This window comes from Strongylocentrotus purpuratus, unplaced genomic scaffold, assembly GCF_000002235.5.
Source record: "Strongylocentrotus purpuratus isolate Spur 01 unplaced genomic scaffold, Spur_5.0 spur5_scaffold_4, whole genome shotgun sequence".
Taxonomy (NCBI): Eukaryota; Metazoa; Echinodermata; class Echinoidea; order Camarodonta; family Strongylocentrotidae; genus Strongylocentrotus; species Strongylocentrotus purpuratus.
In genome coordinates this window covers 8,247,679-8,391,857 of record NW_022145610.1, presented here as the reverse complement: position 1 = coordinate 8,391,857, position 144,179 = coordinate 8,247,679, and the positions used below count along the sequence as shown (strand labels likewise).

At 37.7% G+C, this 144,179-nt stretch overlaps 3 protein-coding genes across 3 annotated transcripts in view; all 3 read right to left on the bottom strand.

Moving 5' to 3' along the window:
- Window positions 1-37,813, bottom strand: part of LOC100888467 — a 68,572-nt gene extending 30,759 nt beyond the window's left edge. Inside the window, exons 1-6 of the mRNA XM_030997842.1 lie at window positions 37,132-37,813; window positions 32,084-32,993; window positions 10,773-10,848; window positions 10,147-10,290; window positions 7,663-8,327; window positions 6,480-6,690 (exon numbers count right to left, since the gene is read on the bottom strand). Of these exons, the coding sequence (XP_030853702.1) occupies window positions 6,480-6,690; window positions 7,663-8,327; window positions 10,147-10,290; window positions 10,773-10,848; window positions 32,084-32,993; window positions 37,132-37,608 (2,483 nt within the window). The 5' untranslated portion in view covers window positions 37,609-37,813. The remainder of the gene's footprint in view (window positions 1-6,479; window positions 6,691-7,662; window positions 8,328-10,146; window positions 10,291-10,772; window positions 10,849-32,083; window positions 32,994-37,131) is intronic.
- Window positions 37,814-39,521: 1,708 nt separating this feature from the next.
- Window positions 39,522-53,898, bottom strand: LOC592836 (dipeptidyl peptidase 2). The gene is made up of 11 exons (XM_792341.5): window positions 53,598-53,898; window positions 51,861-52,000; window positions 50,900-51,063; window positions 49,082-49,217; window positions 47,610-47,697; window positions 46,411-46,577; window positions 45,116-45,176; window positions 44,083-44,204; window positions 43,154-43,310; window positions 42,326-42,461; window positions 39,522-41,323 (listed from the first exon to the last, which is right to left on the bottom strand). The coding sequence occupies exons 1-11, from the start codon at window positions 53,779-53,781 to the stop codon at window positions 41,215-41,217; spliced, it is 1,464 nt and encodes a 487-aa protein (XP_797434.4). The 5' UTR covers window positions 53,782-53,898; the 3' UTR covers window positions 39,522-41,214.
- Window positions 53,899-55,980: 2,082 nt separating this feature from the next.
- LOC592853 (neurogenic locus notch homolog protein 1) lies at window positions 55,981-123,542 on the bottom strand. The gene is made up of 30 exons (XM_792358.5): window positions 123,172-123,542; window positions 114,393-114,474; window positions 82,935-83,212; window positions 82,117-82,218; window positions 80,792-81,034; window positions 80,377-80,499; window positions 79,463-79,696; window positions 78,827-78,982; window positions 77,234-77,416; window positions 76,570-76,797; window positions 75,815-75,937; window positions 74,754-75,443; window positions 74,057-74,212; window positions 73,349-73,577; window positions 72,593-72,794; window positions 71,916-72,075; window positions 71,327-71,479; window positions 70,826-70,996; window positions 69,827-70,060; window positions 69,090-69,193; window positions 68,200-68,613; window positions 67,471-67,667; window positions 66,865-67,242; window positions 66,261-66,418; window positions 65,465-65,645; window positions 64,619-64,727; window positions 62,981-63,436; window positions 62,385-62,532; window positions 61,818-61,915; window positions 55,981-61,533 (listed from the first exon to the last, which is right to left on the bottom strand). Exons 1-30 carry the CDS (start codon window positions 123,272-123,274, stop codon window positions 60,082-60,084), a joined length of 7,545 nt encoding a protein of 2,514 aa, XP_797451.4. The 5' UTR covers window positions 123,275-123,542; the 3' UTR covers window positions 55,981-60,081.
- Window positions 123,543-144,179: the final 20,637 nt, after the last annotated feature.

The following is a 144,179-nucleotide window of genomic DNA, read 5'->3' as shown; positions in this document are numbered from 1 at the left end:
GAGTATTACCATAGAAGTAGAAGTAGAAAGGAAAAATCAAAGCAATGTTAACACAATGAGGGGGGGGGGGGGCATGTGCCTATTGTACCCCTTTATATCTGACAGTATACAACTATAATAGATATTTCATCCATGGTTATTTTACAAGTAACAAGGACAATAATATGATAACGTGAAACTGCAGGCGGCTTTGGAAATAAAACACATATACCAATGTACACGTAGCAGTCACAAAAAACAGAGTGAAAAGGCATTCCAGGATAAATGATGCCCCTACCTCCTTCGTCTACAGCTACGATAAGCCACTCCCAGTGTGCTGCTACGGCGAAGCCCTCCTGGGTAGGGAGAAAACGTCTGCACTGGCGTAAAACACCGGTGCAAGTATATGCGCCTCACAAGGGGCGGGTGGGTTGACATTTTCGAGTTCGAGTTTGACTTAATAAACAGCACCATTGATCAATCAATTCCAAAAAAGCAAAGCGAGAAGTAAAATTAAATCATCATCCATATAAGAAGAAGAAGTTGATGACACTATTGGCCGAGTAAAGAACAAAAGTATTTTCTCTACAGAATCGCTTGGGTATTCCACAGTACTGATTTGTTATGCGACTGGTTAGGAGCAGGTTCAAATGAGATATTTTCAGATGCAGTGATGAGCGGAGTGAAAATATGGTTACTCATCGATATAAGTTGTGACAGGAAAGAAGCGACTGGCGCTGAAAGCAACAAGAGGATCAAATGCTCCTGATCAGACCAAGGTTGGCAACGCGGAATCAGCTGGCTCATGTAGTTAAGGCACAAGGATGAACCAAGATGTCGGCGGTGATATATCCTGTCGCTGCAAGCTTCAAGCAAATGTATTCCAGTTTCCGGGGCTGGTAACATTTGAATGCTTTCTAGTTTAGGTGAAAGTTCTTGTTTGTCTGATTAATGACCTCCTTTCCTTTATTTTTCGCTGGTCCACGTTGTCAACTCCGACAACTCCGGCAAAGGGTATGTCTCGTATTAATAAGACCTTGTTAGAAGTGCCGACATGTAAGGAAAGGATTTCACAATGGCGTTGAGGAGTTGTGGTTTTGTATCTAAGGAAATGAATGATAGTCTGATCATAGCTAATGAAAAAAGATGACTCAATTATGGCATTGAAACCTCTCCCGATCCTTAAGATCCCAAAGTTTCTTACGACTGCTAGAAAAGTTACATGAAGGTTGTTTTCCTCTTCACCTTGACATACCCTTCAAGGTATATTGCAGATGCATACAAAATGAGGAGGCGAGGGAAGGGTGCGTATATATCTACCCTCTATTGTTTAACAATTGTTCCACGCAAATTTACGATGAGCCCACTCAGATAAAACAAAAGACACGACACAGCTGTGACTTAAATCTCCACTAAGAAAAACCTTTGATACGTCATACAAAACTCTTAAAATGACCAACGGAAATAGTTTGACTTTCAACAACTGTCCCAACTAGAATTAACTTCCTAGCTTGCTCAATAAAGAGCAAACGAGAGCTTACAGCTGCGCCATACTTCATAATGGAAAGGACTTGAATAAATCAGACAAAACTCTTATCAAAGACCAAACGTGACTATAACACCATTGAGGCGGGGATTGCAGTTTTGGGTAATCTTGTAAATCCGTAACGTCCCCTAACTATACTTTAAGGTTAGATCCAATCCCTTGCTCTCAACTGACTTACACTAGCTATGTTCACATAGCACCAACATAGTTTTAAACTTTACGATTGCAAAACATTGAAATTATAAATAAATATCCACAATGTGGAGGGTTCACATGGGACCGTACAAGTATTCAAGGTTTTTTTTTTTACCAGAAGCCGGGTAAGCATTCAAATTCAAGTACAAGCAAGCATAACCTCGACGGTTAAAATGTCTGCACGGCACACAACTAAAGGTGAGGCCCCCTCACGGCTCGGAGCATAAAATCACTCATGATTTATAACTTCAAATTAACTTAAAGCTTCATAAACACACATGCATCTGCAAGATTTGTAACTACAAGAGAACATCAAAGTTTAAAACCACAACCTACAGTGTACATGTAATCTTTAAGTTTACGGGCTGCCGTGTGAACCTAATTATTAAATATAGACGTAGGGCAGCTAGGCATTTGATCATGGATCGTCATGTTGGTGTGATTGTTAAGTCAGCTAAGACTTTATCTTATCGTGATAAAAATAGAGCTTGCTCCATTTTTAGACCATGTGGAGTTCTGCCGAACAGCATCGAGGATACTTCAGAAACATATTCTTGAATGCGATGCGAGTGTTTCGGTGGTCTCACATGACCACAGACAATGCAAGTATTGTCAGGGATGGTGGGGTTTTGAGCATACAATGAGCCCCAAATGGAATAACTGACAGATATTGTCAAGGGCAACCAGGCTCATGCAAAGTGCCCCTGCACAAAATATGAATGTACACAACCTTCATGTACTTCAGTGCCTGAAATGCACTCTGCTGTGATTGTATGCCAAAGAAATGTGGCAGTTGGAACATATTATACCAGTGATTTAGATTTTTGAGTCACAATTTATCTAATAAGTTAAACATTAGAACATTTTGTATCAGTAAAATATGATTTTGTTTTTTTATACTATTCATTTATCATAAGTTACAAATTTAAAAAAGAAGAATTTAAAGAAGAAGAACCAGAAGAAGAAGAATGAAAGATGAAAGAGAAGAAGAACAAGAAGAAGAAAAAGAAGAAGAAAAAAAGCAGAAGAAGAAGAAACAAAAGAAGAAGAAAAATAAGAAGAAGAAGAGGAGGAGGAAGAGGAGGTGAAAGGGGATCAGTAGAAACATAGCTCTTGAGGGGATGTTTCCAAGCTATTTTACATACATTATATACCTTTGATTTTTTTCTACAATTCATAATGAAACTATAAACACTGTTATACACACTGAAAAATAAAACCCATACAAAAGGGAAAAATACATCATTGCATTCTCTATATTAAACATAGACCCAACACACAAAACATCTGTACTCAAATGCAACGGGAGTGCCAAACCACTTTGAAAAGTTCCATTTTTAGGATCAGCATTGGCACGTTTCCCAATCGCGGCTACCTTTCTTCCTCTCACTCAAATGAACATGAAACATATGTTAAGAGCCAGAAAGACGTTATCTAATATACTTTAGCATAGTGCTATTGCCCTTTTGGCTTTGAGCCTTTGATAGGAGATACTGTTGAAGGTAATGACAAAGGAAGTTCTCATCATTGACGTCAATCTTTGAGGCGATAGAGAAAGAGATATTGATTTCATTGTCCTAAATGTCCTAAATATTCTACCATGAATTGCAAATTTCTATGATTCTATTCAAGGATGACATGGGAACTATCTGATTTCAAATTTGACAAGCCTTGTCTAATAATCTTCAACATCTATTTCTGATAAATAATTTGCTTCTTTTGTTATATATTGTTCTGCTACATGTATGCTTTCTTCCTAACTTCCTCTAACTGAAAAATACTGTCAATGAAAACTTGATTTTGAGACAAAACAGAATACATGTGTCTACTAAACTATTTTGATTATTAGAAAATAAAATTGCATTAAATTTATGTCTTGATGGATGTCTCTTAACAGTTGAGCTCAATATGAGTATACAGTATATACCTCTTTGTTCACTGCACAATGATATGGACATGAATATGCAGACCTGCCAACCTCTGGAGTTAAAAAACTGTATTCTTTAGTCCCAAAAGTTGTATTTTACTGACAAAAGTTGTATTCTTGAAAATAAACACGGAATGTTACGTATCAATGCCTCTTACAGTTTCTACCTACAGGAAGAATTTTTTTTATTGATCATTGGTTGAATATGCATGATTTCGTCATGACTGGTGTGTTCAATGAACCAATGAACATCCCCAAATTGCCGATGTGAGATGCTTGTAGGATACTTTACAGGACAGAATGGACATTTTGCCATTGAAAATGGCGGATGCACACACAAAATATTATGTGTTTTTTTTTGTTGTTTTTTTGGAAATCATATTTTATTAAGGAAAATCGTACTGTCGTATTTGCTTCTAAAAATCGTACTAAATACGACTAAATCGTACCAGTTGGCAGGTCTGAATATGGGGTTATTGATCAGAAAATAGAGATACCGACCTTTATGTATTGAAAAGACATTTGCAGGAGAATACACCTGGGATGGTATGGAGTATTTAAAATACTTAAAGCCCCACTGCACTATTTATAGCTACTTGCGCCCTCTATATAGCAAACAATGCCTAATCAGTGCCTGTTGGTCCCCCATGATCCGCTTTTTCTTATGTTAATTGAGAGCTGATTTGATGAGATAACCATTTGTCAATGACCTTGCAGGGAGGTCTAAACCCCCCTGACCAAACTAGTACAGGCGGGCTTTACTGTAATACCACCCTAAGTATATACTCATCTAATTCTGTCAACCATATAATTAATATGGTGACAATGGATTTAAAGATTTCACACCCCTTCGGTCATTTTGATTATAAAGTGCTAACATGAATATACAAGGGGAATTCCCAGACATTTAATACTATGGCAAGGTACATATAATCAACACAAGAGGGAGACCTTCAGAAATTCAACGGCAAGGATAGATTAATTGTCACTTTTCCACATGTTCACATAAAAAATTAAGAATACAAAATTGTTTAAAATTGTTTTTTTTTATAAAGATTTCAGTATTGTGAGAGAACTGTGGAACTAACTACCGGTAGTTATATTTCCCAAAGTTCTTAAATCCTCAAAAAATTCAAATCAATTTCTGCATAAATCTTTACCATTATTCAATTTAGTGGCTTTTAATGCCCATCTGCACTAGTTTAGCCAGGAAGGATTAGACCTCCCTGCAGGGTCACTGACAGGTTGTTATCTCATCAAATCAGCTCTCAATTAACATAAGAAAAAGGGGAATATGGGGGACCAATGGTCACTGATTAGGCATTGTCTGCTATTAGTTCAGTGGGGCTTTAAAAAAACTCACTTTCACTTTCAGTTGAAATTGCTGCTTATAAATAAAACTGAATATGATCTGAAAGCCGCATGATATCAGAGTGACACTTAGGATTAGAGGCCTTGGATGTGTTAATTACCGATGGTAAATGCTAATTACAGATAGCAACCAAAACATTTACTCATCAAGATATTAATAGAAACATGAAAATATCTGAACTCTCAGTATTTTGGGTACAAATCTTCTTTTTATTTCAACGCATCTTTCCTTTACTTCCTGTCTGCATCAAGCGCTTTCTTCTGTAATCGCGTCGTAGCGGGGTGATTAGTACAATACGTGATGCCACCCCATGAGGAAATATATTAATTAAGACATTTGTCAGGGGATAATACACCGTTTCCTCTCCACTGAAGTTCAATACACTCCCATTACACCTTTGAGTTCAAGAAAGTTACAATAGATTCCACAGGGGCATACGCAAAGTGGTTCCGGTTTGACATGATCATATTTACAAGGTGATCTATCATTAATATTAATGATAGTACTCTGTTCTTGTACGTCACATGTCTTCACACATGATTCCAGAGAGGTTTGGATTATTGCTTTCGCCCAGCCTAGCTGCCCTAATGAAGGCACTAAAATAAATTCCTACCGGTGCCCATTAACTTCACCTGGGTCGAGTGTGGCAAATGCAGATTAGTGTCTTACAAAGGGAAACTTGTTAGTGCTGTGGCAGGGATATGAACCTATACCTTGCGATCTGCAGTCTGGTGACTTATCTACTAGACCACGACACCTCTAAAGGGGAACAATTGCCAAGAACTCATCTTGCTCTGTATGGTGGGGGCTCAATACTGGTATTCAGAACATCAGCTTTATTTATTACTTTCATGGATTGTAAAACAGCATTCAAATTAAGATACCAATTTTGCACTCTAACTATGGGCAATAAATGTCTTGTAAGTTGACAAGTAGAAGCACTTCCATTATATGTGGGCACATAGAAAGCAACTCTCAGTTAAAACTTTCACATCACAATGTGCATATGAGGGCATCTGAAGTGCAATCCTTTACAGGGGACATTGAAAAAGATGATGTTCTCTTCACGCATGCTTCCAAAGAGCTTTGGATCATCACCCTCGCTCAGCCTAGCTGCCCTATTGAAGGCGCTGAAGCCTACAGGAATTAATTCCTACTGGAGCCCATTTATTTCACTTGGGTCGAGTGTGGCAAATGTAGCAAATGTAGACATTAAAAAAGATAATTTTTTCCAAAACTAACCTATAATGAGGATCCTAAACAAATCATTTTCCACCTCTCTCGGAACTTAGACTTCCCTTTAAAATTCTATACAACCTTAAAAAAATTAAAAGACTTAATTTTTTCAATTGCTTACCATTTGTCTTTCAATGATTAGTTCCTTTCAACTTTATGATCAAACTGAACTTACATAATCCCCCCCCCCCCAAAAAAAAATCATCCTGTCTTCCTCAACTTACCTTTGAAATGAGGAGTGATCCAGTCGACTTGAGCCCAGATGCTCGATGGTATCGTCTGTGTCAGTGACACACGGGTTGCCATATGACAGGCTTTCTTTGGAGTGAGAGCGCCCTCTACTGGCCATGGATTGTGATCGGGAAGGCTGCTTGTCGATGGCTGCATAGGAAGGATTGCTGTAGCTAGGAGTGGAAGGTCTTGATGATCTGGATTCTGTGAAGTTGGTGAAAAGATTTGGTAAACGATCCTGAATCACATTTTCAAGGCATCATTTAACAATGTTAAATCTGAGATGCATGGCCCTATGTGTTATCAGTGTCTGTGATATGGTGTAATATTGAAGCCCTAAAAAAATTGCGCTTCAAAATAGTTTAAATCTTTGAGAGACCGGTCTTACCATACTCATTTTCCCCAATAGACTATATTGTTATAAAAACTGAATTTCAAAATTTTGATTTCAAATCATAAATATCTTGATAATCAGACAGGTGATCGGCTTGTAAAAGTGATGGGATTACTGACTGACCTAAAAGTTCATAATTATGATTGCAGCATGAGCTAAATCCAGGGTTTTGTTTCAGAATCTGAAGCAAAGTTACTGAGTCACTTTAAGGTTGGTTAGTAGTGTATGTACCAATAAATATTTCCATGAAAACTTGAAGATGTAGGGTTACTGTACACTTTTTTCAAGGAATGCTAAGGAAGTTTCAAATTTCTCTGGTATCCACACCAACTGAGCTCTGATAACTCTTTTTAACTTTATTTTTAAATCTTATAAATCAAATAAAGATGATAAATGCATTTTACTACATCTAAAAATCCTAACATAATCCAATCTTCCTCAGAATCTGTAGTTGAATACTGGAACAATTTTGGGGTAGAAAGATTTATTTTGATGAACCACTTACAACTAAATTTACCCTGGTCACAGGCATAAAGATTTATTCAACCATGCACCTTATTGAGAGTATTGAACACAGGCGGATTGGATATAAAAGTCTGCCCTTGTTTAAGTAGCTTGATGGTCCCACTCAAACTTCATCGATTGTTCTTCAAAAATAAATTACAAAAAATGTTTGATGACAAATCGACCCCTAGTACTAAATGTATGCCTAGTATTACTGAGTGATCCGTTTTTTCAGAACGTTTTGCTTATGAACAGGAAAATCATCATCAAAAACAAACCTTTACTTGAGCTCCGCTTTCTCGGATCACCTGACCCTTGCTTGGAGTCATGTGACCTGGAGGTAACAATTTCTGATCGCGGCCTGAACGTCACTTCCTCATAATCTGATTCTGTCCTACTCCGGCCATTTTGGCTGACATAACTATCATCGTTGATACGACTATACGGATCGTCCTTTTCGACTCCGTTTGTCCAATTGTCATGCCTCGACATTCGCTCGTCATCTTGCCGAGAGGGTGTCCTAGATTTCCTTGATTTATCAACAGTGGCGTACATGGGCATATCACGGCCATTCGAAGTTCTGTTCTGTTGTCTAGAGTCGTGACCGTTGGAGTGTTGCCTGCCCGCTGGAGATTCGCTTCTCCTCGAAGACTGCGCTTTCCGCTCTCGCCTATCGCTGTCGTACGACCCGTCGGTATCGTCGTCGAACCTCACCGACCTGGACGGAGATGCAGGTCGCGATGATTTGCGTAATGCTGAAGGCGTGGTGGGCCGCGAGGAGGAGGAGGCAGGGTTCTTTTCGTCAAAGTCATTTCTAATGGGGGTATCCTGGAATACTATATGTGTGACTTGTTCTGTTTCTAAAGAGTCTGTCGATGAGTGGTGCTTAGGCCTCGCACCTTGCTCGGCCCACATGTCACGTGGAGAGCCCTCGTCTGGTGACCTTTTTATGGTAGAACAAAACAATGAAATATATGATGATGTTTGAAGGTTTGCATGGTGGTATGAATAATCGCGGTAGACGTTTACGGTACACCATGTGTAAAGTCCTAGAAGGACTAAGGAAAGTGGATAGAAAATAGAAGTCAAAATAGAAAGGCGAGAAAGTGGAGGTTGGAAGGAAGAGTATCTTTCGGAAGTGAGTATAGTCCTGAAAAGGACTGTAAACCAGAAAGTTGTAGATAGGATGAGAGGTTTGAGTAGAAGACTCATCAGTCACTTTCCTTAGTCCTTCTAGGACTTTACACATGGTGTACCGTAAACCTCTACCGCGATTAATGAAATATATGTATGACAACTTGAAACAAAAGACATATCCTTTCTGCAACATAACTGAAAGTCTGTCACAAAATTCCTCATTGCAATGAAGAAATATGGAAAAATGAAAAATATTGTCAGCTTTATTCAATTTGGCAGCCACAGAGGACCTATCCTTTCTGCAACATAAAAAATCTGTCGCAAAATTCCTCATTGCATGAACAAATATGGAAAAATGAGAAATATTTTCAGTTTAATACCATTTTGCAGCCACAAAATAGAATGTCAAAATAGTATACATGGTTACTTTTATGTCATGCTTTAATGGATCGCGGCAGAGCAGAGGATTTCTCTAATTCAATTTAAAAAGTAGCTCTACTGTTACTAAATAATCAGCCTTGTGTTTTCTGTGTAATTCAAATATAATATATCATATCAATTTTCAATGTAATGAAATCAATTCCACAAGCATTATTTTCTTTCTCAATATAAGCCATGTGCATTTCAAGTTTAAGCTCTCAACAACAAAAAGTTGCGGTTTTTATCCATTGTTCCAGAAATATAAAATCTGACAAAGCATCTGCACATTAAGAGGGATATTTTGAGCTTCAAATTATTCAATTTCAGCAAATGGACTTCAGACAAAGAGTGTAGTTAAAGTAAAAAATAATTCTTCAAATAAATTTATTTCTCGTCTTGCAAAAGATAATATCTATCTTTCTATCTAGAGGAATGGACAATATCAATTCTAAAAATATCCAAATTGGTGTATTTCTGCTGTGCACTGCATGGGCATTCATGACTTGGCAGAATTAAATATCAAGTACAAAAAAAAAGGTTATAAATACCACTCTTTGTCAAAAAAGCAATAAAGAGAGATATTCCAAAGACAAGGAAAGAAAAAAAAGGAGAAAGAGATTAGAGAGGCAAAAACAAAGGGAAATTACAGAGAGAAGAAATGAAGTGCAAGAAAGAAAGCACTAGAGAGGAAAGGGGGAAGAAATGACAAAAAGACAGGAAAAATGAAATAGAGAGAGAGAGAGAGAGAGAGAGAGAGAGAAGAGAACAAAGTGCGAGAAAAGGTACTTGAGGTAAAAGAATAGGAGAAATAAGAAAAGTAATTTAAATACAAAGGTTGGGAGAGAGAGAGAGATGCACACAATAATGATGAAAAATGCATGTCTGTCAATGGACCAATGCAAGAATAAAGGAGATGAAGAGAGAAACCAGAAAACAATCGAAAAGTGACAGAGAAAATGAATTAAACAAATGTGTAGAACAGTTTAGTGTACAACACAGATACTTAATCCTAAAAAGGCCGGGCTATTTGGGGTCTTGATACATGTATGACAAGGGGGGGGGGGGGGAGCCATTACTTCAGGTTAAGGTCACATCTCATCCACCTAATAAATCAATGGGCGACACCCCCCCCCCCCCCCCATCCCCAATCATGAAGCCAGGTCCCCTCAATAGCAGCTACCGGTACTGCAAATCACTATACATACCTTTTCTCCTTAGTAAACGGTTGTATGCTATGGTCAGCTTTCAGGGGGCCACTGGGCCCCTTGGGCGTGGTCCTCATGGGGCCATCTCTGTTACCCTTGGACAGGAGCCGGAAGGAAGAAGGGAGCGGTCTCTTAGAATTGTATCTGCAAGGAATGAGAAATGTAGCTTGGTAATTTGTCACTTTCTTAATGATTGTTTGATTTTGGGTAGGCATAAAGATAATTTAGATCATTTATATATATTTGATTTACTATACCTGTAATTACTTTTCCTTGGACTAAATTTACTTCAATGAGAACCTTGAAAGGTTTAACACATCATGATTAATATAATAACAATTTAAAATATCACCAATGGTGAAATATTGTAATATCTAGATAATATATTGTACATTATATTCAAAGGCTTAGACACATTTTCTAAAGCATACACGTATATACCAAATTATTTTGATGAAGGTACCAAACCTAACCTTATCTTTATAAAAAACATTACATCTTCTCATTATGGTATATGAAGGACATTTATGTAATTTTCTTGTTTACACCAAATCATGTTAATATGATCAATGTTGTTTTTGCCCTGCATCATCAATATTTCATTTTGTAAAAGTGACTAAACTCACCTGCTGTGTGAATCGCCATTTGTACCATCATGTCGACTATAACTTGAATCTGTATCACTATCTGCTGTATGGTAGCCTGAAAGATAACCAAAAAGTAAAAGAAGATATTTTAAAGACATATTAACTGAATTGTCAGACAGAAACATGAATCAGTATCAAAGCCACACAACAAAATTTATATACTGGAGCATTTAGCTACTTCACATCAGAAAGCTGTAAAAGCTGAGAATTTTTTATGAAGATTTCTCGTTAAAAAAATTAAAGTGTCTATGAAAATTCCTGCTGTATCTATTTTAATTACATGTTTAAAAAGTCACATGAACAAAAACTTATCTTTGGAACAAAAGGCACAAATACCTATATCTGCAACTAATATGCTTCTTCAAATATGACTCATATAAACTAATTATTTTTCAAAGGAATCACTAGAATCATAATTTTCAATGAAAAAAAGGTGATGAAATGATTAAGGTGCAGGAATGACCATAGCCCTGTCTGTCAAAAGCAGAAGTGTTGATTAATTGATGCAATTTTGCTGAAGTGCGGCACTTCATGAGCACTCACTCATACCCAATACTCACATCCCAATCAATTTGGCCATTGAGGACCTGTCAATATTTACACACAAATCACATCCAGAATTGTCATGGAATTAAGTCCACTATTTACATTTTCTTCGATCTCAAATTTAAAGCTTATTTTAATTAAATTAAAAAACAAACAGACCTCTTACTTGTGTTCGCTTTATATTTGCCTTATTAGCTACCTTTGAAGATCACACTCCGATATCATGTTATACCGGTATAATAATATATAGATTTGTGCATTAAATTTGATAGCATCATAATGCTATCAAATTTAATGCACAAATCTATATTAAGTGCCTTGTTACAAATTATAGAATTTAAATAGTCAGAATGCAAATTGCATACATTACTTGTTGCTAGGTAGAACAAACCATAATGTTTATCCTACCTAGCAACAGTTAATGTCTGTTATTCGTATTCTGACTACTGAAATATAATTATTTGTAACAGGTGAATGAAATAACAGACTTTAGGCCTATGCATTAAATATGATTAAATTACAAGAATATTCTATTTCTAGCATGTCCTTTTCATTTACTAAAACATGTGAAAACCTAAAATGTCCTAAAAATCAATCAACACTCATCAAGTATTATTATTCTGTAGGCCTATGTGTTGTATTTATACCGCAACATGTGATAACCATGCATCACCTTGGCATTCCATTCATACTCCGAATAGCTCAGGTGGTATTTTCGTAACTAAGGAAGCCATCTCCATAGTAACCAAGGATGCTAGTCTCATCTCCCATTGAGATCCTCACCCGGCCATCACTGTACCTGCTTGCGTACACTGAGAGCCCACACATCGCGTAGAGCTACATGTACATGTATGCATGTGTAATGCCAACTGAATGATTGAAATCAACTGAATTATTGAAATCACGCAGCCAAATTGTGCCACTGTATACTCATGGATAGTTTTGCACAATATTTGCCCCTCGTTCGTATAACCTGTGTTTATAATAAGTTTTTTTTAATGTATTGTGAGTATTAGAGAAATACATTCAAGTCAAACATAACTAATGTAAGAAAATTTTATCACAGCCATTTATAATACTGGTAATCATATTTTCAACATAATGTATATTATGCACTAGAAGTAATAATTAATATAAACAAACTGTTTCTCATTTGTGAAACCCAGTAGTAATTATTACTACATTCATTTTATGAAAGGGAACTATTTTATATTTATAAAAAGAAATGCCTGGTAAGGATGTGCATTTTGAAATGACTTTATCACATGCATTTACTCTAAATGTATTGATTACTCTAAATGTATTGATTTTAGACTGTAAAATCCAATTTGTACTACTGCCTGGTTTAAGTGTTATATATCTTCACAAAGAAATCAAACATATCATATGTCCTTACATCTACAACATAATGTTTGGTAGATGCTGATTGTTTTGTTTTCTCAAGAGCTTTTAGACAGCTTTGCAAAGACAAGAGGGCTGAATAAAATAGAGATAACAGTAATTTGTTAAAAGCCCCCTCGCTTCTATTCAACTCTTGTACACATAACCCCAAGCATCTTTTACACCACTATTTACTTTCTGCTTCCTATACTACTAGAGCTCAATAGAGCCCCCTTATTATATCTTTGCTTGGAAAACAGCCTAAAAACCCCTGATCCAATACACAACAAAGACAAATTCCACTCTCTATCCTAAATCATGTCCCCCTTAAACCCGCTATAAAGCCATTTCTAAAGAAGGCTTGGAGGTTGTATTGAAAAGGGAGAAAGGGTATAGATAAAGGGGGTATTGATTTCTTGGCAGCCATTCAAATGCAAATTATTTGCATTGAGGGGCGAGGGAGAAGACAGCTGCGGGGATGTTATTAGTGCACGGTTGCGTGAATCGCTTGATTAGCGAGAGTACACTTTACGAGGTGAAGGAGTTTTCAGGCTCAGCTAATATTCATTATTGCTACACTTACAAGAGTATTGCACATACTCTGTGTCAATTCACATACATTTTTAAAATCAATAAAATATTAAAATTTTCCCAGCAAATCTAAAAGAGATTTTATCTTCTGTTGAGAGCCAGAAGGGAATTAACTCTGTATTAAATGGGGGGGGGGGGGGGGGGTTACTTTGAAATCATGACTAATTGGGCTTGTCACCTTAAATGCATTGAACACATTCAAATATGATGTAAATATATAAAACTGATTTTCTCATAAGATCGATAATTACATCCATATGTTAAAAGTAAAATCAATATTTAATTGATCATAGGGGATGTTCTTAACATACATATAATACAATACTAAGGTAACATACAAGGAAAGTGATAATACTGCCTCTCTCTCTCTCTCTCTCTTAAGATCAATAATAACATGCATTTGCTGAATGTAAAATCAATATTGATTGATCTTTTGAATTTGTACATTTAGAGATTTCCCTTCCATGAAGTCAAAAGGAAAACACTTCACAAATTGATTTCTTAAATTAAAACCCTAAGAACTTTCGTCAATAAACATTAGCAAGGATATTGTGCTTACAAGTTTTACAAGTTTTAGAAATTTTGAAATAAATAACAACTTTAACTTACAGTTAAACATGAACACAGGAATTAATTTTTTTAATAGAAATCAATGATTTCCTAAAAGACTAATGGTGTTGTCTTTTCAGCTAAGCTGCCCCCCTTCTTCTCAAAAGATATCTACCGGTATACAAGTCTTACACGATTCCTGTAATTTTAAGGGAAAATCCCCAAATAATGATAAGTGACATTTACAAATTATGACAATGATAATGGATGGAATTTTGCCTGCAGCAGATCAAGGAAGTAAGTCTATTCAAATTTATTAAGCGGTCTTCATAATATGTGGTCAACTGGTCCATTTAGCATTTCAAAAACAGTTCTTCCTAATTATTGGTTAAACTGTTAAATTAAAGCTTATGCAGACAGGCCTGGGCATCGCTTCATGAAACCGTCATAAGTGCAAGTTCAACCACATCCCATTGAAACAAGAGCAAAATGTATTAGATATCCGCATTTCAATGGGTTGTAGGCAAACTGGTACTTACTGACTATGACAGTTAAAGATAGAGTTGAGTTCTGGTCATGCAATTGCATTGTGAAAGAAACGGTGTGGAATTAATAAGAAATATTGATCATGAAGCATACAAGCCATTGGTGTGTACTGCAAGGTTCTGGGATATCAAAATTATAAGAAATTTGGCCCATGCAGTCTTGGTAAGTAACAAGCACTTTAAACAGAAAGGTGCATGGGACTACACAAACATGTGGCATAAAAATCGGGCCACCTTTTTAAGCTGTTACTTGTCATATTTAGAATATCGAGGCATTTGGGGAAACTATCTACCAGGAAATTCAGGGGAATGGATATATGGTTCTTGAAAGTAAGGAAAACATTGAAACAATAAATAGTTTTAATCTACTTTATACAGCTCATAAACTATCTACATGTACTCACAACTATGTGACAGTGCTACAGAGAAATGGAAATTTAGATAAATTTGTTCAATAAATTCCATCAAGTCATTATTGGAATGTACGACATTCTTTTTTCATATTTCAGCAGAAATGTACATGTATTCTCAAATTTGGTGTATATTGTTGATATTTTCAAAACATGACAATCGTTCAATTCACATCAGGTTTGTGGCTAAATAAGTATTTTCTGATCTTAAAATAACTTTCACAAAAAAGAAAATTCCTATTGAATAAAGCATTATGATAAAAATAAATTTGACACAAACATGGAAAATATGGCTTGTTATCAATAATGTTAAATATATAATATAAATGCAAATTATCAAGGGTATTATTGTGAAACGGAAGAAATGCTAAATCTATATGAATGTATGATTTCTAAAAGACACTCAAAATACTTTCAATTAATGAAGAATTGCATAATAGTTAATGGTCTGTAGCTACACATGTATATTGTATACATGTATACAGCAAAACAGCAAAAATTTTAATTGGGGAAAATTAACTGGCTGCTGAGGGCAACAATTTAGGAAATAAGTGAATGAGGTAATGGTCTCATCAGGAATAAGTAATTAGTTAAGGAAGAAAATAAATTGGTCCCATAAGAATAGAGTGATGCAACATATGTGAACCCAACAATGTGATGAGAGTATATCATTTCAAATTAACTGGTATTTGCTACATAACAAAAAAATAATGCTAAATTATAATATATTATTACTGGTCATTTACAAAACCGTATTGCCCTATAGTTTTCATTAACAGTGGGAACGGAAGGGTATATTCTTTGTATTTTCCTTGGTCTCCCTGCTTGTATAGACTTTGCGTGTAGAGACGAGAAAATATAGTCTTGTATTGACCGCGCCGTATTTTGACATTTTCATTGCGCATCTATTATGCGTACGAGAACCTGCACACTTTGCGCGCACTCTATTGTGACGTAATAATCACATCAAAGGCACACTGTTTGCAGTGTACCCGACAAGCACAAATATGGATGCACAGTGCTGGTTTGACTAAGTTGTTTCAATTCTTTGAGATTGTCATGGTTGATTTATGCATTTGCTTTAGATGTCTGATTTGGATGACAATAAAAATATTGACTGGCTTAACTTTCGGGATATACTACATATATTGCCCTCACAAGACCCATATTGCCCTCGTTTTTGACTCGGGGCAATATGAGTCTAGTTGGGGCAATATATGTGGTATCTCCCTCAAGGCCAGTCAATATTATATAAATATCTACCAAGAAGATGATATTAGGGTTTAGACAGCTTTCACAATTATTCATTTATTGGGAAAACACAGAAGAAGCCATCCTAAATGAGGCAGACCATTTTCTTAAATGTACTTAAATTTAATGCATAAATCTTTAAAGGGAAAGTCCACCCCCAAAATAAGTTTGTTTCGATAGAGGCAGAATAATAAGAAAATCAGGTGAGTGAAAGTTTGAGCAAATTCTGAATGAAAATAAGAAAGTTATGAATTATTGAAGTTGTGATCAATCAAATACAAATTGGCAACTCTGTGACTTATTATACGAGCTCTCCTTCATTTGCTTTGTGCATAATATTCCATAAAATCATGTTTTCTTCGTTATTGATGACGGAATATATATTTGTTCCTTGCAGGGGGAGTATAGAAACATATTTGCAATTATTATATTTAGGGTGCATGTATGGTTGAAATTTTCTTGAGGGAAAATGAAAATTTTAGATTTTTTTAGTACTGAGCAAATGAAAGTTGAGCTCGCATGATACGTCATAGAGTTGCCAATTTGTGTTTGATTGATCACAACTTCAAAAATCCTAACTTCCTTATTTTTAATCGGAATTTGCTCAAACTTTCACTGACTTGTTTCTCTCATTTTTCTACTCCTATTAAAACTAACTTAATTTCAGGGTGGACTTTCCCTTTAAGTAGTGCCTGTTATGGATAATTGTATTTGACTTAATTGATGCTAGGTAGGACAAGCACTATTCACATTCTGACTATTGAAATAAAATGATTCATAACAGGTGAATAGACATTTTCTGTAACAAGGCACTTAAAGATTTGTTCATTAAATTTGATTACATAATGAAAATGGCAGAGCGCAACACTAACAAGGGTCTGGTGCTCAAGGGGTCCCAAATTTCAACAGCAGGCACTCAAAATTTCAAATTTTAAATGAGAGTCCCACTCAAACAAACCCTAAAAATTTAGTCAGGATCTCATATTTGAAGAAAAAAATAATGTAAGACCATGCTAATTTGAAGAAAAAATAATGTAAGACCATGCTAAATAGGGATGCAATATACATGTAGTTGAAAACTCAGTTAATCTCATGATGAACAGTATAACAAAAGATTGAAAATGGGGAGAAGGAGGGGGGGGGGGGCATTTTCTTTTGGAGATGGGTGAGAGCTAGCCCCCATTGACCACTAGCCTGATGGATACTTGAAACAGACTTTTCACATTGTCCACTAACCTTCATGCATGAGTCTCCTGCAAAACACAAAAGACTATAATTCTATATGCATATATTCGTACTGCAATAAAAACACTTGCGCCTGTTCCATATTTACTTTGCAATAGGAACAACCTTCCGGTGACTGTAAGCTAAATTAATATTGCTTAGCTCCATAACGTCCACATGTTGTACACTGGGCATTCAATCATGAAATATTTGTTTACAAACTCTCACTGGCACAGTTTGCATTCTAGTACCGAGGCTACACAAATGCATGGATCATTAGTTGCGACAATGAACAAATTTGCATCACAAAAAAGCTCACAATTTGGTTATTCGTCACATCTTTTCCTAAGAGAATTCATTAAAATAAGTCAAGGCTTTAAAATGGTGCCTATCATGATGGGTATGACTAACAGCTCTGATAAATGATTTTTTTAAATAAAAGTAATAGAAAAATTTGAATTGGTCTAAAATATAGGTGTTGTAATGTATGCATCCACAACATGTAACAAATCATACTTTATTAGCAAATTAGGCCAGTGATTATGCTCTTTTTTTTAATAATCACTATCCATTGCTAAGCTTGACTTGACAATATACATTCTCAACCTTATTAAAAGTACTATTCCACAATAATAAGAGAAAACAGGAGAGGGGAAAATGTACTGGATGTGATCAAATAATTAGCATTTTCAGCACATTAAATGAAAATTCTGCTTTTTTAATCTCTTACGTTCTATTTGACAATGCAGGTACTTATATTTGGCCAAATTTTAGTTTCCAGAGAAATATTTCACTCTCTGTATTTAGTTATCTTGCTTTTCATAACAAAGTGTACCGGTAATGGATTTTTTTTTTACAACAATCATAGCTTATACCGGTAAATACATTACATAGATGGCAATTTTGAGTAGCAGAGTCTATCTATTCTATTAGGAACGCTACATTTTTCATGGTTACTACATGTAATATAATCAGTACTTTTCTTTCATTCCAAGATTTGAGGAAAGAAAAGTAGAACACTATAATGTTTAAAACACTATTAAAAAAAACAGGAGGGGTAATGGTAGTCTGCAAGCACAGACCCTCATTTGACACTTTATCAAAAAATCTTTGTGCCTTGAGAGAAGCCTAGCCCAGCTACCTACACACAATGGTTGTGTCAGGAGCAGCTACAGTGCATGGCCTATGGTAGTCTTATAGTGCAGACTCACTTTTACGACTGACCAGGGTTTGTGCTTGCAGACTATAGGGTAATGGCTCGATGGTAGAGCAATTATGGTCTCATAACTAGGAGGTCCTGGGTTTGAAACCAAGTCAATGCGCTAGTGCCCTTTGGTGAGGTATTAATCCTTATTACCAATTAAGTCCCTCAGAGAGGACTTCAAGCCGCCATTCCCCTGGTTGCATACTTACAAGCATACACATGCTCTCTTAGCAGTCAGGTAAAACAAAGAAACAAATAAACACTTTCCCATGTCACAGTGCTAGTGATCAGACAACTCTTTCAATACAAATCCATTACTCCTTACCATAAACACAATCAGTAGAGAAATAGAAGAGTGTCCCATCTCCATATGTATTCCTCATAATGTCCACATCTATGGTGAGAGATAGAGCATTGCACAGAACCTCTGGTGGAACAGCTACATCCACATAGACCACTACCATGTTCAAACTTCAAAACTTGTCAGGTCAGTGTAGTGCTTTTCTTAAATTTATCTCAGTGGCTAAAGGTTTTGAATGTGATCCCCAATGCAGCATCAATGATGTCAAACAATAAAATATTGCAGTGAAATTTTAAAGAAATTGCAAAACTTCAGTGTTATAATTCAATCGGTTCAATGCATGGGTGAAGAATCTGAACCATTCATAAATTTTGCCAAATATCATACACATGAGAGTTTCTGGTTTTGATAATCTCCAAGAAGTGCATGCAACTGACAAAATGGAAATAGAGTTCCATTCATTTTCTCACAATGAGTCTCAGATATTGCAATAAGTGACAAAATAGCAACACATGGCCATCCAAAGTCAGATCTCATTAAAGGATTAAACAGATCAAAAGTCCTAGAAATTACAATTAACTCGAGGGGTTTGAATCTAAACCAGTCCAAACTTTGTGTCTGTGGTAAAACAGAGATAATCATGAGAAGATCCAAACTCAAAATTTAAAACCTCCTTGTAAAAGAGAGAGAGCGCCACACAAATACTTGTTTTGGAAGATATACTCCTGGAAAATATTCATAAAACAATCTGTTCACATGTGTCATGAAAACTCCTGCATCCAAGAAACCACTGGAAGTGGAAACTAAATGTACTGTGAATGGCATCAACATTCAACAGGTTCCCAAAGAATGATGCAAAGAATTCAGAAAACATTCAACGTGAAAACCATATCCCCGCCTGCGCAAAATTGAAATTGTAATAAGGGGCTCCTGGAGATGAAAGGAACCAATAAAATGTGGACAACTTTCACAATCAAAATTGCGGTGAAGATGGTGAGACGTTCCAATTTAGACTGTCTATCGCTTCAGGGGTGAGCTGAAATACATACTCTGCGATGCTTTTCCTGTTCCATATACATGTATAGGTACCATATTGAACACTTTATTAGCTGTTGTATTTGTGAGAAATAACAGCTCAGTACAAGAACAACTGAATCATATGAAGAAATTATAAGAACGTTTGGGACCAAGCCCCGCCCTCTCATAAAAAAGCAACTGACTCATCATCTATAATTTGCAACTGTTCTGCTTATTAATATTTCTGTTTAGAGTCACAGTCGGGAGGATAAATTTAAAATGAGTGTAACTTGGAAACATAATTGTACGAGTGACCGCCTCATGTCCTTGCCAATTTTGCAGATCTGATTGGAGAAATTAGTCGCAGTTCCTCTCTTTATGAATGGTACCAAAATAAGGGGCTTTGGAAATCCAGTTTATTATGAATAGAGCCAACTTGACTCTCATTAATTGATATTTTGTAGCATTGGTTTATCATAATTTTAGGTCAATATCAAGGAAATGAGACTTGGCACAGCATGTTTCACACATTTTTAATATTTTGTCCATTTCGAGGGTTAATAACTATCTTCAATCGCCACTCTTTTCTTTTGTATATATTCAGTACAATCAATTAAAAGTACATCTACATGTACTCTGCATGTTAAAAAAATATTTAATCAAATTGTAGAGTATGTATCTTTTAATGGTGGATTAGCCTTGTGCTTACAATACTCATTAATTGATAATTTTGATACCGATCTTCAAGTATCATTTTTTTCTTCCGAAAACTTTAGTAGACCTATACACCGTACTATTAAATAGTAATCCTATCCATAAGATATTATCATATTTCAGCCATTTCTAGCGCGCGCCATGTGTTGTGTACAAGCATGTGTGTGTAGTTGACCTCCGAGAAACTGTCTGCTTCCCGGGTCAAACGGCACAAAACAGCTGCGCAGACACAAGGCCTTTATTTTGAATCGTGAAGAGACAATAAACGTGACATCCCGCAAATCATTTTCGTATAGTGGGGTTCGATAGTGGGGTTCCATGCATGGTGGGGTATGATAGTGGGGTACGATATGTACATATCTAGTGGCAAGACCCAATAAACGCACCCAAGGTTTAGTAGCTGTTTTCTTATACCTGGTGGAAAATTAATCAATGAGAAATATGATACTGAATAAGATTTCATACTTTAAGTTTGCAACATTGTTTAGTTGTTGTTTTCCTGTACTCTGGAAAAAATGAATCAATAAGAAATATGTTGGTGAATAAGAATCCACAGTATGAGATCGCAATCATGAAATCTGTGCATCCCAAATTTGATTTGCAAACGATATGTCAATACACAGTTTAATAGAATTTTAGTTCGCTCCCCTGAGAGGTTTCTAACATTCAATAAAATATTTGTTTGATGTTTATCTTAGAGATTATTAATCTTGTTCACACGTCTGAACCTGTATTATATTATATTCAGTATAGCGTTCTCCTTTGTATAGATTTACCCCTGTATTTAGCAAAATATCTATCAATAATCATCAAGGGTGAAGGTAAATCATCTAAAATGAAAAGAAATATTGGAGCAAAACCATGACAATGTGACTTTACTTTATGAGATATTGCTTAAGTACAAGTAAATCATGTTCTTAATGATTAATTGTAAAGTCCAAAGCCTGAAACTAAATCAATATTTATTCCATAAAAATGTAGGTCATAAATCAAATTACACACTCTAGATATCCTCTGTATGATAGGAATGTATATAACGCAACCGCTGTGAGTATGAGCGCTCATCTATGTGTATCACTGTCATGCACGTAATCACATTGATGAAACAAATACGCATTCATCTACACGCTCAGAGATAGCAACAATTACAACCCGCACACAAACACACAAACAATGTCATCGTCACTCGACGATTACGGCCATGCTTAATAACCCAGCCTGTTTACGATTGTATACCTTCGCTGCCATGGTAACCTCCTTTGACCTCCATAGCGCAGTCAGCAGTCATTGTGGTCCCGGAGAGAGAGAGAGAGGAACAGAGACGGCTGTTGTGTCGGCTCAGACTCGCTTGGGGGGTTGAACTTTACAGTCGAAGCACAGCCATGCGAAGCATTGATATTCGAAACCAAATCATGTTACAAGCACATTATCCGGGCTGCTTACATTTTGTTCTTTCCACAAAAAGAAGGGTGAAGATTGTACACCTTCTCAAGTCAAAATGAAGTGCACTTCATCAAATTTGCGAGATAGAGTCAATCAATGGCTGTCACAAAACTAGCTCATCATTTGAAGGATAATAAAGATGGCTCAAACTAGTTTAACCAATGAAATTGAAGAAATATCAATTGAATGGCAATAATGGACTTCCTCACTGCCAGTTGTTATTGTATGCTCGTGAAAAGAAACCTTTTTGTAGCATTCAATTCAATTTTCTGTGCCAACGAACGTCAGAAGCTTCTCAGATTCCCTTTTCAGAGAATACAGACAAAGTGTAATTTATCAAATTTCCTCTGTCGGTCAATATTCACCGAACATTGTACAAAAAGGGCTGTTGGCACATATTCATGTATGTAGTTGAAGAATGAGATAAAATGCTTTGCCAAAATTATGTAATTGTCATGAAAAGTCGATAAAATTTGTATGATATTTACTATGATTATTGTAAATTTGTTGATGATCACTTGTACAGGGAATCCAATGAAATCTATAACAGCTTTTCATGATCTACAAAACATAGATATTTTGCCATTGTCTTTTGTTGAAAGAAAAGGCACAAGTGTGCAATTATCCATAAACGATAACTTTGCCAGTATGGTCTAATTTAAAGTCAATATTATCATTCTTCTCTTGAACTATTTCAGTTGCAAAACATATTAAGCAATTTAGCCAAATCTCTTATCTACACATTCCCCTAAATAAGCCAATGATGTATAAAATGTTAAATATACATGTACATGTAACATATCAAATCATCCTTCAAGGATTTGAGAAAATGTCCCATCTGCTGCTTTTCAAAATATTCCTTTCCGAATCAGAGTTGAACTACTATAAAGGTTGGGGGTACTTCAGCATTTTGATATTATCAAACAAAAACAATTTTCTTTGATTTTGTTCTTCCTCCAAACATATACATCCACTTGACTGTATAAAAGCTGTATTGTGATAAATCCAAAGGCCTTTTCGTGTTAGAAATTTGAGGGAGCAGAGAGAAATTGCAGCAATCTTTCACAACACCAGCAAGTTCAACACATCTAGATAGCAATGATTCAAACAATCAATACAAGATTTTCCCCCATAGTACTGTTTCACTGAATAAGTAATCCTGGTCTGGCTTCAACTTTGCTTAAATGAGCAATCTTGGCAAATATTTGTGATCCTTCCTCTACGATTGGCTTATATCTTCAATCTCGGTAATCCAACATCTGTCACAGTAGAAAGCAAACAACAAACACATCAGTTATGAATGCTTGGCAGAAAAACTAGCATTTTTATACTCTTGAGTCTCTGAGATGCCCTTTCTACAGTTTCTGAAGTAAATCCTTGATACTATGAAGACAAATCAAACTTGAAACTGAAGTGTACATGCATGTAGTCCTGGGCTACAAATCCCTCAAAAATGTTAGTCCAACAATGATTTCTCATAAAAGCTACTCCTCAAAATGGTCCATGTTGTTCTTTGGAAGTTGAACTTGACTCCAATGGGATCAGCTTCAGCGACAAATATGGGCAACGGCGATAGCTATCGTCCCAAATTGGTTCCAAACACGAGACGTGTGCATCTTACACAGGATCTAGCTCTGCAGAAGGGTTTTTAGAACCAAATGGTATTCCAATTAAAATCAGGATGCAAACAAAGCTTCCCATAAACTGTTGCAGCAGATTGCAGGACTTCTGTTTGTGTAATTGATGTTGGCGTTGGTCGTTAATTTTCCAAGATGGTTTTCGCATCAGCAGTGCAGTCGAGGTCTGAACCATGTGTCAACATACATGTAAGAATCACGTTTGTATCCCCTGATCGATTGTCCTTTTGCAACAAAATGAGCAGAACACCATGATAATCACAAGGTTCATGATTCAAGTCCCGGGCACCAGATCATTTGGCAAGACATTGATATTCATGTGCTACTCTCAACCCAGGTGAGGTAAAGGGTAGCTGGCAGAAAATAATTCCTCAAATTGCTTGAGCTAGCTAGATGCTATAGAGCGCCACCACATCAGCCATATGCTAAAGCTGGAGTGATAATTAAAACTGGAGTGCGATATGAGTGTTGAGTCTGACAGATATGAATCCTCTACAAGAACTTAATATGATTATTATTCCAAAGTTAAAGCTTCTTTCTGTCTATTAACCCACCGACTACTCAATTATTTCATTCCCCTCAGCATAATGCACAAACTACACAGCTCTCACAGGCAATGGGTTAAGATAAGGTACGGATCATATATATTCCAAGTGCACTAATGGAGAGCACCGATTTCATTTGATACACAAAAAGCAGAGAAAGACATCACTGAAGTCCACTCGATTTGAATGGCCAGCTCATAAAGATGGCAATAAAACCCCAACCTGTATTGACTTTTAGTCACAGCAAATCTAGTGGTGGCCAAATGAATGAATTAACAATGAATTCCTAGATTCAGAGCAATCTGGCCTAGCTACGCCTCCCATTCATCAGTACAGGATGCAGATGCAAGTTGCTCTAGGATTGACGATGACTAAGGGCAGTTCTTCAAAGAAAGATAAAATTACCCGTAAAAAGCTGAGGTTAGGCCAAATAAAAAATTAAAAATGTTTAGCGTCCTGCTTTTTTGAAAAATAGGAAGGAGGCCCTTCCCCCCCCCCCCCCCCCCTCAAAATGGCTACCTGGTACAGTTTCCCTGACAATCGGGCTATTTTTTCAAGATGGCCGCCAATATTTTTTTTTTTTTTTTTTTTAAATCAGAAATACAGTTGTAGATCCATTCTAGCAGTGTTTTTCATGGTTTTTTTCTTTAAAAAAAAAAATCCCCCCCCCAAAAAAAAATAGGAGGCGGCCCCCAAAAAGGAGGCGGGCGGGGACGCCAAACATGTATATTTTTTTTGATGGCCTTACTTGTAAACATAGAGGAGCCTACATGTACATCTATAATGCATGCGCTATATAAGCCAGTTCCATTTTCCAATATGTATTATAATTCATATAGGTTTACTTTGCAACAAGCTATTAAACATTCACCTGGGTTGCGATTTGTGATTGATTAATATCAATTGTAATTCGAAATTAATCGCAACTGTGTACTTCAAAGATAGGAGTTGCGATTGATTTGAATCAATCTTTGTAAGACTGCATGTTGGGCCCTGTTATATTGTTGTAATTCAATAGTCAGAAATGCTTTTCTCATACATGAACCATGGACTTACTAGTAAGTCCATGCATGAACTATATATTACATATATATCATAATTTTTTTAACAGGAATATTGAATGGCTAACTTACCCATTAGGAACCAAAGGGTTAATATTCCTCTTAATCTCTGTTCTAGATCTTCCTGGGCAATAAAAAACAGCCAACCATTAAGCTAGCTTTCACAGGATCATCAGAAAGACAAAATCACTGACAGCCCCCAAAACAAAAAACGTCTGTCCTAAGAAGTCTTGCGCAAATCGCTGACATATCTCTCCAGGTTTCATCAAAGACGGGCCATCAACAGCTGCATGACCATGAGTATGTATATATGAACCTTATAGGTATTTACACATTCATGAACATGTATATATGTTCTCATGATAATAAGGAAGGAAATTCAATTATCCCAATTGTGAAACCATAGGGACTTAGAGAGCGCTATGGAAATATAACCGGATACCAATAACACTTGAAGCTGAAAGGCCTCTTCAGATTTCCATGAACTGTATGGTCAATGTTTCCACATTTTCCAAGTATACTAACCATAAGAATAAGAGCACTGGCCAATAGTATCAGGCAAAGATAATTTAAATGGATCACTGAATTGGATATGCTTTGAATCCAATCATTCAAGAAAGATGGATGCATGTGTACAAGGTCTAACATTAAAAAAGTGAGTATTCCACCGTATAAATTCACAGAAAAAATCCATGCGGAGCCCGAGGTAAAAGTCCATATGAAAAGGGCCTAAAACTGCTTTAGGTTGAAGGTATGCAACATGTACGTAAAATACCAACTGAACCAGATTCAATTTACTCTAACCATAGCTCAACTACCCACGCAAAGTACAACTCCTACACTCATCACAAATGCTACACATAGCGTAACTACCCTAATGGCATTACATTTTTTAAATAGAAATTGGACATTCCTGAGTGGGATCTTCTTGAGTGAATCTATTCCAAATTCTTGAGAGGGATGATCGCTTTAAGTACCATTTATTTATTACCCCAAACAGTTTTTTGTCTTCAGTTTAGGGAGGGTGGATGTGAAAGGACTCTGGACAATGGTTTAAGAAATTCATTCTGAGAAGTGTATTATGTGAAAGAATAATCTTATGTTTGTGGTAGTCCCACACATTCTCCCATAGACTTTACTCTTTCTTTCCATACAGGTCCCTTAAAGAGGCAGTCCCATCATCCACTCAATAACCCTCAATAATGATGATAATAACTATAACAACTGTTTAAATTATACCTACAAAAATGTATACAGTACATGTTATGTAAATCAGTCTAAAGTATGATAGAAGCTGATACATTTCTTTTTGCTTGTCAGAGAATATTTGATGTGTCCCTTGCATGTTTGAAACAAGATTTCTACTCATAAACAGTTGCACACATGATACTTCACTTTAAAGATAAAGATCAGTTCATGCGATTGCAATGTGAAAGAAACGTTGTGGAATCGATCAGAAAAGGTTAGAGCATACATGTATAAGTATTGGTGTGTATACTGCAAGGTTCTGGAATCATCAAAATGAAAAGAAATTTGGCCTAGTTTTGGTAAAGTTACAAGCACTGTACACAGAAAGATGTATATTGGACTACGCGATATCTATCCAGTCCGGAGAGATATAATAATTTACCAAATATATCGATTAGTAGGCAGTTTCTCTGCAAAATTTGCATCATCACGTATTAGTAAAAAAAATACTCTTTCAAATGATTGGTAATAATATAGAGCTTCCATTTCATGTTTTTAGAGGGGGGGGGGGGCACTTCCAAAACTAGTCTATACCTATAATACCATTCGTATATATCATTACATGCCGCATTGATAAGAGTTTGTAAGAACTCTTGAACTTATCACACTTTATTACCCAGCTTTAAAAACTAATTCCATGTAATCCTATTACCCAAAGATTTGAGTTCAATAATTTCAATACAAAACACTGTTTCAATGACTAATTCAAATATTTGTTAAAATCCACTATATCTCCTAAGTCCTAGATTTATTTCACTTCAGTGAAATAATGGGAAGATATAGTGAAGAAAGAAAGCAGTAAGAATGGTCTAAATTGGTCGACATTTTATTCTTTTGAAATATGTAAAATTTGCAATGTTTTGTTTGTTATATATTTGTAAAAATGCAAAAGAAAAATAAATAAATAAAATAAAAATAAAATCAAATAAAATCAAATTACAAAGATGCTCGAGACAAGAAGTAGATGGAGGGAGTTTCAACATGGCGCGAAAAAGCAGTAACCCCTTGTAAAAAGGAAATTGCTGACTTTACTAAAAGATGATGATAATGAAAGTGTGTCGACTTCACATTTTCATTCAGTACACTGCAGAGAATGAAAGCAGAGGATCATGGCAGAAGTGATGTATGATTTAATTAAAATATTATCTGGCTAATGTCTTGGACTTTGTTCACTTGTTGACTTCACTATTTATTTAGGTCTAGTACACTGCAGAGTAGACAATGGGAGGATTAGAGGTGTGGTGAAGTATTACTTTAATCACTTTCCAAATGGTCAAGTAAAAAAAGAGGATTTATTTGGGCAACCACTTACAACTACAAACTTTGCCATCTACATGTACTTGTCCCAATGGGGTGAACACATGATAATAATATAGTATACAGGCAAACATTTATTCTTCATATGAGATTGAGAATGATCTTTTTGTTTGGATTATAATCAATAAAATTTGAATTGAATATGTGCATGGACTACGGCCAAGTTTTACAATTGGCCATCAGGTGTTGCGCTAGTAAAGTAGTAAAAATCCTTTCAATCCTAAAATCATTTGGCTATTTGAGAATTGAAGTATAACAGGTGAACAAATATTGTAATTTTCAATGCTTTCACATTAAAGATATGAATCATGTCATACATGAGTTGAACTAATTCTATACAGCTACCCCCTACAGAGAACAATGGTATTAGTAAAGATAAATTATTTCATACTAATATTAGATGACTGTTAAGATCAAGGACAAAGGGGAATTAAATCAATAAATTCTGATTAGATTACAAATACATGTACTATAATACAAACTTTTACAAAGTATATGGGAGTAATGGGGCAAGATACCGTTTCATTACCTACATGTACAGTAGGTACTGAACCAAACATTAAACAAGGGAAACGCTCTCGGCGGTCTCGCCTGCATAACGCAATTCAATACGATAAACCAGAACGTCAATGACGTAGCGCTCATCCGCATCTCACAACAACAAATATCGTAAATTTTATGTGGTACACTTTTGAACTGGTCAAAAAATAGAAATTTGATGCCCTGGAAGGGACATAATTTCATTTCATTTGCATGAAGTACCATAAATAATCAATGGAGCAAAATCTCACAATTCTGTGTAGAAGTTTTTTGTTCCAAATTTAGCTCTACCAGATAAGGCAAAATCGGTCAAGAAATGAGGGAAAAGAAGCAATTTTTGTTATTTTTGGAATAAATTTGCATAAATTACCATAATTAATTAATGGAGAACAATTTCAAAATTCTGTGTAGAAGTTTAGTGTACCAAAGTTAGCTCTACGATATAAAGCAAACCAAATCAAAATCGGTCGAGAAATGAAGGAGAAGAAGCCTTTTGTGTGATTTCGAATAAATTTGCATAAATTAGCATAGATAATGAATTTCACGATTCTGTGTAGAAATTTTAAATCCCCTCCTAGCCCTATCATATGAAACAATCAGAATCAAAATCGGTTGAAAAATAACGAAGAAGAAGCATTTTGAAAATCTTAATGTTGATGCCACAACAAAGTCTAAGTTTGTTGACCTTAAATGGCCTTTGACCTTAACTTAGTGACATGAAATTCTACTCACATGATTGGGGAGACTTGATAACCCTATAGTCTAAGTTTCATTGACTAAGAACTTATACTTTCAAAATTATATCAAAAATTCAAAAACTTAACCTTAGGTTAAGTTTTTGATGATGATGCTACAACATAGTCCAAGTCTGTTGACCTGAAATGACCTTTGACCTTGACTTTGTGATCTGAAATTCTACTCACATGATTGGGGATACTTGATTACCCTATAGTCAAAGTTTCATTGACTAAGAACTTATACTTTAAAAATTATACCAAAAATTCAAAAACTTAACCTTAGGTTAAGTTTTTGATGTTGACGCCGTCGCCGTCGCCGTCGCCGGCCGTCACCGGAAAAGCGGCGCCTATGTCTCGCTTTTTGCTACGCAGGCGAGACAAAAACACATTTGTTTCTCATATTTAAATCAAAACAATTATATTACTGGATTCATAACTGTATTCACTTGTTTGAAAGAAATGTTTTAATGACACATACCGGTACACAAACTGTACATGGAGATACAGGTCTGAATAGGGGTCTCTTTTATTGATGTTTGTGAATGTTTGGTTCATTATTTACTGTAATATTAAAATGTCCAAATTACGTCACTCTGATTCATTTGTATGTCTTCATGAAAAAATGTTGATCTACATGTTATTTATCTTGTAAAGTAATAGTAAGCTACATCATATGTATAATATGGACCAAAACTTAATTTAAAGAAAGGGAAGAGAAAGAAAGAGAGAGAGAGAAAGGGAGAAAGAAAGAGAGAGAGAGAGAGAGAAAGAAAGATGTCTAATAATAATTATGTACATACCATACAAGTAAATTCCATTCTTCATTTTGAAAGACATGCACTTCATCAGTACAGCCATGGTCACAGACTGAAGAAATATCCTTTAGTATCCAGACGTTGCTAATCTCAATAACTTAATGACAGACAAATGTGCCTGAATATGCCACAAAATTCACTCTCCAATACCTCCAATACCTTGATGACAGACACATCTATAGGCACAAAAAATGGCTCATGACTCAATTCTACTCCAAAGTGTCCAGCAAATCCAGTCTATCGGCACAAAACTATCCCAGAAAATCAGAAGCAGAAGGTCTTTGGTGCATCTGTGAGTGAAGGAAGCGGCAGTCGAGCCGCAGAAAGGCCTTAGAGGCAAGCTGGTGCAATCATGGAGAAAGGAAAGATAGCCGTTGTCTGTTGTACCACTCTAGGAAATACAAACTTGTGTATTACCTGAGAAGCAGAGACAGACTGGTGTACTGGTGTAGGGGCACTTTCAAATGTCAGGGACTACGAGACCAGTAAAGGGGGGAATGGACACTGTATATACTTGTTTCTTCGCAGAGATTATCGCAAGCTTACACAGTGCCATGTGATTAAAACGACAGGAAGTTATCCCTGTCTGTACTAATGAATCTCAATAATAGCTATCAATTACCCACACGAGGGGTAGGTAGAGGGAAAGGATCGATGGAAGTTCTACAGTACTCTTGAACAAATTCAAGCTTTTGAATCACATTATTTTAAATATTGTCGGCAGGTCAAGAGTGGTGAAAAAAAGGAAGTACATGTAACTACAACATCTGAGTGAGAACACTTTCACAAAAGAATCATAAAGCTGAATCAGTTCCTACGAACATATTTCACCTCCCAACTCTCACAATACATGTAGTCACTCTTACATCTACAACAGTGTACCACACAAAATTGTCATACATTTTAAAAGTCTTCCTCAATATTAACATATACATGTACACTGTAGAACAACAAACAAACAAACAAAACAAATTAATTAAAACACTGATAGACAGCTATCTCTAAAATATTCTTGTTGACAAAGCTATCATTCTGCTCAACCACATTTGTATGGATCAGAAGAGATGAATGAGTTAGCGATTTTCAGTAAAGCCCCTGTTTACCATGTACAGTATCGCTTCCTCCCTGTATTATGTTTTCAATTAGTACTATTTTCAATATCTAGAGATCTGTTGTGTATATTACATGTAGACATACTGTACAAAACAAAAATACTGCTCTACTAGAAAAGCAATAAATAATACACAATCTTAATTATGAGGGAAGTGGGGGTCTTCCAGAAAGGGGGGGGGGGGGATTTCTAAGACAGGGATGAGAAGGGGAGGATATTTGAAAGGAGGTCTGACGAGATTACTCTGAATTAGAGAGACAGGAAGGTAGGTTATGAGGAAGGGGGAAGAAATGGGTCCAGATTTTGCCTTACTACTACTATACTGCCACTGGCACTGGCAGAACAATTTGAACTTTGTCTGTGCTTTATATTCACAGCACTGCTCTGCTTTATACAGTGTGTGATGCTGTTGCAGACAACTTCTTACAAATTCATGGTGTCAATAATCTCGATATACTGATAAATATTGGTGATAAAATAAAATAAGCTATTTTCTCATTCATAGGATCTTGTGTTATCATTCCTCAGAAAAGGTGATATGACCTTAATTTCATTTTCATGAGCTCTTTCGAATTTCCAAATGTACAATTTGTACTTTCCAAAGCTATATCCCTCTCTGCAATTGTGTATTCCTGCAAACGCCTCCATGCTTAGGAAAAATGGAAATGAGAGAGATCGTGAAAGGTTGCTCATATTAACTATTTATTCAAGCAAAACCCTGGACTGCCACATGTGACCAAAGTTTATGGTGGCGACCTGTTCATTCCACTTGTTGAGCAAAGCCAGTTAAAGATTTAAATAGGTGAGTTTTAAGGAGTCTCTCAGAGGTATTAAATACTATGATTTAGCAAAGGAGGTGAGACTAACAGCTTTGCCATGACAGTACTTATAAAGCCCTACTGCACTACTTATAGCTACTTGCGCCCTCTATATATAGCAAACAATGCCTAATCTGTGACCATCGGTCCCCCATGATCCTCTTTTTCTTACGTTAATTGAGAGCTGAGTTGATGAGATCAGAGATAGCCACCTGTTAGTGACCACGCTGGGTGGTCTAATCCCTCCTGGTCAAAATAGTACAGACAGGCTTTAAAAGATACCTACCTCTATGGTTTTCTCTGCTCCTTGTCCGATGGCGGGCTTGACCAACCGAGTGCCTCCTTTCTTGATGCCTGGGTGGATAGTCAGCAGGCGTAGACTCGACGGACCTTGTCGACATACCATCGGAGCTATCGAGGTTGCTTCCGTCTGTCCGACTATCGAGGTACGGATCTGGTGTCTCGTAGGACGTATACGACGAAGTGTTCAGGTTTTCAGCACTCCTGTACCTGCGGTTGGGGACGTATGCCGGACTTGTTACGTTTGATGATGGCGGGCCTGCCTTGGGTTGGTTGTCTGTAAGTTCGAGATTCTCTTTGCTCCCCCTCCGCCACTTTGATAGGCTAGGTGAGCGTAGGAGTTCACCCATGCGGGCGCGGTTCTTCTGCAGTCTTTCGCGGACAGAGGGCGCCCTGTTCTCTTCATTGCCGGGCATGTCGGCAGTTGAACGTGGACTTCGCGGTGATGCTGTTGATGGGGGTACTGGGGTCATGACCTTATGGGCCCTACTCTCTGTATCGGAGAGACTCTGCCGGCTTCGGTTCAAGAGCATGTCTGCAGCACGGCGAAGACTCCTCCGCGTCCGTGACCCACGTGGTTTCAGGCTCGTAGGAGGTTTAGGCTGTTTTGCTGTACTTGCAATACCATCAGGTGCACTGACCCCATTCTGTGTTACAGCACTGTGGCAGAGCTGCGCGGGGGTAATAACATCACCCCCACTACCCACTGTTCCGCTCGTGCCAAATTGGATTTCCTCGCAATACGTCGACACAGGATGGTAGCTCTGTGGCGGAGGGCTTACGTAGCCATTCTGAGGAGCCATGTTGGAGGATGGGTGACTGTTGTTGTGAGTGTACTCAAGACTGTCGTTGTATGTCACATAGCTGCTGTTGTTGTTGATCAACCCTCCATCACCCTGCAAAGAACAGAGAAAATGATGAAAAGTTGTTAATTTAGGTAATTCCAAAATTTATGGCAAATGAGACACTGGGCCCAGTCTTATAAAAAGTTCATCACCCTGCAAAGAACAGAGAAAATGATGAAAAGTTGTTAATTTAGGTAATTTCCAAAATTTATGGCAAATGAGACACTGGGCCCAGTCTTTTAAAAAGTTCATATTAATCGCAACTTATTTTTGATTGATATCAATTGCGGCTACAATGTACATGTAAGAGGTAGGAGACTGCAATCTTGCGAATGATGTGGATCAATTGCAACTCTTTATAACACAGGGCACAGGCACGGCCTTGTAGCAGGAAACTTACAACTGATGGTTACCATCAATTTACTGTCAATATTAAAGGTAAAGACCAGTTTTTCAAACGCCCCCCTCTCAAAAAATGAAATGGAAGCTTTTATTACCGGTACCAATCATGTGAAAGAATATATGTTTTGACTTTTTATGTGACGATACAAATTTTGCCGGAAAACCTCCTACTATATTTGGTAAATCATTATATCTATCCGGACCGGATAGATATCGCACATGTGTTGCGTAGTCCCATATACATCTTTCTGTGTACAGTGCTAAGTGCTTGTAACTTTACCAAGGATGGGCCAAATTTCTTAACATTTTGATGATTCCAGAACTTTGCAGTACACACTAGATGATCAACCTTTTCTGATCGATTCCACAACTTTTCTTTCACAATGCAATTGCATGACCAGAACTGGTCTTTACCTTTAACTACCATGGCAAAATCATCCAACATCCAATTTAATCAAGGTTTCAATGAAAGTTACCACCAATGATAAATTTGTATGCAACAGGCCCTACAATAATCTAGTACACAAATGTACAGTGTTTGCCAGTTTGACTAATGTGCACTCTCTTAAACTGAAACTATTGTTATTTGTTTGTAAAGTGAGTCTTCTCTTTCTTTCAAAATTAAATGCATCTGATTTGCAGTTTTGAAAATCACACTTTAGAAACAAATACTACCTCTTAAAAATAGAATAAACTTTTCAAGACAATTGAAGACATCATCCATGCTTTCTACAATCTTTACCCCTAAAACCCTATATTTTTAATTGTCATATTTTAAAATAAAACCTCTTACTTCAGTTTAATACTGATCTTCCTCCATGACTTACCGAGTGATCACTGTCTCCGTTTTCTAAATCTTCGATATCAAAATCAATATTACCAATATCCAATGCCTCCTCCATAACAAGTATTGACCAAACATTCCTCCTTCAAAATAACCATCTTTCCAACTTATGCAGACGTCTTGATGAAAATCAAGGAGTGATCAGCACTTTGCTTGTAACAGCATATTTGTACACGATTGTGCACCAATGCATCAAAAAGCAGAATTTAGATTTGAGACTCACAGAAACAAAAACTGTTAGATTTCCTTAATTAAGGAAGTACTCTAAGAAATATAGATACCGGTATATGATTCAGCCGATTATTTCTTGCACAAGAGACACACAAAGTTATGCCAAAAGAATGGTGCAGTTCAAAGCCGGTTTGTTCCACTAAATGCAGTAATTTTAATCATAGATCAATCAATGGTTTAATGACATACTTCAAGCAATGCAGAAATCAAATTGTCTCCTGAACTTTGTACATTGGTCTCTCTATTTGCACAGACAAATCTGACAAGGGATCGAGCTACATGTAAAGTTCATCATAAAAGTAAACAGGATTTTTATTTCTCCATGATTTGTATTTGTAGAGAGATTTGGAATGGGTATACATCTCTTTGGTTGAATTACAAACAAAGGTTGAGGTCAATTACCAGTAACCAATAATAGATCCAGTTCTTTCTCCCTGATTATCAGTTAAAACACTACACTGTCTTCTTTGCCTTACTACATGTACCTGAACTAAAGGCTAGGATATATGTTTAAGAATGACTGCAATCATAATGCATTTATATCTTTTAAAAGTTGCTACTGATTTTCCCCATAATTTTTTTCTTCAATTTACAACAAGTAGAATAATAAATATATGTAATGTATTGACAATATACTGTACAACAAGCCAATAAGTGGACATTCTTCAAATTTATAATAACATGTAACATTTAAAATTGATAAATGCCCACTTATTGGCATATATACATTATATTCAACTTAATCAAAGGGTATATTTATTTTAGCCTACAGTATGTGCAAATTTATGTATCATAAATTTTCTTTCTTCATTTCTACTATTTTTCAGAAGTTTTGTATACTTTCCCTCTTGAATAAATCAAAAGATAATATTGCTTATTGTGCATAGCAATTATTGATTCAACACACACACATATATATTTCCTTTTCAGATAAACATGTTACGCAATTTGTATATTAATTTTATGATCCATTTACATTTTAGGGAAAGGGAACAAAACGGAAGGATTTATGATTTTGTCACGATTTGCTCCCCCCCCCCCCCCCCCATAGTAAATATCCACTTTCTCTTTCACGTTCCTTTCACTTTTCTGCTTCTAGACTACGGTGTATAAATACCAGCATACCAGGGTGGACTTCTAATAATAATACATGAGGTTTATATAGTGCCATTATCCAAGCGCGTAGCCAGGATTTCATTTTAGGGGGGGGGGCGATATATGAGCATGCGAAGCGTGCGAATCACTAACAGAGCACGTGTAGCGCGCTCCCTAGGGGGGTGGGTGCAGGGAGGGGGGAGTTTCCCCCCTCCCGCGCAAAGCGCGAAAGCTTTGACGTTTCATTGCATTATTAGAGAAAGAAGACAATTCGTTGGACCGTTCTCGACTCTTAATCCTTATCTAAATTCAGTTTCTTTTGACGTTTCATTAGAGAAAGAAGACGATTCATTGTACCGTCCTCGACTATTAATCCTTGTTTGAAACAAGTTCCCCTTCCTCCGCGCATAGCGCGGAAGCTTTGATGTTTCATTAGATTATTAATGAAAGAAGACGATTCGTTGGACCTTTCTTGACTCTTAATCCTTATCTTAATTCAGTTTCTTTTGACGTTTCATTAGAGAAAGAAGACGATTCGTTGTACCGTCCTCGACTATTAATCCTTGTTTGAAACAAGTTCCCCTTCCTCCGTGCGTAGCGCGGAAGCTTTGACATTTCATTAGATTATTAATGAAAGAAGACGATTCGTTGTACCATTCTCAAACGACTCTTAATCCTTGTCTGTATTCAGTTCCCCCCTCCCTCCACGCGAAGCGCGGAAGCTTTGACGTTTCATTAAATTATTAGAGAAAGAAGATAATTTGTTGTACCGTTCTCGACTCTTAATCATTATCTAAATTCAGTTCCCCCCCTCCTCCCACGCGAAGCGCGGAAGCTTTGACGTTTCATTAAATTATTAGAGAAAGAAGACAATTCGTTGTACCGTTCTTGACTCTTAATCCTTTTTCTCACTACATGTACATCCTCTTCCTTTCTTCTTTTTTTTTCTCTCTCTTTTTTTTTTTTGGCCAGTGTTTTTTTTTGGGGGGGGCGACTGCCCCCACCGCCCCCCCTGGCTACGCGCCTGTCATTATCCATTTTAATTAAATGCTCAAGATGCTTCAAAAAATAGGGAACACACTCCCATATACATCTTTCTGTGTATAGACTTAGTGCTTGTAACTTTACAAAGAATGGGCCAAATTTCTTATCATTCTGATGATTCCAGAACCTTGCAGATGCTAGATGCTAGATGATCAACCTTTTCTGATCGATTCCACAAAGTTTCTTTCACAATGCAATCGCATGACCATCACTGGTCTTTACCTTTAAATATACATCAAGAAAAGTTCAATAATCCTGGATAAATAAATTATATTAGATCTAGAATCTAGATCTATATGAAACTAGATTTTTTCTTCTTCCATTTATTGATTGAACTCATCATAGTAAATCTAATCATTATATTAGTCATTTTCTATGATCTAGAATCTACATGTACATTGAAATATATTATATATTTTCATTCTTAATTTAAACAAAATAGCAATACCTGCTTAGCTAGTCTAGTAGTAGTAAATCTAATCACTATGACTAGACTATTAGTCGTGTTTTTATGATCTAGAATCTACATTGAAATATATTATACATTTTCATTCTTAAACAAAATAGCAATACCTGCTTAGCTAGAGATGGCGAGTGATGATGATGATGATGACTCGACTGATGATGTTGATAGCTAGCGGGCTGACGGGAACCATCAAGCGATGATCTCGGGGACGGAGTCCCGGTTATCATGAACCCTCGCCCTTGGACCATCGGACTGGTTCTCCCGTTTTGGGGATGATGTTTACGACTTTGCTCACTCTCTTGTCCATAATCGTAGGTAACATCTTGCACTCTGTAGCCTTTACTGGTCACTGGAGATATCTGACTACGGAAATCTGCCTGCGAAACTGGCGAATAAATATCCATTTGAGTGGAATTCGGAGAAAAAGAAGAATATCCATGTGGAATTGGAGTGGACGATTCGGGAACCAAATCTTGCCGCATCGACGAGACCAAGGCCGCCACAGTCGGGTCGAAATTTTGTCCATTCGCGGGTATTTGCCCGCCTCGATGAATGGGCTGTCCGGAATACTGCAATATATCCATGTTTTCTTACTCGAATGACATCTTTCCAAACACAGAATCAGCTCGACATCCAATATTTACCATTCCCTCTGTTTACACGGTGTCACATTCCCCAAAGTCCACGTACATATTTCGTATTTCCACGCGATCGGGCATTTCACCTGTTGACGATTTTGAACATGGCGTCCTCCGTAGTGTTGCTAGATGTACACTCAATTATGCATGCAAATATCGCCCCGTGACGTCACGACCAATCTTCTTTCACCAAAGTTGTGAAGTCATGAATATTCATCGTATGCTAACAGAGAGGTTGCCAATGACCGAAAGTCTGTTCATTCGAGCAAAAGTTCTTTTCAACGGAACTTTTGAAACGGAAAGCGGGTATCCTGGAACCCTTTGTCTATTTTGAAAGGCACATAATCAATGCCGTATTTTCTTTGGAAATCAAAGGCTTTGCATGCCACACCTAATGAAGGGTCTGTATATCATTGTAGAAACTGAATGAGTGTACATCATCACAAGGTCTTGGCAGCACAAACAAATCCCACTCCACTTGAAAAGAAGCTCTTGCGCAATTTCAGATTTCAAGCACCTTAACATTACTGTACCGTAGCTGCAAAACCACTAAGATTTTCAGACGGTTAGAATTAAAACTAAAAGGGAAAGCCTGACTCAGACTGTGAACGTAAAAGTAAAGGCATCAGAACGCCTGAAACTGGGTAATTTGGAACATATGAAAATAGATGTTTTATATGGTATTCAAATAAGGAAGCATTACCAATGTATATTCAATTAACCTTTTTCTCAAACAGGCTAAATATAGGCCAATTGACATTTCATATCCATATAAATAGGCAATTCAGTCATCACTCTCACTTTCTGTGTCTCGCCCTTTACTTACTTTCTTTCTCTACTTCTCTTAGACATGTATTTCAACATCTCATCTCTTTTTTTGTCCTCTCTTTCCCCCATCACTTTCCTTTCTTCTTCTCTCTCTCATTTTTATCTTTCTTTATTAATGTGTCAGCATTCTCCTATTATGCATTTCCTGTATATGCAAATGATCAGAGTCAATTAAAATTTTCTTTCTTTATCTAGTTTAAGCTCAAGCTTATCAAAAGACCTACAAGAAAGAAGGGAAAAATAAATTTAAATATTTGTTTTGGTAAGTTAATTCCTATACGGGGTAGACCTTGTAATAGGCAATTTTCGTGATGTAATCTAATTTAATGCACAAATCTGTGCTAAGTGCCCACAAATTATTTTCATTCACCAGTTACAAATAATTGTATTTCAATAGTCAGAATGCAAAATTGGTCCATTGAACTCCCCATTGAAAACTAAAAAAGTAAACGCTGCTTCAACAACGACCTGTGTAGAAAGACCAAATGTCTGTAAAGACTCTTTCTCTTTAAACAATGCTGCTCGTTAAAATATGTCTTGAAATAAACCCTTCTTTGTGCAATAGGCCATTTTTGTAATGTAACCAAATTTGATTTTTATGTCTTTGTGAAGTGTTTAATTCACCTGTTACAAATGATTCCATTTCAATAGTCAAAATGTGAATTGTATATATTAATTGTTGCTAGGTAGGACAAGCATAATGGCTTCTCCTTCTCATACCAAACAGCACGTAATGTAAATGTATGCAATTTGCATTCTATTGAAATAGTTATTCGTAATAGGTGAATAAAATAATTTGTATCAGGCAACTAGGTATAAATTTGGTTACATTACGAAAACGACTTATTGGGTTTTTTTACAGACGTGTATCAATCAGACATGGAATGTGCGTCTGGGGACCGACCTTTAACCTCACCATTTGTAAAGACGACCTGCCTATGCTTGGTTGGTCTTTCTATATGGGTTTCACTGTACTTTCTTTCACTTTCTTCACTGTATTCACACACACTCTCGTATAAAACAAAATAATATTCTCCTTGTCTTGGACAATTTTATTCAAATTTCTAAATAAAATCCATCAGTATAAAAGTAAAATATCTGGAATATCTCATAAGATACCTGGAATTTATACTTATCTCAGACTGTACGACAAGAAACAACCATTTCTACATTTGTTATAAAACAGACAGCACATGATTAAACAATTACAAAATTATTACGTTTACCTTATTACAAATTTCTTTTTGTCTCATATTAATTCCAGTATAAAATTTGTACAAGGCATGTCAAATCAGTTACAAAAGGGGTAGAAAAAGAAAACTTTTACACAGTTGAAAGTAAAAATAAATTTTTAAAACTGATGTTGCACATTCAATGACTCCCCTGAGCATGTTTTGCCCTCTCATTATTATTAAAACTTTTTGTTCAATGTAAAATTGTTTTGCTATTGATGCTATTCATATTTTAATCAAAGTGTGATTGCCGCATGCTAGTAGGGGATCATTAAAAAAATCATTCTTGAACATTGAAAATAAAATGCATATGAACCTGAATATGAAGATATACAACAGAGCTCTGTCTTATAAAGAGTTGCGATTTGGATTGAACCGAATCAATCGCAAGTCCTCCAATCAATCCCAAGTTTGCAGTCTCCTATCTCTTATGTACATAGTTGTTATTGATATCTATCACAAATAAGTTATAATTAATCGCAACTGTCTATAAGATATAAGACAGGGGCCCAGAACAATGTAGCAAAGTAAATACTGTGTCGATGACAAACAAATAACACACAAATAAACCAAAGATGAATATGAGGTATTAAGACATTCAAATGAAACAAAATAAATTGCATTTACACTATTTCAAGATAGAGCTTGCACTAATATGGGAAGGTAAGAGAGGTAGATATAAGATGCTGTACATGATCATATATGATGAATTTCTAGCTCTCCAATATCAAATAACAATTTCTGCTAAGCTTATAATACTTTTACTTTTACTTTTATATGAAAATATTCAAAAGGAAATTCTATAAGATATCTCCTTTTACAGCTTCATCTCATAAAATATATGCATGAGATAACATCTTGAAACTTATACATGGGCATAAAAATTACAGACTACAATTTTCTTGGAAAAAATAGAAATCCGAGATAAAAACAGTGCTGCTTAATATTTGATTTCTTTTAGATTGATGATCTATTTATTGTTATGTATAAAACAGGGATCACAACTACATATATAATCATACTTTTATGATCCAATCAGGCCTGCATTTTATGAAACTTTCCTTTTGTAATGTACATGAAACTGCATATATTCAGTTCTTTGTGCCATGTTATATATATATATATATATATATATATATATATAAGTACATTTGTAATGAAAAGTAAAAATACATTCAAATTCCATCCACTCCATCATTAAGACTATTAATCACAAATGTATAGAAATATATGGAAGTTTATACCTAAGAGCCTAATGACAAACTCATAAAATGTACCTGTTCTCTGGTATTGTATGATTGTATCTATATAATTATAATGCAGCTTGTATACATCTGTTAATGATATGTTAGATAAACCTCTGGCAAGCTTTTATGTAACTTCATCTAGTAAATTTGAAGAAGGGATATTTCAGTACATTTGTGAACTGGTCTATCAAGCTGGACCTAAACCCTCTAGGGCTTCCGGCTGCAGGTGACGTTCACATATGGTGTTATGCTGTCTTGTGTCCGCGGTACCAGGCTTCGACCCATCCCTTGATGATGAGTTTTTCTTGGCTCCTGGCCTCGATCACAGACTCCGGGTCCTTAGGGTTAGATCCTCTGAAAAATTCCAAAGAAAATTTATCATATTTGGGATGTGCAGTTACAAACTAATGGTTACCTGGATCGCAGAGTGCTTTAAAACTGACTCTCAGAAACTGTTTATTGCCGTTTGGTCTACAACAAGTTCGTCTACTATCCACATGGTCTAATAATCATTTTGTCTACTTATCATTTGGTCTAATGTCCATTTAGGCTAATAGTCATTTGGTCTAATATCTATTTGGTCTAATTTCCAATAATAATAAGTCTCCCACCCATTCGGTCTATTGCTCATTTAGCCAAATTTCCAGTTGGTCTGATTCCCAGTTTGTCAATGCCAAGTTTGTCTAATATCGATCATATCGACTAATAATCATTTAATAATAAATAACAATAATCATCAAATTTCTATCATTTTCTCTTCTAGAGATAGCTTTTAGAAACTAACGACAATACGAGGATGGTATGGGTAATTTATATCTGGATGATGCACTCCATTAGAAAGCAAAAATGATTTCAGAAACATAGTATATAAAGACGATAATACCATCGATTTCGATAGAGTACTGTGACATTTATAGAGTATAGCTATTCCACAAGACAAAAAAAGAATGGACAATTACGTTTTCCAAAATTTAGAACGACACAAGCTCAATATTCATTGTCTTTTGTGGGCAGTGAATTTTGGAATAGATTACCTATTATTGTCAGATCAATAAGGTCTAAATATAGGTTTCTGATTACTGTAATAAATCATGAATGAAATATCAAGTTTGTACATTGTAAGATATTGTCAAGTATTCTTATTTTTTAAAGTATCGAATGTAATTGTAAATTTGTTACTTTTGTTTTGTAACGTTTTCTAAACTGATTTGTACCAAATTGCTTTGTTTAGCTTTTTAAGGGGTAAGGCTCGACTAGTACATGTGCTATCATCTGGCTCCTTTTACCAACCAATAGTTTCTCTTTGTGTAATTGTATGAAATGTTAAATGGTAAATAAATCAAATCAAACCAGTACCTGAGATCTAGATGATGCGCTCCACCAGGGACCGGTATCGCAATGATGCTCTCCGAGAGGTCCTTTGCTACCCCTCCCAGCCTCCATGGATCCAGTAAACCATTCGAAAAGATGATGTTTGAGGAGCTGGCTAGCCCTGGATGTACATAAAACAGTTTGGTAGGAAAGACAAATAAGAATCTGGTGTGAGGGATTCTTTAATAAAAGTGACATTTTTAACTCAACTTTCCTCATACACAGAGAGTACTACATGTCGCCAGAACAAAGGGGGGGGGGGGGGGGGGGGGGGGGGTTAGCTTACTATATAGCCAAAAGTATGTCCCTGGCTTTTCTTTATTTTTCACCATGATATATGTACATCACCAATGGCTCATTAAACACAGAACATTTTGGCAGGTCATGGTTTCAGTCCTCAGTAAACACAGAGTAAAACAAAAATGTAAGACATTTTGTCTGTACATGTATCACCTAAACGGTGACATACATGTACATGTTAACTGACGTATGGATGGATGTTTAATGTTTCTTCCATCTTTTTTGTTCAACTTATTCTATAACAACTGTATAATACTGGTAACAGTGTATCATTATCTACATGTATTTTGGAGATTTACATATATACAAACAGAGAAAAAGTCCACTCCTATCACTAACAGCGACACCTGTCTACAAAGAAGACATGTTTTGTTTCCTTTGGAAATGGTTTCTTCATGAAACATGTACGGTACTAAAGGTACCTGTACATAAAGACCACCTGCCTTTGAAGACCACTTTTCTTGTCTCCTTTGGGTGGTCTTTATAGACAGGTTTCACTGTATGTAAACTCACCTTTGCCAAATCCTTGTATACTCAGCCAATCGGGTCGCGGGGTCACGTTGTATACGCTCTGGCAGTATGACGTCCTCATGTCGGGAGTAAAGGGCATGTCAGGGAACATGTCTGTCTTGCCGTTGCTTCCGGCGGGCAAGGTAATCTCGGTACAAGCCTATCATATACACGAGAAATGACGAATAGTATTTGATATGGATATTGCAAAATTGTTTACTTTACTGGTATTAAAGAGAACTGTTGCTGCGCTAGCGCCATGAGCGCCCCTGGACGGTGTGTGTGCTCTACAAGTTTACACTATTATTATTATTATTATTATCATTATAGTTGACCTGATTCAGAATATAAATAGGTCACCTGAACATAAATATGGTAGCCACCTACAAACGTTAGATATAAATGCATAAACACTATGGCTAATTGATTTCCCATGTTTAAAGGCTTATATACTATATAAGTATGGTAGCCACCTACAAATGCTGGCTAATTGATTTCCATGTTTCAAGTCTTATCTATGGCATAAATATGGTAGCCACCTACATAATATACTACACATTAGTAGATTACCAGAATGATTTATTGAAATACAATGTTTTAAGTCTTACATAAAATATAAATATGGTAGCCACCGACATATGCTATACATTAGTACATTAACAGTATAGCTCGTTGTTGTCCATGTTTTAATACTTAGTTACGATCTAATAAATTTGTATCTCCCTATCTCTTTTCTCTTTTCTTATTTTAGTTATTCTTTCTTTCTCTTTCCAACTAGGTGCAGGTCCATCAGAAGGGGGGGGGGGGGGGGCCTGCAATTGCATCCCCATCTCTTTAACAAAAAATGTGCATGCAAAAGGTTATATCTTTGTACAAATAAAGCAAGGATAGTCATCAGTATGATCAGTGGGCTTACAACGGACCCAACACACCTGATAATCCCAAGCTGTACTATCCGTACCTAGTCCACATCCGGTTGGGTCTGCACACTGGATGAACTCAGCAAAGATGTCAAAACATTGCAGAGGTGTGCTGCTGGTGTTGTAATACAAGCCTGAATTTGAGGAAGAAAAAAAAAATGTAGAAATTATGAGATATGAAGCAAAGTTGTCTAACTGAATCAGCCAAAATCTACAGTGAAGGTTCATTTGATAATTTACAATCTTTGAATCACTAAAAACTCATTATTTGTAAAAATCAAAAATTCAATTCAAAAGAGCAGCTAAAAGTGAACCGCTGTCTTCTACAAGAGTTGAAGCAAACAAATTTGGAGGTAGTTTCCCCTGTCTCTTCTATGTAAGGAGAAAAAGAAGTGAAAATGTCTTAGAAATCAGAGAGCTTGCACTGTCATGAACTTTTTCCCAACCCCACCCATTTCCCAATTCTGATTACAGGACCAACAGAAGCAGCATTTCTTTGAAGGCTATTAATATATGTTTTCTCTTTTTCAGAGGTCTTTGATTGATCTGTTTCTAAATTAACATTTGTTTATATTTTTTATTATCAAAATTACTTTTGCCAACACACCATCTTAAAGGTCATACAAAGTTTTGGTATGGGGTCATGAATTTGGTTCAAATGAACATATTGGAAGCATATGCGATTTTACAATATTCAAGGATCGTTGTTGCGGTTGAAATCAAGTCTAAAGTAATGAAATTGTAAATGATAGACTCTTTATGTTGTATAGCGCCCTCTCAAGACTGATATTACTTTAGCTTTAATTCAATTTCTAGAAAGCAGAAGTGTTTTAGAGGCTAAATTTTCTAGTGCTTATAAAACATCCACAGGGGCATCCAAATATATCAAAATATTAAAGAATTACTATCCATCCAATTTTCAAAATGTCAATAATTCCAAAGTTATAAACTGAATACTACTTCTATCATTATTTATTTCAATCATTTTTTTCGAAATTCAGACAAACATATAAAGGTGTGACTAAATACAAAGGGTTTCTCTTACCTGAAGCCTGAGCTAGTCCTTCCAAGGGAGTTGACGCATTCAGTAACATGTGGCAAGAAACCTAAGTAAGAAATGAGAAGGTATATATATATATATATATATATATATACAGTCAAACCTGTCTATAGTGAATGCCCAAGGGAAACACAAAAAGTGGTCTTTGTAGACAAGTAGTCACTAAAGCAGGTTTGACTGTATTATCAATAATGATAACAATAATGATAGGGATTATGAAGTGCCTCACATTTACAGGATTTGTTTGCAGGGGCCAGTTTCTTGAAACCGTCATAAGTCTAAGTTCGTGGACATCCCATAGATACGCATGTTAATTGTATAACACACGTTTCAATGGGTTGTCCAAGAAGGTTGACTTGTGATGGTTTCGAGAAATAGCCCCCAGGCTCCGGAAGAGAAAGGTGTTGCTGGTCTATCTCCCTTACATTTACTATATCATAGCTTACATTTACAAGAGTGTATCATGTATGTTGCTGGGAGGCTTCCCATGAACAAGGCAGGCTAGGGCTAGTCCAAAATAGACTGGAATAGAATGGAATTCCTGATCTATGTACCGTTAATGAAGCGAGGATGGTCCAAAATGGTTTGGAATAAAAGAGGTTCTCATAAACCCACAATTTACACTAACAGTCTTAGCGGGTAAGCTTCCAATGAAGAAATGGACAAAATACAGATGGTCTAACAGTCTAGAATGGAAAGAAGTTTGTTATCTACCTTTGAGTTAGGAAATAGAGATAGCTAGTCCAACACAGTTTGAGAAATGAGTTACTGGTCTACCTCACAGACCCACTACTTACATTCACAGGATTTGCTGGTAAGCTACCCATGAATGAGGCAACGTACAGATAGTCTAACATAGTCTGGGATTTGGTGATCTACCTTTGAGTTAGGAAATATAGATAGTCCACAACAGTTTGGGAAATGAGTTCCTGGTCTACTTCACAGACCCACTACTTACATTCACAGGATTTGCTGGTAAGCTACCCATGAATGAGGCAACGTACAGATAGTCTAACATAGTCTGGGATTTGGTGATCTACCTTTGAGTTAAGAAATATAGATAGTCCACAACAGTTTGGGAAATGAGTTCCTGGTCTACTTCACAGACCCACTACTTACATTCACAGGATTTGCTGGTAAGCTACCCATGAATGAGGCAACGTACAGATAGTCTAACATAGTCTGGGATTTGGTGATCTACCTTTGAGTTAGGAAATATAGATAGTCCACCACAGTTTGGGAAATGAGTTCCTGGTCTACTTCACAGACCCACTACTTACATTCACAGGATTTGCTGGTAGGCTACCCATAAACGAGGCTGAGTAAGGATAGTCCAACATGGCCTGGTAGGTAAACGAGTTCCTGATCCAGCCCAGCAGATGATAGTAATCAGCCTTGGAGACCAGAGACTTGCACAGATGGAATGCAGTACTGATTTTGTTGAGACCTAGATGTATTGCAAGAATATGACAGAGAAAGATATGATCCTGTATCCTCTGTGAGATTGCATTCTTCTAATTAAAAAAAAGGAAAACTTCTTTTTGGTTTGGCATTATAAAGAAGATTTGTTATCTTTGTGTTTGGATTACATTTATACAGTCCCTGGTGTATAGTGTGCAGCAGAGAAAAAATTAATTGAACCATTTGGGACTCTGCATACAAGGACTGCTGGTGTATAATTGAATTGGGTATCATTTCGACTCAAAACTTAAATGAACAAAAAATCATCACTGAAAATTCAAAGATTAAAAGCAAATTGGTCAATATTTTGTAAGGGCAGGATTTTTTTTTCAATATTTAAGCAAACTGATAGGAATTTGGAAAGCATTATGTGGATATCATACCAGAGAAGGGATTAAAAAAGATATCCATTCCACTGACTTCACCCATAAAACAATGCAATTTTTTAAATATACATTTTCAACAATTTTCAACACATAGCCTTTCTTGCCACTTGGTCTGGTAAACTGCTTAAAGGGAAAATCCACCTTAAGTAAGTGAAAGTTTGAGCAATAAACAATTAGAAATAGGAAATTTATGAATATTTGAAGATGTCATTCGTAAAACACAAATTGGCAACACTGTGACGCATATGGCAAGCTCCTCTCCAATTTGCTCTGATTAGAAGATTTTATAAATTTACATTTTCTCTAAGTTATTTATGCCTGAATAGACCTGTTTTATAAAGTGGTTGTATATCAACGTATTTGCAATAATTATATTTAGGATGAATGCATGATTGCAAATTTCTTGAGGGAAATATGAAATATTTAAGTTTTTGAACTCAGGGCAAATGTGAGAGGACCTCAAGATACATCACAGAGTTGCCAATTTGTGTTTGATTGATCGCACCTTCAAACGGTCACTTTCTTATTTTTAATCGCTTTTTCCTCGAAATTTCACTAACCTTGTTTCTTTCATTTTATCATAACCAACTTCATATCAGGGTGGACATCCCCTTTAGAGAAATACACAATACCTGATGTTCCCTGGCCCGCCAACTGATCCAGCGTGGCGAAGCCCGCCCTCACGAGGTCCGGACAATTGGTATCCACATCATAGAAATCCTGTTCATAGGATAAACAAAGGAAAAGACTAGAGAAACTCTTTGATTTCAACGTGAATGAAGGAGATCGAAACATAAATTTGAAAATAATCTAATAATCTAATATAGCATTGTGCATAATTCCACTGTGAGATGTTGCAAAACCTTAAAGCCTATGTGCACTAGTTTGGCCAGGATGGATTTAGACCACCCTGCGTGGTCACTGGCAGGTGGTTATCTCATCAAATCAGCTCTCAATTAACATAAGAAAAAGGGGACCACGGGGGATCAACGAGTACCACTTAGGCATTGTTGGCTGTATAGAGGGAGCAAGTAGTAAGTAGTGCAGTCCCACTTTAATACAGGTGTTCAAGCAAATTTTCAACATCTTATTGAGAGTGAAAATCACATTTGTATACTTTCTGTTTTCTACAAAACATTTTGAAACTTTCCAAAACTGCGGAGGCTTAATGCTGCGAAAACATTCGCTGCTAATAAGTGAAAGTTTCTGCTCTTACAGTTATACACCAACTGCATTTTTAAAAGAAACAAAACCAATGTGTGCTTGGATTCTTGGTTACCTGATTGTCATTGTTTAGGTTAGATTTTATAGGCTTACTTCAAATCCGATATCTTCACATGATCTTCAAGCTCTCGCTTAATGAAAAGTCGTGTAACAAAAGTGGAAGTTTATGTGAAGATTAAGCCTGTTAAGGACGCTATATATCCTTCATAGATTTGTTGAATGATTTTCACAAAGTGTCGAGTAAATTGGACCAGACAAAAAATAGATGAGAGGGGTTTATTTCACAAAAACTACCCCAACATTTTCGAGTAAAGGGGCATGTTTTCATTAAAGGTCAGGTAATGCAACCACCCGACCTGATGTGATGACCCCACGATTCAAATTAAGCTAATTTTATATAGCTTACCAAAAGAAATATTCTGGGGCTTTCATTCATATTGAGAGTGATGTGGATAACAATCCCCCCCCCCCAAAAAAAGTCTGCAAAGTGAATGCCACCTTTAAAATCTTTGTCTCAGATGCTGAAACAAAATCCTTGATTTAGCTCATGCTGCAATGACAATTATAAACTTTTAGGTCAGTCAGGAACCCCATGAGTTTGACAAGCCGATCGCCTGGCTAATTATCACGATATTCATGATTGGAAATCAAAATTTCAAAATTTGTTTTCCTAACGGTTTTTATAACACTACACTCTGTTGGGGAAGATGAGTATGGCAAAACCGGTCACTCAAAGATTTACACTTTTTTGAGGCACTTAATGATCATTTTGAAGCGCAATTCTTTTAGGGCTCCAATACTACACCATATCACAGACACTGATAACATGTAGGGCCTTGCATCTCAGATTTAACATTGTTAAACGATGTCTTTTATCTACCTTTGTGACCGTCTGGAAGAAGTAGGTTTGGGATGATTCATTGGCTGTGCTGTATACAGGAGCACTAGCTGCGAGAGCACCGGCCACTAGATGGGGGTATTTCATCCTCATGTAGGCACTCAACATCCCTCCATAACTAACGAAATGGAAAGGGAAGGAAGGATTACATTTATTAAAAAAGGGCTCTGTATTAAAAGAGAAAATAAATATTTTTGTTACACTTGTAGGCTTTGTAGCTACTAAACTCATAAAATACATACCGTACCCCCATGATATCACTTAAATTGACTTTGATTAAACACGATATTAAGAAATTTCATGTCAAAAGGATAATTGTTTGTAGACTTAAAAATAGGGTACATTTTTTAAAGAGCAATAAATTGTTCAGAGCTTCAATGTCATATCATTAAAATGGATGCAAACATGTGAAAACATACTTTTGTACTTTGTTTTGCAAAAACAAACATGTAATATTCTTTTTTGTGAACGTGTACACAATAAGCCCCAAATAGGGTTATATCTAGAGCCACTTTTATGCCTGTTTTTATGCACATAGGGTCAGATTTTGTGGGAATGTTATTGAAATTATGAAAAAGGGGGTAAATTTTTAAAAACTTCATTAGAGATCATGCATTACCCTTTGAATATGATATGACACCATTGGGCTTACCTTCAGTGAATTGCTGTTTGGTCTACTACCCAATCAGTCTATTCTCATATGGTCTACACACAGGCTGTCTACTATCCACATGGTCTAATAATCATTTCGTCTTCTACGGTTGCAGACGAAACGGCAATAAACCCTTACCCCCCATATGAGCCCCTAATTGTGGGACCAAGTCAATTTTGACTACCAGTAGTGTATTATTTACCTTCCATCAAACACCACCAAAGGCAAGTCTTGGGAGGTGTTTCACAAAGATCCTAAGTTGAACTTATCTTTAAGTCGGCCTTAGCAATTATGGAAAGCCGTGAGCATATTTGAAAATATTTTGTAAAAGTTATTTTAAAAGGCATAACATGTTGATTCAAATCATTCATGTTTTGTATTATCAAGGAGATATCATGTTTTTGATTTTAATACTTTAATTTTTGCTTTTGAATATATTTTATTTTAACACTTAGAGTTAAGCTCGACTTAGGATCTTTGTGAAACACCTCCCTGGATCCCTAATTGTGGGACCAAGTCAATTTTGACTCATGTATTATTTACCTTCCATCAAACACCACCAAAGGCAAGTCCAGGGGGGGGGGGGGATGTTTCACAAAGACTAAGATTGACTATAAGTTGGACTTAACTATGGCATGCCTGGCATGTTCGCTGTCACCGTTCACCGGCAATGAAAACATATTACCGGTATCTAAAGATCATATTTAAGAGACCAATGGTGAGAGCAAACAGTGATATGAATGGCCTGTCATATTTAAGTCCAACTTAAAGTCGATCTTAGTCTTTGAGATACACCCCTCTGGACCCTAATTGTGAGAACAATTCAATTTTGATCTGTGTATTATTTACCTTCCACCAAACACCACCAAAGGTGAGTCCTGGACCCCTCATTGTGGGACCAAGTCAATTTTGACCAGTGTATATTACCTTCCCCCAAACACCACCAAAGGCAAGTCCTGGACCCCTAATTGTGGGACCAAGTCAACTTTGACTAGTGTATATTACCTTCCACCAAACACCACCAAAGGCAAGTCCTGGACCCCTAATTGTGGGACCAAGTCAACTTTGACTAGTGTATATTACCTTCCACCAAACACCACCACAGGCAAGTCCTGGACCCCAAATTGCGGGACTAGTGTATTATTTACCTTCCACCAAACACCACCAAAGGTGAGTCCTGTAACCCTGGCTCTTCCTTCAGGCTCGTGATCAGTGTCGCATAGTCTGCAAGGGCTTGTTCTACCGTTAACAGGCCTAGGTTAGCCGGGGTGAAAGACTGGTTGCCGAGCGGTAGACTCTTCCCATAGTACCTCTGTGATAAGGTTAAAGGTCATGAGAAACAAAAAAAATCTTAGTATACGGATAAGTAAATTGTATAATACTACGCTTTGAGATTTGAAAAGTAAACCCAATATTGGTTGGATGGCTTTGAGTGAGAGAACTACGATAAACAGGGTATGACGGGGAGTCCAAAGTATGTGCACCTTTCATAAAAATTCCGGAATGGAATAGTTGATCCATGATTTCTTATATTCTATGCAAATTCACTGAGATCAATGAGTAAATGGACATCAAAATTCTTGACAACAAATGGCGCAACTTAAAATTTATTGTCAAAAGAATTCCAGCGATATCGCAATCTATGAATTCCATTTTGGATCAGCATTTGCTACACCGGACAAAATATGCAATATTTTGGAACTGTGCATGAACTTAGGTCACGCCAAAACTATGGTCACACTGCCATAGTAAAAGCTTTACAAATATTGAAAAGGGATGAATAACTTATGATGAATTTGATTCCTAAATCAGAGAGTATGAATCAACCCATCCATCATTATAATTGGTTACATATTGAATATTTGAATCCTTTGTTTTTCGTTTTTTCTGAAATAATATTTTCTCTTTCTTTTCTTTCCTTTCTGTTGTTCAACATAGGTATTTGATTTTAACATTTTTTTGCATGTCCTCCATAAAGAAACGTATTTCTTTCATCACAGAAAATTTAGAAGAGAAAGAAATTAAGCTAAACTTGACGATAGTGATTTGAATACTGGTAGTAGATTGCTACATTTCAAAGGACTATAGATCTTAGAGGAGCTAACTTACATGTTCGGCAAAAATGACAAGGGCGCCGAACTCAGGTGCAATGTCAAATATGTAACCTGTGTTATCAAAAAATGATTCTATAGCCCCCTCATTGCCAGTGTAAAAGAAGATTGGTCCGCTGCCCTTCTGCCAGTAATCATCTGAAAGAAGAGAATGATGATTCAAATTAAATCAGAAATAATGATAATAATAATCTTGATTTATATAGCTAAATACAAAATACCGTCTCCAAGGGCTTTTCAGATATTATTACCCGTCATTGGATTCATTCACGCACAGTGTGCACCATCCACACTCCCTGGGGAGTATTGCCAATTTGATGCTGACATTACAAAAATAGTAGTGTATTAGAGGGCGCACAGGGAGTATGCTGAATTTACGACATTCGCCATGTTTTTACACCGGTAATCACTATTGTTGTGAATAAATTATCATATTGGCAATGCAAAATCAGTAAGTTTTAGCTTATATCACATGGATTCATGTTTCAGGCAGTATCAAAGTCACGAACATGCATGAGAGGTCATAATTTTTGTGATGTTTACAAATCGCACGATTGCTCATGAATTATCATCAGGAACACATGGAAAACTCTGTCACTCCGAAAAAAATGTCTAGCGTAATGTGGGCGCATGGTACAGGCAGCTATGTTCATTGCACGAATCAGAACCAGAACAAACGCGCGCGGCTTCGACCACAACAAATCTTGCAAACTAAGATATCAATTTCTGATTTTATTACATGAACTAACATTTGCCAGTGAATTTGATGTTACCAGTAAGTGTGGTGAATCATAATTGTTTGATGCTCTAGGAATTGATGTAACAATTACGTCAAAATATACAACTTACAAAAATACAACATTACAAGATGAACCTTTTAATTTTTGTGTTGTGTTTGTGAAAGAAGATTTCTTGAAAAGTTAAAATGAAACAAAGGAGAAGAATTTTTTATTAAATCAAAATTTGCAAATGTTAGACATAGAGGTTATATGTAGTTGTGATATATAATTTCCGAACGGTAAAAGCTAATTGGTCGATTTTAGTCAAGAAGTATTGTTTTAAAGCTTAATTAATATCTTGACCTTGAGAGGGAGCTATAGATCCTACAACATAAAGAACCAAATTTACAAAGGAGGTTTGTCGACAAACCTCCTTTTGTTATTTACAAACCAGGTTTGTAAAAAAAATGCGTCAAAATGCCTCATATGACGTACCTAAACCTCGGTTTGTCGACAAACCTCCTTTGACTTTGTGAATTCGGGCCATAGATAGAGTTTATTATTTACAATTTCATAACTTAGCTAGTTTAGCATGTTTAGACTTGATTTTTACCGCGACAACGATCACTGAATATTGTAGGATCGCATATGCTTCCAAATATAAACCATATTCATGACCCAATACCAAAACTTTGTATTACCTTTAAATGATCTGCTTTTTGGCGCTAGTGTAGCAAGGTATCCAAAATATAGCCTACTAAAACAGACCCCAAATTTTGTGGTCATCATTACCCTAATAACCCTAACCCTAACCCTAACCCTAACCCTAGAACCCTAACCCTAACCCTAACCCTAACCCTAACCCTAACCCTAACCCTAACCCTAACCCTAGAGATAATGATAAACACGAAATTTGGGGTCTAAAATTTGAGGTCTGTTTTAGTAGGCTATATTTTGGATACCTTGCTACACTAGCGCCTGCTTTTTTATCAGAGGTGATGAATTTGTAATCTTACCTGTGACGAAATATCTTTGTCTGAAGGTCTGCTTTCCATGACTTTCGGAGTTGAAGTGGTCGATAAATTGGTCGAAAAATTTCTCCTTGTATGGATATCGAGGAAGCGGATTCGCTGAACACACCAACAAAGAAATTAGTAAGCAGAGGAAAGGAGGTACCAGTATATTTTTAATCAACTCCATTCTTACAGATTGCCTTTAAAAAAGTCAGAATTTGCCCCAACGCCAGCACAAAGATCCACCATCGGCCAATGCAATGAGTCGATCCAGAACTGATGCATTGCTGCATGCTTATGCAGTAATGCTTTGCAAAACCTAGTGAATCAGGTGACAACAACTATTGTATCATGTGACACGGTTCCGATCATGAGCCCAAGCAATTAGTCTGTATGCGCAGACTCAAATTTGATCATTTTCGTTGGTAGGAATATACTGAGGGATATCGGGATATACTGCTCTTGCAGATATCGAATAGACGCAATCCATGTATTTAAAAAGGTCTCGACGGAACAGGATGCATAAAAACAATGATACTGAGTCACATTTTGGTAAATGCTGTCCTAAAAGAAAAATGAGTCATAGCAATTTTCCTCTTTTGTTCTCTTTCCTTATTGGACTTCTCAACTTTAGAAAGTGGAATGGTCCTAATAATAAGCATGATAAATAAATGAGTTGTGAAAAATAATAATTATCTCTCTCTCTCTCTCTCTCTCTCTCTCTCTCTCTCTCTCTCTCTCTCTCTCTCTCTCTTATGTATATAAAGAGTTCTGTCCCCTTATCCCTTGTACCCCCTTGTACTACACATTTAGCATCGCCAGACTATCTGACTTAGGCCGATTAGTTAAGAAAGGTCCCTTATCAGCAATAAAAACCACTCTAGAAATTGGGGGTCAGAAAACAAAAGTTAAACAATACCGAAAAGGGTGAAATTTCGATAAAATGTTTTTCCTCATGACGACAATAACATGAAAGGTTACATGTTGTAAAAGCCTACCATTCTTTAAATCCTTAACATAAAATAACAATATCACAACAAAATAGAAAAGATAAAACCAAAGCTTTTTTTAGAAACCTCAATTGGTTGTGGAATGAAATTCCGGTCATGTGCAGTTGCAGTTCTAGAGGCTAAGGGGAGGGGGGGGGGGGGGTGTGATGGAGTGGAGTGGGCTCCCCAAATTCTTCATTATATCTGAATTTAAGCGAAGCGCAAGTAACATCTAACCCCCTCCCCTCCCCATGAAACGTTCTTCTAGAACTGTGCCTGGTAATAGTCTTTGCTAAGTATGTAATGTTGCTATATGACAATGAAACATTGTATTTTGGTTTAAATAAAATTCCATTGCCATCACTGATATGATGCCCCTACGGATATTCAGTGTGTAGAATTTCTGTTGAACTTGGACATGAAAATGGGCCTACGTTGCATTGGCATTTTTCAATTAAAAAAACAACAATCTAAAATACCTTTTTTTCCTTAACAAATATTCACCCCACGACACCAAATGTCTTCACCTGTAGTCTCTGTAAATTTCATCTACCCCTGGTCTTCCCTTTTCTCTTTCTCCACAAACAGAACAAAATGCCTTTACCACATTCTTTCTTTCTTTCCTTCTTTTTCCCCTTCATGTTTTCCTTTGAAAATGATTTATTTCCCTGTAACTCACGATCAATATCTCCTCCCTTCCTTCTCTCCCTCCCCCCCCCCCCCTCTCTCTCTCTTGTATCTCCAAAATCATGTTTCAATGCCCCTCTGTCTCTCTCTCTCTCTGTCTTTCTTCCACTTGACAGCCCCTTTTTAATATACTTCATCTTCTTCTCCAAGACCCCCTCATTCCAATGTCCCATTTCAAAATACATGTACAAAATGTACCGACACATCCCAACCAATTAGCTTTCATCTAAAATTAATTTTCCTGTAAGTAACTCATGGTAAATATCTCCTCTCTTCTGTCCCTCCCTCCCCCTCTCTCTCTCTCTCTCTCTCTCTCGGATCTCCAAAATCATGTCTCAATGTCTCTCTCTGTCTCTCTTCCGCTTTACAAACCCTCTCTTTAATGTACTTCAATCTTATTCTACAAAACCCCCTCATTCCAATGTCCCATTTCAAAATACATGCACAAATTGTACTCACACATTCCAACCAATTAGCTTTCATCTAAAATTAATTTCCCTGTAAGTAACTCATGGTAAATATCTCTTCCCCCCTCCCCCCTCTCTCTCTCTCTTGGATCTTCAAAGTCATGTATCAATGCCTATTGCGCACTCTCTCTCTTCCACTTCACAAACCCTCTCTTTAATGTAATTCCTAAGTCTTCAATACCCCGTTATCTCAATGTCCAATTTCAAAATACAAGCACAAAATGTACTCACACATTCCAACCATTTAGCTTTCATCTAAAATCATCTGAATATCCAGATACTTTATTGACAACCCTTCACAAAAAAATACAGGTAAACAAGATAGGATGATGGGTGTATAACAAAATGATTGGCCTATGATAATCATCATAACAATAATACACCATCTAGCATGGCACGTTGTAATCATGTATGAGTATGAATCAACAACTAGCATTTGTCCCAGAAGAACTCATATAAATATAGCCCTCAAATAAGATCACAAAGAGATTAAGCAGATAATCGAGCAGAAGGTAAAAAAATTTACGGATTTAAAGAACTGAAGTGCACATTACATTTTCTCAAAGCATTTATAGCCTTGGGGCCTTTCAACCAAACTAACACTGCATAATGAAACCATGGGGGCGCTTCACAAAGTATTGAAACAAATAGATTTTAAGACGAAGCCACAGTCAAACTTACAGCTGTCAAAATCAAACTTGGTTCTAAACCTGGAGATGAAACACCCTCATGTACTTCGAAACAGAACATGGTTGTTACAATTCTACAACAGCATTAAAGGTGTAAGTCATTTAGATTCGAGATTTCAACAAGGTGTCTTATCAGTAAGAAGAATTAAAAAAAAAACTATGATTCAAGGTAAAACAGGGTCAAAAGGACATCAAATAACGGACAGTCATTTGGCAATTTAAAAATTGATTAAATCAAAACATGTACATCAAACAGGTTTTAAAAATTAGATGACAGCATGTATTAAAAAATTGAGATGTTTGGTTTAGAGTTTGGCAAATGAAAACCAAATATTGTTAACATAGGAATCGAATGAGATATGGTACATTCTTACATCTTTACAAAGAATTGTGAAGTGGAGTTACAATATTTGCTACAAAGATGCTGGATGACTAGTGCAAAAAGTGGATCCATTTATGCTGTTATAAATATACAGCTGTCAAAATTTGGTGTTTTGATATTAGTGAAATTATCCAAGGTGAAAGATATCTGAGCCTTCTAATAGTAATTATCATAAGGATTTCAATTAAAAACTAACATATTTTAAAAGGTATCTTAAACTGACACAAGTGAAATCAACACAAAATTTTAAAAGATATATAAACTGCTAGAAAATGTAACATTAGCAGAAGATCAAGAAACTTTGCGTTTAACATTAAAACAAGGAAATACTAAATATGCAACGAGACTTTCCAGGGGCATTTCTAATGCAATACAAAAACATGAACACAAAATCACAAATACAAGGTATATTGGCAGTGAAGGCACGTTTGAAAGTTTTCAGTTTGCATGTATAAGAATGTACATGTACATCTTCCAAAAAAATGGCATATTCCTTATTAAGCAAGACAGGATCAATGTACCTTCTTGCCTTATATTTATATAAGATTTAATCTTGCTCTCACCCTCTTTCAAATTTAATATTGTTGAGGATTTCTTCAAAAATCTTTGTTGACAATGTCTATTAAAATGCTTTCATCAGTGCCAGAGTATACAAAAATCCTGTCCATTATCAAGATATAAATGCACATTATCAATGCACATACATTTCAAATAAATACTAATTTTTCTGATTGATTGACGTGATTAACAAAAAAAATCATATCTTGGATATAAAATTTCACTTACATAAAAATAAAAATGTTTATGAATTGGGAAACTGTTATAAAGATACAAAACAAACCAAATATTTTTTCAGATTTTAAAACAAAAGTGGTTGGGGAAAGTTTTTCTGTTCATCTACCCTGTTCCATTTTAATTTGTGAAGAAGTTTCCATGCCTCCAAAAGACTCCCACTCTCGGATAAATAAGTTCCACATTTTCATCATCTACGTTACAATTTACAACGAGTACTCTCCCGACAGCTACGTCGTGTACTGGAAATTCCGAAATTACAACAGCGATACAAAACATAGGAGATACTATATATAATATAACATAATTTACATATACAAATATACAAAAATTACCACTCTACAGTCGTCATAGCTCAGAAAAAAGCCAAATCAGCTTTGCCACTTATTTATTTAAAAAAAATCATACTTCATAACAGGGAGCTCTTTTTGAATACAAAACAAGGCCGTCATTTAAACAAAAGAGGAAAATACTTATGATTTTCCATTAGTGGTGGTTGCATACAATACTTCCATATCCCCATCAGAAACATGAACAAAAACTATTTACTTATAAGAGTTGTCATCTTCTTTAAAAAAGCATTTAAGTACAATTGCAGTTATTTACACATATATAGGCACTTTAAAAAGGGCGTCAAATGTTACATATTACAGAGATAGAAAAGACGGGAGAGAAACAATACCGACTAAAAATTGGATTACATTTTTATCTTATGATGTTGATAGGAAAGAACTTTGACCAAAATCACTAAATATGTGAACAGCTCATATTTCAAAACTTATTACAAATTTTATGATACAAGCCATTTCCTATTTGAGGTAAATAATGATGGAAATCTATTATTTGAAGAGTATATAAATTGACTTTACATTTTGTGTTTGTTGGTTTCAAAGTACACAGTACCACTAAAAATATTGCTTGTTTTTGCAGCTTCTGCAGACCTTAATCCCTCGAGAACAAGGCACAATTTGATAATTTACACATAAAAGTTTCGAGGTTGAAAAGAAAATTTGAAAGGGGTAGAGAACGATCATCCCATTCCAGCCTATTAGTATGCATTCATCACAACAGTAACATTCAACTAAAATGGAACAAAGATACTCATTTATTATGCACAAAGGCAAATCAGATGATGTTCTTTAAGAGGAAAAAAATGGCATTGTAGACAATACCATTTTTGACCCTATTCAACAAGTCCATTTTCCAAAGTGTTTTGTGTGTTGGTTTTGTAACTTCCTTAAAACCTCATTTCGATTTTCTTCTGTTTAAAAAAAAACACATAATTTATCATTGTACACTTCATCATTATGGATGATTGTGTTGTGACATGTCCTTTGCTATGAAAAAGAATTTCTGATATAATGACAGACGAATCAATCAATTCCATTCAATATACATAATTGCCCTAATTTACAATACATGATACTTAAAAAATATCTTCTATATTATATAATAATAACAAAATAATCAGTCTTTCACCTATAAAAAGCATTGACATAGTATGTTTGTGGCAGTTGGATAATATACATTAACTTACATGACATTTATACATGTACAAATCAACAATGAAATGATATTTCGGTAGTAACGCATACTCGCATAGAACAATATAAGTACAGAGTGCATGGTAAAATTTAAGTACTTTGTCAACATCACTAGTACGTTTATATTCGCAGTACACAGCCTCGTTGTAAATAGTACATTATCATATCGTAGTCATTTCAAATACACAGAGCCAGAACTACTCCAAAACATAGTTTTGTGCATAAATAAGAACATTTTTTATTGAAATGGCAGCTTTCCGTTCAGTACATATAATATTTAATACTTGTGTTTGAAGAAGAAAAAAAATCTTCAAGTTACAAACAACCCTAGGGATCCATCAACATCTCAAACATTGTTCATGTCAAACAGAAATGCATAGTAAGGCCTTCCATTTTACGACAAGGAAAAATGAACAAAACACATTTGTGATATTTGGTCTGAAAAGTGGTCCAGAATCTAATCGACTGTGCTCCATGTGGAATGTCTTGTCATGAAGACTTTGATTAGAGTTACTAATCAAATGAAAACGAGAATGTTGTTTGGATACAAAACCATGATTTTGGTCCGAAGAATGTCAGGAATGCCCTGTTGGTTTTTCACATGTATTTGGTCAAACAAACATTGGAATGTGTGTTTCAGGAAAGGGATCTGGAGAGAATATCATCAACAAAGATGATGATTTTTCTCCTTTTTTTTTTTGAACAGCTTTAACCAAGCATTACGGAAGCATATTTCAATAAAAAAGTACTGGACTTCAATCTCCATACAAATAATGTGACGATCACCTCTGCGAACATTTTACAGCGGTTGCCCCAACTTGCTGCTCCAATCATTATAACAATATAGTCAGAATGTACTTCAAAGTTGCTTTTCCTTTGTATTTCTCTCTCTCCCAACAGAGTCTATCACTTGGCAATAAGCATGTTTGTTTGTTTTTTAGATATATGTAACTCCTGTGCAGGCTCCTCCTTGTAAGTCGATGCCGTTCATTAACCTGCCGGTGTGCCCGTTGAGTAACTCTTGTCCATTCATCTGCTGCTGGTTGGTAGGGACAGGCGGGCTAGAGATGGCCTCTGACCCGGACCAATCCGACGCTGAGATTGGAGATGGATTGGACCACTTGCTTGGGGATTCCGGCGAGGGCGTCGGGAAGGTCGAGTGATCTGTCATCGCCATGGCGTACGTACAGGAGGGGTCCATCGTGCTCCCATTGTGGCTGTGTTGATTCGAGAATGACGTCTTCTCCGACATGGCGTCTCTGTGCTGGCCGTTTGACAACTTTGGTGCATTTAACAAATACATGTTCTGTTTGGCAGGGTTTAAGAGTTCTTCTCTTATAATGTATTCTGGCATACAGTTCTCCGGCGAGTTGGGATGGCCATTTGGCAGTTCACTGATACAAGCATTAGGATTCATCCTTTGGTTTTGATACATACTATGCATCTGTTGAGGTACTGTGCCCCGATGGGGGCTGCCGGCGTACATGTTGTTGGCTATGGCGTATTGAGTTGCTTGGCTGGTTGTTACAGGGAGATTAGGGCTGGAAGCCATGTTGTATTGGGTGGATAGGGCGGGACTGGGAACTGCAGTGCAAGGTTTAGGGCTGGTATCACAGGCCTCTGGACTCATGGTCTGCTGTAGGGACTGTGTGCTGGGGCCCTGCTGCCTGATCAATGCCATGGGCTGCTGCGAGGTGTTGCCTTGGACCAGGACCTGCGAGGAGTCAGGCACATGCATTGACATGCCATTTTGTTGCCATATCTTCTCTGCTCCCATCGACCCCTTAGCTGGGCTTGGGTTATTCCCGGAGCTATACAATCTACCGTTCATGTTCGGGCGCATGTCCACGACGTGTGGCCCTTGCCCATGCCTCCCGACCTCCTTCAACTGATAATGATCTTGCGGCATCATCACATTCTGCTTCGTCACAGGCAACGAATAAATACCTCCGGGAGGTGGAGTCCTATTATAGCCCAGAGGCGATTCCACCGAGTCAGGTGGCGATGGCATCGGTGGCGGCAGAGACTCATCCGAATTAGGCCGCTTCTTCCCCTTTCGTTTTGATTCTCCTCTTCGCGCATCCCGATCTCCATTTTTCGTGCCCCGCTTTTTCTTAGGCTTGGCTCCGTTGGAGTAGCCATTTGCAACCAGCTCTCCGTTGTGCATGTCCATTGGACTGGTCACGTGGCTGTTGGGGGTGAGAGCAGGACTCATCATGCTGTAGGTGTCTAAGAGACGAACCACATTGTGGAGGCGCATCCTATTGGCAATCTCTCTCGGAGACATGTCCAGATGGTCCGTGATCTCCCGGTTTGCTCCGTGATCCAGGAGCATTTTCACGGCGTCCACATGGCCCTCTTTGGCAGCGAGGAACAGAGGCGTTTGTTCCTGAAAGACAAAAAATCAAAGAAAACATAATTAATCATTCTATATCAATTCTACCTTAGCAAATATGTCACTTTATAATCCTAATTTCTCATGACGTACAATGATTTACAATTTTCAATTATCAGTCAATTATTATTAGCCAATTATCAAGTATGATGCTACATGTGGTATATGGAAGAAAGCAATAAAACAAAACACATAGAGCAATGTGGCAACTGAAATATCTTCTGGTATGGTAGGAGAAAAATGGATGCCAGCACTTGGAAGAGATTTTGATAACATACCTGATTGTCTTGCAAGTCCTTGTTGGAACCCTTCTTGAGGAGGAACTCAAGAGCCGGTAAGTGGTTGAGAGCCGCGGCCCACATTAGTGCTGATCGACCTGTGCATTGGAATAAAAATAGGAGAAAAAATAAGAATATCAAACACAAAATTCCTTTGACAGAAGTGAAAAAACAAGTGGACCTTCTATGTTGCAAGTAACAATGGGAATGCACATGTAGATGCATGAAAGAAGCTAAAATTACAAAAGAATTTCTGATAGCTAGTACCAACTTTGACCCTAGACTGAAGGCTATATGTAACCCTATCCTCAACACTAACCTGATGTAAGACCTAATTGCAACCCTAACCCTAAATATAAACCTGATAGCTGTGATGACGGAGAGCCTGGATCAATTGTTGCAGGAGCATATGACGGATCATAATTTCAGGCCACTTCTTAAGCAGTTGGGGCAAATAAACATAAATATCATTTGAATTATACTAAGAACAGATCATGTAAATGATTAAAAATAAATATATGAATGAATAAATTGATGAAAAGGGGACATGCTTTATCGCTATCTCACCATCATTATCTGTGGCTGCGATGTCAGCGCCTGCGAGTTCGAGCTCTTCCACCATGTTGTCTACCACGAGTCTGACAGCAATGATCATAGGGGTGAAGCCAGCCTTGGTCTTAGCATCGATCTGGGTGGACCTGTTCTGAATCAGCAGCTGTTCATCAGAAAGAAAATTGCAGAATATTTTGTTAAAATCATGGATCAAATATTAGGCAAATGCCATAATTTGGGCAACTGAGAAATTGCATATCTTTCAAACCCGGTTATGACTGAATTCAATAGGTTTCGAAAGCTACTCATTCAGAAAAGATAGAATGCAGACTGATTCACTGTGCTTTATACAAGAGTTATGCTCTACTTTATGTTACATGCTCTTTGCAACTTGCTTGCAATGTGCTGTGTGACAAAATTATGCAATTAACATGTATATTCACATGCCTATATCTATTTACATGCACATTAACGTATATATGGGTAACTGACGCATTGCTACAAGTATGCCTCGATGAGTTGTACATGTATGATCACATTCCTTTACATAACAAGTCGCAAGGAGACATTTGAAATCTGCTATGGAAAAGAAATCTGTTCATGGTTCTTACCCTGAAGACTTCAATGGCATCGGCCCTGACAGCAGCATGCAGTGGTGTCTCTCCCATGTTATCCTCGGCATTTGTGTTCGACGAATACTCCAGGAGTTTCCTCGCAGCCACCGGAAGGTTAAACCTTGCCGCCAAGTGGAGCGCGGTCTCGCCCCTCGTCTCCGTCCGGTTGTTGATGTCCGCCCCCCTGGTGATGAGGTCCTCAATGAAGTGGGCATTGGCCTCCTCCTCCTGGTCGCTGGTTACGGTCGTTGACCGCATGACGGCCAGCATGAGAGGGGTAAGGCCGTCGGGACCCTTGTTGATGATGAGCGAGGGTTCTTGGTCCCGGGGAGGTGTGAGAGCCATGGATGGGTGCGGTAGTCTGTTGCTAGTCAGGGTGGTCCACTGAGAGTCCATCTCTAAGGTTGTGTGACCCTGGCCATAGAGGGTGCTGGTCGGACTATGCTGGGAGATCTAAATTTGTGGAAGTGGGGGGGGGGGGGGGGGGGAATAAAAATTGAAACTCATTACTTCACTAAGCACCGTCATGAATAAATAACTTTGAATGACTAATGTATACTTGGCACCTAAACAAATTTCTTGAAATGCAACAAAATGCTCATCAAATGGAAAAAAATATATTTATATATACAAGTCAATCTTTTCAATGCTTATTGTTCAGGGGTGATAGTGAGCACTAAAAAAAAATAGGTTTTTTGTTTTCCCCTCAACCACGCCCCCCTTTGAGTAAAAAAAAAAGAAGAGGATTCGCGGGGAAAAAATGGCATCTAACAACATTCCCCCCTTTCGAGTGAGAAAATTGGGAAAAAATAGGGAAATTTGGGAAAAAATAGGGTAGAACAGAGAAAATAAGGTGGAAATCAGGAAAATCAGGACAAAATTAATAGCGAAGAAGAAAAAAAATCTGGTAAAAAAAAAAAAAAAAAAAAAAATCTGGATTTTTTTTTTTTTTTTTTTTTTTTAAATCGGGAAGAAAAAAAAAATCGGGAAAAAATCGGGAAAAATATAAAAAATCGGAAAACCGATTTAAATCGGGTTTTTATCAGGCCTGATTGTTTCTTTGCAGTTACTTTCATCTTTCATTACAGCTTAATTTGATACCTAAATTCAGAATAACTCAATATTTTCCTTTACAATGCAGTTACATGATCAATTACTCATTACTTTACTAAGCACTGTCATGAATAAACAACTTTGAATGACTAATGTACATGTATACTGGCACCTAAAAAAATGCTCATCAAATGGAAAAAGCTATATTTATATATATACAAGTCAATCTTTTCAATGCTTATTGTTTCTTTGCAGTTACTTACATCTTTCATTACAGCTTGATTTGATACCTTTACTCAGAATAACAGGATACTTTCTTTTACAATGCAATTACATGATAAATTACTGCATTGCACCAATATGAGGTATATTTACATCCTTCCTTATATGTCTGTACACTTTACATACTTATATCTGTCACTGCAGTAATGGATGTCATTCAAAATATCTTTGACAGTTTTTTTCCACGGTCAATGGCATGGCTAGTAAGAAACGCCAACGCCAAAGATGGCACTCATAGTTGTAGTACTTCAAGGAAGAGCCAATGAGACGACTCATAGGAGGGGGGGGGGGGGTACTTACTCTCTGTCTCTTGGCACCTCGGTAGTCCAAGGCATTCATGGCATCTTCACCAGCATCTATGGACGAGCAGATAGTGGACGGAGGGGACTCGTTGCCGATTGGACACTCCCTGGTAAGATTGATGGAGGGATGAGAAGAAAAATATAGCAATGAAGTCTGACTTGTACATGAGGGTACCACATCCGATTTATAGCTTAAAAGTTTACAGAAGCACCTTGTAAGTAGTCCTTCACCTTGTATATTTACTTATTTATTTATTCATTCTTCTTTAAAATACAGGGTAGTGCCTTCAGAGCCACAAGGCCTCCCTTTCAAAGGAGGCCTGTAGGCAAGTGACAAAGTACATGGTAAAAATTACAACAACAACAACAAATAAAAACATATACACAATACATAATACAGTTATTTACTACTAGACATGTTACATACGTTATATGCCATACAAATAATCTCCCTGTGTTACATTGCATTCATCATGGGATAGATATACCAAAGTCTTCAAGATTATTGAACTGTTTCCAGTGCAAGATTTATCTGTAGTGGTGGATAAAGTCATAGGCATCCTTTGTCAAATAATAGATGAGAAACATAATGCTAACTGAAAATACATGCTACGTGAATTGAAAATTCAGCCCAAAATAGAGGAATATAGTCTTATCAAGAGCCATCTATACACAGGGATTGGCCAACTTGGTTTCACTGGGTCACAACATGGCGTATATTCTTTTTGTTTTGTGCTTGCTCAACAAAGCAGTAGTTGCCATATTGTGTCCAACTTGAACCGGGTTGGCCAAACTCTGTGTATAGATGGCTCTGGTCTTATCTAGATATTGGAGATTATCTTACCTGGTGGCTTTCTGTGTTTCCGACTTGGTGGACGATGTGCGGACAAAGTTGCTGGGGAACCACGTCCCGTTGGTCCTCAACCGCTTCCGTGCAATCACCAACAGGGCGGCAAGCACAAATGCTCCAATGATAGCAAGAGCTATCAGAACATTCACACTCAGACCGGGCCCGGAAGACGGAGCTGTAACAAATAAAGAAATTATGATTCATAGTCAAAACGGAAAGATGCGTTCAGAACACGATGACTACAGCCGCTCAAGAGTATTGTAGCAGGATCCAAGTCATAGTCACCCTGCAGAGGCGGATACTGTTGCTATACAAAAAGCCATCATCACCTTATTAAATCAACCTTCTATTGGTTGCTGTAAGTCCTATATTTCACTTGAAAACCAGAAGAAAGTACTTTTTGTGCACAGTTGCAATATTCTTTGCTAATTTTGGTAAGATATTGTGCACAGTAGTCATTAGGTAATGGAAGAAAAAAATTCGGAATTCCAACTGCATGGAAAGGACTGACAAAATTGCTCATGCACTACATGCATTATATCGGCTATTGCCAAGGTGCAAAAGGGTTTAAAGCCTGTCTGTACTAGTTTGGCCAGGAGGGATTAGACCACCCAGCAAGGTCACCGATAGGTGGCTAACTCTTCAACTCAGCTCTCAATTAACATAATAAAAAGAGGATCATGGGGGACCAATAGGTATTGCTTAGGTATTGTTTTCTATATAGAGGGAGCAAGTAGCTTCAAGTAGTACAGTGGGGCTATAAATAAGAACAGAGGCAAAAGACTCTTACTTTCACTTCCGACTCCCACGATGGGTAAACTTATCGGGAGAAGCTCGTTGGTGACCAGAGCTGCCAGGTACGCTGCGGCATCCGCTGCCTCCTCAAAGCAGTTGCCAGGCCGGTCAATGTGGCATTTGTGGTTGTCAAGCAACAGGAAACATTTAGAGCTGTAACAGAGGAGAGGAAAAGATGGGTTGAACCGAGAACGTTTTCTGGTATTTGGGGATTGCGGGTTGTGGATGTCGTATTAAATCTCGAAAATAAATGTGTCAATTACATATCACTGAATAATACATTAGGATTAATGAATATACACTGTATGATGGGTACAGAATACTGAATGCATCTTGAATTTAAAAGAAAGAAAAGAAATGTACAACTACCCCAACATTATGATCATATCATCAGTCACTTTATTGGAAGAGGAAGTGAAACACAGAAACAATGGTTGAAGTACTTAGCACAAAGATTTTAAAAACAAAATGAAAGTGCTCTATTTAAGTTGACACCGTTAACTATAATTCTTCTATGGTGAGTACGGCAGCCTACAGAAGCAGACCAAGGTCAGAAAACGCTAGGGCACCATTTGTCATGATAAGCTTTTCAAACTTACCCATCATCTGAGTTCGAGTTAACCTCCCTTTTCTCTACAGTCAGTCTTCCATCTCCGCTAACGACCAGTACATCCCTCTTGACGGGTGCTCGGACGGCTCTCGGATCGCTCTCCCAAGGCTCGATCTTGTTCTGGTTGTCGGCCGTCGGGGCAAAGAGGACGACGGTGTTCAGAACAACACTCATGTCTTGAAGGAACATCTGGGACCTGTTGACGGTGAGCATCTCCTGGTAGTCGATGATGACGTAGACGATGAGCACACCATGGGCATACTCCGGGATCTCCTCGCAATCCAGTCCATCGTACAGACAACCAATGTTGTTACACTGCTCATCGCAGAACCCATTCCCGTAGCGCTCCAGACAAAATTTGTTGTCCCTGTTGGAACAAGTGCACAACAGTATGCATTAGATACCCAATTTCTTTTTTCAACAATGTATTTCACTACTAAAAGAAAATAAACCTCAGAAATCAAGGGATTGGTCGTAGTAATACTACATAAACAAGTCAGTAAACATGCAAGTGATAGCTATCCAGGCAAAAATCAATACTATGAGTAAATTGTCTCCTTTTAGGAGTTATCAAGCCACAAATTGAAATACTTACATGCACTCTTCTGGCTTCTGATCTGCACAGTCAAAGCCATCAAAGAGACATCCCTGAGTGTTACATTCTCTGTCGCACTTGCCATCTCCAAAGTAGTTCCAGCAAGGGATGTTGAGAGCGGTGCAGTTCTCCCATGGATCCAGGTTCAAGGAACAGTCTTTGCCGTCCCATTCGCAGAGATGGGTGTTACAGTGATCCTGACGGATTTGAAGAGTTCAAGGTAATTAAGTTTTGACCCATCGATTATCGTGGTTTTATTTGAATTTTACATGAAAGGAAGCATATGCTTGTCCGTATGCGCCTGGAGCATTTGATTTTAAGTTGATTAGGCACCTTACAAATCTTATATCTTATTATTGTTATCAAATGTTGCTAAGTAAGAAGAGGGACCTACAGCATATAGACCATTTAAAAGGACTTGGTTATGACGATCAATGCCTTACCAATCCTGGGACCTTCCAGAAATGAGATCACTGCTCTAGCAAAATGAATACATTTGATAATTGGATAGGGTCAGCATGTGCAAGAGCACAACTTCTTGTATAAAGTCTTCATAAACGAGGTCTACTGGTAATCAAAATCTAACATTTTCATCCTTTTAGAGATGGGTTCTCCCTCAAGGTAACATTACAAGGTCTGTGGTAACTAAACACATTTTTTCTTGTTTTAGAGCAGAGTTCTCACTCCACATACTTAATCCCAAGATCTGGGGACAAATGCATTACTCACATCGCAAATAGAGTTTCCCTTCCTCTGCAGGCATTCCTGAGAGCACCTAGGTGACTCTGTGGTGGTAGGCACGACCGCTAGAGTTGTCTCTGGAGGTGAAGTTAGGATCACTGGGTCCATTCCAATGCCTCCCGCAAACGTCGAGTCAAACAACTGGCAATTGTGACCGTTCCATGTTGCCGGGCAGTCGCAGCGGTACTGGCCGTACTCGTCCAGGCAAGTGCCTCCATTGATGCAGGGCGAGGAGCCACACTCGTTGTAGTCGATCTCACAGTTGTCACCGCTGACGCCGGAAGGGCAGATGCAAGTGTAATCGTCAGAGTCTGGCATATATTCCACACAGGTGCCTTCGTTCTGGCAAGGGAGGGTGCCACAGGATGTGAGCCTGGTTTCACAGTGGACTCCGCTGAAACCCTGAGGGAAATGGTATTAGTGAAAAAAGGTTGTTTATAACATAATCCATTGTGTCATTGTAATCATGATAAGAGGCGAGGGAGGTAAACGGGGAGAGAGAGAGAGAGAGAGAGAGAAAGGGAAAGAGAGAGAAAGGGAGAGAGAGAGAGAGAGAGAGAGAAAGGGGACAAAGAGAGAGATAGGTAGAAGGATGTGAAGAGGTGAATATGTTGACAAATTCAGTAGCTACATGTGTGAACGTGAGAGAAAGAGAGGTGTAGAGAGAGAGAGAGAGGAAAAAAAGTAAGAGAGAGATAAATAGATAGGAGTGATTATGAGGCTGTGTGAAAGATAAAAAGGGATGATGAAGAAGGACACATCAGAGAAATGGGTAGAGGAGGCTGTAGGACATCAGAGAGAGGGAGGGATAAAGGATAAACTTTCAGAATGATTTACAGGAAGCATGCGATAACAAACGCATTGTCAAACAAACTTACTATAAGGCAGTCACAGAAGTAACCTTCATCACTTGGTGAGCATGTTCCGCTGTTCTGACAAGGATCGTCCCGACAATTGGGAATTTCTTGCTCACAATCTTGACCTGGTGAAGAACAAAAGAGAGATCAGATGAACACCAAGCTTCCATAAAATACAAACTACTAATTAAAAAAAAGTATGAAAGACATACTGCACAAGCATTAAGAAATGCAACAGGCAAATGGTAAAGATCAATTTTTACCAACAATGGCAAGAGGGAAACAATATCTTGCAGCACGCTGACATTAGTTCAATCAAACCTTTTGGCCCGAATTCCCACAACTTTTAAATTTAACCCATGGTTCAAATTTTCATTTACTTAACTTACGGTTTAAAATTGGCACAATCTAAGTGTGACACAGTCATTGGTTCAATATTAGACGCGTGCAAGGCAAGGTACACTCAATTTGCGCTAATTCTAAACCATGGGTTATGTAAATGAGGGTTTAAACCTCCTTTGTGAATTCGGGCCTTTCAGTTTAGTTCAATCTAGGGTTCTAGCACACTCTGAATGCCATGTGTAGAGACATTGGATTAACATAAAGATGAAATAGAAACAGCTATGCTGTAGAGATCATAATTTCTTCAAATTCCCTATTACATCACTACATACATTGTACATTTATCTGACCAAACTTGAGTACAGATTAAACAAAGCGAGAAAACAGAGAGACAGAGAGATATGCTTGTTTCATACCAGTATAACCAGGTTTGCAGATGCATTGATAGTCATTGATGAGTTGAACACAGTCCTGGCTTCCTGTAGAATCACAAGGGTCTGAAAGGCACTCATTGACGTCACCTTCGCAGTGCTGGCCGACGAACCCTAGAGGGCAGTCACAGGTGTATGTGCCTACTTGATCCACACACACTCCCCCATGGTAGCAGGCTCCGGCGTAGCAGTCGTCCAGGTTGATGGAACAGTCCGTACCTAGGGGCAAGGATTCAGGAATTTTGGTTAGTCAGAACAAGGTTATATTCAAGCGGGACTGCACTACTTGTAGCTACTTGCGCCCCCTATATAGCAAACAATGCCTAAGTGTTACCCGTTGGTCCCTTATGATCCCCTTTTTCATATGTTAAGTGAGAGCTGAATTGATGAGATAACTACCTGTCAGTGACCATGCAGGGAGGTCTAATCCCTACTGGCCAAACTAGTGCAGACAGGCTTTAAAACAAACAAAAACACCATAATAACCCATGTGCATGTATTGAAGCTGCAGATAACTTTTATTACTTGGTAAATCCTGGAAAATCTCTCCTAATCATTAAACTACTGTGAATACATCTGTCCCCATGCATTTTAGTCAGTGCCTTAATTTTGTGAACTGGATATGACACACTCCATCGCAACTGCACATCCACAGAAGCAAGCTTAATTGTACAATCTGGCAATGTGATAGTATGACACTCGCTATGCAAACAGTTGCCAAGCAGTCAGTCAATATCTAACACTAACATAATTCCTAACGTAAACCCTAGACCCATTCCCATACTAAACCATAACCCTCAACCTAGTCTCAAACCAAATAGCAAACACAGACCCAACTCTGTATCTTAAGCGAAATATAGGCTGGAGTAAATGATAACAGATAACATTGGATCACCAGCAAAATGTCATTGTATCTTCTGACATCAGTAACTGAAATTAATTTACATGACGTCAATGCCCTGTTACATTTGCATATTTCCTTACCTTGGGTACCGGCAGGACATGAACAGGTGTAGCCGTTGACCATGTCGTGGCACTGACCATAATGGCAGGGGTTGGAGGCACATTCATTAATGTTCTGCTTGCACTGAGGACCCTCAAAACCAGGCAGGCAGGAGCACGTGTAGCTGTTTACACCATCTGTGCACGTACCACCTGAGTGAGTGAAGAGAAAAAGGCTGGTGTAAAGAGAGACAATCCTTTTACTCATCAACTGAATATTTTAGGTCACTCTTGTCTGTCTCTCATATTTGTTTGTTATCTCTCCTGTATCTGTCTCTGTTTCATCTCTCTCTCTCTCCCCACTCTTTTTTACACACTCCCATTTTAATCTTGGGTGTCCATCTTTCAACAAAAGAAATCCCTTGTAATTTGAGCAATCTCCTATACTTAGTTTCATTCTGTTTTAGATAAAAACAAATGTCCTACTAACAAATTTTGATTGCATCTGAAAATCACACTTGGATGGCAATCTTGATAACCTACCATTGTGGCATGGAGCTGAAGCACACTCGTCAATGTCAACTTCACAATAGGATCCTGTGTAGCCGTCTTGGCACAAGCAGGAGTGACTGCTTGCTGTGCTTGTTGCATCTATGCAGGTTCCTCCGTTCAAACATAGCTCACTCCGAGACACATCTAAAAATGAATAACAGAGGGGGTATTAATAATATTAATATTAATAATAATAATAGTTCGTTCTCATATAGCGCTTTTCAGGTACAGGCCCTCTCAAAGCGCTTTACAGATATATATTATTACCCCGGTCATCGGATTCAGGCTTACCTACACACAATGTATGGACATTCTCCACTCCCTGGGGAGCATCATTTTTTACAAGGACACACTTGCTAATCAATTGAGAATACTGGAGGCAAGGTAGATATACTGCATCTGTCATGTTACTCTTGCTTTAAATGACTTTAATGACTGAATAAATAAATAAAACTTCAGTAACTTATTGTGTACAGGAGCTCTTTGGGGATTTTCAAAGGAAACAAAAATGTGGTCTTTATAAACAGGTGGTCTCTCTCTCTATACAGGTAGTCCCTAAAGCAGGTTTGACTGTACTTACTTTTACCAGAGGCTGCGATATCACAGGACACCTTTGGTACATCGCACAGCTTTCCAATCCAATTGGATGTACAGCGACACTCATACAGGTGACCCATTGCAACGCAGTTAGCTCCATTGTAGCAAGGGTTGTTCTGAGGGCTGCACCAGTTAACGACAGACTGGATAGAAAAACAAATGATTTTTAAACTAATTTAAAGCAGGGGAATATTAAATGAATGAAAAAGGGGGTGATTTTTGACAATTTGTAACGTATGATGCAATTCAAATCCATCTTTTGACAACTGTACGGGATGTGATCCAGCTACAACTGCTACATGGTTAATTTGCGGGACTAGTTTGAATATCTAACTTCAACCCCTGACCAAGCAATATGTCCTACCCTGACCTAACCGAATATAAAACCAGATTGCAACCCTGACCCTATTTCTTTCTTTGAGGTATAGCCTAAAGCTAATGTTATCAGAGCAAATTGGGGAAAATCCCTTTGGCATGAAAAAGGATGACCGTATTTACTTTAGTGAAACAATACACACAGCAGATAAGAGACATGGAAAGGAACATTTCAACCGTTTGGTTCTTTTAAAAGTGAGTTCTCTTTGTCTTCCCCCGAAGGCTGTTCTCTGTCCGTTTAAAATATGTACTTCCAAGAGAGAATATTCAAAAGTTATTCATTACCTCGCAGTTCAGGCCCGTGAAGCCCACATCACAGTGGCAAGAGTAGGAGCCAAAGCGATCCAGGCAAGTTGCTCCATTGTCACAGGGATTGGAATCACATTCATTGATCTGAATCTGGCAGTTTGACCCGGTGTACCCGGCACTGCACTCGCACGCGTAGCTGTTGACGCCATCGATGCAGGTGCCCCCGTAAAGGCAAGAGCTGCAACAGTGAGATAACGAGATTCTAAATGAGCTTATCTCATTTAACAGGTGTTACAATCAAGAAAAATGGATCCATTCACACAGCAGTTAATCTCGTCAACTTGAAAAGACAGCACAAGGATTAGTACACACACAAAAAAAGAATGTATTGGTAATCTCTATGTACTAAATTGTTTATACATAGTTTGTGAAAGCTGAAAGATCCAATACAAGGGAGCATAAGAGTAAATAGTGAATAATTGTAACTATGGTGCAGATCATGTTTTTTGTTTAAATAACTTCTAGGCATCAAATCAGCGTAAAGTGCCATTATGACCATGGTGAAATATTTTCCTTAAGCAAGGAAGCAGAAGAATTGATATATCACAGTAAGGACTATCCTCATTCATATGCATTATTTGTATGTATGCATCAATTGTAAATGGCAAAACCTTCATGAGGAGCACTTCACAAAGTAAGTAAAAGACGAGATATACCACATTAATCTGCACACATAATTCATAGGCAATGAAATCATTTGTACGCTTTCGACAGTTCTACACGCTACTTTACCTGTCCGTGCAGTCCTGATCATTAATCTCGCAATGCATGCCACTGAAGCCAACAAGGCAAGAGCAGGTGTAGCTGTCCACATATTCATGACAGGAGGCACCGTTCATGCAGGGAGAACTGAGGCATTCGTCGGTGTCGTGTTGGCAGTTTTTGCCCGTGAATCCCCGTTGACAGGAGCAGGTGTAGTCCCCGGTGCCGTCGGTACAGACTCCCCCGTTGGTGCAGGGTCCTGTAAGGGTAGGGGAGCAGGTTAAAGGGATTGTTTAACACTGTTAAATCTGAGATGCATGGCCCTACGTGTTATCAGTGTATGGGATATGGTGTATTATTGAAGCCCTAAAAAAATTGCACTTTAAAATGATCATGAAGTGCCTCAAAAAAGTTAAAAATATTGAGTGACCGGTTTTACCATTCTCATTTTCCCAAATAGACTGTAGTGTTATAAAAACCGTTAGGAAAACAAATTTTAAAATTCAGATTTCCAATTGTAAATATCTTGATAATCAGAAAAGTCATAGGGTTCCTGACTGACCTAAAGGTTTATAATAATCATTGCAGCATGAGCTAAATCCAGGATTTTGTTTCAGAACCTGAGAAAAAGTTACTCATTCCCTTTGATGGTTTGGCAGTTTCATGTGCAAATTTAACTACTGTAAAAACAGAAAATTGCAGGGGAGTATTTGTCTGGGTTAAGCAGGGGAGGTTTACCTGGTGCACACTCGTCTATGTTGACGTCACAGATGGTGCCCTCGTAACCGGGACCACAGGTGCACTCAAAGGTTCCCTCAAGATTGGTGCATGTGCCGCCGTTCCGACAAGGGGAGAAGAGATGACACTCGTTGCGGTCGATTTCACAGAGGTTACCTGCGGTCAGAATGAAAAGAATAGCAATTATCCTGAAGAACGGTTGGATGGAAAATTAGATGGACGGAAATATATGAATGGGATTAGAAGTATGCATTCCATGACATTTGAAATGGTGTTTCTCATTGATGCCAAAAGGAAGCGATGACTCACAGTATTTCTTTGTTTCTAGACTCTTCACTATGACATATACAAGTCAAGTAACTATGCCATTGATTCATGTCCCCTCAGACTGCACAAGAGGACATTTGATCCATATAGTTTCGGAATATTCATTTCAATACATGTACTATAATGATAATAGGATGTGCCATCACTATCACCACCTTTTCCACCAATGCCGTTATGCCATATTGTTCCTTTGCTGGTCAACATTTCATGTGATGGTATCCAATGTCATAAGGAAATGTGCACCAAATTTTCAAAGAATGCCCCTGTCATTCAATACCTTGCTGGTTAAACATTCATTGGAGATAAAATGCGCCTAATATAGAGAAATCCCCCTTTTACAATGATTGTAGAAGTTTGTAAGACTCCTTACCTTGGAACCCACTGGTACATCTACAAGAGTATCCTGCATAGTCCTCAGAGTGTACACAAGTAGCGCCATTCTCACATTCGTTGTCTTCGCAGGGAGACCTTTCCACCTCGCAGAGTGGTCCTACGAACATCTGGGGACACACGCACTGGAAGGTATTCACCCCGTCGATGCAAGTCCCTCCATTCAGACACGGCCGCGTGTCACAGTCATCAATGTTCATCTCGCAGTTCTGGCCAGTGTATCCCGCCGTGCACAAGCAGTTGTAGAAAGCGAGTCCATTGTCGCAAGCACCACCATGCTGACAAGGGTTGGAAGAGCACTCGTCAAAGTCAGCCTCACACTGGGTACCGGTGTAGCCTGCCAGACAGTCGCAGCTGTATTCGTTGACACCATCCCGGCAGGATCCGCCATTAGTACAAGGCAGACTGTAACACTCATTGATGTCGGACATGCAGAAGGGGTCGTGATATCCCACGGGACATTGACAGCGAAAGCCGTTGACTTCGTCTACGCATATACCACCATTGTGACAAGGATTGCTCTCGCACTCATCAATATTGTTCTCACAATGCGGTCCACTGTAGCCATCACGACACCTACAGGTGTACTTGTTGATGTCGTCCACACAAGTTGCACCATTGAGGCAGGGGTTGGAAGCACACTCAAAGGTATTATGCTGGCAGTTGTCTCCTAAGTGACAAAAAAACAGTCAGGACGGATGAATCCATTATCAACTCAACTAAATAAAATTGAGGAAAAAAATCCCAGTGATTTGAGTTTTATTAACCCTCAAAGCAATGCAAATACGTATACCATTGTACATGGAACTGCTAATTATTGTGTTACTTACAAGATCAAATTTAAAATTTCATATCATTTCAAGGGTTGATGCATGGTAAATGCATATGACGAATAAATGTCACAGTACAAATATTACCTTAAAAAACATAATTCATGAAAATAGAATGATCTTAGACCACACAAGTGGACATCATAAACGGCAACAAGAATGGCAACATCTCCATAAACAACAACAAAAACAACAATAGCATATGACTAACCTGCTGTTCCATTAGGACACTGACATTGGTAGAATCCAACCAAATCTACGCAAGTTCCTCCGTTCATACAGGGAGAACTTTCACACTCGTAACTCTCCACTTCACAGAAGGGACCCTCGTAACCTGTAATGAATCCACACAAGATCGGTTTTCGACTTAGCTTTAGAATACCGTTTAAGAACATGACCATCTTTTGCCTAGGGTAAAGGGTATCGTTAGGTTTAGTGGAAAGGATTAAGATCACGGTTAGATCAACCAACTGATGTCCGGCCAGCTTCTGTGGTGGAGTATTTGTAAGTTTCTCCCGGTTTGCTTCTTACTATTTTAATAACAAGGTAATTAACAGTTAAACATCTTTCATACTACATATTTTATCTTTGAAGCTTTGGAGCACATTGCATTGCATCTCAATCTACTTCACAGTTATTTTTATAACATGAGATGGGTTCTTGCAATGAAACAGTCATCAGCAGATCAAAAGAAAAGGCATTTTCAGAATAACATTGCAGTAAGTAATAAGTAAGTAGGTAAGTAGTAATATTTCTGGCAGAATGACTTATAGGTGGTATAAATAGATGAAGGCGAGGGTTAACACTGATAGGTTTAAAATGTTCAGTCCAGGGTCAATATCAGGAATTTAATGGAATTTATTTTGATAGCATTTGACAGCAGAATAAATATCACAGGGGCATGTGTAACACCAATGCAGCTTACTGCTGTCAATGTAACACCCAGCTGATGCGAATGACACTCACCTGTCTCACACAAGCAAGAGAACCGATTGACACCGTCCAGGCACGTCCCTCCATTTTCACAGGGCGATGACGCACACTCATTGACGTCCACCTGACAGCTAGTTCCTGTGTAGCCAGGCATGCAGTCGCAGTAATACCGACCGATGGAGTCGCGGCAAGAGCCACCATTGTAGCAGGGATTGCTTGCGCATTCGTTGATTTCGATTTCACAGCTCTTGCCCATAAAACCTATCGTGAAAATTGGAATGTAAGGTTGACTTAACAATCATGTGAAGATGAATATCACAGAGAGAGCATGTTATAAGAAATCAAGTATAACTGAGAGTCCTTTCTGGATACAACTGGTATGGACGTGTCTTCTAAACACTCTAAAAGAGACCAAAAAGTCCTTTCGAACTATTCATAGTCCCTTTAGATATCATTTAACAAAGTTAAAAAATGACTTTCTTCAACGTTTTTTAAAGATTATTCAAATGTTTCTAGCGTATAACTAAGGCGCACAGGCATAAAAGGGTTGTGACAGAGATGATCAAGACCATTATGGGCAGCTTGGCTAAGTTTTTGTGATTCACAGAGCAATCTTTCTGCTAACTGGCGGCTATGGTTTGTAGCGAATCAGCATCACGTGCAACCACGCGTCTACGCAAATGAAAGCAAGACTAACCTGCTAGACAGACGCACTGATAACTGCCTCGGCTATTGTAGCAAGTTCCTCCATTGCTGCAGGGATCTTCAAGACACTCATCAATATCCTGTTCACAGCGCTCCCCGGTAAGCCCTTCATCACAAAGGCACTCGTAGCTACCTACTAAATTCCGACATGTGCCTCCCACTTGACATATTGCACCTGTGGATTGAAATTCATGATTATTGTCCGAGCGTTGCCATACATGATCCTAGTTAATGACTTACCAATAGTAAGTTTAATAATAATAATAATAATTATCTTTTAACCCTATTTTAACTGGGCTATTTCAGACCAGGCTTTTACTGGGGGGGGGGGGGGGTCAATTTGAACCCCCCCCCCTAAGATCTCGGCCGTTTCACTGCCGATCGCTGCAAAAAATTGCATACATGTCAAGTGAAGTGTGTAGAATACTATGGTAATTTCAATTTTTGAAAAATTCACTCATTTGCATATTTATGGTAATTTATGCAAATAAGGTCTTAAAATTCACATTTTTGCCCATTAATCATACATTATTCATGTTTAAGCATTCTTTTTCACTACATATATTTGTTAGACCATTTGGAATAATAATACAACACAAAAAATTGGAAGAGCCAGGTTATTCCTCATGTTATCTCTTGTTTTGATAAGTTCTTATGTATTTCATTGTTTTTTAACTTATGTATTTTATTGTTTTTGTTGTTTTATTTCATTTATAACTACAATTCAACTATTTTGACTCCAAAACAAACACCTTTACTTTAAACAAGACTAAATAATCAATGTTTTATCTCTTTTTAGGAAAAATGAAATTTCCATATGTTTTGTACACAAATCACAAAAATGAGTAATTTTTGGGCTGACATGCGAAGACAAGAAGTCACATGACTTTGTAACATGTCCGATTTTTGAAAAAATTGTTTTAAAAGATGCGTAAGACTCAAAAGAAAAAGTCATGAAAGGAAATTTTTTATATCTGCCCAGTTTCGGAGTAGTCGCGAAATTTCTACAGGGGGGGGGGGGGTCAAATTGACCCCCCCCCCCAATTGACGTAGGGTTAAAGTCCACTCCAAATTTTATTAAACCTAAACGGAAATTCTTTTTGCCCAATTGATCGTGAGCCTGACAGCCACTGAGCAGCACCGGATCGACGTTGCTCTATCCCTAATTGTTGAACGCCAAACAAGGTAGCAATAACTCCCAACTTCCATTCTTGTGAGTATTGTGTATTATCAAGTTTTCTTTTGTACATGGGCATACTAATTATTCATGTTAATGCATGCCGCACAAAACAAATGAATGATATGAAATATAATGAAGAAAGAAAAAACCTGTACATGAACATTACTCAAGGAAGGTGGAATTTTCATTATTTTACAGATAGGCGGTCTTTAAATATGATTTCTTTAGTATACGTTTGAATGAGAAAAGATTTAATAGTTAAGTTTTCCTATACAGGCGGTTACCAATTAGGCTTCTTTAAAACATGAAGAATGAGAAAAACTGTTAAAGTGAGAGAAAAATAAGATCTCTATAGAAAGGTGGTCCTTCTAAACAGGTAGTCACTAGAGGTTTGACTCTACATACCTAGGCTGCACTCATCAACATCCACTGAACAGTTGAAGCCCTGGTAGCCAGCGGCACAGGCGCACAAATAGGAACCGTCCTGGACGGAGGTGGAACACACTGCCGTTTGATGGCACGGGTTGCTTTGGCACGCATCATCCAGATGGCATAGAAGACCTACGAAAATTGCGAAAAACCACATCAAAGAAAATAATGGAAATTAATTCATTTTGGTGGGGGTGGATTACAAGTTACCTCTAGACACTTACGATAATAAAAACAATCCCGTTTACTCGAGTCTGAGTCAATTTTTTATTGTTTTGACCATTCAAGCACCCCCAATACACAATCCCTCTCATGTACTAATATCATCAATCTTTACCAAAGACTTCTTTAGTTTATTTTGCAATGCAATCACACGATCAGACCTTAAAGGCTGTCTGTACTAGTTTGACTAGGAGGGATAAGACCACCCAGGGTGGTTACTGCCAGGTGGCTATCTCATCAACTCAGCTCCCAATTAACATAAGAAAAAGAGGATCATAGGGGACCAATGGTCACCGATTAGGCATTGTTTTCTATATAGAGGGAGCAAGTAGCTACAAGTAGTACAGTGGGCCTTTAAATTTCCTTTTTTAGGGCGTGGTCATAACTTACCTGTCTTCCCCGGTGGGCAGGTGCACATGAATGTTGACACTCCATCCGTACACACTCCTTCATTGGTGCAGGGGTTTGGGGTGCAGTCATCTTTGTTGATCTCGCAGTATCGCCCCTCCCATCCAGCGACACACACGCAGGAGAAGTTACCAAAGGTGTTTGCGCAGGTAGCCCCATTGAAACAGGGATTGATAGGGGTGTTGCATTCATCAACATCCTCCTCACAATGGAGACCTGACGGCAGAATCACAATCAATTATTTCACGTTATTACTCCTTCTAATTCATGAAGGGCATCATTTTTTACAATCCCAACTCCATTGATGTTTGGAACTTTATAGTTTATTTTTTATTCTTTAAAATGAATCTACAACCCTCTTTATTGTTATGTAATTTTGTTCATATGAGATTACCAAGACAAAGACCAACTTTGCTCACTGTCAGTTTGATCCACTCCAGAATTAGGGAGGGGAGACCTTATTAACAACAGCAGAGGCTGTGCATGTAATCCAAATATTTGGGACGGGGGGGGGGGGGGGGGGGGGGGGGGGGGGGCAATTATCCGAAAATGTATCCAAAATTAACAGCCCCTGTCATAGAGATACTGATGTGTCTGGAAGCTAATCGAGAGATCAGAGATTCCCTTTTTGAACACTTGCTCCAGGTATAATTTTATCAAAGATCAACGGCTAGGGTTCAATTTTCTCTTTCTAAATCATAAAATTCAAAATAATGAGAATGTTATATACAGTGTAAAATATACAGATGTACAAATAAATGATTAAAGAGTTTGCGTTAGTGTCTGTTTAGGGTTAGGGTAAGATACAAAATGTTGAAGGATTGGAGTAGGAATCCCATGAGAGAAATTGACTGTAGAGCATTTGTGGCCGGTTCATACGTTGTACAACCCCTTACCTGTGAACTCTGAGAGGCAGGAACAGGAGTAGTCATTGACCCCATCGACGCAACTTCCACGATTCATACAACCGTGCTGGGTGCAGTCGTTCAGATTCGTCTCACACATTTGTCCAGTGAATCCTACAAACAAAAGTGGAGGAAAACAAATAATACAAATGAGGTGTATAAAGTACAGGTTCAAATTTCTATGTTAAAACGTCAGATTACTAAGCAATTTAGGGTTTTTAAGGAATGCCTCATGCACTTCATTTCTTCGCATCTTATGACACATGGAAAAGTAAGTACGCATAGGACCATTATTGTGCACAGCTACCTTTTACATTTCCACTTGCCATTCATTCAGTCCACACATACACAGTCAAAAAAGGTTGCGGTAATACAACAGCATATGTGAACGAGCCTTGATACTAACCATTACGGCAGGTACAGCTGAAGGTGTAGCTTCCAGTAGAGGCGCAGATGCCTCCGTTCCTACAGGGATCAGGTGAACATGGCTCATAGAGTTCTTCACATTGGTCTCCAGTGAATTGCTGGGGGCACTCACATTCGAAACCCCCTATCAGGTTGTGGCAGGTACCTCCATTGAAGCAGACAGTCGGGCCGTTAGGTCTCGTGCATTCGTTGATGTCGTTAAAGCATGTCTCCCCCTCAAATCCTGTTTTAAAAAACATGGAAGGAATTTGCATTCAAGTTTGACAGGCATTCTCGACTTCAACATCGACTGAGCATTATTGTTTTAAAGGTACATGTTCCTTTTGCAGCCAACCTCAAATGCTGTAGAACTTTGCAGGAATTATGAATATGTCATGTATGTCCTATCTGTGAAATTTAAATGTTAGCAGTGTCCTCATATTCAAATTATGCAAGGAAAACCGTTTACTTGCTAGACTTCACTGTCAGACACTATTGAGTGACTAAAAGGCTTTTTTTCTTCTTTGGTAATAACATACATGAAAAGAGTTTTAAAGGGTACATGAGTATTTGTATACATCAATAACCCACTTCTTGTGATGGCCAAGATTAAACTGATTGAATCTTTGCACAGCATAAAATGTATGACCATTCAGTACAATTGTCTGAAAATTAAGACTATTACTTTTGGGCTCTATAGCCCTAAAGTCGATTTGACAACTAATAGTCGTTATTTTCCCACTTGAAGACATTTTCAAGCCCCACCTTTTTTAGGGAAGTTCTAAATTAGTATTATCTTTCAAATGCAGTTGGAATTTAACTTTTTCATTTTTTTGGCCTGCAAATGGGACATAGTCCCTTTAAACCTTTTCCCCACTATATTTATATATATATATACAAATATAGCATTTTAAATGCACTTTTCAGATTAAATTTATAATTCTACTTCCTTCTTTTGGTTTTAAAATTGGCCTTTAAGATATTCTGTCAATATAAACTTCACAATGCATGTACTCGTTTCTGTTCCTGGGGAAACAAAAAAAGTACAAATCTTTGAGTGACCGGTTTTACCATACTCGTTTTCCCCAATAGACTGTAGTGTTATGAAAACTGTTGGGAAACCGCAAAATATGATTTCAGTTTCCAATCATAAATATCTTGATAATCAGACAGGCGATCGGCTTGTAAAAGTCATGGGGTTCTTGAATGACCTAAAGGTTTAAATTATCATTGCAGCATGAGCTATTTTTTGTTTCAGAATCAAAGTTACCCAATCCCTTTAATGGATTCCATCCTCAGAAGAACATACATGTACACAATTCTTACCTTGAGCACAATCACAAGTGTAACCTCCACTGGATGACATACAAATGGCTCCATTTAGGCACGGATTGCTCACACAGTGGTTTTCTTCCGTGCAATTGACACCTGCAGAGAAAAAAAGAACAGGATTTTAGAGTTATTCACAAAAGTAAAGATAAGATTTTTTTTCTCATTCATCTTATTTCATTTTATAAGGAGAAGTGGAGTAAATGGCAAATGAGAATATCCCATCTTCACACATCAACTCTCATTCTGTATAAGTTATTTTCTTCATTTGCAAACTAGTATTGGGGTAAAACTTTTACAAAAGCCGAAATGACCTAGCAATGCACGTGTGGTTGCAAACATGGAGTGTATTTAAAGTAGCCTGCATCAATTATTGTGAAAACAACTTACAAATATATCTGTGCCTCTGTCGTGAAGTAAAAATATTTGTACGCAAAAATATTGGTTTATACAGTATTACAGTGTCGCATCTTAATGCATGATGTAAAACCATCACTTCCAAATCCAAGCTTGCATAATATATAAAAGTTCTTTAAGTGATTTCAATTTTAGTCCAGCATCCAATCAATTATCATGTATCCCTTCTGCAGGCTTTACAAACAGATTTTATGTTACAGTCAAACCTGCTTTTGCAACCACTTGTCTTTATAAAAACCACACATTTTTTTGTTGCCCTTGAACTCATTTCTCACTGAAACCTGTACATAAAGACCACAAGCTTCTATGTGACCACTCGTCTTGTTGTCATTGAGTGGTCTTGTTTGCAGGTTTAATTGTGTTTACTTGAAATAGGAGATGTTCTTCCATGTCTGTACCTGTTTTTGCTGGAGTGCAGAAGCATTCATAGTTCCAGAGGGAGGTTGTGAGCCGGCATGTGCCACCGCTCTGGCATGGCTGCTCCATCTTGCACACGCTGTCCACCTCCCGTTCGCAGAGACTTTCTTCGTACCCGAGCAGACAATTGCAGGAGAACGAAGGCTGGCTCCCGTCGTCGTTGAACTGTACCTCACATTCCCCATCGTTTTGGCACAGGCCGTCATAATAACATGGGTTGTTGTACTCACAGTGGCTCCCTGCATGTAATGTGTCGCACCTGTAGAGAGGAAGAAAAGAAAGGTAGAAGAGAATTGAGAAATTAGTACAAATGAAAATCACAGAGGAAAATTCTATACTACATGTAAATCTCAGAGCACATGAATTTGTTGTTACAAGAAACTTGCAATGTTGGTAAAACTCCAAAAGCATATTGCCTTTAAATAATTTTGTTATAGTGATATATTGAAGAGGGTAAATCGATTCAAATCCCTAAAATATTGATTTTAGAATATATAATGTATAAGAAATCACAAATTAGTGGTACTTTCATGAATTTTTTGTTACAAATGAATATTGTGCTACAGCTAATTTGTTCAAATTATAACTATATCACTGATGAGATTGTTACTGAAATACTGATTCACTGATAATGTTGAATGACATTTCCCATTCAATAACACAATGAGGTGTAACATTCTGTTTCTAAATATGTAAACTGGTGACATATATTCTATGTACTCTTACTACAATCCAAATATTTAAAAGAAAACAGATATAATTTACTGTTTGCATTAAGGAAAGGAAACAAATATGAAAGTCAATGACCCCCGATGCCCCAGTGGGGCACCATCTACCCCCTCACATCTTTTGCAAGTAATTATGGGGCAAGGTAGACACAAATCTTCAATTATATTTGTGAAGTAAAGGTGCAACTAATTTGGCACACCATGAAGTATTAGGGCAGCAGCACACAAACAAGTTCTCTGCCTCTGGCATTACTTGATTTCAGTCATAATTGTAAAACGGAAACATGTTCGTTTGGTTCCAGGGATCGTAGGGCCTTGTCAACAAATTTGATAGGAGCAAAAGAGATTTTTAAATGATCTTGTATTATTAGTAACATGTGATCGATCTCTTTGGCCCTCCCCCTTTTCTCTTGAATTGGTAATAGTCATACATGTAGTTTCACTTTCTCAATTTTTGAAGATTCTCAAATATTTGTTAATCTTAGGAGGGAATCCCATTCCATTAAAAGATGAGAACAAGTAGATAGAAAAAATTAAAATGACAAAGAGTCTTCTTTTAATACATTGCATTTCGGGGAAACCATGGTATTGAGAGAAAATACAAGCAGAAGCTATAGAAGTTGGTAAAAGGACATTGAAAGTGATGCAACTCAGGATCTACAGTTACAAGCTAAATTTAACAACAAAGACAATATTTTCCTATTCTAAATAAATCATTATTCACGCAGGTATACCCATAAAGAGAACAGGAGAAGCGTCTGATCAAATAAATCAATTATTCTCTAGTTAGTGACACACTATTTGAAACAAGATTTGCAACAAAAGTGTTTGTAAGTTATCAGTGGCAGTTATCAAACACTGAGATCCATATCAGCTAATATATCGCTACTTTCCAGACACTCTTTTCACTCTGAAAAAGACCCAAATCAATTTTCTTTCTTAACAACACGTTCCACCCCAATTATTCCCTTTTAAAAGAAGAACAATGTTTCTCAAGATAACACAGAACGTGGTTTCTGATGTCGGCGTGGGAAACGGCAGTTCTTGATGGCACAGAAGAATAAGTCGTGTCCTCAAACTATACAACAACATAAAGTCATCCATACCCATGCATGACCATGGGGCTGCAGAAAGTCTTTTCATGGCAGCGTATCAACTCCTGATAAAGGGAAAGAGGAAGTACGGATGCAAAAGGGTTCCTGCGCTTTTAATGTGCAAGGAGCGGCAGAAAGAATCCTTCAATGTCGAGGATAAATTGAAGTTGTATCTTGTTATGTAGTATTTAAAGTCATAATCTGTATATTGAATAAAAATCAATGCAGAAATTAAAGAAAAATGGATCCAAACTATATGAAAAGAAAAAACGAATGCACAATGTGCATAATACTACTAATAATATTGGGTTCTTATCGAGCGATCATGTCTGTCATACTTAACACTCCTGACGCTCCCGATTACATGTAAGCCTATGTGCAAGCAGCAGGCATGTGCAATTGTGGTGATGATGATGTTTCAAGAATATGGGGTTATTTTAAAAACCTGTCTGCACTAGTTTGGCCAGGAGGGACTAGACCTCCCTGCATGGTCACTGACAGGTGGTTATCTCATCAAATCAGCTCAATGAACATAAGAAAAAGGGGATCTTGGAGGACCAACAGGTACCGCTTTTAGGCATCGTTTGCTATATAGAGGGCGCAAGTAGCTACAAGTAGTGCAGCCCCGCTTTAAAGGAGAAATTAAATAAAAGCAAGTTAACCACATCAAAAAAGAAAAGATTGGCAGAAAGAGGTGGAGATGGTGAAGAAATCGTTTTTTGAGAGGACCATAAAAGAAAATAAAAGCCTCCATGGCTGAACAATAGCCTACCAGCTCCTACGCTATTGTCATGCATGCGCTGAACCAACAAAGGCTCCACAACAGCGAGAGAGAGAGAGAGAGAGAGAGAGAGAGAGAGAATTGAGTCCCCTTTTGAGAGCCAAGTCGATGACGACAAGCTAAACTCCATACACTTCTAGTTCTACGCATTCTATTAAATATTGGTAGTTCAGGACCGCATGCAGTCGTTGTAGTGTAGTGCATGCAGTGTAGTTGTAGATCAATACGCTTTTCAATTCATCCTCTCTAAGTTCAACATGTATATGTAATCCTAACTTTAAATTGGTAATATTGATTTCTTTCTTGAGCAGAAACAGAGGAGACCTCCTATGATAGATACCCATAGGACCTATTACTTGTTTTCCTTCAAGATCAAAACTTTAAAATCATCATGAGTGACTGCTGTGTCAAACATTTAATGTGGGCACATTTTGTCTGTTATAAAAATACATGTTCAACTTATTGTCTTGCTGTTAATCTTCATATTCTACAAAACTGTTTGTGTTTTAGACATTTAGACCAGTAAACCTGATTATCATCTGATATCATAGGCCTTGTTTACAGTTGATGATCACATTCTTTGTATTTGAGAAACGAACTTCCTTGAAATGCTAGAGCGCCGTGCTAAAGCCAGGGTAATAATCGGGAGCGCCAGGAGGGTCAAATCTGACTGACATGAGCGCTATACAAGAACCCACTATTATTATTATTATTATTATTATTGGTTCATCTTGATCTCTACAATTACATCGAATCGATTTTCTATTCAGAATCTAAGAATAAAACATCTCATATTTCATCATTCATCCTTTTCTTCAATAAGAAGTTTTCGTCACCACCATCTTTCTGCACAAGAACCTGTTCTTTCTTTGCGTTTGCACATCAAACTTGCCAAGCCTATGTGCACACACCAATTTGTGCTTATCCATCCCTGCACTAAATCATTGTAAAGTTCAAGAACAAACACTACATGCATTACTAGGGGTGCACAGTGCAAAGAGAAATCAGGCACAGAGCCTATGTTTATGTTTAAACTGCCGCCGACCTTCGACCTCTAGACCACTTCCTAAGTAAGTTCTGTTCAGCAGATGGCTGCAGGTGCCACTGTGTTGGAGGCAGCCACTGGCATTCCAATACGCAAGACACACCACAAGAGGAGAGAGAGGGGAACAGAAGAGGAACACAACCAAGAAAAGAGAAGCATTATTGCTTCAGAAGAAAGGTCAACAGTGCCATAGAAGTTTACAGTACTCGCTCATGCATAATGCATGAGAGTAGACACAAGTGACCAATGGGAGTACAGCTGGTCGTGCGCCAGACAGGTGTGCATAAATAATGAGCTTGTTTATACAGGGGCTAACCCATCGGAGTGTAGGGGAGTAGGGAAGAGATGGAACTTGTGTGGAAGTAGTTCCGGTAATGCTGGGATCTGGTAGAAAAAGTGGATATTTTCAGAACATGTGTTTTCATTTGCATTTACTATTATGAAGTGTGTAGGGAGTGTTTTACTGGTTTCTATGATATAGTTGTAATGATAACTATAAATGATATTTGATATTATACTACATTTGTATAGCTTTAACAAGATTTTGAAAATGTAAACCTTTAACTCTGCCTATACATGTTGTCAGTGTAACATAAATTCTCAATATTTATTTATATTTATTTTTTTTAATATGCTCAAACAATCAGTCATATATATATTTTTCAACATATGTCAACAGTATGCAATAAGTCTTCATAAATTTAAAGCAATCAAAGTTATAGTCCTAAATGTTCAAATAAATTGTGCTAATAATTACATGTCACTACTAGCTGTTATCAATGTTCTTTTTTTATTTTTTTATTCATTGCTTTCATATATATGGGCATACACTACAACTGTTAGATGTACAAGTCACAAATGGACTCTGAAATACAAATGTGCAGCTCCTGAGAAGCAAACCAAGATACATGCATACAGGCCTGTCTTAGAATTGCTCTAAAAATGGTAGAGACAAAGAGCAGATAAACTCTTTTTCGTCAAGTTTAGCCAACCTACTTTTCCACCTCGAGGGAGCATCAGCGCATATCACACTCACTCAGTAAACAAGTATATAGCAAAAACTATTACAAGTAAAATAGTATCATATGGCCAGACTGGTCGATGTGGCAACTAGTGGCCTGAATGAGATATGGTAGGCACTATGGGAGTGGGTGCAGTAGAGATGGACAGATTGTGGATGCTTTAGTTCACGACAGAGGGCATCGAAAATGCACCTTTTACTTGATGGTATGGGGTCAGGTTCTGGACCTCTGAGGTCCCTCTCCAATTTGAAAGAGGTCATCGCGAGAGGGTCTAGTCTTGGTTCCCAAACTTGAGATATGGTCCAACTAATAGACATGATTAACACATTTATGCCTCACCATTTCCAGCTTATGATGGAGGAATAGACTTTTCATTACTGCATGCTGATGCAAATACATTAGAGGGATTACAATAGGAGAACTCTTAAATTAATTGTGATCTATATGTATATGGCGATGACAGACCAGTTATAACACAATTCGTCCCTATTTTCACGAAGTGACGGTAATGAGGAAAATCGCATACAATTTGCATGATGATTTTCTCACTACCGTCACTTCGTGAAAATAGGGACAAATTATTAAATTGGTCTTTTCAAACACTGCAATCGAACAGTAGTATGTGGGGGAAATCAAGGATTACATCAGTATAATTTATTTACAAGATTACATGATTTTGACCACAGGATCTGAAGAATCATCTAATCTTCCACATCAGATTCGTCAGTATAATTCATTTGCAAACTTTATACATGATTTTGACCACAGGATCTGAAGAATCATCTAATCCTCCATTTCCGAGTGCGATTCCTAGTCCCGATGCAGGATTTGTAAACACTTCTTGGAAGACATTCCCTGATATCCAGATTTGCTTCACTCTACCCAAAAAGGACATCCATGTCATACTGAAACAGGACATGAAAGACTGCACCAGTATGTAATACTAACATCACTTTGAGAAAAAATATAGCCAAAGACATTTCTCTGATCTGGCAAAGCAACAATTTATGCCAGGATCATCTGTCATGAGACGTGTAGGAAGTGAATGTACAAGTCATATTTTGTTTTAAGTCATATTGAAGGTCATCACATAATTTGTGTAGTTATTGGTACATATACTTGGGACTCGAGTATGTCTATCAAACCAATGACAAAAACATCGAGATGGACCCAGAAGTGCGAATTCACTTCAAATCTGAAACTCAAAGTCATGAGAGCAATGATAATGAATTATAAAACACTTGTCTTTCAAAATGAATTGTTTCCTGTCCGTTATCTCAGCTATTGATACGGTTTTACTTTGACCCCTCAGGGTCCACGCCATTCTATTCCTCTTCTCACTATTTTCTTGATAGTTAGGGCACTCTATATTTGCAGAGTATGTTTACCCAGGCTTTGTGTGCCCCTGTTTGTTCAAAAACTTTAGTAGGGGGGACCTAGTGCAAATGGCATGCACGAGTGTGTACATGTAGGCCTACATTGTTGATTAATAAAACGGTGAATTCAGGAAAATTTTGCTTCATTTTGGGTACAGGCTATTTGATACAGCTTGCTCATTTTGTTGGAAAATTTTCTTTTCTGTACGGAAATTGAGGGGGGGGGGGGTGGGAAGAGGATGGGCAAACACAGTCTGCTCAATAGATCACTGTGTTCCTAATTTTTCATTTTTTTGTCTGCAACACTTTTTAACATCTAACACGTGTGTCGACATATCACTCATATGATCAAATTGAGAAAATCTATTTGGACCTGTTGATGAACACGAACTAACAACATTTATGATTCTAATTAATTCATTTAAAGCATCCTGTTTAGCACATTAAACTGGTGTCTGTTAGAGACATTTTCTGCTGCTATGGCATAAAACAAAGGTGCGCATAGCTCCACATTGTAAAGTGCAAGTGAACCCCTCGACCTTTCCCCCCTCTACAACAACATTAGGGGAACAACTCAGCTGATACCACACATCGGAACGGGTATAAAGACATGTCCTGCTATTTTACATTGCAAACTAAATACAATTGTTCAATGGATATGGAATATACTGCAATTAAAAAGAATATTCATGAAAAGTCATAAGATACTAAACTACTATAAACAGACGTGCAAATGCAATTGTCATTCCAAGTAAATATGTAGGTCTGTAGACCTACAGTATGTGTGTATTTAACTTCATCACAAATCAAACACCTAATACATGTATGTAGATACTTTTTGTGGAAATCATTGCACATAAGATACAGGCCTCACAAATTCTTACTAAAATGCTACTATTAATAAAATTTCACATCCATTCTTGGCTACATACAGGTAGCACAGACTGAAGAGCTAATGTGTAAAAGTATTAAATGAAAGTTCAGCCCTCTGCCCCCCCCCCCCCTGAAAAAAAATCCTATACTTTGAAAAGCACTCTGAGCCATTCTGCAAGCATAGAAATCTGACCCTATGCTATTCTAGGTTATGAAAAGAACTGAACTCCGCCATTGAAACCTGTCTATTCTACCCCCATGAAAGTTTTCTATGGCTTGCATGTTTTCTTTTCACCCTGCCGAACTTCTCTCTCTCCTCGGGGTATACTTGGTCTATGAAAAGGGAAAGAAAGTCTGAATAGCTCTGTAAGGTGGACCCGTTTTGCAGCTCGCGTTTCAGAAAGAGTTCAGATGGGTGGGTCGAGTTGTGGCCCATCATGATTAACTGTGCAAAATTTGACATGGATGATACATGTTCAAATAATATTTTACTTGAGTGCTCAAGACGCCTACAGAGCAAGTCACTCCATTGCAGCAAGGATGGTACAAATGATGCCACAAGCACAAATCCATCGTGCTATAACAGTATAAGCTCACTGATACTTGGCACTCATCAATATTTGTGTTAAAGGTTGAACTCAATTTTCATAGATGTCTGTGCCTTGCATAACATCTTATCCTTTTCTTTTAAAGACACTACATTCAAACTTTTGACTTGGATGCAAAAGTAGCTACACTGTACTTGTTTATCGATATGTCTCCAAATGTCAGAAAAACTTCACTTCCCCTGTATGTAATTGTAAAGGAGAGTATCGTTCATTTTCATAATTTGTTCTGGTTTTCAACAATTTCTCTTCCTCACTGTTGTAAATTTGTAATTAACCATAAATCTTGCTTTCCATTATCTTATGAATTGATTTTCAACATGTAAACTATATTACAAGTCCAAGCCTAGATTCCATAGTGGTTCTTTTTGACTGGGTGCTTGAACGCGATGCCCTACTTGCTCAAGTGAACACGCTTCTTCTTTTTTTTTGAGGAGAGCAGAACAGGTTGCAGTATTTGAATTCTAAAAGGTAAGGTGTCGATTCGAAAGGCTGAGGTCATGCCTCCAGCCTGACCCGCCGAGGGTCAATTTACCTTTAGAGGAACTGATCGCGAGCTATCAAGACTCAATTAGCGCTGAATTAAAGATGATAGAGAAACAAGTTCATGGTTAGGTGAGAGGGCAAGGGAAATTAAAAGAGAAAGATAGAGAGGGAGAAAGAGAGAGAGAGAGAGAGAGAGAGAGAGAGAGAGAGAGAGAGAGAGAGGGAGAGGGGGGGGGGGGAGGGGGAGAGAGAGGGGTTGGTGGGGGAGGAGGGGGGCAAAAAACTGTAATGAGGGTAAGAAGATAAGCCATGGGGGGGGGGGGGAGTGAAGGAAACTCCATACGAAATGAGGATTAAAGAAAAAGATAACAAATATACCAAGTTGAAGAAATAGAGAAGCACCAAAAGGGCAAAAAGAGATGCATTTGCTGGGAAAAAAAGAGAAGATTGTATAACCTACGAATACAGAAAAAGGGTGAGCACAAGAGCGGGGTTGGGGGTAGAGCAGGAGAAAGGTGAACATCGGGTCATGAACGTTTTTTTTCTCTTTCCAACAGGAGTTCAAAATCTATTTCAACTACTAGGGAAATGAAAAAGAATCAGCCATGTATGAAAAATGTGTTATGCCAATTTCAAAAGCTGACACATCACAACAACTTTTTAGAATGTATCGCTTTTCTTTGATGTATTTTCCCATTGTGTTCTTCTTACATGTAAAGTGCACTTGGTTGCAATTAATTTTATGAATTCCGATGCATCTTAATAATACCTTATGTTCACATTAATACAAACAGGAAGAAAATTGAAAAGAGGGGCTTTTTAACTCGATCATTCCATGAATATTACTTCTGAAGTTGTTGTTTACAAAAACGAACCTTGAATCTATATACCAAATGGTGAATGATTCTAATCAACCCATGCCCCCTAATCTAGGTTGTTTATGATTACAGTAACAGATCAACATATTGTTGCCTTGAATAAAGTTGTTTACAAATACAATCCTAGCATCAATTTAACAACTGGCACATCTCTATTTAACACCAATTTAACTTATGATTGAAGAAACAGAGCCACTACTAATTCTTTGAATAAAAGTACTAAGGTTGTTTAATAAATAAAGACCTTATATCAATGTAAAATTGGTAAACAACTCTCATTAACCCTAACCCAACTTGTTTATGATTTTAATAACAGATCCATCTATTCGTTCCAGGTATTTATAAGAATGGGAGGGTTAAGATGCGTGGATGATATCTTTCATGGGTCCGGGGCAGTCTTCTGTGGTTAAAGCATGATATGAGAGTTGGCAGGGGGGCAAGAGGTGATGGTTACAGATGGCTAAGTAGAGCATCTCTTGACGACGATCGGCAAGTCGCTCACGATCAGAGACACTAGCCACCTTCATACCGCGTACAGGTCGCGTCTGCTGCCCTCATCAGCAGCCACAGAGAGCCCTTGTAATGAAGAAAACATGCCGTTATTGGCGAAAAACCAAATTTGAACTCGATCTACCTAGATACATCGAAGACCCCCCGTGCACAACAAACTATGTGATGGGTTTTGAAGAACAAATCCTATCCTTTGTTAGAAACGGAGCCTTAATACAAGAAGACATTTATCTCTTAAATCCTCTTTATTATAATTTATTCTCAGTAAGAGTATTTATCATCTTGACAGCACTTTTCAAGACACATTTAATCAAATTCTCCATAATGGAATACCTCACTTGAATAGTGACTCTGTAGCTTTTAATAGAACACGGCAGTCTATTTTATAATGGACACATTCATTATATCCATACTATGAAGAAAATGTCAGATATAATTTATGACCGATTAACCTCATTAGTTATACAAGGATATATTGAGGAAACCAATGAAAATTTCTTAATATTCTATTTCACGATATGCAAACAAACATGAAGTATGAGTAATGAACACAACTTAGACCAGCTTCTATCATCAGGCACACTCTAGCTGCTGAAAAAACCCGAAAGTAAACTACCCCCTTCCCCCTAAATAAAACAACATAAATATATAAATCTACAAGTGGGCCTACAGATACAAATACAAGCCCATCAATATGCGTAATATGTTAGTGTACAACCAACCGGCCTCGGCTACCTCTTTCTCTAGTCTTTTCTCATGGCCGTCACTGCCAATGTCGCCATTTTGTGGTGGGGATAAATAACACAAAAGTACAATCCATTCGCTATTCAATCTTGGCAACAATTTCTGCATGATTGCGGCATAAATCGCCCCGTCACAGATGGCTGCTAACGCACAATACCCGCTCCACAATAAGCCAATTTTTTCTCATAAAATTTGGAAACTGATTGCAAACGCCATGAACCGTGGGCTCTCTACAGTAACTTTCCCGATGACCTGTATGGAACGGCAATTTCCTGTGCATTTAGCTAAAAAATACAAGACTTCTGTTTGCTAATATATATTCATCATGCTCCGATGATGACACTTTTTAATCAATGGAAGATCTGAATTATTATAAGCAAAGGAGTAACTTATCACTTGCTCCAGCACTCCCATCTCATTTTGTTTCATGTTGATCCCATAATTGCAAAGTCAAGTAACCTATCTTGAGGCCTTTTGAAAAATAACTAAAGCAAACAATTTTTTAAAAAAAATCATTAAATGGAAATAAATGAAGACGGAAGACGCCAGGGAAATTTACAGAGAATGTTAGAATGGAATCCAGAAAGGAGAGAGAGAGAGAGAGGGGGGGGGGATATCTTGTGCATCTTGAATCTGATATCTCTTGTATGTTTCTATGAATTTACAGACTAATGGAATTCATAATTCTAAATAATAAGTGAAGAAAATTGCCAACAATCCTCCACGCAGACTCACAGAGTTGGGCAGTATTCAGTGTCATAGTCCATACCCTGAAACATGCATACCCTATCTTCAAATTGGTGAAGTAATACTCATCCATGCCTCGTTTCTTCCCAATTCCTGTATATTTAATCCAACTTGAGCTTCTAGAAAAATGAAAGCAGACCCCATACCCTGCGAGACAGCACCAGCATCACATACCTGTAGTCTTAAATGTAAGCACCTTTATAGCAAGATTTAAATAATTTTCAATTCATTGCATTTCTGTAATTACTAAGCACAATAAAGATAACTTGAGCACATCTCTTGTAAGATAAGTAATATTTTCTTTCTTAAACAAACAACTCATAAGGAGTAAAATTGCAAAGATTTATTAACTTTTTGCTCATAACTATCTTCTTTTTTCAAGACTACAAACCACTAGTAGGGCTGGCTCCCTTGCAGTTGTATTTTCATTCACAATATCGCAACTGTGCAAGAGTATTCATTGCTCCATACCTCCACCACAGTCAACCCCTGCCTCCCCCAAATTCCTCTCCATGCACCCTTCCCTTTTGAAAAGCAGACTATTCTTCTTGCAGGCATTGCTCATATTATACGCCAGTCCGTCCCTGAGGGAGAGAGCACCAAGCGTGGGAAATGCTGTCGTGCTTGTGACAAGGAGAAATCAGGGGGCGTTTCACAAAGACTAAGATCGACTTAAGTTGGACTTAAATATGACAGGCCATTGATGCCATCATTTGCTCTCACCGTTTCCTGGCATTGGTCTCTCAAGATACGTACAAATCGTGGTCACAAATCTACAGAATTTACCTTTTTTGATAGTTCATTATTAAAGGAAAAAATATTATCTGAAGATCATAATTGAGAGACCAATAGTGAGAGCAACCAGTGGCATGAATGGCCTGCCATAATTAAGTCCAACTTTAAGTCGATCTTAGTCTTTGTGAAACACCCCCCTCGGATGAATTGGTGCACCATTCTGTTCGACTAAAACCCCTTTTTGATACAATAAGACTTTTCAATACTTCTCCGACAATGTCATATTTCAGTGTGTGTCTCTTTTTGAATAGGAGGAATAAGAGAGGATTTGCAACAGAACAAACTGAAATGGATAATCTATAAGTGTAGATAGATCAGATGCTCAGATAAGGATATCCTTATCCATCTGTTATCTATATTTTATATGGCTTAATCCAACTGTCAATTAGAATAGGTTTTAAGATTAATGAACACATAACAATACTTAGTCACCAGTATCAATAAAACTGATGCACAGATTGATGAATTGTAAGTTGTTGTATGGGTATCTTTGGCAAAGTCTGACACTTGTAGGCCTACTTAAAGTCCATCTTTGAAGCATCGTTCTTTTCATAGCCTTCATTTCTAATCTGATTCATTACTACACGTAGAACCTGATAAAAACAATTACTCAGCTGTAGAGTAAGCACTTATTAATAGCCCTTGAATATTGAGTTGTTTGTGTAGACCTCAAGACCTACAAAAATCCACAATTGCCTTTTTATCTCAAACAAAGTCAAAAGATAATTCAATGAATTGGCTGCATTAAGTCTTTAACAAAGTAAAAAGATCATTAAATGAGTTACATTAGCTAGATCAAGACATTTTAAGCTCATAAGCCACATAATTCCTAGCTTAACAACTCGATAATTAACCCCACATGAACTTCATTAGGTGAGCACTCTAATGTCATGTCTTCCCGCCATTTTGTATTTGTTTACATCCAGCCTCCAAGTCGCACCTCATGCCTAAATGCAGAACAAGCGGAGAAAGGGCTCTGTCCCCCATTCTTTTGTTCTACCCTCTTTCTTCCCTCTCCCTTCATTGATCACTGTAAACTACCTTATCCTCCCATTACACAATCCTTGTATTGATTTGCCACTGCAGGATCAATACCAAGGACCACAGAAAGTTGAGGACAAAGACTTTTGTCCTTCCACCTAACCAGTACATTACTGTAAGAAGGATACATGAATGGGCTGGGTTAAACTGGCCATTTATATTCGAACCCCATCCCGAGCACATGGTTTCCACTCCCAACACATCCATGTTCCCTACAATACAACATTTGGGCTCGGGTGATGACAGAGACCAGAATATGTTGAATTGTGAACCGCAGGGATGACTATCAAGTAATGCACTGCAAGACTTGCGGCTTAAGTAAAGTACACATAACTAATTATAGCAGGATCTTAGGGGAACCCATTTGTTGTAAGACGCATGCTTTATCTTGGCTGCTTCATGTAGTCATCCTCCTTATTGATCTCTTTGTCCTTTGAATAAATGCCTTGTAAGAATGCCCTTGCATATTTGAATCTTGTGTAAGAAAAGGCACGTGCTTGGGGAACAAGGCCGTTATGGGGGTAGCTTTATAGGTAAAGGGGTGCACTGGTGGGCCACGGTAGGCACCCAATGATGGCAGTACAGGTGAATTTGTATTGTTCATGAACAGGTGCAAGGGGAGCAGTTGGTTAACTTGCAGAACAATGTAATCTCAAAGCGGTTTAGTTGAGAGGCAGGTCAGCAGCTCACAATAGAGCGCCAGGTCACGATCAGAATCCAATCGCTCGGATCCTCAGGTGAATTTAAACCTCAATCACAACGAACAACACCAGACAGCCACGAGGTGCTTATTCAAAACTTGAACAAACACTTCAACTGATTCAAAACTCAAAGAGCAATTGGGAATGATTTCAGCTAGCCCAGACTCGGTCAGATCATGTGACTTGGTAAATGTAAGGAACGATTAAAGACGAGAGTTAGAGCCAAAGGAAGCTGGCGAGATCTTACGAAAACAAAACCAAACTTTCAAGAGCAAGTCAAATATCAGTGATTAGGGACTTTGGTCTAGATTGCGACTTTGGAATGTCAAATATAAAATTACGTTATTGGCACATGGTGCCAGTTTTAGATTTAAATGTAGGTCTCAAATTCTTTTCCATCTTGTATTGAATTCTGTCCCAAAAGCCAAGCATTGCAATGTTTTAGACGATTATTCTGCAAACAATTCTGCAAATTTCACCCTTTTCTTACAAATCCACCCAATTTCTGTCAAGCTGGGCTTTTGCTTGACTTTTGTAAGCACTTGTTTATATTTAACTGACATCCTACTTAGTAAAGTGACATTGCCAATCAACAATTTTCTTTACATGTAGGAACTTTCATTGACAAGAAGTTCTAGCTCTACGGGTTAGTATTGTAGCTGGGCAGTTTTAGCTGGAATCTCCTACATGTATAGGTCAATCAATCAGCTTTGCACTACTTTGATTTTAATTTCCCAGGGAAATATTTGCTTGAAACATCCTCTCATAAGAAGATGTAAACCAAGGTGTAAACATGGATTTCATGTTTGCAGTTGATTTTTTCCACAAAGGAGACTCATTTATTTAAATCTTAGATTTAAAGCATATCACGCAATATTCCTCATGAGAAAAACATTGTTTACTCTCCCAGCTTCCCATACTACCCTGCGAAGAATAGTAGATAGACAATAACAATCATTCCATCTCACTCAATGATTTTTAATGTGCTTAATGAAAATGAGGGGGAGAATATCCAGCTATGTTCATCCTTTTCTCAGCACAGGTGGAACAGAACATTTCCCGCCTTCAGCTCCGGGCACAAATACTTTTTCGAGCAGTCAACAAAAAAGAAAGAAAAGTTGCAACAAATGAATCATCCATGCGGACAAGGAAAAGGCCAATGGATAGAGCACATTGTTTACCATGAAATAGAATTGACACTATTTAGTACATTACGTTCCCATCATAGCTTATCGTAGGATTGAACTAGATATTAGCAGAGTGTAGTGTCTGTGCACGTACATGAACGCTTGGGTATTTTGATGTTGCCAAAAAAGTATGAAAGACTTGAAAAAAAAGGGATAAATTTGACAAACACAGAATAGGAATTGGGGGGGGGGGGATGTGTAAGGAAACTGATCCTATTGTAATTTACTGTAGTTTACTTGAAGTTGAACTCCAAGTGAAATGGAAAGGAGTGTGATAACATTTTCAAAACTTAAAGAGAATGGTTTCTGAAGAGAAACATGATTGATAATAATGAAAGTAAAACTGTAGCTGTAGGGAAATACCTGGCTCATGAAATCATCTTAAATGTAAAGTTTCAGAGTCATAATCCATATTTACACTCAAAATAATTCCCCCTCCCCCATGCCAATAAAGTGAAGATGTGAAGTAAACCCTATTGAAGATTAAAATGCATCTATCTGCTCCGTCACTGAGGCAAAACAAAGAAGACTCTGAAATGCCAGCCCCTTGAGTAAAACATTGCAACATCAGATAGGTAGAGTCTTAAAGGCATTGTTTAATAACAATGTTTATAGTTTCACAAATCTGAGATGCATGGCCCTATGTGGTAACAGTGTCTGTGATATGGTGTGATATTGGAGCCGTGAACAAAATAATGCACTTCAAAATGATCATGAAGTGCCTCAAAAAGTAAAAATCTTTAAGTGACTGGTTTTACCAACTCATTTTCCCCCCAGAGACAGTATAAATGTTATAAAAAACGTTTGGAAAATGGTTTTTGACATTTCTAATTCCAATCATAAATATCTTGATAATCAGACAGGCGATCGGCTTGTGAAAGTCATGGGATTCCTGACTGACCTAAATTTTCATAATTATGATTGCAGCTGCATGGGCTAAATCCAGGATTTTGTTAAGAATCTGAGGCAAAGGTACCCAATCCCTTAAAGACTTCTACAACGTTTGCCGTGTACCTTGCTATAGTATTAGACAACTAAAAAATGGGACATTTCTATGGTTTCCCTCTCTGCACGACATCCTCCCACCACTTGCAACAGGCTTGCAGATGTGCCAGTCTCTGGAGAGTGGGCTTAGCACCCTTCCTTTATCCAGGAACACAGAATTTATTCAACTAATCCCTCTCCTTAGAATTTGAGTCTCAATCAGTGGATTTGAATCAACAAGGAACAGGGTTGATTCACATGATCATGCTGGTGCGGTTCAGAAGGATTTAGATTGGTCTTAGGGTGCGTTTATTGACCAATTTTTTGCCTAGAATCAGGTTTCTCAAACGTCTTTCAGGCAAATTTTTAAGGTGATAAACGCAAAGCCTTTTTCAAACGTCTTTAGATATGGGCATACTGTAAAGCCGAAAAAGGAGCATTTTGAATGTGACATACAGCCAGAATCACATTTCTGAGACATGATAAACGCAAAGCTGTTTTGAACCCCACATACAAATCGGACTTTCCCAGACTAATTTCCGGTTCAGAGATAGCGCGCCATGTGAACTCGTCCATCTAGTTTACCTCCGAGAAACTGTCTGTTTCCCGGGTCAAATGGGGCAAAGCAGCTGCGCAGAGACAAGGCCTTTATTGTGAATCGTGAAGAGACGATAAACGCGACATCCCGCAAATCACGTTCGTATAGTGGGGTTCGATGTACATATCTAGTGGCAAGACCCGATAAACGCACCCATAGTCTATCACATCAGGTCATGTCATGGACAACAGACTCAATTTAGAGCAAATGGCTTTGTCGTCAAATAAGCCATTTCGTAATGTAATCAAATTTAATGTACAAATCTTTGTTAAGTGCCTCTTACAAATTATTTCATGCACCTGGTATGAATTGTATTTTAATAGTAAGAATGTGAATTGCATGCATTATGTATTGACAAGTAGGACAAGTCATTATTCATTGGAAATGGAAATAAACAAAATGCAATGAAAGAAACAATTAATGTATAGAATTCACATTCTGACTGTAGAAATATGATTATTCATAACATGTGAATTAAATAATTTTCACAAGATTTGTGCACTAAATTTTGATTGCATTATGAAAATGGCCTAACTTGTCTATTGAGTGAATAGGACCTATCTGATCCAGATCCAGGTCCATGCTGAGCTCACTACTGATTAACCCAATGCCTCTATCTTGAGCGATCACACAGCGGCTCCAGTAATTTCTAATATGAATGGGGTTTAAATAGCCACTATTAGCACTACAGAGAAAGGATAATGTGGCCTTTTGTGATGTGCTTTGTCGTCATGGTCAGCAACCCTGCTGCCCATCTGGCAACCACTGACTGAACAGCTAGAGGCTGACTGCAGATGTGAAGGGATGTAATATGTAGGCCTTCAAGCATTAAAGGTACTACTTTGAACTTAAATTTTCAGGACACAAAATCCATGCAGAGGGTATTAAAGTGATGCCTGGAAGATAACCAAGAAATAAAGATGCAGGATGAACATTTCTATCCATTTCTATTATTTGTTATCCCTGCAGTTGTGGCATGTTTTCTTCAAAGTACATTTCATGGATATACTGATCAACCCATAAAACAAAAAGTCCTCTTAAAAGATGGCACTACCAGGCACCCATTGCATAAAACTTACTATCAATATTAACTACCATGGCAACATCACTCAACAGCCAATCTGATCATGGTTTCCATGGAAGTTACCATCAATGCTAATTAGTTCTAAGCAACGGAGCTCAGGTTAAGGGAATTAAAATTTCTCAAAATTTCTAGAAATTCATGTTTTTTAAAGATCAATTAAACTACCGGTATTCATTCATAAACATAATAATATCTTTACAATAAGCTTATACTGTAGGTCCAACCATGTCATGAGGCTGCATCAACTACAGAATCATGTCGAGCCGAAAAAACCAATAAAGTTTACCAGGATGCAGTATTCTAGGCATCCTTTAATGAAGATTGCGTGCGTCTTGTGAGGACAAACCGGGAGAAAATAGAGTCAAGTCTCTACCGGACCAGGATGCACATCTGGTTCTCTTCCTTCCCCTCCCTCTTTAAAAGAAACGAAAAGAGCTATCACGACCAATTGAGACCTGCCAGCTTTTTTTAAACCCACGTAAATAAACCCAACTCCTTATCCTCTTTGTTTGATTCAAGCAGTTTTGATTCCCTATACCTGAGCATTAATTATACTCAATGTCATCATTGAGTAATTCATTTGTCTTTGTTGTGGATGCTTCATCGAATAGACAAACAAAAATCAATTGCAATTGTCTTTTACACCACTACTTCAAAACCACAACAAATAACCACATGATGATTGTACCGAGCCTTGGTATAAGCTGTGTCATTCAAATATTGATCCACCCATTTTACAGACCAGTCATATTTAGATATTTTTCCGCTATCATCCTTGTATGTCTAAATTTGCCAAATTTTACATGATGTACCCAAATTGGAATAAACGTAAGGATGCTCAAATTGCATGGATGGCAGGCATTTTCTGCCGCTCTACGCCTGACATAATTGGTGACCGACGTCCAGCACCGGCACTGTGGCTGCACCAGCGCTCACAATAGTACCTCTCACCCAAAATACCAGACTACCAACCCCCCCCCCCCCCTCCTCCCCTCCCATTACCAGGAAAAAAAGATGGAAGATTACCCTGCCTGATTGCATGGATCTCTGAAACCTATGTCTCTCTATGCAAGACATGCGCATGCATCCTATTTTTTCGGCAGCGACTAAAACAAAACAATGGAGGTTTCACATTAGCCCTGGCACAAAAAGCGTGCAGGATACAAGCTTTGGCTGCCTTCCCCCTGGCAAATGACATGTGTTGCTTTTCACCGAAACTATTGATTACTTGACAACTTCTCTCTCACTCTATCTCTCTTTCTCTTTCACTCTTCCCTCTCTCCCTGTCTCTCTTTTATCGTACCCTCTCTCTCTTTCTTTCTCTCTCTGCGCTTTTTACTCTAAACCTTTTCATGTGCAGAGTCTCTCCCTCTCTCTCTCATGTCAGTATTTTGATATTGATTTGGCTGGGGACATGTACAAGTTCAAGTTCATGATGAGAGTAGTGGAAGGTTACAGTGCATGTCATCTGGCCTGTCATGTTGATTGTTGACACGATACTCAACGATTTTACAGATATTTTTGGACACACCAACTCTTCTCCGAAACAAAAATTGATCTCTGTTCAGTAGTTACTTTTTGTTTCACTATGCAATTAATGTCAAATATCTTCCCTGTTCGAAATCTTTAATTTACATGATGTACATATGTGCTTCATTTCATGATACTCATAAAGAGGAAATGAGTCTTCTCTTGGTAGACTGGACTCACCAAGTCTTTATTTAGACTGAATGCAGCTGAAAACTGCATGAGCAATACAGAAAGCAAAGCACATCTTCAACTCCACTTTATTCGCCTTGAGAGATATTCCAATGACCCTATAGTATCTCACCCCACTATCTCACATTATCCTGTAGAAGGGAAGTATTGCTCATCTTATTGCAATCACAAGGTTACCAAGACTGGAAAACATGTTACAAGGTGGCTCGCTAGCTAGAGTGGGCACATGATTAATTCCTGGATCAAACCATGGACAACATGGCTTGGGCAACTCCTGGGATACCCTGGGATTTGAGATGTAATCAATCTACATAGACACCAAAGGCAATAAAGCCGCTTTATGGGTTCACAACATAACTCATAAGCTGCATTTACACTGAAAGCAAAAATCAATGATCGTCATATATAGCAGTGTTATGTTGGAAGTTTCTATGTAAAATAGCAGCAAACACAATGAAAAACAAATTGAAAAATCTACCTTTTTAAAACACCAGCAGAAATTTCACCGACATTTGCAGTGTAAACGCGCGCTCTCGAAACATTGTTGGAAAATTGTAGTTTTTGGTCACCTGACTATCCTTGTCTCCATGCAATCGTATGCAAAGCAGCAACGAGTCGCGCGTGCGCATTATTCACCAACAGGTTTTTGTGGGTTTTACCAGGAGTTTACTGTCATGCAGTCCCTCGAAACGTATGATTTCAGGCTTTGTAAATGGGTCTTATGCTTCTCCCCCTTTTATCAACTCAACATGCATGATAAAACTATTTTGGCAGTCTCAAAATAAGACAGAGGATATGACCTTTTGATTTTATATATTTCAAATCAACAAACTTGGAAATGAGTAACATAATAGTGTACAGTATGTAATAATGTAATGATAAACAATTACAAAATAATGCTTTCAAGTTTCTATAATCATTGGAGCTAATGGAGGTATAAAACTATCAAAATGATATTGAAACTTGAAATTGAATGTCGAAAGTGAGAGTCTTTGTCTGTAACTACAAGCACAAGGCACTACAACCAACACTACTCTTGCTTTCATGGCGGAAATATGATAAATCTGATGTAAACTTTAATACTCTTCAAATTCAAGTAGTCCAGTTTTATGAACTTTTTTACATGTAAAATTCTAGTCTTTGTTAGGATTTCCAACCAGGCACTGCATGCCTACAAAGTCCAGAGTTTCTGGATTTGTTATTCTTCTGCCTAGAAAACTACTCAAATATCTCAGTTTTGTAAGTTGCATGTACATGTACTGGGTGTTGCGTCCCCTCAACTCTGCATGGAACGCCACCATCAACATGTAAAACCATTCCATATTTGGTCATAGAGTGAGCGTGGACGAGTCTACAGGCATCAAACTTGGCCAAAGTTTCAACCTCCTTTCCCTCACTCTCTCTCTCTCTCTCTGCTCACTCTCTGCTCACTCTAGCTCAATCTCCATTCCACTTTCACTCACTCTCTCTACCTCCATCATCTTCTCCCATTTGTTAACTTCACAAGCGGCCATTGGAGCCAATTTTTTTCTTCAAGGTCTATAACTGGTTGTCTTTGCCTGTGGGACACATGTCCGTAGATGTGGTTTGCCTGCAATGCATACATGTAGTTGTCAAGACCTTTCAATGGCAACTGCTACACCTTCTCTTGCTAGAGTTTGTGAGGAGTTGTTGGCAGTCGGTAAACTGATGATTAGGCCTACCTAAATGCAATCATTATAAACATTTAGCAGCCATCTATGGAGTAGTAAAGAAAACAGCCTTCAATATGATCACTTACATGTTATACCAACACGTTTATTGTTACATCTTGAATTTCTAAACTATTTTGAAATATGCGTTTCTTTGAAGCGCAATATATGACCAAGTCGTTTAAAGGGGTCTAAATTTTGACAAAACGTCTTAATAGGGTAGAAAGCGTGTTCTTTGAGGACATACAAAATAACCAGAGGACTTGGGGAAGACTAGGACTTGATTGACTCATGGCAGGCAGGCACAAGGGCATGGGGCTGGTGGTGGTGGTAGAGTAATTGGGCGTCTGCATCACTGGTAGCACTGCAGGGGTAGGAGCCCAATGGCAACTGGAGGCTTAATTGGGACAGCCTTGGCCACGCTGAAACCTGATTACAAATCCACAAGTGTAAATTCACTGGCAATTGTTGACATGTTATTGCCACGAATTGACGAAACTATGACTGATTTTTTTCTTCTTCTATGCTTAATGAGGACGATTGTGTTGCTGTTGCACAGAGCTCATTAATAGTGACTCAATATAGGGTTGATTTGATGTGTCCATTTTGTTCATTTCTGCTAAGTTGATTATTAATATGTAACTGAACCATCAGAACACATTTAAATGAAGATACTTAATTTTATTTGTGTGCATGTGCACTTATCGTTAAAGAACGAAAAGTTCTGCCATAAATAAATTCTCAGTATATGCAGGAGAGTTGAATCCATTAGTAATCTTTTTTGAGGACAAAAGCCATGCATGTGAAATTGATGATCAATGGTCTACATGTACAAATCTCAGTAACTTTAAATTTCTTAATTTCTGACTGGGAACACATCAGCACCTCGTCAGCTTACAAATGGAATATTTCTCTGTGTCTATTATTCATCAGAATTTCTTTAAAGTCAGTAAAGCAAAAGCATATTCATTTGTAATCGGCAAATCAAAGGCAGGAGTATCGCACAAATGTATCGGTCTGAGGCCAACTTTTGCATTGGCTTCATGCAGGTAGTTCTTTTGAGGCAGAAGTAAGAGTTGCATTCTTGAACTTGACTACAATCCAGATTGGCAACACAAATTCAACGGGTTCCCGGGCGCGATGAATGGGGTGAAAAATGAGAACCAAATATCATATTAAACACAAACAAAGGACAGAAAATAATGGTTGTCACACTGAATAAGTAAATTTATTTCCCAACGCTATTGGGCCTTTTCAGGCAGAACCAAGGCCCTTTCTTGTTGGGAGATGGGGTGTGAAAAGTTCGTCGGAGCCGCTCATTTTCCCACACTCCGCTATGGGTGGATATAATGGGGCTCACATCCATCGGAGACACATGAAGCCCTACAATCGGGGGATGAAAAAAAACATGAGGTATGAGGTATTTGAGCTGAATAAGTCATACCTTATCTGATGACCAGAGTTCAGACACTTTTTTTGATACATGTAGCAAAGTATTTTCTGACTCTTGGATCCGATTCAGCCAGGAAACAAAAAGATATCTCATCAGGAAAATGTAATGGCGCTTATCTGCTTCACTTCCAGTTATCTGCCAAGATCTCCAAAAGACTGATATGGGAACTGCACATGATCTTCCTACATGTAGATCATTATCACGAAACGAAGAGGACGGATAACTATCTTCTACATATGACTAACCAAGGGTTACAAATTGGATGATTGTAGTCAAGACAATATGATGATCATCTTTCGATAAACATTATTTCAGTAATTACTACTCAGTAATTGATACCGATGCAGAAAGAATACAACTGAACATGTAGAAGTAGATTCATTCCCAATTTCTCATGGATGGATATTCTAATCAAAATCTACTAGAGTTCTGGGAACCTGTCATCAATCCGCAAGCTTTTTATCTTCAGAATGATACAATAAGATTCTCATCAGCACTATACATACGTATCTCATCATAACACAAACAATAATCTATAATACCAGTTTACAACTACCATTGTACAGTGAACTTAACGCGTCGCCCTAGAATTTCATATCTATCATCCCTGTATACTCTCTAACATCGTTAAGTCGGATCTTTTTCCATCAGGGGCTGGCATCCTACCCTCGCCCCCCATCTGACTGGGGTCCAAAGGACTGACCTGCTTTTGATAGCGTTAAAGTGGGGGGCAGATCCCCCGCTTCCCGCCAAAATCCCCACCCCACTCCTGGACGAGAGGAGTGGTGGAGTGTTTATGCAGGGACGCAGCATCGGTGGGCGTTTTGAACCCTGATGACAGACCTGAAACCTACAGGTCCTTCTGATGGGGAAGTAGGATTAAAGAGAAGGTTGATTACGGGTCAGGCAGCTTCAATGTGAGCGGAGCTTATTGGGGGAAAGAGTGATGACAAATCATGACAATAATTGTCTATTTTTAGGTTTTTGAATCACCAAAATAATAACATTAACGAACTTTGCAGCAAATCACATACAAGAAAAAGCACTAAACGGACACAGATATGGAGACATGGGACTACACAAACATGTGGCATCAAATATGGTCCAAAATGTGAAAACTATTTCTTGTAACACTAGGAAAAATGCTGGCATTTCAATGGCAACCTTTTTATGTATGCCATATTACTACTGTGAAATCCTTTCACATGGGGAATAAAAAAGAATTAGAAAGCTCAAAAATCATTTGTCCATTTTTATCAGAACTCAATCGTCTCTAAAGTTAACTGTTACTTTCTTTAACCCTCCAACACACCTTAGTAAGGTATTGATTGATCTCTGACGCTAATAGTTTCTGCACACCTATCCATAATTTCTTTGTTCTTGCCAACTTGTTGCTACTCCTACGTTAAGGTGTTTCTTGATGACATACACTGTAATTTTACACCGCTGCTGTAGTTTTATTGAACAATTTCTCGCATATTTTTTTGTGTGTCAAGGCAAAAATTCCTCCTGATTCCCCCAATACATAAGCGTTTTGTAGCCAGATGATGATGAAGCCAGATATTTGTGTATTTTCTGGAAACGAGGATGTTGAAAAGCTAGATGTACAGGACCATGAGGTTTGGCTATAATTAACTTTAGTCGTTACCAAGTAAACGATAGCAGAAGTTACCACCATGCCACTCTGGTTAAGGACCTACACAAGTCTGATAAAGAGCAAGGTCTTACACAACTTCAGAACGTTAAAAACTTTTCCCACAGCCAATAGAGGTGGTGACAGAATGGTGCATTTGTAAATCTAAATCAAAAGTATTATTCCTGATGTCTTCTGATAGGCTAGGTGAATTTGATTACTGCAATGAAATGCATGGCATTGGTCTCCTTAAACTGTTTAACTCCACCCCCCCCCCCCTCCTTCAAACTTGTTCCACGATCATCAAACCCTCAATCCTCCATAAATGATTCCTTCTTTTGGAATCTCAACATCTTTCTCATGAGATAGGAGGTTGTATTTTGTTCGTGTTATGCAGGTTTCCATTTCATTATTTAGAGGACTCTACAGATATTGCCAAGAAGGTCAGAATGAAAGCAATGCTGTGCATGCTTGATTCATTTGGAGAGTGAATACTTTTCATTTTGCCATCTCTAGAATGATAAAAAAATATCTTTAGTTTCAGCACTTTGCACATGACATGTTTGCATGTAAATGATACTGGTGAGATACGGCTTCAGAATTATATTGAATTTCAGTCTTTCTTAAATGTGGAATTCATCAATGCATCATTACAATATTTTGTAAAATCATCAAATACTAAACAACATTCATCAAATTCACTACCTGTACATATATATCGACTGTTTGACTTTTTGCCAAAATATGTTGAAAAAACTTGTTCGAAATTATCTGAGAGTCTAAAACCCAAAAGGGCATTAAATTATTATTTTTAATGAGTTGGTACCCTTCTTGCTTTAACAGATGAAATGCTACCTTTTAAAATATCACAGAAAAGCACTGAATAACAGTACAAACATTGTATACATGTACATTGTAGCTGTGTTGCAACCATTTTGTTTTCAAAAGATTCTTTTCTGCAAATTCTGTGATGATCACATGACTATAAATGAATTGCACTTGTAGTTTCCAAGGGAAATTGAATTACTATACTTTAAAAAGCCCTAAAATGAATTATACGCTGGCAGAATTAGGATATCTACATACTGGTGAAATGAAAACCTTCAACTGCCAATCATGAATTGTCTTTCAAATTCACAGCTTACAATAATGTTTGCAAACAGGAGTTCATCTACTTAAAAATATTATGAAGTTTTAGTAAAGATCAAACAGTTCTCAAAACATAATTGGTATAGGGTATCATATAATATTGAAAACAATAGAGGATTAGACAGCTACTACACATGTATGTTTTCTGTTTTGTAAATGAAACCACAGAATCCTTAATTCTGATAAGTGATAAGTAAAATGTTATGAGAGACACATCGTCTCATGTTAAATACAATGTGCATCTTAGTCTTAAATTCTAGAATGCATAATATTGCAGTGAAAATAAGATATCATGGGTGGAAAAATCAAACCGTCAACTATTTTGTTTTCACTTTTGATTGTGTAACTGTTTTAATATTGTTATCAAAACTATTTGGATATGCTGTGCACGCTAATGTATTCATTTTTGTTTTACCAATTTTTTTTGTTGAGTATGCGTATAGTGATCCCAACTTTCAAAAATTCATAACTTTTTAATAATTTAGTCAGATTTAATTAAAATTTCCATCAGTTTACTTCTCTTATTTTTCTGCTTTATTTTAGAGTAGTTGTCTATTTGGGTAGGATTTCCCTTTAAATCTTTGCTGACATTGGAGTCTGGACTTTGTTGGAATTAGGGTAATGCACGCTACAAGTAAAAAAAGAGTTGCCATTGACATGATGCAGCTAGATTTCTAGCCCCCAAAAAGGGCCCAAAATGAAAGTTGAATATCGACAGGAAAGGAGGGGAAGGTGGCAGAGACACACTTAGGATACAGGCACTTTAATTAGCTATTATTACAACAGGCATGTGGATTGGTTAAACTAACAGAGAGCCCTAACCATCGCATGTAAAGGAACAGGAAAGGCATCACAAAACAGGTACCTGTTATGGAGCAATCAATCACGGAATATGACAAAGAGACAATTAAGTCACATGTAGGCCTTCATAGTGTTGCCAATTAAAAGAAGAACATTAAAAATACCACAGATGATACCGTTTGATACCATTTGATGAAAGCAAGCAAAAAGTGTGTTCACTCCTTGCCAGGGATCGTTAAAGGTCTTTCTAGTTTCCTGGGGATGATATCACCTGCTGAGAGCCAGAAAGGCATCTTTACACAGAGTAAATGCCCTACTGGCTCTCAACACATGATATTTTGCATTTCATCATATTTTAATGGCCAATCTAAATGGTGTAATGAACTAATGACCTTGATAAATTGTACCTTGGTTTGCTTGTGGGACAAGGACATTTTTTTTTTTAAGTCAGAAAGGCGTTTACTTTGTGTTCAATGATGTGCAGCAAGGCCCTTCTAGCTCTCAGTGAAAGATATGGTATGCCTGAATTCAGTATAAAGTTTGCTTGGTGATGATGCAATCAAAAGTTGATTACTCATCCTACTTTACTATAAATAACCACTGTCAGTGTTTGTCTAGAGTGCTACGTGTAAATATATCACACTCATGATCAAATGTGGTCACTGTTCTTCGAAATGTACATGCGATACTAAGAACTACAACTGTACATGCAATTCCTCTGGTTTTTCCGCAAGTCATAAGGCACCAATGCAAATGAAATCTTTAAGTCCCTGTAATATTTCTGAGCAACACCTTACACCAGCTAACTGAAGTCAAATATCCCTATAAAAAATTGCCTTCAATTACGAATACACATGTAATATGGGTGTTTTATGTGCACTTTGTGGCAGTTGATTCAGTCGGGCCATAATGACAGGAAATTCTCTGAGAGGAAGAGAGAGACACTTCCTGGGTATTTCTTTTTTTCTTGTTTTCTTTCTCTACCTCCCTCTCTTGCCCACTCTTTCTCTCCCTCTCTCTCTTTAAGTCTCTTGTATTCCCTCCCTCTCTCCCCCTCTCTCTCTCTCTTCTATATTACCTAGTCTCCTTGTTCCTATATCTCTACTCACTTGTCTGTCTCTCTCTCCCTATTTCTAATTTTTTTTATCAAGCTCTCTCTTTCTCTGATCCCGTCTCCTCATTGCTTTAATGAACTTCAATTGTTTGTTCTCTCTAAACATAATGCAGGAAAGTGTGGTAGACATTTATGTAAACTGTAATGTGACCTTTTAAGTGCATATGATCATATTCCCAAACTAACAAGGATGAACTTTAGAAAATGCAACGAAAATGTGGGTTATCTTTCGGAACAGACCACAAATTAGAGCCATTAAAAAAAAATCCCCACATACAGTTTGATACACCAATTTTTACATGTATCTAGTAGACTATCTAGTGTATCGTCAGGAAGTTGAAACAAATTGGGCTGCAGACCTAGGACACTTATATTTAAAAAAATGTACAGTCCCATTCACACTTATCAGCGTTATAGAATTCCGAACCAGACTACTTGCTAATAAAATATTCCAAGCAATGAAATATTTCTTTGAATAAATGCATTCTCTTTCCCCAGAGGTATGCAATGTTTATTTTATCAGCCAAACTCCCATGACAGTTCACAAGCAGTTGGTTTTCAGCCTGATTGATCGGCCATGGATTCCACACCAAGGAGAAGATGTCCAGCAAGTACATACTGCCTTGATCAAAACTGGTCCCAACTTTACTGACCAATAGTGGCTCATTTTGATACTTTTGATTCCATATTGAAAGTACTATTATTTTTGTAATTTCTAAAAGGGCCTCTATCCATCCCTACTCATCCCAAACACCTTCGTAATGGAAACCCCAACAAATTACTTTCAAAACTCCACCCTAAAAGTTTATAGGCGGTATGGTAATAAATTCAGTACATGACTGACAATGTCGTTACATTTTAAGTTTACATCTCTGGCATTTAACACAATATCTCATTTCCTAGATATATCTCAAATAATTAGATGGCAGAAGAAAACTCTCACAACAAATTTCTGAGTCCTGTCTGGAACACAGCATTTTTTAAACTCAAATTGCAGTTCTGATTTAAAGTCCACTACAAATCTGAAAATGTTATCCCCCTCTCTTGTCTCAGATGCCCAATGATTGACAGATCCCTAGAGAAGAGATCTTTAGCACCAAGAAAAAAAGAAGTTGTGAGTGACAAAGCGTTGGGACAATAGTTGACAGGCACGTACAACAAGATGGACAGGGGCGAATTATTGTGTAACGTAAGAACAAGAAATGGGGAGAAAGAGAGAGGAAAAAGAAGAGGAAGAGATTAGCAGGACAAGAAAATGACTCAAACTAGATGGAATTCGACTGCGCGCAGTCGAAAATGATGCCTCCGTCATAGAGCAATTTTACAAACCGAAACGGAAGAAATTTTTCAAATTCAAGTTCAATTGTAATCCATTAACATGTTCTCAGAATATCGTGATTACAAGCAATTTCTCATAAACATATATGACCCTTTGATCTTTGACCTCATGACCCTAAAATCTACTCAGTTCATTGGCTCTGCAAGATTTCCTGAGTTACATAGTAATCCATCTGTCAGTTCTAATGAGAATGCGTCCACAAGCTATTTTTGCATACATAATGAGCCCATGACCTTTGATCTTATGAACCATTCATTGGCTCTGCAAGATACATAAATGATCTAAGTTTGGCAGGAATCCATCAATCTGTTCTAATGATAATACGATCACAAGCTATTTTTGCATACATAATGAGCCGCATGACCTTGACCTTTACCTCATGACCCCAAAATCTAATCAGTTCATCAGCTCTGCAAGTAACATACATGACCTAAGTTTGGCAGGAATCCATCAATCGGTTCTTGAGATAAGGCGATCACGAGCTGTTTTTGCATACACAATGTGCGCCGTGACCTTTGACCTCGTGACCCCAAAATCTAATCAGTTCATTGGCTTTGCAAGATACATACATGACCAAAGTTTGGCAGGAATCCATCAATCGGTTCTTCAGATAACGCGATCACAAGCTGTTTTTGCATACATAATGAGCCCTGTGACCTTTGACCTCGTGACCCCAAAATCTAATCAGTTCATCAGCTCTGCAAGATACATACATGACCAAAGTTTGGCAGGAATCCATCAATCGGTTGTTCAGATAACGCGATCACAAGCTGTTTTTGCATACATAATGAGCCCTGTGACCTTTGACCTTTGACCTCGTGACCCAAAATGTAATCAGATTGTTTTCCTATAGTGATACACACTATCACTAAGTTTGAAGTTTAAATTTCCAGTGGTTCTTGAGATATCATGATAACAATCTCAATGTATGGAATTTCATAAGTTGACCTCTGTGACCCTTGACCTTTGACATACGTGCTCCAAAATCTAATCAGATCGTCTTCCTATGGTGATACATACTATCCTTAAGTTTGAAGTTTAAATCTCAAATGGTTCTTGAGATATCGCGCTAACAAACTCAATACAAGGAATTTCATAAGTTGACCTCTGTGACCTGTGACCTTTGACCTACGTACTCCAAAATCTAATCAGATCGTCTTCCTATGGTGATAAATACTATTCCCGAGTCTTAAGTTTCAATCTTAAATGGTTCTTGAGATATTGTGATAACGGTCAAACGGGACGGACGGACGGACGTACGGACGGACGGACGGACGTACGGACGTACGGACGTACGGACGGACAACCCGAAAACATGATGCCTCCGGCACCACCTTCGGTGGCGGAGGCATAACAATACTCTCAGCAAAATGATAACCTTCACAGAACCTTCATGGATTTGTTATGTGTCTGAGGAGTCAAGATGGAGAAAAGCAACCTCTCTAGACTAATGTAGGAAAACATACAAAAGGTTATCATTTTGTGTCTCCACAGACTTTCTGATTTATGTAGATCTAGATATTTTCAAAAAGGTATGAATTTATCTTAAAATGTCTTAAACACTTCCAAGATTGATCATTTATCACATTAGAATGTACTTCAACCAACATAGCACCTGTATAGAGGTGTAGTGGTCGAGTGGATATGTCACCAGACTGTGGATCACAAGGTCTGTGGTTCGAGTCCCGCCACGGCACTAACATCCTTTGGCAAAACATTAATCTACAATTGCCACACTCGACTCGACCCAGGTGAGGTGAATAGGTACCTGGCAGGAATTATTTCCTTGAAATGCTAGAGCGCCGTAATGGCAGCCATGCTAAAGCCAAGGTACATGTAATACTTTCCAAAGCTCTTTGGAAGCGCAGAGAAAATTGAATGTAATATGCGCTATACAAGAACCCAATATTATTATAATAATTTGAAAGAGTTTATCTATGATCTCCAGGTATAATTCTTGTTTTAGTCGAGCAAAATTATACTGAATACAAAATGTCACCTTCCATATATGACCTGCAAAACCCTTCATCCATTATGAGATATTGATGGACTTCAGTCACAGAAAGGATATAGTTTTGCTTTTGCAATTTCAAAGTGTACTTTGTCATGTGCCAGTTGACACACTGAGGAATGTTGAATTTAAGTTCTTTCAAGGAAAATGATAACTTTTATCAGCTACAAAGGGGGCTCCTTCTTCCATCCTGGTTCAAGATTAAAGATTGAAATGGAATTTCCCCACAGGTGGCATTTGTTTCAATTTCTATTCTAGGATACCAATATGAAGTGTCGCAGCTGAAAGATAAAAATACTCCCTGGAGCTGTTAATTGTCAACGTAACATGAAAGAAACATTGAGTATGTGACTATGTGGACTTGCTAAGTGTTGTTAGGACATTTTTTTAAAGGCAGGGTATTCTACTGACTCTAATTGAGATTTATGTACTGCCATCTGCTGCTCACAATGTCCAGATGTGTCTACAGCAATGTCCCACAATGCATCACCAACCAACTGCATGACGTGCACATGATGATACTTGGGTACAGGAACTGGAAATCGCCCCATGTACGCCTCCACCGAAAGATGGTGCAATTGAAAATAATTAACAGCAGTGGTAGCAATGTCGGTAAAAAAAAAACTGCCTTTAAAATATTCTGATGGAGCCTTGTATAAAGAAGATTTCTAAATCTAGGACAATAAAAACCACATATTGAAGACTACATTTACATGTTTGTAAGTAAATACTACATGAATACAGGAACCGACACAAGGAAGTGTCTTATGAAAAATGTTCAAGACATTAGATATGACTTTCCCACTGAAGACTGTGAAATTCAATTATTCAAGTGGTAAAATAAACAGTTTTCCCTCTTAAAACTGGTAACACTTGCATTTTGCTTGTCAGGCTCTTTTTATAATATACAAAATTAAAAAAGAAAGTTTAAGGCATTGCCAATTTAGATGGATAAACAATGGTAATTCACTTAACAAAGAATTGCCAATTTGAAGATTTTAAAAGCTTATTTTCAATTTATTTATTATTTCTTCTTTAAATCCTGGTATTTGACATCAGGGAATAAAAGAATGTCCTCCTCCCCCCACCCCTCAAAAAAAAAAAAAAAATATATATATATATATATATATATATATCTTGAGTCAATGTGGACGATATTCCTGACTTTATTGTACATTGTATCACCATGAGACAGGCACATAAAGGTGAGGTGTAATACTTCAAAGTGAGTGAGGTCATAGGTTACTTACTGGCATGTCACCTCTCCATCTTCTGTGTCTGGAGGAATACAGCTTCCGCCATTGCATGGGTTGGGACTACACGTACTGGTACCTGAGTGGGTGAAACAAAAGGATGTAATAATGAAGCATAATAATATCTGATTAAAAAATCTTACACATATTTATTACTCAACAGTCAGCTATAAAATTGACTTGGAAATATCTTTACAACTAAATACTTTTCATTTTACACTCACTGACAAGAATTATGGTTCGTCAAATTTACTTCATGAAATGATGGTATGACACAGCTTGAAATGGAGGGACAGTCGTGTAAATATATTCCAAGAGAGAACTTGGATTACACAGTTATTAAGAAGTTTTAAGAACAAAAGACAAAGCAACATTAATGCACACTCGAGTATAGAAAATCATGCTTTGTATTGTGCTTAAGTGATCTCTATTCAAATCAAATGTGCTTGAAAAAAGTCTAAAATCATTCAACTACTTCCAAAAGTGACTAAGATGAAACATGATCTATAGGTAATACTTCCTTCTTCCTACATGTAGTTTATTTTCAGCAAAGAATAACTTCAACATTAAATACAAGAATGATAACATAGAAAGGGACAAAGAATGTACACATACATGTAGTCTGTATACTGTAGATACAGATCAAAATCCATATCAGATTGTTTTTCAGGGGAATTTATTTTCCACTGCTTGATGTACATGTACATTATTTAATAATGTTAGATCTACAGCTGGACAGAGTTCTGTTCCAGCACAGTTTCGTTTGGTAGTACCCTGTTGCGCTATGCCCCCTTAAAATAACCAAAGAGACCTCAGTGCCTCCCCACCCAGCAGGGGGAGGTCCACACAAAAGGTACTCTAGGTCAAAAGACCGTCAATACCAGAGCTCTCAGTCAAATCAATTGCTCAAATTATTTCCAAAGTTAAAAAAAGTTATAACGGTAAAAACGGAAAAAGTCCATCCCTTTGACTTAGATAATACAGCCTTACAATAACATGTAAATGTATAACATGTAAATGTATAGCATGTAAAGAAGTGTGACTGACTTATGAAACTCAGTTTTGATTAAAAGAAAATCGACTAGCACAGCTGGAAAACCTTTCCTGCTAACACGCATTCCCTAGAGTGGGACTGCACAAAGATTGACAATCTTCCCCTAATCACCTCAGGTGGAATTGGAAACCAATCATATTCCTTTGTGGCAAAATCACTGTAAAGTTATGATATTACAGTATTTCTCTTGGCAAAACACTTCAAAATTTATACAAATATACACGTTACAACCATAAGTGATGATTAAAGTTTATCATGCTATAAAAATGTGAACAAAGACAAACTCTTGGGATATATTTGAGCTATTTCCTTCCGTGGGAGTTTTCCGTTGTTAAACAGGATGCTCAAGAAGGAAACAACGAATGTCCAAAACTAGAAATACTCGGTTAGAACAAATATCACCACATCAGAACCTGAGAGTCCAACAAATTGTTTTAAAAACCTAAATTTATTCTACTTCATAAAGAAAACAACATGTGCTTCCTCAATGCAATGTGTCTCATAAACTTACATACACATGCTCATGTTCAAGTATCTTTTGTATTCAAATAAATGCAACTAAAATAAATGCAACTCAAATAAATGCTGACGGAAGAATTATATAAGTAAAAAAAGTTCTCTACAGAACAACAAGTAATTGATAACAATATAAGTGAGAAAAGACCAATACATTTTTGTAAACACGCTCCAAGTTTGCATTCTTAGCACATATTTTTCACTTGTCATCTTCAGATTTCTTCTTGCCCTTTTGATCAATTCAAATACAAATAGTTTTTTAAGGTCAACTGAACAATTAGTTGTTTCCCACCTTGCTCTTTCTATTTCAAATAGAACAACAGTGAGCCACTCCGCAGGACGACGTCAGGTTGGCGGCAAGAGACACAGGTCACGTTCCGCAAAGTTTGTTCAAAAACTTTTCAGACCTTTCTAGCTGAGATTCGAGGTGAGACTTGACCTTGCTCAGTTGCTCACGTTATGATTTAAACTACCTGAGTTGTGCATGAAATCCTAGAGTAGAACCTGTGCATAAAGACTGCTCATAAATGTAGCTGACAGAAAAAGCAGTCGCACAGGTGGACTTACTCTGTAAGTACAGGTTCCTCTAATGTACATGTACGTTTTAATAAGAAAAGGGGTTCTTTAGTCGCTATAGCTAGTTTAAGTTGACTGTTAATTTGTACTTGACATATATTGTTCTATGTTCTAATTGTATATGTTTCACACAGATAATTCCTGACAATTAATGGACATTAATGAAATGATTTATAATTTCAACTGATTGAGGGAACTGAACCTCACCACAAACCTACTGGAGAACCAAGACTACTCTCTCTCCAAACTTTTGTTGTTGACAATATGCCAGTACAGACCAAATGAAAGAGAACTGTGAAAAAACACATTGGTAATATTATTCTGCTCCTTTACTTCTTCAGAGAGGTTTGGTGAGTATGGCATGAGCCTCGTTACGTGAAGAATGCAAACCTGACACCCTTGAGCACGTTAACAATGGGCTTGTACTTGAAACCCTTTCATGAAGAGCTGAAGATGGACAAAAGAGAGCGGGAGAGAGAGAGAGAGAGAGAGAGATAGAGAAGAGAGAAGAGATAGAGAAGAGAGAAGAGAGAGAGAGAGAGAGAGAGAGAAAGAGAGGAAGAATAATAGATGTTATGACGACAATGGAACAAGTTGGAAGGCAAATAACAAGTTTAGGAGATGGCCTATATTCAAACTTCACAAGTTATCTTCATTTTCCCCCGTCTTCATTTCCCTGTCTTCCATTTTTCCCACCTTCACCGCATGCCTAGTACATGTACATAATTGTCTTCAAAATTCAAATCCGATTAAGATCTTTGAGGGATTTTGTATTGTAAATAACAGTATACGGGCCTACTTCTAGATGGACACATATATTTCAGTCTCTTGTTGATGTTTGAATGTTATTTTTTAAATCCTATCCTCCTCATGTATATATTATATACCACACGTTTTAAAGAGGGAAGTTTCAGGGTAGTTGATGGATAACATTACACAAAAGTGTGATAACTTCTAATGTATCTAGAATGTGATTTTTGTAAGATTATAACTCAAGTAATTTGAAACTCCCAATACAGACCACCCACTGACTGCAATAGCTACAATGTAGGCTTACATCCACATGTACATGTACTAAATTTAGAAGTGACATGGTTTATTCTTGAGGAGCATGGACCAGAACTCCAGCATATGAACAGGTCCAGGACCAAGCCATGATCTCTGGTTGCAGGAGACAAGGATGGCACAAGCGTGACAAAGCATGGACCACTAATTGGCCCCACAGCTCACCGAACTTGTTTCACACACACGTCATAATGGAACACCAAGATAAACATCACCAAATACCACTCTCACAAAGGACAGAGGTGTGAAAATTGTTCTTCGTTTTATAAACTGGAGTCCTTCTTTTGTAATGGTTGCACAATTAAGTCTTGTGCCTTCTACTGCTAGCGTCATGCCGATCAAAGGCCCATCTTGTAAACTATTAAGAAAGCCTTCTCTAGACTTCATTTTCTACACAAATGGAGATTCATTTATAAAACTAGATGATAGAGTTTACAGCTTATAGTATAGACGTCTAGCCAGCCACACATGTACTGTACATGTAGTGTAATACTATAATTACATAAGTATTCAATTAAGTAAGACACTAACTCACTATTAAAGTATTAGAGGAACATATCACATTGTAAATCATCCCAAGAAGAAGGAACCATTTCTAAATAAAGGATACTCAAACTGAAAATACTACAACAATTTTGATTTCGTTGGCACAGAACAAGACAACACTGTAAATCCTTCCGGATAACTAATTTGAAGTTTGTCTACCTCATTGCATATACCGGTATATGTGCATCCAAGTTGGCTACAATGTACATAGTACAAGTATCCTGTAAGTAAACTAAGTATCCTGCTTCTATTGGGCAGATTGCTTTTAAAAACACCTAAAACCCTGCGAAGGACAGGTCATCATCACATTCAGCAATGATTACAGATTAACACCCATTATTTTTTTTGTGGACTTTTAATTCTGCTGACATTTTTAGGAAAACGATCAGCCGACTGCATGCCTACATGTAGATGGGTTAGCTGCCAGAAAGGTACCAAATTTGTGTAAGGCTCCACACTTGCTTTTTCCACAGGGGGGTATATGAAAACTTATGATTAAAATTTGAGGGTCTGAATGCACAAGCCGTGTTTAAATTTCAAAATGTTGGATGTCCCCAGTTAAAAATTGGGGGGGGGGGGGCATCTATGTACATGTATAGGTCTAGAACTTATTGGATGAATTGAGCAGCTTTTTTCCCCTTTAATACCAAACTTCATGCATGTATGGCCTATAAAAATCAGAAATTTCCTACAACATTTCTTTTTCAATCATGCATGCACCCTTATCAAATCAGTATTATCTCTTAAATTGTGTTAATCTGAACTCAGTCAACTCATTATAAACTCTCTCTCCCTCTCTCTTATACACCTGAATAAAGTTAGTCACAATTAATCAGTTTTCACACCTCTGCGAGCAAGAGAATCAACATCTGGCAACCAAAAACAAAAGAATTGGACCAGGCTCCTTTCTGACTACACATGCAAGGCATGCGGCCATGCAAATGTAGCTTCCACCATTGTCGCAAATTGATTTCGCGGAAAGCGTAGGCATGCCAGCTGCGAAGGCAAAAGTTCATCATCAAACCATTGAAAATCAAAATAATAACTTACAATGTATTTACTTTACAAATTTGGCAATGACGTGCATTAAATAGCGAAACTGCTACTTACCTTTAAAACTTTAGTTGAATGTACCGGTAGACCAACTAGGCCTAGACTGTACAGTACATGTACAGTATGTTATGGTACTTTTTTAAATGCATGAATTCTATTAAAAATCATCTACCATTTATGTACAAGCTCCAACACAATACATAATGTCAACCTTGTTACAATGTTTTGCAGGCAATGGCTAAAAACAGGTAATTCAAAATATGTAGAGTAGGCCTCCATGAAAAACTTTGAAAAACATATGTTGAAATCAAGAAGACAAAAATTTCGCAATAGCAATTTAAGTAAGAAGCTATGACATGAGCAATATTACCTGTTTGATTCACAAAATGACTATTGCATATTAAATTGCATATTGATATAGAAATTAACAATCCCTTTCTAAAGAGATCATTCTCAAAGTAAATCATACATGTATTTCCTTAAGGGAAAGCTCTAAGGGAAATTTGGCTTTCTTTTCCTGAAAATTCCATTAATGATTACTGTTTACTTCTTGCACTTCACTCATCTATATTACCTAATCTATATGTATGAGGCTGTTTCCAAGGGACCTTTTCAAAACCACCACTTAGACCAAAATAATTCCCCTCTACAAAATGGAAATAAACAATCCTGTTTCATCACATAATAAATCATTATCATCCAATCAAACCAACTAAACAGTATTGAGTATAAACTAAAAGTAAAAATAAATGTTCATATCTCATATCCCATAAGCTTTCTTTTATGTATATTCTGATTTTAAGAGTACACAAAGTACTGAAAGTGGCAGATAAAATGTATAAAGATTGTATATAATAAATACATGTACAGTACATGAAGGCCTACAGTACTTGAAGAAGAACAATGATTCTGACATTAAAATGTATTTCACTTTTCCTTTCAGTCCGTCAACTCTATCTCGATTCAACAATGTGGCTCTATGAAATTTCAACATTTATTAGGCAAAATAACAAAAATAACATGTTTCTAGTCCGGACTTTTAAAAAAAGGGGGATTGGGTAACTTTGTTTCAGATTCTGAAACAAAATCCTGGATTTAGCTCCAAGATGGCTGCCATGCTAAATATAGCTGGCCAAGCCTATTTAGTCACAAATATTGTGCTCTAGATGTGAGTGTACTGATGCATTGTCTGACAAAACAGATAATTTGAATCACTTTAGAAGCTATTTTAAACAAAATGTTTATCATAAGCCTTTTTTTTTTTTGCTGGGCGGGCGGGACAAGAAACACTTTTTTGTTGTTATTTAGCCTTAGGCTTACATATTTGTTTTTACCTGTGCCTGACTAAAAGTACCTGTACTGTACAAGCAAAACATCATTTTGAGTGTACCCCATTTTTTCCTATCATAAATTGTATTAAATTCTTCAAATTTATTTTAGTTCAACACTCATTCAACCATGATGTAACTGTACATGTACTTACATGTACATACATGTATGTACAATAATTATCACATATCGTATGTCAAGTTTGTTTATAATTACATGGTGTATGTACAGTGTAAGTTGCAATTTTAGCCTACATCAAAAAATAAATTGAAAAATTATTGATCAATTATAAATCTTGAAAAGCACATGTTACTGAATCATATCAAAAACATGCATACCGTATGGGAAGTTCCTTGTTTATGGGTGTACACTTTTAGGTGAAGGCGTACATGTACATGGAGATATTTCCAGTTCCTGTACCCAAGCATCAACACACATGTGGGACTTGGCTGTCGGCACATATCAGGGAACGCATATCATTCCAATAAGATTGACTTCACAAAGTCCATACTATTAAAGAAGGATCCAGTTTACACTTTTCTCCTAAGTCTTAACACACTTCCTAAACCAATTTGGCATAGTCCAATTATCAGTATGCCAAAGCAATGTGCTTTGTTTACGATCACAATCTTTTAATACATCCCCTTCAGTGGACAGCAGACCTGGTCTTGATTCCAGTGCTAGATAAGACTAAGAAGCCCATCTTCTTATCTCAATGGTCAACTCATCACCAAACAACGACCAGCTGAACTTAAAACAAATCACAAGAGATAACTTGTCTTTTGAACACAGCCTCCGATTTAATTTGGAAACATGCTGGCCAGGCCATTACTGTTTAGATAAATTAGATTATCCATTTAATAATTACGATACCTGTATATACTATAACTGCTGAGAGAGACAGAAGGGCGTTGGCTCATATACTGGTATAGGGACCTACATTTGCAAAGCCCTTCTGGCACTGACTATAAGCTGATAATGTGTTTGTGCTTCATTTTACAGACTGCACATGTACATACATGCATACTGCTATGGTACATTTAACTTACAGCAGAAAACTTTTCCCACAACAATTAGTGCAATTACAAACGATTAGCATTGAATTACAATAGTACATTTTTAAAGTAATTAGATTGCTGTGGAACAAGAACAACACACCAAATAATTTCCACTGAGGAAAACTTATTCTAGCCAAGACTAAGACCTGAAAAGTTTCTTTTTTAACAATTGAAATATTTTGCTCTATACTAAACAAGAATTTTGGCCCATTTGTTCTTGTAAGTTATATTTCAAATAAAATTGTATTATACATACTTTACTTACTTACAAAAAACGTTACTTAAAACTGGCAAAAACTAGAAATTAATAGACACTGAAAAAATAAATGCTTTTAATATTAAAGATAAAGACCAGTATTGGAAATGCCCCAATTTCAAAAAATGAAATGGAAGCTCTCATTACCAATCATGTGAAAGAATATGTTTTGACTAATACATGATGATACAAAATTTGCCGGGAAACCGCCTACTAATTCATATATTTGGTAAATTTGTTTCTCTCATGGTCTGTGAGAGATATAGGGTAGTCCCATATACATCTTTCTGTGTATAGTGCTTGTAACTTTACGAAGAATGGGCCAAATCTCTTATCATTTTGATGATTCCAGAACCTTGCAGATGCTAGAAGCTAGATGATCAACCTTTTCTGATCGATTCCACAACGTTTCTTTCACAATGCAATCGCATGACCATAACTGGTCTTTACCTTTAAAGAAATAACAGAATATCTCGAACTGCACAGGATATTTAAACAAAAACATATAAATATAATAATATAGGCCAACATGTAGCCAAAATATAAACCAAATTGTTCACTGCTTTCTTACAAGAAGATAGACCTGGAAGCTCGACTGCTGTCTCAGCATTCTTACAGTATTTGCGGTAAAGGTAAAGGTAATGTACATGTATGTCTATCAAAGTTTGTCTAAGTAAATAATGTGTAATTGCTTTTAGGCCTTAAAAACATAGATGTACATCAAACATGTATGGTGAAAGCTACTATTTCATTAAGTATCAAATGCAAAGTAGCTCATTTAACCTTTTAAAGTCCAAAGTTCATGGAGAGTTCACATTTCAGAATCAAATGAAATATAAAACATAAATATTGAAGATACAATACACATGTACATGCAGATACAAATTACCATGTACTAGTATTATAGTATACAGCTATGGGCATTATACATCACAAAGGCCTCCTTAGAGTCTTAACCTACATGTATGTATACGGTAACTGTAATGTAGCCATTGATCTCAAACATCATATTATCAGTGCATATAATATATGCCTCATTTTCTGTATAACCAAACATATTCACACAACTGGCCACATGGTTCAAGTTTTTATATTCAGTGAAGTTTCAAACTCATCATACACTTAATAGGAAGCATATACATTACGGCCAATCTAAGAACTATTGGTAATAACTTTAAACGTTAAATTATGCGAGTTATATTTGGAAGTCACCGGCTCCTACCACCAACGTCATAGATCGGAGGGGATTGGGGGCACCTCAATCACCCACCGTGCAAAAAAAAACCATTGCAAAAAGTGTACGACTCGCGCGGACCAACTTACCACTGACACAGTAACTCGTCAAAGTTGCGATCACTACCACCAGAAATAATCCTACTTTGGGAAGATAAAAGAGAGAAATTCCTGGATGGGTAGTCCGCCTCATCTTCGAATTCACAAATTATAGCAATCCAAGAGTCTTGTTGATCATGAGGTAACCATCATTTCATCCAAAAAGGCGATTTTCTGGTCGTGGATATGTCACGTTAGGAGTTTGGTATCTGCTTCCGTAAGCTTATGTTCCGTATACAGTCCAGCAAATTTTTGCTATCTCTATCTAGCTAGTGATGAGGTATACACACGAACGGTACACACACACACAGTCACTTGTTCGCATGAGGCCGGGCCGTTGGCGTGTATTACGTATGGGTCTTTTCTTTTGTGTTCCTAGAGAAAAAAAGTTAGGTCGGCGTGTGGCTGTGTAAAACAGGCGCACGCCATGACAGGGTATTCCTCCGCGCTCAACTTGTTGAACAAAAAAGTTTACGTCGCTGGCATTGTTGCTCCCAAGACCCCTTATTCAAATGCAAATTTTACCATTTTCTCCGCACGCTCTGTCCAGACTACACAAAAGAAGTGGTCAAGCCGATGAAACCAAAGCTCAATAGGGCTACGAGGGAATTACATCCGAATGGTCAAACGGAACATTCATAACAAAAGCAATCGGTTTGGGCTAAAAGATAATGATTTTTTTCTTCTTCTGGTAATGGTTGAAGGAGTGATGCGGTGAGGACATCCACATGCCAAGATATCCCCCGCCGACCCATTCCCTTCTCGAATTACCCTCTGTAAAGTCTTGTACAGTGGTGGTAGAAAGAATGTCAGATTTTGATCAAAAATTTGAAGACGGATTCAAAGGTCGGCCTTGGCGCTGCACATTTTCCATATTTTATGTTTGATGGTAGGGATGGCATGCTTCGGAGTTTATCGGGGTGTTGGGCAACTGCGGGTGTAGGGTGAGATCCCCTAGAGGCAGAAGGCTGCATGAGGGAAGAGGGTCGCGTGTACTGGGGATCAGCAACGCCCTTACCCCCGCTAGTTACCCTCTAATCAGCCATGGGCTAACACGCGCCGGGAGTGAGGCGACAACAGTCATATTTCTTCATCTTGAAATATACCGACTCAACAAATTCATATCGTGAATGGGAGTCTGAGGCTTTGGGTATACGTGGGGACGTCGTTCGTTTTTCCTTCGGCCGCTGTTAACAAGTTTTCCTAACACGTGCAGTGGTTTTTGGTCACATACTGCAACAAGAGAATGAGTAAATCTTGTGACAAATTATGGACTTGCCTAAGGCTATTACCTAAATTCCTCCATTCTCTTCCATATTTCAAAAGCCCCTTATGCCAGTATGTATAGGAATTAAGTCCAAGAACTTGACATTGAAATATTGTTTAGAATGGAAATTCCAATGGTTCGCAATGAATTTTCCGAAATTATTTCGGCTGACTTAGGAGTATCATGAAATGAAGGTCCAAGACTCCAGCCAGGTCAATGTTTCTCGCCATCGTGTACACCGATGTTCAAATTCTTCGTGCTCCCCGATAAAATAGTTGAGAAAAAACCCAACAAAGTTCATACTTTGATGCCTGGGTTTTTCTTCATCAGACGCTGTATTGCGCACCCCATACCCTTTCCACCGGCATGATAAAATGAGAAGGAGAAAAATGTTTTTTTTTAGTGCTTTTGGATATATAGGTATTTTTATGTTCTTTCTAATATAGGCCTACATATCCACGCCCAGTTCATGGTTGTCGAAAATTGCTTCTCCGTGTACCTGCCTCATTCATTATTTAGTAATCCCAATTCATTTCGATTCCGAGATATAGGCCTCTCTTGGGGAATGTCTTCCATTTCACACGCTCATTAATTCCTTCCGGGTTTTGACACCAAAAAGCTACTTGTAAAACAATTGCTGCAAAATGGCGGAAATGGGAGTTAACACAAATTAGCTAGCAATCGACAAAATATGGCACTACGCAGAATTAACTGTAGGGCCTAATTGAAGTTACAACTTTGTATCAAACTGGTAGAAGGCAAGAAAAGAATAAAAAATCATTCAATTCTGGTTAATAGCAGTAAAATTAAAAGTTTAGCATTGATTGATACGATCACGACAGGGAAAAGCTATTATACATTTTGTTGTTGCTTTTTTCTCTCTCTTTTACTCTTTCTTCGCTATCTGGCCTACAGTAGTAAAAGAGAAACAACCATAGAGCTTGCTCTACATGTATGTTAATTATTGACGTGTTCGTGGAATTTTTCGGCACTAATAACACCCTTTTCACTAAATAACTCACGGTGAATGGTAAATTAAAACAAGAAACAGAAAATTTCTTCCATTGATGAATTACATCACAATCGCACTGATCGTCTTAGACAGAAATATTTAATGCGTTAACATTGGGCTATCCAAAAGGACTTTAAAAAAATCATTTGACAAATGATATTTCGCTGAGATATAACTTCAACATCAACATAGTATTGTATCTAAAGTACCTTTTCTCTTTCGTGTGTGTGTGTATTTGTTCCCATCTCCATCTCATTAAGTGCATACAATCACATTTTCTTCTCAATTTTTCTCGCATTTTTAACTCTTTTATAGACCCATCTTTTTTTCCATCATATTTGCCCGTCTTTTGTTCTTCCCAGTCATTGTCCCCTCTATATTTTTCATCCAATATACATTTGGAATATCCGGAAATAACATTATAGATCTACATGCACTGAGGACCAAAATACATAGACTAATAAACCCGTCTTCACCATGCAGGGACGTCATTTTTTTTTTCCATTTGGAGAGGTAAGCAAAAGCAGACCAGGGTGGCGCCCTACAGATTGTTTCAGCACTTCTGGGGAGCTTCTTATCATAATGTACATGTATCCTCTCCATGAAACGTAGGGGCGTTTGGGCACTGGGCAGAGCAAGCCCGTTGCCTTTCAATGATTTCGGAATAGGCAGTGTCGATAGAATTTATCTTTTTTACAAAACTAAAATCTGCCGAATAAGATTACTGTTTCATTTCATGATTACGCCATCATTTTCTCGTTCATTGTTTCAAGAACGGGGTGTATCTGCATTAGTTTGGCCAGGAGGGATTATACCTCACTGCATGGTCACTGACAGGTGGTTATCTCATCAACTCAGCTCTCAACATAAGAAAAAGAGGGGGACTTGTTGTTGTTTTAGTTTATAGGCGTTTGTCATTCAGAAGTGAATATTTACGCCTCTTCTCTTAGGATTTGTATTCCTTTAAAATTAGATTTACTTTTTTTGATATATAGATTTGGATAAATTGGATTTTTAAAAGCTAAACTTTTGTTTAATGTTGAAGAATTCAGTGGCTGGCGAGCAAAAGGCTTATTGGCTATATAGGACGCCCAAGGACCAGCTCGGACACGGTGCGTTGTGACTTGCTTCTCAACTCGGCCTAATGCTGAGCATAGGCCCTCCGACGTCCACCAATATGTCTAGTCGTCTCCACCGCGTTTCTTCAAAATTTTGTCCGAAAACCCCCAAAAATCAGATTATATATATGAAGATTCCAAACGTTAATATAGGCAGTTCTCTCTTCTATTTTTTTTTCTTTTTTTTTTCTTTCTCACTCTTCTTCTTCATGTATTACTCACTATAAAAAGCGAAACATATTGGGCTCAAATAATAATGTGCGGTGCAAGGTGGTTAGTAGGGGTATAGGTGTACCCTTTTAGTTCTAATTACGAAGTTGACCAGAGCCTGTTGGTGATTAATGTCTGTTGATTTCAGGAGTATTGGGATTACTTTTTCGTTTTCTATGCCAGATTCTGTTATAAGCATGGCTCTTTCTATAAGAAAGAGTGGGCATTTGCATAAAAAATGTTTAACGGTTTCTTTTTCGTGCTCACAGTTTGAGCAATGACCGGTCTCATGTTGATTCAACTCAAATAGATTTTCATTTAAACCTAAGTTCCCCATTCTTAGGCGATGAAGAATAGTTTCATGATATCTGTTGTTCAAGTAACATAAAAATATTTTTGATACTAGAGTTTGCGTTTCCCGTAGGGAGATGATGTTTCATTCCATCTTTTTTGCCATATCTCTATGTAGTATTTCTTTATAACATAATTTGATTCTGCTCTGGTAAGAGCGTTGTTGATTTCTATATTTTTATTTAGTCCTGCTTTAGCAAACTTATCTGTTATCTCATTGTGTTGTAGACCACAGTGACTGGGAATCCATTCGAACTTGACCTGGATGCCTTTGTATTTTAGTTGACTACACATGGTTAAAATTTCAAAAATGAAATGGTCACCGCTTAGGCGTTGTATGCTTTATAGAGGGTGCAAGTAACTATAACTAGTGCAGTATACTCTGATTCGTTTATAAAATGTATAACTACTCATTATATAAACGCAAAATAAGAACTTATCATCTGTCTACTTTGTTAACTGTTTACTTCTTCATTATCTACATTCGGCACTTTTAAAATATTTGAAATTGTTTTGAAAAAAGAGTCCGCGGTATATTGTCAATGAAATACAATAGTTATTTATATTCGCTTTTCCTCTAATGTTCTTCTGGTTGTTTCATAATTACGTCTGCATATCTTGTAGTGAGATAAATGTCATCAATCTCATTACGTGTAGGCCTACTATTCTTACCTGTCACCCCATCGCGGTCAAAAATAATTATGGAAATTAATCAACGCAAAAAAAAAAATGCGGTCAGGAAAGAAATCTTATATATATATTTTTTCAAATAGTTTGGATCAGTTTACATCATTTACCAGATGCCATTTTAACATAAATTTGAAAGGTGCGAGTATATAGTTTCTCTCCCTTGTGATTGTTTAGGCCACGCAATTTTTCGATTGATATATAGAGGCAGATTTTAACATGAAAGCTATCCAAAGTGATTATTATGATAAAGGAAATATATATCTCGAACTACCCCCCCCCCTCTCCCCCATGAACCATTTTGACTCATAAAATCATACAATTTCATAAATTAAAGACGAGTCATACTTTTCATGTTTCATATGATTATGATGATGTTCATGTAATATGACGAAACGAAATTTGATTACACATAGTTCCAGTGTTTAATGAAATAGTGATATGTTTTCCTTAAAGAAAATCAAAGCTTTCAAGAAATCAAGTTGAATCGTAGCAGTGATTAAGATTTTTGATTGTCTATCATGAAAACTCGGCATCACTACCACCGCCGTCATTATCACTATAATTATCACCATCAACGTCATCATCATCATCCGCATCAAACGACATCCTCGTCTTCTTCCTCCTCCTCCTCATCATTACAAATCATCACCATGACAGTCGTCGTCACCGTCAAGCCATGATGGATGATGCATTATTATGAATAAAACATTCATGCAGAAATATAGAATACTGTTTTGCCTCCCAAAGACCTTACAATATCTGTTTCTTAAAATCAATCCTAGTAATGATTTGTTGTACTTTTTATTTTCAGATTTCCTTTCGCCCATTAATTTTGGGAGTAACATCTGATATTGGGACTATTGGTTAATGTTCCATGGTCATGCACGATGTGAGGATAGGAGGGGAGGAGGAGGGGGGGGGGGGATAGAAAGAGAGAGATTGGAGAGAGATCGAAAGAAAGAGGGAGAGAAGGTTAGAGAGAGAGAGAGAGAGAGAGAGAGAGGGGGAGGGGGAGGGGAGAGAGAGAGAGAGAGAGAGAGAGAGAGAGAGAGAGAGAAGGGGAAGCATTGGGTGGCTTGGCTTGCATTTTTAACAATGTCGTTATTGAGAAAATGTACGAAATCAAGTTTTCTGTATCATGACAGTATATTGGACTTATTTAGGCTTGGCTCCATAAACGACGGAACTACTTTCTGGTTTATTCAAGATAGGCCTATTTCTTTTTCAAAAGTAAGCTATTACCACAACATCCTGGTATACATATTTAATCATTTAAATCAACCCAGTATTACACCTACGACTATGATATTGGTTTACCAATGTCTAGATACTGATTTCTTCCTGGAATAGCGGTTTACAGAATACTATACCTTCGGTAAAAGGATACTACCTTCTCTCTGACTCAAACGCATTTCTCTCTGCCAAGGAAGAACATTGATGTTGTTGTTACGCGTGTTGATCAATGGAACACAACAGGCAAAGTTCAACATCCTCAAAGTAGCCGATTAAAAATGGATTAACTTTAATCCGGGGGAAATCGATTCACACCTGCCTGAAAGCTAATTGTGACTATGTAAAGCCTCTGCAAGGGATTTATCTCGATTAAACGGTTAAGGATCTGTTGTCAAACGGTGAATCTTTTCAGAAAAGTCAATAGCGGATTTATAGGCCGAAATGAAGCAAACATGAGTGGGCTATGCGGTATCCTCTCTTTCTAAAGTATTTATTGTTGAGCAATATACAACTTAGTAGAAAGGTTCTACATGCATTACAAATACACAATTTATTACACCGCCCCTCGAAGCCCAGTATCCTTCTCCACCCCCTCGTATCGTCTCATCTACCCCACATCTCTCTCTTGTACGCCCCCTTCTCATATCCAATGTATCCCTCTTCTTTCTCGTGACCAGTCATTTTCCATGTTTCTTGTTTCTTTTTCTCTGAGCGTGCGTGCATCGTATTCCACGAAACCCTTTCTAAATACCACGAAAGTTACAAGACTCCATGCATCACGTCATGCGTTTGGGTTAAATTTGGCCTAGGTTGCCAGACCGTTGTTTGTCATTTACCTCTGTTTGGCAAAAATAATTTTAAAAAAAAATATTTTGTCATACACCTTGTCATACTTAGATTCACTATTCGAGACTACAATAGGCATTGTACTTTAGCCGCTCTAACAGATCGAGGCTCTGCTCGAGGCCTTAGAAATTTTAGTTAACTATCAAGTTAGAGTCTGAGATTGTAGCCTATAAGCCAAGCCATGAGCCACAGCCCACGAGCAGATAATATCCAGGGCTATTCATGGGCTCATCGCATCTCCATTCACTAGCCGTCTGGCAGCTGTGTAATGAAGTCCCGGCTTTTCCTCCATCTCTTTCCCACGCTCCCGCGCGTCCTCCCCGAAACGCTTGGCGATAATGCTCCCGCCTCTGCACACACATTTAGAGGATTAACAGGAGGAGTCATAATTAAAAACTGTTGGTTTTTGGAGGGGACGTCTGGAACGCATCAATATACCGGGGCCATAGCAACGTTCACATATATCGCATCCTGTTTTGTGGGTATTAGTACTGATACATGTGATCGTTTGCGCGCGAAGTGAAATTTATTTTAGTGGGATACGATTTCCTATTATTTCCTGAAAATAAACATTGATCACAAGTCAACCCACGCATATTTGGCATAGTTACGGATGAAGAGGGAGGGGGATGAGACATTGAACTATGAGTATGACGCGCCCATTCGAATGGCAAAACAAAATGAGAAAGAAAAAGTGAAAGAAAGTAAGACAGATAGACAGAAATAAAGAATGAAAGAAAGAAAAAAAAGGAAGGGAAAGGAAAACGGGTCAATTGAAGATGACTCGATCACACCCGTGTCATGCTCTCGGTCGCTTTGAATCCTCGCGTGAAGTCCCGTCCCATTCAGTATATCACTGGTGCCCTCATGAATGAACGCAGCTGCTGACAATCCAATAGTAATTTCCATAGTTTTAGTATTATCACCATCTAGTTATGTGGAAGCATTTAATTGTGGCACGTAGTAAAAACATTATGAAAATAACCATGATCATTACCATCACATCCGTTATCCATCACACTAATGATACATGGGTAATATTCACAGCGACCAATATTATGAGAGGCACGTGCCCTGCGATCGACTTGTGAATGTGGAGGGGAAAGAAATGGGGGAAAGGGAGACGGAGACGGAGATACAAAGAGAGAGAGAGTGAACAAGGGAGTAGAGTGAGTGGGTGAGAGAGAGAGAGAGATAGGAGAGAGGAGAGAGAGAGAGAGAGAGAGAGAAAAATACAGGAGAGAGGAAGAGAGAGGGAGAGTTTGAGAGAAAGAAGGGGGGGGGGGGCTTGAAGGGAAGATAATACGATCGTTCTCAGAGAAGGAGGGAGAGGAGTGGGTGAGAGAGAGAGAGAGAGAGAGAGGGGGGATGGAAAGAAAGAAAGAAAAAGAGACGGGAAGGAGAAATAGGAGAGAGAGAGAGAGAGAAAGAGAGAAGAAAAAAAAGAGAGAGGTTAGGCACATCCAACCCCAACACTATTATTCTCACTCCTAGAAGATATCATTGATATTGTATCTAATTAAGTCCCGGTTATGATGATATTAATAATGTTATTCTAAAAGGTGCACATCTTCAATTGTTAATCCTTTAGTACACATTCTTAATATATCGTTACTGAAAGATAAAGGTGAGTTCTCGTTAAAAAAAAAAAAAATCTCACAGAATCAAACGAAACTTACACTGAATGTTCAAGATTACAAATAAATGTCATTTGCCAAACAATTTTGGTAGAAAATGTATACTGGCTGAGTTATGGTGGCCCTGAAGGGACATCGCGAATAGACTAAATCGTGAAAAATATGCGATAAAATTCACGATATCGTCAATTTTATCGCATATTTTTCACGAAGAAATTCACGAAATTGACGATATCGTGAACTTTATCGTGAACTTTTCACGATGAAATTGACGATATCGTGAATTTTATCGTGAAAAGTTCACGATATAAAGTTCACGATATCGTCAATTTTATCGTGTACTCTATCGTGTACTCTATCGTGTACTCTCCTGACGGGCGCTTTGTAAACAAAACCAGCCCTAGCTGGGGGAGACAGAGAGAAGGAAGAAAGGGAAAGGGAAAGAGAAGATAAAAGGAAAGAAAGAATAAGAAGAAGAAAAGAGGGAAACGGGGGGGGGGGGCGAAGGGCTCTTGCCTCCTCCTCACTCCCCCCCCCCCGCCAAAAAATAAATAAGGAGAGAGAGAAGGGAAAGGGAAAGGGAAAGAAAATATAAAAGGAAAGAAAGAAGAGGAAGAAGGAAAGAGGGAAACGGGGGAAGGGCGAAAGGCTCTTACCTCCCCCCCCCCCCGCCAAAAAAATAAATAAGAGAGAGAGAGAGAGAGAGAGAAGGGAAAGGGAAAGAAAGAAGAGGAATAAGAGGGAAATAGGGGAAGGGCGAAGGGCTCTTGCCTCCTCCCCCCCCCCGCCAAAAATAAATAAGAGAGAGAAGGGAAAGGGAAAGAAAATATAAAAGGAAAGAAAGAAGAGGAATAAGAAGGAAAGAGGGAAACGGGGGAAGGGCGAAGGGCTCTTGCCTCCTCCCTCCCCACCCCCCGCCAAAAAAATAAATAAGAGATAGAGAGAGAAGGGAAAGGGAAAGGGAAAGAGAAGATAAAAGGAAAGAAAGAAGAGGAAGAAGAAGAAGAAAAGAGGGAAACGGGGGCGAAGGGCTTTTGCATCCCCCCGCCCAAAAAACAAATAAGAGAGAGAGAGAGAGAAGGGAAAGGGAAAGAGAATAAAAAAAGAAATGAAGAAGAATAAGAAGAAAAGAGGGGCTCTTGCCTCCTCCCCCCCCCTCCCGCGCCAACAAATAAATAGGAGAGAGAGAGAGAGAGAGAGAAGGGAAAAGGAAAGGGAAAGAAAATATAAAAGGAAAGAAAGAAGAAGAAGACGGAAAGAGGGAAACGGGGGAAGGGCGAAAGGCTCTTACCTCCCCCTCCCCCTCCCCGCCATAAAGGGAAAGAGAAGGGAGAGGGAAAGAAAATATAAAAGGAAAGAAAGAAGAGGAAAAAGAATAAGAAAAGAGGGAAACAGGGGCGAAGGGCTCTTGCCTCCTTTCTTTTCTTTCTTTTCCTTTCTTTCCTATTCTCCCTCTTTTTCGTTTTTCTCTTTCTTTCTTCTCTTTCCCTTTCCTTCTCTCTCTCTCTCTTATTTATTTTTTGGCGGGGGGCGGGGGGACGAGGCAAAAGCCGTTTGCCCCCGTTTCCCTCTTTTCTTCTTCTCCCTCTTTTTCGTTTTTCTCTTTCTTTCTTCTCTTTCCCTTTCCTTCTCTCTCTCTCTCTGATTTATTTTTTGGCGGGGGGCGGGGGGACGAGGCAAAAGCCGTTTGCCCCCGTTTCCCTCTTTTCTTCTTCTTCCTCTTCTTTCTTTCCTTTTATCTTCTCTTTCCCTTTCCCTTTCCCTTCTCTCTCTCTCTCTGATTTATTTTTTGGCGGGGGGGGGGGGGGGGGGAGGGGGGGCAAGAGTCCTTCGCCCTTCCCCCGTTTCCCTCTTTTATTCTTCTTCCTCTTCTTTCTTTCCTTTTATCTTCTCTTTCCCTTTCCCTTCCCCTTCTCTCTCTCTGATTTATTTTTTGGCGGGGAGGGGGGGGGGGGGGGGAGTGAGGAAGCAAGAGCCCTTCGCCCCCCCCCCGTTTCCCTCTTTTCTTCTTATTATTCTTTCTTTCCTTTTATCTTCTCTTTCCCTTTCCCTTTTTTCCTTCTCTCTGTCTCCCCCAGCTAGGGCTGGTTTTGTTTACGAAGCGCCCGTCAGGAGAGTACACGATAGAGTACACGATAGAGTACACGATAAAATTGACGATATCGTGAACTTTATATCGTGAACTTTTCACGATAAAATTCACGATATCGTCAATTTCATCGTGAAAAGTTCACGATAAAGTTCACGATATCGTCAATTTCGTGAACTTCTTCGTGAAAAATATGCGATAAAATTGACGATATCGTGAATTTTATCGCATATTTTTCACGATTTAGTCTATTCGCGATGTCCCTTCAGGGCCACCATACTGAGTAATGAGCATAGAAAGATTAGGAAATCAAGGTTAGCAGCCCCGACACCATTTGTGTAGTCGCATAAACATCTTTCCGTGTACAGTGCTTGTTACTTTACAAAGACTGGGCCACATTTATTATGATTTTGATGACTCAAGAACTTTGTAGTACACACCAATACTTACATACTACATGATCAACTTTTTTTGATCCATTCCACACCTTTTCTTTCACAATGCAATCGGATGACCAGAACTCACCTTTATCTTTAATGGAAAAGACCCAGATAAAACTCGCAAAAGTCATACCCCTGTACAAAAAAGGTGATAAGTGGAATGTCAGTCATTATCGACCAATCTCTTTATTATCCTCCTTGTCGAAAATTCTAGAAAAAAGATGATTATTGTAGAACTGTTAACTTTTAAAAAAAATGAACATGCCTTATTGAATTGTATTGACAAAGTAGCACATGCTTTAGACAAATGCTCTCTCCTGGTTGGTATCTTCCTGGACTTCTCCGAGGCCTTCGACACCATCAATCATAACATCTTATTATTCAAACTTTCTCATCATGGGGTGCGTGGGAAGGCCTTGGAGTGGTTCAGAGGCTACTTATCCAATAGACGACAATACGTATTCTTACGTAATGATCATACTTCCAATATGCAAAACGTACATTATGGAGTACCGCAGGGAAGTTTGTTGGGCCCTATATTGTTTATTATTTATATAAATGACTCTTGTAAATCATCCGATGTCCTTTCATTTATACTTTTTTGCAGACGATTCTTATCTATTTTGTTCCCATAGAAATCCAAATACTTTAGTCAATGTTGTAAATTCTGAATGTGAAAAAGTCACCCAATCTTTGACGATACCACATTGGAAATTGTTTCATTCATTACATTTCTAGGCATAGCTGTTGATAACAATCTTTCGTGGAAATACCATATAGATAATACATGTAAGATCATTTCATGGAATATTGGCATAATAAATCAACTTAAATTTCGTTTCCGACATCGTCCCTATACACTGTAGAAAAATAATAGTCGAAATAACTCAATAAAATTGAGGAAAAGAATTGCCTTATTTTTATTAAGTAAATATTACCTACGGCATCTTAAGTAGAATTTACTTATTTTGCTGAATAAATTTTTACTCAGTTAAATCGAGTTACATTAACGTAAATAATTTAAGTATTGTAATCATTTTAGATAATTAAAAAAAAGCTATGATAGGATTACATATTGCACGATTTGGTACCCATCTAATCTAACAAGTAACATCCACTAATCATTCACTACTTCTATTTAAGATTAAGCACTAATCACTAACACTACTTCTATTTAAGATTTACATACGCTTCAATTCGACACATATTGAAAGGCTCCAAATTTTATATATACTTGATCGTAGCATCTTAAAAGGAAAATTGGTTGACAATTTCCTGAAATATCAAGTTTTTATTTGTTTTGAACTGGGTAACAATTAAAAATTGTCTTGTCTTTGCTTAGCCATGTTAAATGAATTAGTAAATGTTTTAAAGTCCTTAAATTTTCATTCAACCACAAAAAAAAAAATTGTTTTATTTAAAAAAGAGTTTAATTTGGTCTTAATGAATATTAATAAATTATGTAAATATTTCTCTTACGCACTGCATCGGTCCTTACTTTAAAAATATAAGAATAATCAACATAAATTGTTTGAGTAATACGTATAATTTCTGATTTTGAGTTAAAATTACTAAATTAATACAAGCTGAAATTACTTAAAGTTGTTATGTATTTGATTTTACTTAAATATTCCAGGTATGTTCTACTAAATTGAAAGTTTGAGTTAGCAAGACTTAAATTTAGTGCGTAAGTGGCAAAACTAATGTTTTCAAGTAAATTCTGCATGGAAAAAATACGTACAAATTACCAATGAACAAATTATTTTTTACAGTGTACTCATGCTTTATTAATCTTTAATTTTACCATATCTGAATAATGGGATACTTGCTTGGGGCAATACGCAGCAAACTCTACTAAATAGACTGTTATTAGAAGTCTCTCCGTATTATCTACAATTATGCTATACTCTCACACACAGACCCGTTATTTGTTAATAGCAGACTATTAAAAAAAAATGGCCTGTATCTATTTCACTTAGGACAATGTATATATAAGTACAGTAGAAAGACCCTTCCACTTATATTTGATGCCATGTTCCCCGTAAATCGGTAGTTTCATGATTAGCCAACTAGACGGTCAAACGAGTTACACCTACCACTCTTTAGAACTTTATTAGCGGAAAGTCTTTTATGTATGATGGTCCTAGATTTTGGAATTCTCTGAAAGGGGTCATCGTGACGGTATAAAAAATAGTCCATCCCTAAATTCTTTCAAGAAAATTTTTTTAAATAATTTTGTTCAAATCTTATAGTAATATACAAGAATAATCTGATATCAGTTGGTAACCATCTTAATTTTTCATTTAGGTCTTCATCATCTGTTCGTTTAATTTAATATTTATTTGGTCTCATGATCTTCCCTTCCCAGAATATAACTACCTCTTCTTCGGTCGTGATTTGTCCTGCTTCTTCCACCTTTTCCTTCTTCTTATCCGTTTTACTTCTCCTTGTCGTTTCGTGGTTGTTTGTTGTTTTGTAATATTGTATTGTGTTTGCCAAGTCTACGTCGGCAAAATTTGAAACAATTATATTTTTCTGGGGGATCCACAAACTACAAGCACTGCGTTTTAGTGGATCCCCCATTTCCTCAGAAATTAAGAACTTTTTTTGTAATAATATTATTATGTGCAAAGTGTATTTGTATAGTTACTAGAAAAAACTATGAAAAAAATGTAATACCTATGTTTATCTTTCTGTTGGAAATGAAAGAAATATTTATTAAATTGAATTGAATTGAATTGAGAGAGAGAGAAAGAGAGAGAGAACGTGTGTGTGTGTGTGTGTGTGTGTGTGTGTGTGTGTGTGTGTGTGTGATAGAGAGAGAGAGGGGGGGGGGGGGGGGGAGAGAGAGAGGAGAAAAGAAGAGGGGAGGGGGACTTGGAAGTTGGAAGGAAGATGATACGATCGTTCTCTGACTTCTCTCGCATTATTATATCCAACTGGTAATATTTCCCAATGGCACCAGTGACCCCTCAATGAAAATAATTACAATGATTCAACAAAACACAGCAGTTATGCGGTCAAAATGTTATATGTTTATCTTTATAAGATTTATTTGAAGAATACATAACACGGATTAATACAAACAAGCCATTATGTAACACGAAACGAATGCTTTTGATTAACCAAAATGCATAACGTTACCATCTAATTGAGAAATATTGGGGGTGGGGTCGAAGTATTATAACGAAAATGTAAGTTTAAGCGAAAATACCAGAAGTAATCTAAATGAAAATTGGTGAGGTAGGCTGGAAAATCAATTTGAAGTATTTCTAGCATGGCTAAATATTTTGTATAAGGAAGAAACTATGGACAACATCGAAATTATCGAGAGAAAAAATTCTCGCCGGGTCCACAATCCCGGGCACATGTACAATTCTCAGATATTTGTATACAAGAACAGATTAAGCTCACAACATTCTTCTTCACTAGAAATGACATACCACAATGGACGTGGACTAATATTCTTGCAAATGTTTTTCGGGAACTTTTTTTCTCTGAAGTCCTTCCACACTTGCATAATTACAATGAAAACACTCAAAAATTATTTTTCACCTCTCCCCAGAACTCAAATTTCTCTTGAAATCCGGTTTGAAATGTGACGTTTTTTCTTTGCATTTCTTTGCATTTCATTTCTTCTTTATTCGCCATGAAAAGGCACATGAAATGTTTCACACACAAAAATATTGTATGTATATTCAAGAAACAAAAAGTAGAATAAACTGTATACTTCATGGCATGTAAAATAATTTATGGAAATACACAGAACGAAAAGAAAAGAACAACACCACTATACAAATTTGGTCTATTGTCCCGCATACTATTAACTCTAATCAAGTTTGCAAAGCTTGTAAACATCATTCTTGAATAGATAGAGTTCCCCTAATATGATACCCGGGTAGTCGATCAGGAGCTATTTCCAAAAGATCATAAAACTGGAGGGGGAACCAAAGGCGCCATCTAAAATCTCCGCAAAGTGAAAAATCATCTCAAATAACAACAGGATCAAGACCAAATTAACAAAGGATTAGGGTTTAAACGACCTTTGGATTTGATATATAGAAGGACCCCCCAAAAAGAGAGGTGTATGAAGGGTAATACCACTAGTCTCTTAGTACAAAAGATCATTAGTACGATGGGCTTATGGAAGGATAATCGCGAACCGATTAACGGCGTTGTCTCGGTCTTTCGTTCGAAATGATTAGTGGCCCGTCATTTGGATTAATTTTAATCACTGGTGGCGCAAGTCCCCCCCCCCCCACCCCTTGCCCTCCCCTACCTCTTCCATGTCGTAGGTCCATGGTCTGTCTATCTGTCTGTCTGTCTGTTTGTCTGTCGGTCGGTCGTTTCTCTCTCTCTCTCTCTCTCTCTCTCTCTCTCTCTCTCTCTCTCTCTCTCGTTCCTCTATTTGGGGATGTCCCGTTACATCCCGTCAACCAGGCGCGGATCTAGGGGGGGGGGGCCGAGCGTGCCTTGGCCCCCCCCGCAAAAAAAACAAAAAAAAAGAGAAAGAAGAAAGGAAAGGGAAAGAGGAGAGAAAGGGAAAGAGAGAAGAGGAAGAAGAAAAGAAAAGGGGGAAGAAAAAGATCGGGGGCCGAAAGGGCCTTGCCTCCCAGGCTGTTGCCCCCCCCCCAATCACAAAAATAAGAGAGAATGAAGGAAAGGGAAAGAAAAAAGAAAAAGGGGAGATACTGGCGAACTGATAGGGGGTAGGGGGCTTGTGGGAAATCAAATTTAAACGTGGTTTATTTCTAATTCCATAACGGTAGATTACAAATAATGCTGAAATGACATAATTTCAGAGATTTTTCCTCACTTTTTAGTAAATTATACGTTTTTATGTGACAACTTCCTAAATTTACAGCCAGGCAAGAAATGTGATTCTTGAGATTCCTACATGTCAGAGCCCGAGGAACGGCGGGGATCGAGAGCCTGGAGCCCCCCCCCCCCCACACTTTTTTTGGAAAGGTATATTAAAGAAAAATAAAAAAGAAAGAGAGCAAGAAAGAAAAAAGAGTTAACTGCCAGTGTCAAAAAATAATGAGGCATCAAAATATGCTCATCTGACCGTGATTAAATGCCTAAAGCCCCCAAGCTTCCGGGGGCTCTGCTGGCCCCTGGATTCCACCTAGGGCCCTAAGGTGGGCCCTTAGATGCTCATCTGACGGTAATTTAATGTCTAAAACTCCTGAGCCTCCGGGGGCTCCACCGCCTCGACCCCACCAGGGGCCCTAAGGCGGGCCCCTGAATGCTTATCTGACCGTAATTTATAGCCCCTGAGCTTCTGGGGTCGGACAAGTTATCAAAATGTGTTTATCTGACCGCAGGCGCGTAGCCAGGGGGGAGGGGGGGCTGTGGGGGCGGTCCCCGAAAATCGCCGTCAAAATAAAAAAGAGAGGAGAGAAAAGAAAGAGGACGTAGGAATAAAAAGGAAAAGACAAAGAACATCTTTGAAATTCATTGAAATGATTAAGAGTAGAGAACAGTACAACGCATCGTCTTCTTTCTCTAATGATTTAATAAAACGTCAAAGCTTCCGCGCTTCGCGCAGAGAGGGGAGGGGTGGGGGAAAAACTGAATTCAGACGAGGATTATTATCGAGAACAGTATAACGGATCGTCTTCTTTCTCTAATGATTTTAATAAAACCTAAAAGCTTCCGCGCTTCGCGCAGGAGGGAAGGGGGGGGGGGGGAACTGAATTCAGACAAGGATTAAGAGTCGAGAACGGTTCAGCGAATCATCTTCTTTCTCTCATAATCTTATGAAACGTCAAAAATTCCGGGCTTCGCGCGGTAGGGGAAAAACTGAATTCAGACTAGGATTCAGAGTCGAGAAAGGTAATACGAATCGTCTTGCTTCTCTAATGATTTAATGAAATGTAGTGGGGGGGGGGGGGGGCTAAATTCAGACGAGGATTATTTTCGAGAACGGTACAACGAATCGTCTTCTTTCTCTAATGCTTTTAATGAAACTTAAAAGCTTCAGCGCTTCGCGCGGGAGGGGGGGGGGCCTGAATTCAGAAGAGGATTTAGAGTCGAGAACTGTACGACGAATCGTCGTTTTTCTCTAATGGTTTAATGAACCGCAAAAGCTTCCGCGCTTTGCGCGGGAGGGGGGGGGGGGGACCTGAATTCAGACGAGGATTTAGAGTCGAGAACTGTACGACGAATCGCCTTTTTTTCTCTAATGGTTTAATGAATCGTAAAAGCTCCCGTGCTTTGCGCGGGCGGGGAAAAACTGAATTTAGACGAGGATTATTTTCGAAAACGGTATAACGAAACGTCTTCTTTCTCTAATTCAATGAAACGTCAAGAGGGAGGGGGAACTCGCCCCTCCCTGCACCCACCCCCCCCCCCCCACCTCCCCGCATTACGTCACTGCTGGTCACCATTACGTACCAATATTTGGCTCGCATAATTTCAAATTTGGGCCCCCCCCTAAGAAATCCTGGATCCGCGCCTGCCGTCAGCTTATGTAAAAAGGAACATTTAGTACAGCCTTGAATTTTCACTTGATTCGCACTTCCCTCTCTAGTCCATTGTCTCATACGAGACTATCCCTTTTGCAAATAACACATAGAAGAAATTGTCTCAAATCAGATTTCCACATGAAGTTTATTAATTTATCACAGAATTTTGATCGATCTCTTTGGCTTCTCGCCGGGGGAGGAAGAGTAAAGATATTTTACCCAATTGTTATCATTTTTGAGACACTACTACCGATCTTAAGCAATTATTATCTACACTCGAAAAAGGAAACAAAAATACTCTGAAGTGACTCAAGTTCCAAAGCGCGGTTTGTAATACTGATCAAATATTGTTCGTCGGTGGCCCAGATATTATATTCGAATTAGGCTTTTATTCATCTCTTTTTGATCATGCCACTATTTTCCTGCAGATGACACATATATTTCCAGTCATTAAAAGCAAAAACACATCCTTTTAAATCAAATTCCATCACGAAGTCTATATATTGATCACAGTTTGTGCCTTGAGGGTATTTATCCCTCATATTCATTTATTGAAAAATTAATACATGTCAAGTATTTGTCATCAGTGCGCTCAAGCGTCGCGGAGCGTGGGAAAGAGCGGAGACCCACTGATTGTTTAATCCCCTGTCTTGTTGCCATGCCAACCTGCTAATTGAAATGTAACAATGCTCATTGTCAGTAATACCAGCATCTCATCATCATGGATCCACCGCAAACATGGCTTTGAGCATGTACTAAAGGCTGACATGTAGGCCTAGGATTATTTCGTTTTCATTATAAGCAGTTATGGCAGAGAAAAAGCTGTAGTGACTGGAATATAGACTACATGCCTGAATATATCATAGTCCGTTTCGATCTCTACAACACACACGCATAGTACAAGAGCCTATTTTTTCCTTTCCTACCTTTTTCTTCCCTTTTTAAAATAAAAAAATAAGATATATTCCAAACTGAAGTAAAAGCGTCGATAAAGTAGAACCACACTCGTTACACCCACATTAGAATATATAATCTTCATTCAAAAAGGACTTAAAACATTTCTTTTTTGTAATCCAGATTTTTAGGATTCTGTAAGTTTTCATTTTTGTTGTTGTAGGATTCTTCTTGTTGTAAGCGCTTTGGGCCGCTCTGGGAAAAGCGCAGTATATAAATAATAATAATAATAATAATAATAATGATAATAATAATAATAATGATAATAATAATAATGATGATAATAATAATAATAATAATAATAATAATAATAATAATAATAATAATAATAATAATAATAATAATAATAGTAATAATAATAATAATAATAATAATAATAATAATATAATAATAATAATAATAATAATAATAATAATAATGATAATAATAATAATAATAACAATGAGTAGAACAATAATAATTATTTAACCTACACAGGGTTGATTATTCTGCTACTTTGTTTAGATCAAGGAAAAACTCATTGTTTAGATTCATGAATGTGGAGACTTGAGCCGAGTCTGTTCCAGTTTGGGCGCTTGATTTATTTTTGTACTTGGTTTTTGTAAATGTAAATGCATTTAAAGCATAGGAAATATACATGTATTTAGAAAGCATAACCCAATGAGGGGTCCTTATGTCGACAATAGCCAGGATTAGTATTAGTAAATGAAGTGACAAAATCTTTTGTTAAATAATTTTACTAATGAATCCACCCTTAAAAATAATATATAGGCTATATACCCCCCCCCCCCCACTCAATGTTATTTAGGGTACGCATATGCATGTTCCCTCTTTTTGAAACACCCCCTAAGTCCGGTGAGTAAAGTAAATACGAGCCGGATTTTTGTGTACTACGAGCCGGACTTTAGTGCGTGAAAGGTACCCCTTTACCGGACATTTTGGAAACACGCATGGGATCCCTCCGTTCGCGGAGTGGGGGGGGGGGGGGGGGGGGGGGGGCGCTATGTACCTTACCGAGTTTTGTAATTTTTAAAGTAGGCCTATGTGAAAAATATAGTTCATCCAGACGTTGGACAAAGCCCTCCTCATAAACTCATTAAACCGCCGAACCCCTAGATCCGCCCCTGACAACGAGAGCCGACATGGGGAAATGAAAGGGTTGAAACGAGGTCTGAAGGCCGTACTGTATTTTAGAATTGTATGCCTTTTTATGTCCTTTCTTGGGGTGCTTCCCTGTATATTATTTTTAAGATATCCCCAAACTATGGAATAGCTTGCCAATAAAAACACGAAGCTGTCCATCTCTCAATGTCTTCAAATCCAAATTAAAAACATATTTGTTCAATTGAGAGATTCTATTTGTAGAATTGAGTAACAACAAAAAAGGAGCTCTAAACCAGCGCAGCTGAATATATTTTGTATAAAAGCTGCGCTATATAAATTTATTATTAATATTATTATTATTACTTTTGGGATTTCACTTGAACAAATTGATTTAGTTTAATTTGATTTGATTTTATAATGGGTGGATTCATAGAAAACTGATTTTGTTCAATTTGAAATACACGTACCTTCTTCGTTCTTAAAATAGTTTTGTTTGTTTGTTTTTTGTTTGTGTGTTTTTGTTTTCTTCGTTAGTAACTTCTGGGCCCCGTCTTACAAAGAGTTGATATCAATCGTAACTTATTTGCGATTGATATCAATCGTAACTATGTACATAAGAGATAGGAGACTGCAGACTTGCGATTGATTGGAGGACTTACGATTGATTTGGATCGATCGTAACTCTTTGTAAGACGGTACCCTGGTATCATTATTTCCTCATCCTTTTCCCTTCTGTTTAATCAATGCATGATGTTCACGCCTTAGGGGGAGATCGATTCAGCATATTTTTATTTCATTTTTACCTTTGCCTCGCCTTGGGCAGCGGAAAGAACTCGCCATTTGATTCGGTTTACTCTCGGCCACTTCACAGCGAGACATCCTAGCCACTTGTTTCCAGCTCTCCGGGCACACTGGGCTGAGGGACACGGATTCAAATGAGCAGTGATCTGGATTTTGGGTCATTATAGTTTGCACTTATACACTCTACATCTAATAGGTGACAAATATATGTTGACGTGTGGAACAAGGGTATTCTAATCATGGCCCTGGGAAGCGGGGGTGCTGGGGGTGCTGCAGCACCCCCGGAATTTTTCCAGGGGCGGGGGGGGGGGGGGGGGGGGCACAGCACCCCCTGCACAATGCACATTTTGTTGGTATGATATATTTACTGTATATCATTATATGCTTCGCTTACAAAGTTGTCACACAGCCGACAGCCACAAATGAAGATTAGAAAGTACAAAATTATAACGTTTCTTTCTTTCTTTCTTTTTATTTTTTTCATATAATAAAAAACAAAGAAAAAAAAAATTGTGGTAATTGGTGACCTAAAATGACAGACCTTAACCCCCCCCCCCATACCGATCGACCAAATTTTCAAATTATGAAACACAAAAAAAAAAAAAAAAAAAAAAAAAAATATGTCCTCTTACCCCCCCCCCCCCCCCCCCCCCCCCCCCCCCCCCCCCCCCCCCCCCCCCCCCCCCCCCCCCCCCCCCCCCGCTTATTCAACGGCTGGCTGAGTCGTTGCGAATTGTTTGGTTCCCAGGGCCCTGATTCTAATACTCTAGCATGAGC

Excerpts from the sequence above, each read along its gene's own strand:
- LOC592836 (XM_792341.5), bottom strand. The coding sequence starts at position 53,781 with ATGGAGTTGATTAAAAATATACTGGTACCTCCTTTCCTCTGCTTACTA. Across the intron at positions 52,001-53,597 it reads ACAAAGATATTTCGTCACAG|ATGATTACTGGCAGAAGGGC; the intron begins GTAAGATTACAA and ends CTCTTCTTTCAG. Across the intron at positions 51,064-51,860 it reads TTGTCATTTTTGCCGAACAT|AGGTACTATGGGAAGAGTCT; the intron begins GTAAGTTAGCTC and ends ACCTTATCACAG.
- LOC592853 (XM_792358.5), bottom strand. The coding sequence starts at position 123,274 with ATGAGGCGGACTACCCATCCAGGAATTTCTCTCTTTTATCTTCCCAAA. Across the intron at positions 70,061-70,825 it reads ATGTCCTGCCGGTACCCAAG|GTACGGACTGTTCCATCAAC; the intron begins GTAAGGAAATAT and ends CCTTGCCCCTAG. Across the intron at positions 62,533-62,980 it reads ATGCCATTGAAGTCTTCAGG|CTGCTGATTCAGAACAGGTC; the intron begins GTAAGAACCATG and ends TCTGATGAACAG.